This window comes from Xiphias gladius, chromosome 6, assembly GCF_016859285.1.
Source record: "Xiphias gladius isolate SHS-SW01 ecotype Sanya breed wild chromosome 6, ASM1685928v1, whole genome shotgun sequence".
Taxonomy (NCBI): Eukaryota; Metazoa; Chordata; class Actinopteri; order Istiophoriformes; family Xiphiidae; genus Xiphias; species Xiphias gladius.
The window spans coordinates 22,636,788-22,774,045 of NC_053405.1; the positions used below are offsets into that span (position 1 = coordinate 22,636,788).

General features: G+C 41.4%; 16 protein-coding genes across 34 annotated transcripts in view; 6 read left to right on the forward strand and 10 right to left on the reverse strand.

Moving 5' to 3' along the window:
* Positions 1–18,815: 18,815 nt before the first annotated feature.
* bloc1s2 (biogenesis of lysosomal organelles complex-1, subunit 2) lies at positions 18,816–21,045 on the reverse strand. The gene is made up of 5 exons (XM_040128891.1): positions 20,825–21,045; positions 20,473–20,589; positions 20,166–20,285; positions 19,922–20,026; positions 18,816–19,388 (listed from the first exon to the last, which is right to left on the reverse strand). Exons 1-5 carry the CDS (start codon positions 20,988–20,990, stop codon positions 19,357–19,359), a joined length of 540 nt encoding a protein of 179 aa, XP_039984825.1. The 5' UTR covers positions 20,991–21,045; the 3' UTR covers positions 18,816–19,356.
* A 1,155-nt stretch (positions 21,046–22,200) lies between these two features.
* usp24 (ubiquitin specific peptidase 24) lies at positions 22,201–54,430 on the forward strand. 8 transcript variants are annotated; one of them, XM_040128767.1, is made up of 67 exons: positions 22,201–22,593; positions 26,020–26,188; positions 26,456–26,523; positions 26,631–26,774; positions 27,340–27,465; positions 28,055–28,090; positions 28,191–28,256; positions 29,349–29,414; positions 29,650–29,724; positions 30,583–30,741; positions 30,848–30,962; positions 31,159–31,262; positions 31,496–31,603; positions 31,768–31,863; positions 32,012–32,173; positions 33,531–33,623; positions 34,271–34,390; positions 34,494–34,643; positions 34,893–35,024; positions 35,683–35,794; positions 35,890–35,966; positions 36,114–36,254; positions 36,960–37,013; positions 37,107–37,240; positions 37,389–37,455; positions 37,694–37,804; positions 37,938–38,036; positions 38,350–38,523; positions 38,621–38,706; positions 38,907–39,015; positions 39,231–39,386; positions 39,529–39,626; positions 39,831–39,926; positions 40,017–40,239; positions 40,359–40,521; positions 40,797–40,958; positions 41,877–41,947; positions 42,057–42,217; positions 42,298–42,359; positions 42,570–42,761; positions 42,867–42,981; positions 43,093–43,237; positions 43,339–43,458; positions 43,557–43,682; positions 43,905–44,003; positions 44,117–44,199; positions 44,289–44,430; positions 44,518–44,637; positions 44,776–44,990; positions 45,882–46,006; positions 46,134–46,275; positions 46,607–46,757; positions 46,895–46,990; positions 47,667–47,770; positions 47,862–47,975; positions 49,280–49,487; positions 49,617–49,706; positions 50,025–50,127; positions 50,253–50,371; positions 50,602–50,715; positions 50,844–50,909; positions 51,028–51,094; positions 51,333–51,411; positions 51,526–51,649; positions 52,295–52,381; positions 52,541–52,651; positions 53,062–54,430. In XM_040128767.1, the coding sequence occupies exons 1-67, from the start codon at positions 22,315–22,317 to the stop codon at positions 53,122–53,124; spliced, it is 7,944 nt and encodes a 2,647-aa protein (XP_039984701.1). In that variant the 5' UTR covers positions 22,201–22,314; the 3' UTR covers positions 53,125–54,430. The 8 variants fall into 8 exon arrangements, with proteins under 8 accessions (XP_039984701.1, XP_039984706.1, XP_039984703.1 ...); XM_040128772.1 differs by having other exon boundaries at positions 51,574–51,649; XM_040128769.1 differs by having other exon boundaries at positions 37,107–37,222.
* A 1,391-nt stretch (positions 54,431–55,821) lies between these two features.
* Positions 55,822–63,297, reverse strand: pcsk9 (proprotein convertase subtilisin/kexin type 9). 5 transcript variants are annotated; one of them, XR_005707527.1, is made up of 13 exons: positions 62,846–63,297; positions 62,155–62,346; positions 60,859–60,991; positions 60,568–60,701; positions 60,307–60,448; positions 59,901–60,097; positions 59,588–59,771; positions 59,287–59,460; positions 59,018–59,166; positions 58,757–58,922; positions 57,380–57,546; positions 56,927–57,285; positions 55,822–56,230 (listed from the first exon to the last, which is right to left on the reverse strand). XR_005707527.1 is itself a non-coding variant. In XM_040127702.1 (12 exons), the coding sequence occupies exons 1-12, from the start codon at positions 62,999–63,001 to the stop codon at positions 57,091–57,093; spliced, it is 1,932 nt and encodes a 643-aa protein (XP_039983636.1). In that variant the 5' UTR covers positions 63,002–63,297; the 3' UTR covers positions 55,822–57,090. The 5 variants fall into 5 exon arrangements, 4 of the variants coding, with proteins under 4 accessions (XP_039983636.1, XP_039983635.1, XP_039983638.1 ...); XM_040127702.1 differs by having other exon boundaries at positions 55,822–57,228; XM_040127701.1 differs by having other exon boundaries at positions 55,822–57,285.
* A 1,481-nt stretch (positions 63,298–64,778) lies between these two features.
* On the reverse strand, positions 64,779–71,440 carry si:dkeyp-51f12.3 (uncharacterized protein LOC107988041 homolog). The gene is made up of 7 exons (XM_040127724.1): positions 70,881–71,440; positions 70,320–70,656; positions 67,567–67,712; positions 66,750–66,805; positions 66,251–66,445; positions 66,072–66,148; positions 64,779–65,471 (listed from the first exon to the last, which is right to left on the reverse strand). Exons 2-7 carry the CDS (start codon positions 70,583–70,585, stop codon positions 65,360–65,362), a joined length of 852 nt encoding a protein of 283 aa, XP_039983658.1. The 5' UTR covers positions 70,586–70,656; positions 70,881–71,440; the 3' UTR covers positions 64,779–65,359.
* A 4,413-nt stretch (positions 71,441–75,853) lies between these two features.
* On the reverse strand, positions 75,854–93,800 carry si:dkeyp-51f12.2 (uncharacterized protein LOC100151460 homolog). The gene is made up of 4 exons (XM_040127877.1): positions 93,781–93,800; positions 84,305–84,322; positions 78,083–78,552; positions 75,854–76,616 (listed from the first exon to the last, which is right to left on the reverse strand). Exons 3-4 carry the CDS (start codon positions 78,394–78,396, stop codon positions 76,379–76,381), a joined length of 552 nt encoding a protein of 183 aa, XP_039983811.1. The 5' UTR covers positions 78,397–78,552; positions 84,305–84,322; positions 93,781–93,800; the 3' UTR covers positions 75,854–76,378.
* dhcr24 (24-dehydrocholesterol reductase) lies at positions 81,904–92,291 on the forward strand. The gene is made up of 9 exons (XM_040127871.1): positions 81,904–82,303; positions 83,466–83,621; positions 85,633–85,738; positions 86,232–86,350; positions 87,943–88,206; positions 88,290–88,433; positions 90,404–90,601; positions 90,692–90,870; positions 91,009–92,291. Exons 1-9 carry the CDS (start codon positions 82,073–82,075, stop codon positions 91,160–91,162), a joined length of 1,551 nt encoding a protein of 516 aa, XP_039983805.1. The 5' UTR covers positions 81,904–82,072; the 3' UTR covers positions 91,163–92,291.
* On the forward strand, positions 92,786–98,631 carry si:ch211-121a2.4 (transmembrane protein 205). 3 transcript variants are annotated; one of them, XM_040127874.1, is made up of 4 exons: positions 92,786–92,909; positions 93,801–94,032; positions 94,822–94,985; positions 95,071–98,631. In XM_040127874.1, the coding sequence occupies exons 2-4, from the start codon at positions 93,933–93,935 to the stop codon at positions 95,371–95,373; spliced, it is 567 nt and encodes a 188-aa protein (XP_039983808.1). In that variant the 5' UTR covers positions 92,786–92,909; positions 93,801–93,932; the 3' UTR covers positions 95,374–98,631. The 3 variants fall into 3 exon arrangements, with proteins under 3 accessions (XP_039983808.1, XP_039983807.1, XP_039983810.1); XM_040127873.1 differs by having other exon boundaries at positions 92,798–92,965; XM_040127876.1 differs by lacking the exon at positions 92,786–92,909 and adding an exon at positions 93,028–93,624.
* A 23-nt stretch (positions 98,632–98,654) lies between these two features.
* LOC120790412 (UDP-N-acetylglucosamine/UDP-glucose/GDP-mannose transporter-like) lies at positions 98,655–105,051 on the reverse strand. Its single transcript, XM_040127872.1, has 12 exons — positions 104,812–105,051; positions 104,467–104,500; positions 104,239–104,325; positions 103,828–103,895; positions 103,604–103,675; positions 103,351–103,419; positions 103,014–103,116; positions 102,279–102,371; positions 101,521–101,588; positions 101,164–101,242; positions 101,001–101,083; positions 98,655–100,001 (listed from the first exon to the last, which is right to left on the reverse strand). The coding sequence occupies exons 1-12, from the start codon at positions 104,919–104,921 to the stop codon at positions 99,896–99,898; spliced, it is 972 nt and encodes a 323-aa protein (XP_039983806.1). The 5' UTR covers positions 104,922–105,051; the 3' UTR covers positions 98,655–99,895.
* A 1,441-nt stretch (positions 105,052–106,492) lies between these two features.
* aqp12 (aquaporin 12) lies at positions 106,493–107,999 on the forward strand. The gene is made up of 3 exons (XM_040129787.1): positions 106,493–107,273; positions 107,644–107,760; positions 107,846–107,999. The coding sequence occupies exons 1-3, from the start codon at positions 106,679–106,681 to the stop codon at positions 107,971–107,973; spliced, it is 840 nt and encodes a 279-aa protein (XP_039985721.1). The 5' UTR covers positions 106,493–106,678; the 3' UTR covers positions 107,974–107,999.
* Positions 108,000–108,017: 18 nt separating this feature from the next.
* rpp21 (ribonuclease P 21 subunit) lies at positions 108,018–110,085 on the reverse strand. The gene is made up of 5 exons (XM_040129788.1): positions 109,904–110,085; positions 109,683–109,783; positions 109,092–109,174; positions 108,769–108,903; positions 108,018–108,541 (listed from the first exon to the last, which is right to left on the reverse strand). The coding sequence occupies exons 1-5, from the start codon at positions 109,958–109,960 to the stop codon at positions 108,444–108,446; spliced, it is 474 nt and encodes a 157-aa protein (XP_039985722.1). The 5' UTR covers positions 109,961–110,085; the 3' UTR covers positions 108,018–108,443.
* Positions 110,086–110,405: 320 nt separating this feature from the next.
* Positions 110,406–119,956, reverse strand: pak2b (p21 protein (Cdc42/Rac)-activated kinase 2b). 3 transcript variants are annotated; one of them, XM_040129207.1, is made up of 15 exons: positions 119,514–119,956; positions 118,124–118,504; positions 117,904–118,010; positions 117,600–117,750; positions 117,165–117,196; positions 116,954–117,067; positions 116,685–116,817; positions 116,504–116,567; positions 114,119–114,167; positions 113,644–113,756; positions 113,348–113,465; positions 113,124–113,223; positions 112,828–113,024; positions 111,656–111,793; positions 110,406–111,526 (listed from the first exon to the last, which is right to left on the reverse strand). In XM_040129207.1, exons 2-15 carry the CDS (start codon positions 118,311–118,313, stop codon positions 111,440–111,442), a joined length of 1,593 nt encoding a protein of 530 aa, XP_039985141.1. In that variant the 5' UTR covers positions 118,314–118,504; positions 119,514–119,956; the 3' UTR covers positions 110,406–111,439. The 3 variants fall into 3 exon arrangements, with proteins under 3 accessions (XP_039985141.1, XP_039985142.1, XP_039985143.1); XM_040129208.1 differs by having other exon boundaries at positions 119,500–119,956; XM_040129209.1 differs by lacking the exon at positions 119,514–119,956 and adding an exon at positions 118,598–119,407.
* Positions 119,957–120,820: 864 nt separating this feature from the next.
* pigx (phosphatidylinositol glycan anchor biosynthesis, class X) lies at positions 120,821–123,475 on the reverse strand. Its single transcript, XM_040129694.1, has 6 exons — positions 123,295–123,475; positions 122,682–122,772; positions 122,458–122,593; positions 122,122–122,335; positions 121,608–121,708; positions 120,821–121,486 (listed from the first exon to the last, which is right to left on the reverse strand). Exons 1-6 carry the CDS (start codon positions 123,356–123,358, stop codon positions 121,346–121,348), a joined length of 747 nt encoding a protein of 248 aa, XP_039985628.1. The 5' UTR covers positions 123,359–123,475; the 3' UTR covers positions 120,821–121,345.
* Positions 123,476–123,520: 45 nt separating this feature from the next.
* On the forward strand, positions 123,521–125,710 carry cep19 (centrosomal protein 19). Of its 3 annotated transcripts, none has more exons than XM_040129698.1 (2): positions 123,521–123,623; positions 124,743–125,710. In XM_040129698.1, exons 1-2 carry the CDS (start codon positions 123,587–123,589, stop codon positions 125,087–125,089), a joined length of 384 nt encoding a protein of 127 aa, XP_039985632.1. In that variant the 5' UTR covers positions 123,521–123,586; the 3' UTR covers positions 125,090–125,710. The 3 variants fall into 3 exon arrangements, with proteins under 3 accessions (XP_039985632.1, XP_039985630.1, XP_039985631.1); XM_040129696.1 differs by lacking the exon at positions 123,521–123,623 and adding an exon at positions 123,710–124,020; XM_040129697.1 differs by lacking the exon at positions 123,521–123,623 and adding an exon at positions 123,710–123,995.
* Positions 125,711–126,012: 302 nt separating this feature from the next.
* ing5a (inhibitor of growth family, member 5a) lies at positions 126,013–130,800 on the reverse strand. 2 transcript variants are annotated; one of them, XM_040128052.1, is made up of 9 exons: positions 130,137–130,800; positions 128,846–128,917; positions 128,164–128,330; positions 127,852–127,963; positions 127,665–127,764; positions 127,323–127,458; positions 127,133–127,194; positions 126,913–126,983; positions 126,013–126,799 (listed from the first exon to the last, which is right to left on the reverse strand). In XM_040128052.1, the coding sequence occupies exons 1-8, from the start codon at positions 130,171–130,173 to the stop codon at positions 126,944–126,946; spliced, it is 726 nt and encodes a 241-aa protein (XP_039983986.1). In that variant the 5' UTR covers positions 130,174–130,800; the 3' UTR covers positions 126,013–126,799; positions 126,913–126,943. The 2 variants fall into 2 exon arrangements, with proteins under 2 accessions (XP_039983986.1, XP_039983985.1); XM_040128051.1 differs by having other exon boundaries at positions 126,013–126,983.
* A 9-nt stretch (positions 130,801–130,809) lies between these two features.
* On the forward strand, positions 130,810–135,609 carry plekhb2 (pleckstrin homology domain containing, family B (evectins) member 2). The gene is made up of 8 exons (XM_040128053.1): positions 130,810–131,107; positions 131,873–131,923; positions 132,074–132,226; positions 132,339–132,441; positions 132,594–132,633; positions 132,925–133,011; positions 133,659–133,773; positions 134,115–135,609. Exons 2-8 carry the CDS (start codon positions 131,887–131,889, stop codon positions 134,249–134,251), a joined length of 672 nt encoding a protein of 223 aa, XP_039983987.1. The 5' UTR covers positions 130,810–131,107; positions 131,873–131,886; the 3' UTR covers positions 134,252–135,609.
* LOC120790493 (vacuolar protein sorting-associated protein 4B-like) overlaps positions 135,570–137,258 on the reverse strand; it is a 7,291-nt gene continuing 5,602 nt past the window's right edge. Inside the window, exons 10-11 of the mRNA XM_040128050.1 lie at positions 137,002–137,142; positions 135,570–136,850 (exon numbers count right to left, since the gene is read on the reverse strand). Of these exons, the coding sequence (XP_039983984.1) occupies positions 136,749–136,850; positions 137,002–137,142 (243 nt within the window). The 3' untranslated portion in view covers positions 135,570–136,748. The remainder of the gene's footprint in view (positions 136,851–137,001; positions 137,143–137,258) is intronic.

Below are 137,258 nucleotides of genomic sequence, written 5' to 3' on the forward strand. Positions count from 1 at the left end.
GCCATTCTAATGTGTATGCCAACGGGGGATATTGTTGCCCAGTCCAACAGGATAAACTCAAAGTCAACAGTTAAGTCACAAGGGAGGCGATGGGGGATACACACTGTACTACAATATTTCCACGAACAAGCACTCCACCCTCTTCAGTGAGAAATCTCTGATCAGTTGATGATAGGAAAGGATAGGTAATAAGTACATGCTGAGACTTTGCCAAATGAGTAGTGTCAATCAAAAGAGCGGCCTTACCCAAAGCAAAAAATACTGCTGTGAAAACCACTGTGCATGTTCCTGTTAAGTATCAGCCATTCACTCTCTGTGGCTGCCTCATGTATGACCTATGATAATGATCCATCTATGCCTAACCTCTGACCCCATAAAACTAAACCAGGTGTGTGCGGTGTGAGCACAGATGGGGGGAGGCATGACTGTATGTGTGTGCATGGAGGACCCCTGCCTATGCTGAGTGACAGGTCTGAACTGTTCCTGGTACCGCAGGGCTGATGGTGGGGTGCAAAGCCTGAGGAGAGGAGGGGAGTCTTTCTTCTTGTTTTCAATTCTCTCTTCTATGTTCAAATCTCCTTTGAACCAGCAAGACACATGCCTGTCCATGTGTTTACCATCTTGACCTTGCCCTGCTGACTTCAATGTGGATTACACACCGTGTGTGGATAACACAACGGCAACAATTACTGAACAGTGACAATAAGACAATACTTAAGCAGCATAGAGGGAGGTAGAGTAGAACAGACAGCAAACTGTGTTTAGACTCATGACTAGAAACAGTACATCATCCCGGGGTCCTCATCCTGGTGGCTCTGGAGCAGGGACAACACAGAGCAGGTGGCCTGGGCAGGGTGATCATTGCCAGGGGTCATGTGCTGTTCTCACAACCCTCAGACGAACAGGACACCAGGTAAACAACCTGCTGACAGGAAATCCTGTCTGTCAAACACCAGCAAGACAGTGACGTCAGACTCCTGACCCTAGAGTCAGCAGCCTCCCCCGACCCCACCCATCCACCCCATCACAGGGAATGACATGTCCACGTGCGCACACACATTTCCATTTCCTTTTACATCTTGGTCATTCATCAAACAGTCCTATGCAACTTGCAAAAAACCTTTCAGTTTAGATGGTTAGTTTACCCAAATCACAAAAAAATTGAGCCCAACAAGACTTGTGATGAGAGCATATCAACCAACCATTCAACCAGTCGACTGGGAGACCTAATGATTACAATCCATCCTGAGGGGAAAATGAATGTTTGTACAAATGTTATGGCAATCCATCAAACAAAGACATTTCACAAAAAACCACAAATGTCAGTCTCGTGGTAGCGCTACAAAAAAAAGTCAGAGGACGAACAATCACTATTTCTAGATGCTGTTGCATGTAGCAAAACTGTGGACAGAAAACGTCTTGCTATAGGAGTCAGCTGGTTCTGGTACCCCCTTTAAACAGCACAATGACTAGAAGAATCTGGCAAACGATATAAAAGAGTGAGAAAAAGTCATTAACGCATGTTTCTGTTGTTAAGTCATTAGTCAGTCTTTTGTTGGCCAAAAATGATCAAAGCCCAGGGGCCCTGTGTATATATGAGAGTTAGGGGGTATGGTAGCCAGTTGTGAGCTTTATATGTGTGTTCGTGTGTGTGTGTGTGTGTGTGTGTGTGTGTGTGTGTGTGTGTGTGTGTGTGTGTGTGTGTGTGTGTGTGTGTGTGTGTTACGTGCAGATATGTTGTATGTCTTTTTTCGTATATCTGGGTTCAGGCCCAGTGTTATCACACTTATGTGGATGGATGTACTTGACTCATTGCCCTCACAGGATGCTGTTTTTTCCAAAAGTTTGTGTTAGTGCTGCAGCATTGATGTCCTCTGATCCAAAGCCAGGCACACAAACAAGCAGTGTGCGTGTGAGTAGTGAGATAGTGCATATAAGTGCGTGCATGTATGTGTGTGTGTGTGTGTGTGTGTGTGTGTGTGTGTGTGTGTGTGTGTGTGTGTGTGTGTGTGTGTGTGTGTGTGTGTGTGTGCAGGCTCCTCCTTTTGAAATGTGTTTAGTTTGGACTGGAGGGTAAAGCAGCACATTGCCAAGGAATAAAACAGTCCTATCTGGCTAGAAGAGGCCTAGTGGGAGTCTCAAGTAACTGATCAGAGTTCAGTGGGTGGTAGTAAATGGTTTGATCAAGAAGTCAGTTTGCTGGTCGGGGCTCCTCAGGGCTGTGACCAGGAGATTCAGTATTTTATTCAAATGCCAAGTGCAGCATAGCCTCAGCAACGTGTCAAATTGCTTTTCTAAAGAGATCTTCAAACAACAAACACACAGAGAATACGATTGTTTCCTCTTCTAACACATCCCCTTTATCTGTGCTCCAATGCCCTGAGGAGTCTCTTCAAAGCAGGCCTGAGACTTCTGCCCATCCACCTTAGAAAGACTCCATACAGCAAAAGCTGTTCGCCCTTTAGTTCTCCTTTCATTTCCCCTTCATTTTCAGTTTCCTTCTCCTCTTCCTCTCCTACTGTCTCTGCCCTTCCTCCTTCTCATCCCCTACTTCTGAGAATATGGAAATTCCATTCTTTGTGATTGTCGTTTGTGGGACTGGCCCTCAGTGTTGAGGTGGATGTCCGTCTGAGAACGCAGTCTGGTGCCTCCCTGGCTGCTGGCACTCTCTTTGACGAAGCTATTTCAGAGCTGTGATACCGGAAAACACACATACACTCATAGGCCTGTAAATAGAGCAATGGACTATGATGCCCTTTAAAAAGCCGCTCAGTGGAGATAGAATTTCCGGATGAGATCCAAGACCGGATCCCCTGTTGAGTTTATGGAAATGACTCAATGAAGAGGTAGAGGAAGGGAAAGAGAGGACGGGAGCTGACAGAGGAGGACAAGAGACATCATTTTCAATATCTTTTGGAATATTGTTGTTTCTAAATGTCTCCTATTTATGTGTTTGTTTGTTTGTTTGTTTGTATGTTTGTTTGTTTTTATATGAATGGCAGAGACAGTCACACATAAATGTGCATGTGAAATGTTGAAAACTGACATATATTGTTCTTGTAACTTCTGAGGATATCAGAACAACACTGATGAAAGGAAACTGTCCTCACCAGAAAAAATGGCATCGACCATTACTTCAAATGCTTGAAAAAAACTAAATTATATTTTTCACCTGACTAATGACCCTGAATTGACATGGGATATGGACTGTTTTATCTCAGACGCAAATGCAGACACTGCATGACATTACAGTACTACAAAACTTTTTAGGGTAGAGGTCCAGCTGGATGGCCATTTGGTGCTGTGCAGGTTGCAGGGGTGGATTTATCTGAGGTTTTTGCTGAAAACAGCCACCCTACTGCTGAAGGTTTTTGCTGAAGGAAACGTGTTTGAGAGTGGGCCAAAACCAAAGTTGCAGGCCAGAAAAACAAAACAATGAGCTGAAAGACTCTAAAGAGCTCGGTAGAGTTGAGGAGGACAGCAGAGTCAATGGAAAATTTTCTGTGGGTTTGTCACTATGAGCGAAACCTTTTGCATTATGTAAACTGTTGTCATTTGATCGATTGTTAATACAAAAATATTGATTAGTGCAGCTTTAACTATAGTGGTGGTAGACGATGACTTACTGGTTGCAAGAACTAAATTAACTCACCCTGAGTTTAGTATCAGTGCCTATTATAAAACAGATTATTAACAAACTATACTAAGCACACACATATACATGAAGACCCCCCCACACACAGCTACACACAACACACAGCCAGTCTGTTTTTATAATCATCACTGTCCTCTTCCCTTCGTGGTTGCCGTCAAATGGGCAGGGCAGGGCTTGGTCCGGGCTGGTGTTGGTCCCCTGAGGTCAGCTTATCAGCTCTCCCACATGGTGCATCCTATACCTCGGCCTCTGAATAGCCACTACGGATTCTTATTGTTGTACTGCTACAGCGGGGAAAGCTTTGGAAGTGCTAGAAGTTTGGAAGTGACTTATTTACCTGGACAAAAGCCACTTTCCACTGAGGAGAAAAGCACGTGTGCTTCTCTTTGACTTCATATAAATGTCTGTGTGTGTGTGTGTGTGTGTGTGTGTGTGTGTGTGTGTGTGTGTGTGTGTGTGTGTGTGTGCGTGCGCGTGTGTGCGTGTGTTTGTGTACGTGTGTGTGTGTGTGTGTGTGTGTGTGTGTGTGTGTGTGTGTGTGTGTGTGTGTGTGTGTGTGCGCGTGTGTGCGTGTGTGCGTGTGTTTGTGTACGTGTGTGTGTGTGTGTGTGTCTGTGTGTGTTTGAATGTATGTACTTTCAGGATCTATACATGGGGCCAGTTTCTGGGTATCAGTACCACAGAACAACGTTAAGTAATGAAATCCCATAGTATTATAACACTATTGCAACACCTCAACATAGTCATGGCGACCCAGAGAAAGCATTACATCATGCCTGTCAGAAAAGAATCGGCAGTTCCTAAAGAGCCAAAAGAGACACTTGTGACCCAACATTGCTGGGGTCAGAACCAGAAGTTACTCTGTGCAGAGGTGAATCCTACAGCATGGGAGGTACATTATGTTTGAGAGTGTGCATGCAACTTCAAATAAAGTGTGTGGTGACATGCAGGTCCCCACCATCTGTACCTCACCACATCCAGGGTGTGTTATGAAACCGGATCCTTGACTGTATATAGGTACAAACCAGAGAGGAAAATACACACCCTTCAGCATCCTCATCTGCATCTCAACAGTTCCTGTTTTTAGGACCAACTATATAGGGTATCACTAATGTACAAACATGCAGACGCTCACACACACAGTGCTGCCAAGCAAAGGAGGAAGGAGGGCTTTTGAGAACCTTTAAACAAAAAGACATTTTTAGAAAAGACCTCTTGAGCGGGGAAACAAAGGGGGGAAATGACATGACGTCGCACAGGAGGGAATCTGAGGGTCACCGGTGGCATGACGGACACGCCTATGGAGCAGTCTCACACATACACATTCTCATTTCTCACACTCACACAGTCAAGGGATAAACACAGTCAAGGTCTGTTGCGCTGCTCTCAAAATAGCCATTTCCTCATCTTCCTACTTATTTGCTGATATTACAATCATAAGGATGTTTTTTTTATCCACACTCTCTCCGCAAGAAATCCACTGTGTTTATCAAGAGATGTTTTGATTATCTGCCCTGATCCACCTGTAAACCTGTGATAAACGATGATGTAACATGGAGGGAACATTATGTAAATTAATTCTCAGCAGACTAGCCTTATACAACTCAAATAACGTGGTGTTGCTGCCTCTATCACTGGCAGATATTAACCTGGAAATTATTAAATAGCCTGTGGTTGTAGTCTGGTTTCTCACATGAGCTGCACACTCATTGCAACATGTTTCACTCCAAATGGGATACTGTTGTGTTTACAGGAAGTGTTTACCAAACAACCAAGCCACTTCCTTTGCATCTAAACATAGCACTGGACAGCACTAATGGCCAAGAATACAATACAATACAGTACAATAGAGGTTACGATAAATGGTCCAAAATCATAACTTTGCAAATGGTGCTGTCAAACATGTAGCTTGAAGGTGCAGTGATGCAAAATTCTAACTCAAATGCACACGCATACTACTTAAAGCAATAGTTCAACATTTTGGTAAGCAGGCTTATTTGCCTTCCAAAAGTTAGATGAGAAGATTGATACCGCTCTCGTGTTTGTATGGTAAATATGCAGCTGGAGTCAGAAGATAGTTAGGTAAGTTTCTAAGTGCTATACAAAGGCAGCTTGACTTGAAGATGTTTCAGCTCCCATTCAAAAGGCTCCTTCAGTTCTAAGTGACTGGTGGGAAGTCCCAGGTATTTAACCTCTTGTGAGGTCATTAACACCTTGAGAGTCCTTTAGGTCACTTGTGAGTCGTTGACCCGACGGCTATCAATTGAGTCATTAGGGTCACAAGAGTCATGGTGTGAATGGATGTTGACCTTGAGAGGTTTCTCAAGACTGCATTTTAAGTGGTGTCGTACAACAACTCCTCTGGTGAGTGATGGTTGTTCCAGATTTACATAGATGGCTTCTTTCACTCCTCTTTCAAACCAACCGTCTTTTCTGGCAAACATGTGTACATTGCGGTCCTCATATGAGCGTCCCTTGTCCTGCACATGTAGGTGGACTGCTGAGACCTCACTTGAGGAACTGGCTCTCCTTTGTTGTGTCATGCGCTTGGTAAGTGGTTGTTTTGTTTCCCCAGTGTAGAAGTCTGTGCATTCCTTGCTGCATTGAACTGCATACACTACATTGCTCTGCTTATGTCTTGGTGTTTTGTCCTTAGGGTTTCTGTGGTTTTGACGAAGGCTCAGTTTGGGTAACCACATGTTCTACGTGCTTCCCTGAAAGGTTTTTGCTCATTCTCTTTCCCCTCTGTCCTTGTGGGCACGTTCTGGGACTGATGGTGTGGGGTTGTGATAAACCCCCAGCTTGTGCTCCAGTGGGTGAGAATCCACAAGTAAATATTGATCTGTGTGTGTGGTTTTCTGTATACTTCAATGTTTAGGCTTTTGTCATTCTCAGTGTGTGAGAAGGCTAGACTATTTCCTCTGACATCATCCAGAGTGAACTTGATGTTACTGTCCACTGTGTTGATGTGTTCTGTGAGGGCTTCCTGTGTTTTGATTTTGACCCAAGTATGATCCACGTACCTAAACCAGTGGCTAGGAGCAGTTCTTGCAAAGGAGATTGGGGCTCTGCTCTCTACTTCTTCCACATAGAGACTGGCCACTATTGGAGACACTGGTGAGTCTATTGCATAGCCATGCTTCTGTCTGTAGAAACCATCATTATACTGGAAATAGATGGTAGTCAGACAGAGGTCAAGCAGGGCACATATGTGGCCTTGGGTGAGGTTGGTTCTGCTGGACACAGTGCTGTCCTGTAGTAGTTGTTTCCTTATAGTCTTTACTGCTACAGGGGTGGGAATGCATGCGAAGAGTGAGTGACATCAAACACCTAGCCCCTATCCTAGCTCCTCTGGTCGGTATCACGCCACACTGATCAAATACATCATGAAAAATCCTGTGAGATTTTGGACTCAGATGAAACCATGGTATCCTATGATGTCACGTGACTCTCCACATGTATTTCCACCCCTTTAACAAACACCGCATCCCTGTACATGTCAAGCCCAGCAACACTCTGAAGCAGAAGCTTGTCCACCCTAAGCACAAAACACCCAGACATAAGCAGAGAATATAGTGTGTGCAGTTCAGTGCAGAGAGGAATGCATTGACTTGTACGTTGGGGAAACAAAACAACCACTCAACCAATCAGGACTCAGCAGTCTGTCTACATTGGAAGGACAAGAACTGAAGAAGACTTTCGGAAGAGAGGTGACACATCTTCAAGAACCTCAAGCATGTCCAGTTGCCTTCGTATTGCTCTTAGAAATACCATGACTTGGATGACTGAGAATCTTCACAGACATGGTTATCTTAGTTTAACAGCCTGGCTCTGTCCACCTTATATATTATATTTGTTTAATCTGGACAAACTGGATTATTTCTTGACTAGGATCAAATCCAAGTGGGTACCTTCCAAAATTACATTCTTTTTTAGTACAAAATTCCCTTTTCAGTGTACATGTGGACACCTGACTTTTTTTTAAGACAGGCTTGAAAAATTGTGAACCTATCCTTTAATGCATGTGAGAGTGATGCTTGATCTGCAAATAAGGACATGGTTGTGGCAGCCAGACTCTCTCTTTCGCTCATATGTGTAGTCATACACACACACCTCACACATCTGGTGTACGTTAGATCTGTTACAGAGTGTATGACTCTTAAAAGCCAGAGGGGTATAGCCATCAATCCTTTCTTCCCCTTCTCTACTTTTCTCTGTTTTCACAATGCTTGAGGCTACTAGGGAAACATAATATTTGTGTTTACTGTTACAGTAAAGGAAAAGCCAATGCTTTTTTTTTTTCCTGTTTTAACTTACAATAGCACAAACAGGGGCGCTACATGCTGGTTAGTCACACAAAAACTTCTAAGTCGCAGTAAGGGACTGTCAACGTCAACAGGATAACTTTAGGAAATCAGGTTAAGCAGCATTTAAGCATTTTTGTCTGAATGGTAAATAAGGAGATTCAGTTACATATGATCTGCAAAGGGCAATATAACTGCTTCTGGGGAAAATATGTAGCTGCTGCACTACCTCAGACACACACACATACACACACACACACACACACACACACACACACACACACACACACACACACACACACACAAACACTTGTACATCTATCCTTGTGAGGCCACTCATTGACATAATGCATTCCCTAGCCCCCTGCCCTAAACTTAACCGTCACAACAAAATGCCCAACCCCGACCCTAACCTAAACCTAATTCTAACCTGAACCCTAAAACCCTAAAACCAAGTATTAATCCTCAAACAGCCCAGAAAGTGAGGAATGTCCTCACTCCCTAGGTCTAAAACTCAAACTGGTACTCACAAAGATGGAAGTACAATTAGACACACACACACACACACACACACACACACACACTTGCACCAAGGTGTGCACACACACACACACACACACACACACACACACACACACACACACACACTAACACACATACACACACACAGAGTCTCCATGACCTCGGAGGTCAATATATTGACTTACATTGATTTTCGGGAGACTTACTCTAACCTTAACAATAACTACTACTTGCCTAACCCTAACCCTTAACCTTAACCTAAACCTAAACCTAATGTTCCCCTAACATTAAAACATGTCTTCACCATAAAATGTAATATTTTACATTACAGGGACTTGCTTTTTGTCTTCATAAGGAAGACAAGTCCCCATAATGTCACTGTGTAAAAAGATGTAGGTCCTTACAACATGAGTAACACACACACACACACACACACACACACACACACACACACACACACACACACACACACACATAGGCATGACAAGTGGTACAGAGCTAACAACATTTCCTCATTGATCCAGGTGTAAGGTCATACTCTTCCTAATTCAATATGTAGACAGCTCCTATATGTAATGGTAGCCTCAGCTTTGATTGGATAATAAGAGTTAGGAGACAGGGAGGGAGGGTGTAAAATGTAATAAACAGCTACACACTGCAGGGGAGAGAGAAAAAGGATTCACACTTCTGATCAATCTCTGATGGACATAAAAACTCATAGTTGGTTGCTTTGAGATTTAAACCCATCATCACATCATACTGATAACTTAGTAATGTCAAAGCCATGTCTTTATCGTGTCCATTGCTATGTAAAGCCTGCTCACTGGGTAAAATGTGCTTGATGATGTTGGCTATCCACCCTATTTATTGTCTGATGGTAAGTGTGCTTCGACGACTGCCTAGGAGAGGCTTTCTGTGTCTGGCATTTTTCTCTATTAGGACTATGGCTATCTTTACAAATAAAAATTTAAAATTGAGTTTTTGCAGGAAAATCGCTTGAGTCTACAAAATCATTTCCAGGTTGTTATTGAAGACACCTCTGCCTCACGGCAGAACAAATATTTTCTTTTCTTTCTCTCAACAACAACAAATCTGTACATCACACCAAATAGAGGTAAATGAAGGTTTTGAAACTGCTGAGCCTTCTCTGTGTGGTGGACCCAACTCAACCAAACACCAGTTATTGGTGACTCTGAAGACTCTCCTGCACTCCTAGACTTACACTTAGCCACACAATTAAACCATTTTTTTTCCTTGGTGAGACACATCATGGGGCATGATTCGTACATAGAAAAGTTTCAGATCCAGGTTTCTGGTTTCTAATTATTGCATATATGTAAGACTAGCTAAATATATATATATTGCGCGTGGGTGGATAACTGAGTGAGTCATGGCATTCAGCTGAAAGTGCCTGTCAAGCTAGGTGGACCAGCCATTGCCGCTAGCCTAAGCTTACACAAGATATAAGGCCTGATTAAGCAGCTGACCATCTGCCTGCACTTGGGTGAGGGTGGGATTCAAGAACAGTTTAAAGGTGAGGTAGGTCAGAGAGTGGACTCAAAGCCCTAAGGGTTGAAGAATGGTGTCCTTTGTCAGAGACTCTTAGTGACGTATTAATATTTTGCTTCCGTAGGAATGCTCACTCAACTTTTGGCACATTTCACCATGTATGTATATTGCTGACAACATTAAAATTCTGACATTTGAATCCACACCAGAACTCATCTGGATTCAAACTGACTCAAACGCTGGTTCACACTTGGAATCACAATGACTCACCTACAGACAGACTATTTTTTATCTCTTTTATTTATTTTATTTTGGTCGTGAACTCCAACTCCAACTTCTGTGATGTGATGTTGACTCTTCAGCATGGAAATGTTTCAAAATCATTAAAAATACAATGAGAAAGTTGGCTCGGTATACCACAAAGACACGAAAGAACCACCTGATATTTTTGGCAGACTAAGACCAACCCTGTCATGACCTGAGCACACAGTTACTGTAGCGCCACCAGCTACAGACTAACACACGCAACAGAACTGACCAGGTATCCCAGCTGAGCCAGGTGCAGTTATGTTGATCTTCTCTGGGTAATTATGACAAATATTATTGCAGCCTGCCGACCTTGACTCTGCTCTGCTTGTGCGCTTAGCTTGGACAACTGGCCATTCACACAGAGCAGGACCAGTTGAGAAAGAGAGAGAGATTACAGCAGTTCCAGATGATTTGGTCCAGATCATTCAAATACAAAAGCAGTTATGTTGTTATAGAGAATTAAACAAAACATTCAGTGGACTTAGCTGCTCATTTGATTAATTTATTAAATGTAAAATATATATATTTTAAAAGCCCCTCCTCAAAGTCTCTGTACCTTTGTATGGTTTGTCTCTTGGCTTCCTCCACCCTTACTGCTCATATTGCTCATAAACAGAAGGAAATAAAAGCATGTTTAATTCAATGTGCTGTTGAATTTCTGTCACACAGTGCTTACATGCACTCAGGGGTAACACAAAGCAGAACACTGTCATGTCTTCAGTTGTTTTCTCAGTTTTAGTGATACATGGGGGACAAAAGAGAAGTTACACAGTGGTTTAGAGAGAAATTACAAGAAACTAGAAATTATAAGGGAAAAAGAGGCAGCCAAAATGAAAAAAGTGGCACATACCAACAAGAAAATGTAACATTATCAGTGATTGAATATTCAAAGGAAAACAGGTCTGTGACCCAAAGTGCTAACATGGAGGAGCAAAAGCACCATTACCTTTAGTTTTCAGTTTTGACCTTTGGCCTGTGAACACAAGACCTGAGGCTGCTCCCTGAGGTTAGTGAGGGTGACAATGAATGATAAAAAAAATAAGAATTAAAATATATAATGTCATATTTTTTCATTATTAATATTTACAGATTATATATTTTAGATAGAAATAAAGAACTAAAATGAAGAACAGAAAATCTAAAACATTTTGGCCAGCATGCCAGCTACCTTTGTGTAAATGTTTACTATAACTCTGACCAATAAAAATAATCTGTGTTTTCTCAATTGTTAAGTTGAAGATAACTTACAACCACACTTTCTTTTATCGTAATAACTCCCTTGGAATAACCTGAACACAGAGAACAAGCCAGGACCAAGAATTGACCCTTGAGGTGCAACACACGTCAAAGGGGCAGACAAGGAAAAACAATTCACAAATCCAAAGGGATGGTGCATCTTGTACTAGACACATAAGATTTAGATCATTTATGTGCAGTTCCTGATACAGCTTGGTTCCAGACCTCTGAATCACTGCACACATCTCAAAATCTTTCAGTGATCTAAACAGTGAAGAAGAAGAAAAAAAAAGGGTATTAAATTTGACAATTTAAGATATACCCAAATGCAACACTGATAACAAACAGAAGCAGAATGCAGCAGTAAACAGAATCCACATGCATCAAAAATTAATTTGTGACACTGACAAGTGCCTCTGTTGAGTGCAGTTTGAGGAAGCCTGTTTGGTAGTGATCAAAAATATTGGTGTACAGAATATACAGGTGGGTTTTGTTAAGGGAATGGGAGATAGATCTGTGAGGATGTGAGGGATCTAAATAGTTTTTTTCTTTCAAACATGGCAATAAGAGAGCTGTTTTGCAAATGACTGTAGGCTAGGGACAATCATTTAATGGCTGAGAAAGAACGATAATAGTATGGATAATGGCTGCATAATATATAAAAAGTTTAGAGATGAATGGTTAAATTGGCTCAGAATGGTCAAAATTTTGTGAATATTGGAAAGATAAAGGATGACAAACAAATGTAATTTTTTGACAAAATGGAAGCAGTATTAGGAGGGGCACTGTGGTTCACCAGCCTATTGGCTGTCTAATTAGCAATCGGTCCCAAAGAATAAGCAGCTCGAGCCTGTCCTTAGATCCGTGGTTATACAGTCAGAAATAACCATGTACCATGTACCAACAAGCTTGGCCTTTCTGCCATCAGGATTCATCGCTTCAAACTACAGCATGGTATTTGTTATCCATGGACGATGAGAGCCATGGAACTGGAACTGAGTGCAGTGAGGCTCAAACCTGATGCAGAAGTTGTTGCTGGTTCACTATTTGCCAAATCAGTAAATCTTGCTAAATGTTAAGGAAATGAGAGCATAGACTGTAGTGAGTTCCTTTTATTCCGTGTCTGCCTAATTACTGAGAACCCAGCTAAGATGATGTTGTGTTGTGTGAGTTATTTTCTAGCTCTAAATGTCTTGTCTCACTTTGGGATAGCCAGGGTCCTAATACCAAGATGAGTCAACTCTGTCCTTTTATGACTTCCAGACACTTATTAATCATTTGGGTGAGCTAACGCACACATGCCGAAAGGAAAACACAAACACGCATGCACACACACACACACACCATGCACAGCTCAAAAGCCTTTTTTTGAGAAAATTCTAAATTGTGAGTTAGCTGTGAACTACTGACATTTTATTCCCAATAAACAGGATGTGACTTGTTAAAAAAGCCACCATCCCCACCATAAATCCCCTTTATTACTCAAACATGGTGGTCTTAGATTTTTCAGTCAATATAATGTTGTACATGTAAGGGCTGCTACTGCATACATGTAAACTGAAATTTTTTCACTATTTAGCATTCTTAACAAGAGCAATTCACACTGAGTGAGACAGCGTTATAAGTCTTCCTACAAAAAAAGAGGAATCACTTCCTATGAAAAAAACACCTTTAAAGCAGCAATACCGATTTTTCTTAGTTTCTTAGGGCAGCAGAACAAGCTGTAAACACAACACTGACATATTATCGCTTATATAAACTTGTTATGACAAACATGCTGGCAAACAACCCCTTTTAAACATCAAAGTGCCATAAGAATTCATTCTGACCACCTGGCAAATATTTGTCCTGATATTCACTCGCCTTTAGCTCTATTTTTGGTCTCCACCAACTCCCATCAGAAATATCTGTATCTTTAGCTGGTAAATGCTGCATTATGCTAGATTTCAGCTAGATGCTAACTGTGTCTATCTTACATGTGGTGGTGGGCAGGTAGTATAATGTGGATTTATCTGAGCCTTTTTGCTGAAGGCACCTGTTGCTGGAAATGATGCTCATGAAAACTGTGGGAGAGAACCAAAACAGTAAAATTGCAGGGGTTGTAAAACCAAAACAATGGGCTGAAAGACGCTAAAATGCTCCATACAGTGGTAAACTGAGTCGTGTAATAATTCTTTGTGGGGTTCATCACAACCAGTAACGCCTTTTACATTACATGTAGTAATCTCATGTATTGTTAATAAAAAACTATTGATTAGTGCAGTTTTAAAGGTAACATCTTCAAAAGTGAAAGAATGTATCCACTCAAAATGAATCATGAAGTATGCATGTGTTGTAAAGCATCAGAACAGCTTGTGTTTGTTTGTTCTGTAACCTTATCCCGAAGATAGGTTTTGCAAATATCAAAAGAAAAGTACTCCTCTGTTCAAGTGCAGGACACTATCATGATATTGTTCGTAATTATGATGGAAATTTGAAGTATTTTGCGTTTGAAATGTCCTCCCAGGTGTGGTCAGTGTCGCTGTGTGTGCTACAAAGAGATGAAAGGACACTGATGGCTCTGGTGCCAAAGAGTCTGAGTGGGGTTCTAATGGGGGTCTAAGAGATACTGAGTCCATTTAGACATGGTGCTGGACACACTTCACAGAAAGTCAAATGGGAACAGCAGCACACCGGGAGACAAGGACTAAACAAATATTACATTTTAACCAGGATTGCACAGGACAGTTCTCAGGTGTTGCTGGTTATGACTTCCCGTGGAGCAAGTATTCTCGGTCCTTGTTTCTACCCCATGAGCAGAGCTGGATCTGAGGCTGGAGCCAGAGTCTGACACCCCGACTCTCCTACCTACTGAGAATGGCTGGGCTCTGTCTCACATCCAAAATAACACTGCACCTATGGTTTTGTGCCACAATCCCATCTGGTCTCATTTTACATTTGTAATAATGGAGTGACGGTGTGGACATTTCGCTGTAATCAAAATGGATTGCATTCATTTAGCGTTGTTCAAAGTGTTCCAGGAACTACATACGGTACCTTAAAGATGCTGGCTTTTGGGTTAGAGTTTCAAAGCGTTCAGATGTGAAATGTAGGTCTTGTTCATGTTCTTGCATCCTCACATATGTGCACAGTGTATGATGAAGGTTTGAGCAGCAGAGTGAAGTGAATGATTGTGGTGCCAAAGGTTGACCTCATGTGGCTTTTCGTGCCCTTCCCGTAGAAGGTATTTATATTTGACTAAGTCCCACAGATCGCCCATTTGGCTTAAATTTACACTGAAATATCTCCAAGATCTATTAGCTGTTTTGTAATCAATGTAAACATGAACCTCTTTACAATTTATTTCAGGCCGCTAGGCTGTCTTTCTAGTGTCACTGCCTTACAGGGGCATAGGAGGTTATTTAAAAGTCTTGGAGTGTAGTTACGGAGGGCTGTTTATCCCATCCCAGTCTCTGTGTGTGAAAGTTAGTGAAAGACAAAGGCGTAACAAGAGATTTCACAATACTACTAAATTTGTTGACATTGCCCAATTAAGTGAAATGCTAACCTCAAGCAAGGCCGAAAAACACAGAACAAATGTGGTTTGAAAATGACTTCTTGAGTGTCCTAGTTCGCTCTCATTCATGAACACAGACGAAATTTTCCCAAACTTTGTGCTTACTTGTCAGTTACACAACACTGTGGTATGGCATTCTGCCTTGTTATTGTTAACTGGCCCAGTCTCCATTTTAGATTTATGGGGAAATCAACTCCTTTGCTGCAGCTGATGATGGACATGTGTTTGATAGGTTCTCAGTCACAATTCTGGGAATCTCCTGAGATCTGTCGGACCAAGTCAAAAGGACGCCGTATCATTTCAATAGATCTGAATTGGAACAGTTACTTTGTTGAGTAAGGTCTCTCTTCTCTCTCGATTTTGTGTAATTTGTATTTTAAGTTGATTATATCTATAATTTGAAGCCACAGTGTATGTAATTCAATCACAACCATCCCCATGTAACTGATATATAACCTGGCATTGTATATCACATATGTTAAGACATCTCTAATCCATTGTCTCAACCTTTGCTGTGTGTGTGTACAGTAGGGCATGCTGGAAAGGAGTTGAGGTTTGCAAGGTCATCTTATATTTGCAGAGGACTTGCTGTCGTCACTTAGTCCCCTGCTTTTTGTGGTGTATTTCAACCCTGGGAACCAGCATGTACATTGTGGATATGAATCAGAAAAGAGAAGAGGAGTGAAAAGAGCGACATATTTTCTTAGGACCAGAGGGAAAGTGTGCTTTCTTGTTATTACAGTAATGAGCTTAAAAAAAAAAGCTTGTTGTTTGTGTACAGCTGAGAGATCCTTATTCAGAACCTTTATAGGGTCAAAAATTATCATGTCAAATTACTGAGGATAAAGAAACACTACAAAGACCAAAATAATAAACCATGGTTCTGTAGGGTCTGACAAAACTTTTCTCACTGTAATACTCTACCTTCTCTCCGCTTAACTATCACATAAACAGCAATTAACACAAATACATGACAACAGATTCCACTCTGAGAGTAATATTTTCCATTGGACTTCACTGAAAGGTAATTTTCAATGTCTGCAAGCAATCTTCAAAGGAATAGGGAACAGGTTTGTTTTTTTTATATGCTACTATGCGAAATGGGACGCAAAGATACAATATACATACACAAGCAAATAATCCCAATCAGTGGAAGGGATTTTTAGTTAGTTAAACCAATGATATCATCCCACATTGACTCACTTGTTCCCACCATACGCGTATCTGCTGCATGATACTTCATAGTTAAGTCTCCACACGGATACGCAGTGGCACATGGGATCACTTTCCTTATTAGGTCTCAGCTGGAAATATATGGAAAAAGAAGATAAAGAAATGCTGTTGCAATGACGATCATTCTTACATAGGATACTACCTAATCGCTACTAAATTAACCCAAGTGGCTGTGTCATTTTTGACGTATATTTCTTTTGTTTCACTGCTTCCTCTTCTGTACAGCCAACACCTTAGAATAACAGCCCTTTCTTTTGAAAATCTCAATTATAGATAGAGATAGAGAGTGGAGAGGGTGTAAAAATGTGATGACGAGTTTTACATGTTTCCTTCATTTCTTTTCAGCATCACAACTAAATTGATCAGTGGAGTCACACAGTATATACAGTGTGCTGTATGCTTTTGTTAAATCAGCACCCTACAAATTCCTGCATCTGTACTTTCCATCCCCCTGTTCTGAAAACCACTAATACGCATTTAGAACAGAATATCATAAGTTTCCACAACCAAGCTATATTGCTCTAGCGTGGTCTAGTTTTACAGTAGTCCTCAAACTGAATAATATATGAAAGGATTACCTACTGTGTGTTTAGTATGTTACCTTCCCCTTTATGCTTGACTGCCTCCTGGCACTTACATTTAGCTTTTAGAAAACAACCCAAATCATTTAATAGACCTGATTTTAGAGCCTTTGGGAGGCGAGCTGAATTTATGCCCCAGGGGCCTGGAAAAAGGCAGGGAAAGGGAGAGGTGGAAGGATCACAGCGCAACAGTAAATAATGTTACAGTATGAATAATGAGCTCCCTCCGTGCCGGGGCCTCAACTGGACTAATGACAGAGACCTGTTTTAGATTAGGTCTTAAACAAACATACCCACACATGCATACATGTGAATGAACCAACAAACGAAACCCAAATACACTCAGGAGAGCGGTCCTATTATCTTAGATAATCTGGGTTCTGCTCTGGGACACCAAATATAGAGGAGGAATCAAATGAGGCAGAGGGCAGCACACACATCTTCAGTCACCCTTTAACCTTTTCCTTTGAATTGTCATGTACAATATATATAATTTGTGTCCGTCTGTTGGTCTCACTCATACCGGAGTAAGCCTTCTTAGAAAAAGGCTGAAATTCAAACCTCCTTCATTAGTCAGGTTTTCCAGAGATACCCAATATCTGATACATCAACTATGCATCGATTCAAGTACTTATCATGGTGCAGCTCCGCCATCTGCTGTCAGCAGTAGATTCATTTTAAGGAAACAATAATGCAATGTTATGCACATCATGATTTATTGAAAAAGTCTCCAATTTTCAGTGTCATTATCTCCAAATACACATAATACAATAGTTCATCCATATCAAATGTCTGTCTTTTTAAATTAAAAACTTAAAACTCACTCTACAGAGCTAGTGTGATTTTTAGCTGCTCTCTACACAGTAGCTTTTAAAATAGTAAACTCTCAATAACTGAGCAGAGAGTGGTGCTGTACAGAGTGCTTTGGCAAATAAATCAGTATCAATAAAGAATACAGTCTCCCAATGTAGATTTCAGGCTACTATTACTATGTCAAATTCTACCCTTCAGGAGGTTGGTTGTCTGAGATGATCAGAGTAAGAGGGCTGGGACATTATTAAATACAAACCTATAAGCATGCATAATCGTGTAAATTATCTACATATGACTTACAGACAGGTGACATATTAAAGGAAAAACCTGAGTAAATGCACGGAGTACAAAATGAATGCAGCTGCTTCCACACAAGTGCACTGCATGATACAATTACGGAATTAAGATCCAATCATGCTCTGTGGCATGTAGAAAAATGGCGAGCAGGCCCAAGTGATTCTGATTTTGCATCAAGATGGCAAGAAGAAAAGATCTAAGTGACTTTGAAAGAGGGTTCATGTTGGGGCACGGATGGCAGGAGTTTCAGTAACAAAGACTGCTCAACTGGCTAGTGTTTCAATAGGAACCGTGGCTAAAGTGACAACTGCATTTACATCTATGGGAAAGATGTCAGTCAATCGGGTTAGAAATTGTCATCAACAGTGGAGCACAAGTGCACCAAGAAACCCCTACAGTGAGGGGATCTGATGGCTCGTCTATGCTGTGGTGGGAATTTTTGCTGGCATGGTTTGGGTCCACTTGTCCACTTAGAGGGGAGGGTCACTGCAAATCAATACCAAGTTGTTCTGAATGATCACCTTCATGCTATGATGAAAGACTTCTATCCTTATGGGAGTGTTTTTTTCCAGGATGACACTGTTCCAATCCATAGGGCAGGAGGGGTCACTGAATGGTTCGATGAGTATGAAAATGATGTGAATCATATGCTGTGGCCTTTGCAGTCACCAGATCTCAACCCAACTGAACCCCTATGGGAGATTTTGGGCTGACATGTTAAACAGCACTCTCCACCACCATCATCTAAACACCAAATGAGGGAATATCTTTTGGAAGAAAAGTGTCCATCCCTCCAGTAGAGCTCCAGAGACTTGTAGAATCAATGCCAAGGAGCATTGAAGCTGTTCTGGCAGCTCGTGGCTTTATGTTGGTTTTCCCTTTAATTTGTCACCCGTCTGTAAGTGTTAGCATATACTTCACTTGTACAGGTTCCTGCCAATCTGCTGCATTTCTTTTTGTTTAGTATGAGATTAGTACACTCTGATTCCACCACTCAGTTGGGATATGCTGTTTGCTGGCAGATTTATTCAACATAAAGTGTATCTGCAAAAGAACGTGGATACACACAGTACACTCTTGCACATCTTGGCTGCACAGCTGCTGCGAAAAACAGTGATACTGGAGTTAAATCTAAGCCAAGCACTGCAGTACTGATTCATGTGCTTTCAGCTGCTTCCTCCTTGGTCGTTTCTAGGTGTCAAAGTGGCTCTGACTATTTGTTGTTTCAGTCTCGGTTCACATCCTGCCCACAGCTCCTGGCTCCGCTGGCAAGGAGAGACTAAGGCAGGGTGAAAGAAGGTGAGAAGTCACCATAACTCTCAGTCTGCCTCTTCTTCCGGCTCATCGCTTCTCCAGTTTTTTGAATCTGGCCTCTGTAAAGATGCGGAGAGTCAATCAATGGCTAATGGCTGCTACAGTGCAAATGCAATGTGATCAGGTAATGTTTGGCTGTCTTTGTAAGCTGTAATGTAAAAATATTTAGGTAAGGAATTATATGTGGCATTACAGCACCATCTGCTGGTGGATTTCATAATGCTTTGCAATATGAGCTAATAGAAGTGTCTGTACTATTACTGGATTGGGCCTCAGCTACCAGAATAGATAGCCAGCACATGAAAAAAAGAGACCATTATATGCCGACTGTCATGCTGGGAGTGTGCTATCAATGAAAAAGAAAGACAAGACATTCAGCAAACAAATGAAATTAAAAGCAGCATATTGTGGAATTCCACAAATGTAGTTATTATTAAGACTAAGTAATATAAGAATGTTGTTTAACTTGAGTTTATAGACTTATACCACTCAATGCTGAACATAAATAGGATCGGTCTCACTAAGTATATTCTTCGGACAAACGGATTATACATTGCAAAAATTCTGCACCTCTGTATAGGAAATGTCTTACCCAGCTTCTTGGAGTATGCGTCCAGTTTGTAAGCAGCTTGTTCAAGCGCAGACACTTGCTCCTCAATCTGATTTATTTGGTCCAAGTAGGGCTGTAGGCTAGCATCTAAAGCAAAAACACATCCCATCCAGGAGTTAATGACATAGTAGTAAAAATAATATATGACCTACAAAAACATGAAATAAATATATAATGATGCTATTTTTCTGCCTTTTTTTGTGCAGATACAGTATATTTCACTCACACTTGTTGTTGAGATCCTGCAGGTTACGGCTGATATTGATGCTGATGTCCTTCATTTCCAAGTACTTCAGACTGGTTAGCTTGTTCATGTTCTCCAACAGACGGTAATCCTCACAGGTGGCTGAAAACGTTAAGGAGATAGAGAGAATATGCATGAGAGAAAAGAAACCTGAGGAAAAGAAGGGTAACGAATTAAGATGAGAAACAAAAACAAGCATCAGAAATTTCTCCTCTATTCTGTATCTGTTTCTGTGTGCAGGAAAAAGAAGAGGAGAAAAGGAGAAAAAAAGTACAATGTGTTAAAAGACCTGTGAGTTCTCCTTGCAGGAAGATGGCCATCTTTTCAAACATATCAGTGCACAACTCATTGATGTCTGGCTCTGCAGGCTCCACAGCCTCCTCTGCTGTCTCCACACCACCATCACCTGAACACAATTATAAGGAGCAGGATGAATGCAACACAAAACGCAGCTTCTGTGTTGTATCCAGTTTAACCACTAAATGTAAACAAAACGAAAGCCAACAGAGCCAAATATAAGAAAAACGCAGTATTAAGGAAAATGACATACAATGTAACCCAGGCTTAAAAGTAAAATAAATTGGGTGCTGTGTGCTATTAGCATAAGCAAGCTACGGAAGCTGCAAGGAAACATGACTCACTGTTGGTGTGGGGCTTCTTGGGAGCGGCCCCCGGGCTGTCCGCTGCATCCTCCGGGACTTCTGCGTGACTGCCGGAGCTTGCGGACGGGTTCGCGGAACTTGAATGGGCCCCCGATGCCCTGGAGATGCTGTCCATGACAGTGGCGTCGTCTCCAGTTGCAGCCATTTTGCTCCTGTTTTGACTCTCCCTTGTCACATGAGCTGAGTGTTCACGTGATGTTCGCCCGCCACCACAGCCCACCACCCCTACTCGCGCGCATTGCCACGCCCTTGTGTTGTTTGAGGTCGGAAATTACAGTCGGTAGTTTCATTAAAGCATTTTAAAAACGGTTACTCTCTGAAACGAATATTTAAAGTCCCAATCTGTAGTTTTAATTTCTGGTATAATATAAATTAATCAAAAATAATTTGTTGCATTTTTCAACCAGTAACTGAAAATAGGTTTTTACAAATGTTAAATGTTACTACTACAACTTCAGGCAGTATTAGTAAATTCAGTTGTTAACTAATTAAATAATGTCTTAATAACAATAATAATGATCATGATAATAATAATCACCGTTATTTTATCATACATATAGCTATTTCAAAACTACTATTTCACACTTCTTCCCATGCTTAGCCATATGCATTTGTTCCCTAATAACTAGAATACAATATTTAATAAGTGACCTATATTAAGTTTTTACAATGCAATTCCCCAAAGGTAACTGTTTTCGTAAGTATGGCCGGCTGTAATTTTAAAGTAGATAGTGTAACCAATTTCATTGCAATATTGGCACTATTACCTCATTCAAATCAGTGTGCAACTCATCTAAAATAACGGGAGGTGGACTGTAGCTACAGTAGACAGCTCCCGAATATCCACCAGTTAGGTCTCTCTACTGGCACTTGGGACACAGATGGTTTTGCCAGCATGTTGGGCGACTTGGGCCTGACAGTGTGGAATGTCATACATGCAACTCTCATCTTGACTTAGGCAATGGGAGATGCATTTCCCGGATGCTTTTTTCCACCTTTAGGGCAGTTAATTTTCACCTGGGAAAAAAATTGATGAACGTTTTAGACATGATAAAAAATAAAAAAAATAAATAAATAAGGAGTATTAATCGTAAATCAAGATTTTGAGATTGCATCATTTAGATTGTCTCTTTTTACTTTTAATCTGCTTTTTTTCTTTTCCCGATGAAAAGAGGCTTCCATGCAGCATTGATGTTGTTGAGAAAGTGAAAATGACACTGCTGTTAAACAGTAATTAACCTTAGAAATGATTCCAGTGCCTAGGACTTTTCGCTGTGCGCGCTCCCGCGATGAGCATGCAGTTCTTGGCAGGCAGAACTCGGCATAACACCTGTGTCGGCGCTGTTGTGGGGGAAGCCAGATCGTGACAGGCTAGCAGCGGCGGACTGTAAACATGGCGGCGTGCACAGCTACAGGGCTGTGCCGAACACCCCGTTACTATTAGTCTGAGAGACGGAGACACCCCAAAAATGGAGACCGAAGAGGAGCAGCACATAACGACGCTCCTCTGCATGGGTTTCCCAGACCCCGACGTGATACGGAAAGCGCTCCGGCTGGCAAAGAACGACATCAACGAGGCAGTGGCGCTCCTGACGAACGAAAGCCCCGGACTCGGGTATGGATATGAGCCGATGGAGAGTGGGCCTGCCCCCGGCTTGGGCTCGAGTGGAGACGGGGAAAACAGCGGGCGGACTGGGACGGGAGGGTTTGACCCCCCGCCCGCATACCACGATGTGGTGGATAGCGAGGTAAGAGCAAATACCAACTGGAGGAACGAAGGAGGAGAACATGGCTAATCGCAACTTGGTGGGAGAGAGTGGGCTCGCCCATTTAACTAGCTAAACTTAGCAGCTTCAATCCTACATGCATCGAGCCCAACGTGAGCTGTCAGAGCAGGAAATACTCTTCAGTCCTACGGGACAAGCCAAGTCAGTGGCTCATAGCAACTGGAGAATTTTCTTTTAACATGAAGCTCAGCTACTTAAATAATGGGGCTAAATAGCATTTCTAAACTTACAAGCTAACCTAGCTAGCTAGTAGCTTGCTAGCTAACGTTAGTTGAGAATTGAACCCGCCAGTAACCGGACCAGGAGGAGCTGCACAGAGGCATCTTTCCGGGGTATTGCAATAGCAGAGTTTAACTGGGTATACGCTGGTAGTGATAATCAGTTCTGTCAGTTAGACTGCCGACAGTTGGCTGGATCTGTTCAGCCTGCTTTGCATAGGTTAGCTAACATTAGCTGGCAGGTTGGCTGACAGCGTCAACCGTGCTCATATCCTGCCGAGATTGCAGTCCAGGCGAACCGGACCTAGAAGCGGTTTTGCAATTTCTTTGGCATACGTGGCCATTTTGATCATTCTTCTGTCAATTCTCAGCTGTCAAAATGCCAGGTTTTCGTGTCTTTGAGTGACTACTCGTACTGTGTGTGTGACCGTTGTATTAGATGCTTCTAGGCCAGTCACTGGTTCTTTGACAGCCATTTGACAGTTGTCAGTAATTTACCTGCAGGCCCTATCACTTCGTCCTAGTTTACTGTGTTCTTGTGGTGCTGTAACAGTAACCTCCATTGGCTACTCATAAATACCTGTATCCACAAGACATGGCAGGATTGCTTTGACTGACACCTTGAGGAGCTCTAGGCTGTTTGCCTTCAGCAAGCTTGACCTCAGACCTGTTGCGTTACTACATCTCATAGAACCTTGTAGGTGCTGTCAAAAGACAGCAAAGCTTTCTTAGAAATTCACAAGTCATTTCATTTGTAGGGTTAGTGATTCAGACTTTTTTTTTTACCACCTGCTGTATCCCTTTGATTGTAATGTTGTTTGAGCTGCTGTGATCAATGCTGTGTGTGTGGATCAGCAGAACAGATACAAATAAACTACTCAGGCCCCAATACCTGTTGGCCATTTCCTTTGCACCTCCTTTCTCCTCTCTCTAATCACCACTGTCACAGTTTGATGCAAGCTGTTATAGTAACTGTAGTAACAACCGTTGGGATTTACGAAAAAAAAACACAAAGCTGCAGGTCCGCGTAAATAATAAGTACATTTTTGAAAATATGTTCATAATAGTGTTGTTATAAACTAACTCGGCTCAAAGTGACTCACTATGTCAGTTCATTAAGTGTTTCTAAAATCTGCCAAAATATTTTTCATGCATTTTCACAAGCTAAGGCTACCTGTCAAATGGATAAATTTATGCAAGTTTGAGCCTTTAGTGTAATGGCCTTGTCCCCTCATACCTATTTTTGAAAGATTTACAGAAATCATATATGTTGTGAGACTGAGAAATGAACAAGTATCACTCTCACATGACATAAGTTCTGAAACATGCAGTATATTGAATAAGCTCCAATGATGTCAAGTGCTTTATTTCCTTTTACTTCCTCTATCTGCTGTATTTGTGCTTAAGAGGCATGTCACAGGTCTTCGGCCCCATGTTATGCTCCTAAATATAGACCTGTGGTCTCCCTTACACACACAACCACATTGCAGTTTTTGCAGGAGGTCCCGGGAGGGTTGCGGGGTGCATAGTAACAGAGTGGCGCTGAGTTTCCTCATGGTCCTGCGCAACCACACACATGCAAACTTTGCCTCTGAGAATTGAACCTTTCCCCTAAAGGCTTAGGTCTTGAAATACAGAGAGCTTTTCAGCTTATCTGCATGTTTGTTTTTCGTGTTTATTAGTGATTTGTGCGAGGTTCTGTATAGAAGAGAGAACATTTCCTATTTTTTCCCCCCTATGCTACCATTTAGATTTAAATTAGTGACTGAGTGAGTTCTGATTTGGTAATTTTGCCAGCAGTGAAATGTTTCTTCATGGTTACTCTTTGAATCTAGTATTTTCTAAGACTGATGTTAGGTTAGTCTTCTCTTTCCTGCTCTCTCTCTCTCTTTTCCCTTCCCCTCATCCATCTATCTGTCATTTCTAATTTTCTTAGAAAGGGAAGGAATGAAATATGATGCTTCTCTTTTGCTTCCTTTTCCCCTTCCCTCCCTCCTGCTCTCCTCTACTTAATGTCCAGTCCATCAATTTGTGTTGTATATGTATCAGTATGCAACTCAGTAAAACATGCATTGAACACACTGACCATTATGTATGCTAATTTGTGGAGATACAATCAAAGTGGTAAGAGTTGATCTAACTTTACTTTATTGTATTAATATTTATTCTGCGCTGTGCCCACAGGCAAAGTGGACAAATTAATTGTAATAGCTTCAGCGATTTATAATGTAGTCTGAGCCGAGTCCCAGGGCACAGTCATAGTTAAAGATACTTTTTCATACAAGACAGCAGGTCCAGCTTCCATAGAGTATTATGGTTCGTTACATAGCACAGTTATACTGCTAACATAAATCAGTGGATTTCAAATATGACATACCTTAGTGTTGCTTTAATGTGTTGAAAAATTTCACTGGGCAGTACTATTTCAGAGGAGGGATTGCTGCAGTTTGATCATGAATATTCAGATGACTTCATGAATATGTCAGCAACTTTATGTAGTAAATAATTCAGAAATCCTTTGTCTGCTGTTGCTTTCACCACACATACTCACAGACATTACTGCCACTGGCCATTTTGTCTTCTCTTAACAGCAGAATGCTGAGCCCGAACTTGGCATTTTTAACCATAAATGCATAAAGTATAAAAGCTGACTTTGAATGAGTTAAATTTTAATTTGCTTTTCATAACCTCTTCAGATATGACAGCAGAAAAAAATGTCATAGTGGGTAGTAACATACCGCTAACAAGACTGTCATGTCATATGGCAGGGTGTGCATTACACTTGACTTTGGCTCTCACACCCTGTGTTACACATTGCAACCCTTTTGATGTAGTCACACTGTAAAGTACTTGAAAACAAGCACATATCTGGATTTCTTTTGAAAGCTGCTTGAGAGATAATAGAGGGACAAAAAGATGCAGAGATGAAGGGCAGATTGTAGTGGAGAGGACACACTTTCCAAATGGCAGCTATTGCTCTTCTCCCAGAGGGAGGACACGAATCAAGCATTGCATCATCCCGTCTGACTTTATCGTTGCTGGAGGCCATTTGGATTATCCTGGAATCGCACAGAGGACAGTTGTAGTGTCCTTTCAAAACAATGAGACCAGCAGTGTGAAATGAAGTCACTGTATTAGATTGTAATTTTGTTGTGTATGTGTGTTACAGAGGAGCAATGATGAGAATGGGAACTGCTCCGGGGGAAGCATGGAGTTCCCCACCACCAACCTGTATGAGTTGGAGAGTCGAGTCTTTACTGATCATTGGTCGATACCTTACAAGAGAGAGGAGTCCCTGGGCAAGTGCCTCATCGCGTCCACTTGCCTCGCCAGGCACGGTAAGCGCGTGTGCGTGTGTGTGTGCGTGCGTTAGATGAAAATCTTTGTTTGGGTCTGTTCTGTTCAGGTCTGTTTTAAACTAAATGCTCTCCATCTGTGTTATTGTGTGGGTGGCATGTTTTGTTTGGAACGTTGGGTGTTTTTTCACATGTTGTTACTTGTGTTACATGGCACATTCTGTATCTACTTCATCACAGCCAATCTTTTCTTTTCCTAAATTGAGATTTGGGTTTAATATGTGAGTCGAAAATCTCCCTCTCTGCCAGGTCTCGCTGACGCTGATGAGAACTGCAAGCGGTTTATGGATCGCTGCATGCCGGAGGCTTTTAAGAAGGTGTGCAATAAAGGAACAGAGCTCTAAGTGACTTTGTAATACTTGATTAATTAACATATATTTGCTCTGACTTTCTTCCTATCTTTCCATTTGCTCACTTACTCCAGCTGCTGACCAGCAGTGCAGTACACAAATGGGGCACAGAGATTCATGAGGGGATCTACAACATGCTCATGTTGCTGGTGGAGCTGGTTGCAGAGAGGGTCAAGCAAGACCCCGTACCAGTAAACCTGATGGGAGTCTTGACTATGGTGTGTTCTCACTCACTCTGTCTCTCATAATATTTGTCCTTTAATACCTTTCTACTATCTTTTGTTTTCTGTCTGTAAATATTTTTAATTTTTAAGTAAGTAATTCATCCTTTAAAACAATGTAATATCTGGGAGACTAATAACTAACAAAATCCTAATTATTTTAGCCAAATTTTAATGATTAATAAGTTATTGATAACTACGTGGCAGATGATCAATTAAAGACATTTCTTTAAATGTGCTTTCTCAGTACTTTTTTACTTGATTACATCATAGTCAGCACAATAAAGCTCCTTGATACTTCTTGAGCTTACTTTGTTTGTTTCCAATTGCAAGTCTAACCTTTTAATCACCATGTTTAAAATTTAATCTGCCACTGTGAGTGAAACGCCTGTGGTTTGAAGATTCAGGGCCAACGTGTCAATTTGTCAATGTTATTGGTCCACTTTTCACAAAAATTGTTATTTTCTCTCTCCCTTGGTAATCATCACATGTAACATAACATGTTTGAAATGCTGTTTCTTAAGCATGTATTTACACCCTGTATCTTTCTTGTTGTGTCCAGGCCTTCAACCCTGATAATGAGTACCATTTTAAGAACCGGATGAAGGCCTGTCAAAGGAACTGGGCTGAAGTTTTTGGAGAAGAAGCCAACATGTTTGCTGTCTCTCCCAGCAACACCTATCAGAAAGTAAGGGACTCCCCTTTTTTCTGGATTCATAATTTACTTTTATTACTGTGAGGTGTTACTGGAGTATGTGTGGCAATTTATTCAGATGCACTTGCAAGTATGTAAAGCTGTGCTGGTATTTATATACACACTTCCTTATTAGCCTTTGTTTAAGATTCATAGTCATGTTCGTCGGCAGACAGACGGGCTCTGCATCCCCAGTGGTGTGTAACTGAGCCAGAGGGGCTCAGCAGAACATGTGTGACTGACACACAACAGCTGTCAAAAAACTTAATATGTGTGTTCGTGTGCGTGTGTACTTGTATGGCTATACATTGTGAGGACCAGTTTGAGTTTTAAACCACTGGAGTGAAGACATTTTGGGAAAGTGAGGACATTTTAGCCGGTCTTCACTTTCTGACACACCTTTAAAGGGCTGTTTGATGATTAAGACTTGGTTTTAGGGTTAGGGTAAGGGGCTAGAGAATGCAATATGTCAATGAGTGTCCTCACAAAGATAGAAGTACAAACGTGTGTGCGCGCACGCGGGTGCCTGTCAGTAATTTGCTTTTCAAATTCATTGCTGAATAAACATAACTATCTGTTTCAGGAGCCTCATGGTTGGCTGGTTGATCTGGTGAATCGAGTGAGTAACGAGCAGTCGCCTAGATATCATCTACATATACATATGTCATAGTTGTATCCATTTTGCCTCACGTGTGTCCTTTCTTGTTTTTTTTGTCAAGTTTGGAGAGTTGGGAGGATTCACTGCCATCCAGACTAAGCTCAACACCGAGGAAATTGAGATTGCCGTAAGACAAATATTCCTTACCTTTGTGTTTTTGCCCTCTTTACAAATGGCCCTATGCATCTTAAGAGTGATGAAATAGTTCCTACCGTGGTGATGGATTGAGAGAGGAACTCTAGACAGCCTATACAGGCAAAAGGTCACCATGTTTACCCCCACTGCTCTCAGCTGCAGGGTGCTGAATCCCTCTCTCTTTCCCCTTCTCAGTAATACTCACTTACACACAAACACACTCTTATCCCCCGGATGTGTGATAGTTGAAATGCTCAGTTGTGTTATGTGTTCTGAGGCATCCTTGTACTAATGCTTCCTTCTGGGAACCTGGCCGGAACCACAGCAGTGCATAGCCATTGATTCAGTTTGTGTGCACACACATGCACACACGTTCCCTCTAACCATTAGCATATTAATAAGGCAGAGACTGGTTGCAGATCACTGTTGGACTCTTCAGTGGCAGTGGGAGCTCCGTAGAGTCTGTAAGCTGTCAGATACCTAACATACTCCAAGCCCAGGAGAGACAGAATGTGAAAGTGAAAGACAAAAAGATAATGGGAGGAGTGCTCCCACCTCTAATGACTCCCAGGGGTGACTCATTCATTTGTCTTTTTTGAGCAGGAAGTCAAGTGCCAGGGGAGTGGTCAGTCAGAAAAAATAAGACAGGAACATGAGAACCATTCAGTAAGCTCCTGTGATTTAGCACTGAATGACAAATGACAGCTGGGCACCAGCGCTGGAAACTTACCCACACATCTGGTTACACTCCCTCCCTTTTACTCACATGAGCACATGCAACGGTGAAAGCATGGTATCAGTTTAAACACAGTTGGATCTCTGGTGTAAACATTTTAATCTGAGAGGAGTTTAGAGTGTGGTTGTTGTGTATGTTTTCTTTAATGAGCCATCAGAAGTGACACCCATAAGAACATGCCATTCTCTTAATGCAAGAGAGATTATGTTGACACCTACAAAAACAGAGAGGTGGAACAAACAATTTTCATGATTGTTTGTCATACCACAGCTGGTATTGATAAATCCATTTCCTCTATGGTTTGTGTCATGCCTGAGTTATTTTGTCTCTTTCCATCTGCCTACACAGTGTGTATCAGCTCTGGTCCAGCCTCTTGGAGTTGGTGCAGAATACCTAAACTCCAGCCTTGTCCAGGTGAGCTTTCTTATCTGCTCACACATGCACACACACTTTTGATTTTGTGTCCTTCCTTTGTTCTTACTGTATTTGTATGTGTACAGTCTCTCAGTTTCTGTCATGCTTACATGACCCTTGTGCTCCATTCTGATTTAAATTCTATTTTTATTCGCTATATCCTCTTATTGTTTTGCTGCTGCAGTGGCCAATTTTCCCCACAGGGATCAACAAAGTTTCATATTGTTTTTCCTAGCCCATGCTTGATCCAGTCATCCACAAGATGATTACATATGTACAGAACCTGGAGGAAAAGGATCTTAAAGACAAGGTAGGCTTTGCATAATTGTCACCCTGCTATTAGACTTTTACTTAAATTCGTAGAAAAAAGGCACACTGGCTAAAACATTTGTGTCCAAGTCCCATGAGTGGTACATCCGGCTTGTTTCATTCCAATAAACAGCTGGCAATGTTTTTATGGTTGGAAGCCAGTGAGGGATCTGGTCCATGTAGTTGCATGAGTGACTTCTCCTGGCTGGTCAGGCTACTTGGACAGTCGGATCTGGGGGAGCAGTATGAATCCTCCATTGTGAAAGGTAACGTGTGGGCACGAGTTAGTTACAACAGGGATTTAAATCAATCAAATCTGACCTTCAGATGTGATTGGATAGCTCAGCAGTGGCCGTGGCTTAGCGAGTACAGCACAGTACAGAGCTGTGGAACTGTAGAGAACTGTTGACCTGCACCTGGCTCACTTGAATTCTTCGATTAAGAGGATGAGGACTACAAATGGGCAAATAAGAGCACAACCACACTCTCTTGAAAAATGTAAACAAAGTTTTTGCCAACTGATATCCATAGACACACCTCCTATGATATCACTTTTTTAGATACAATGACCTACACTCTAATGGTCAATGCAGTTTTATATGATGAATGAGGTTAGCTTGTCGACCCAAATTTGCTTCGACAAATTTATGTATTTATGTAATGTATGTTTTTCGACATATTTGGCAAATAACAAGATATTTGAACAGTTAATACAGTAACACAGGATTAGACCTTGGAAATAAGTTTGTTTTTTTAAATTTATTTTATTTTATTGTATCTTTAAGAACTTGTGTTTGTTGATTGTGACTTAACCAAGAAGTAATCACTTAGTCATTCTTTGTTTGTCTTGTAACCCCAGCGTCTGGTAAGCATCCCAGACCTGCTGTCGGCCATCAAGCTGTTGTGTATGAGGTTCCAGAGGGAGCTGGTTGCTGTGGTGGATGATCTGCGGCTAGACACACTTCTGCGCATGCTCAAAACCCCCCACTTCTCCACCAAGATGAACTCTCTCAAAGAGGTCAGCTCTCATAGGTTCCAAACTGTCAAGTTATGTTTTTTTCTGGGTGTTTCTATCAGTTTTTTGATCTTATCTCACACTGTTTTTATATGTATTTGTCTCTCAGGTGACAAAGTTAATAGAAGAGAGCACGGTGTCTAAGACGGTGAAAAACGCCATTGACACAGATAAACTGCTAGACTGGCTTGTAGAGAATTCAGTCCTATCAATAGCACTAGAGGGTAAGAAAATACATTGAGTGCGGCCACAGCACAACTGAGTTTTACAAACTTTTTACATAGTGCTTTACCAAACACCTGGACAAACAATTAATCATTGACATAAATTTATTACAATAAGAAAAAGAAATAAATAGCAGTTTTTTGGTCTAAAGTTGGCTGTATTCACTGTGATGCATTAAATGTTTCTCTGTACCAGGTAACATTGATCAAGCTCAGTACTGTGAGAGGATTAAGGGAATCATTGAGCTGCTGGGGAGTAAATTGTCACTGGATGAACTCTCTAAGATCTGGAGAATACAGGTCAGCACCAGTGAACACCTCACAGTAATGTTTCATCTGTGCCATTATTACATTTTCATTAAGCACATTCAACAGGTTTGTCTGCCTTATTTTTTATTTTATTTTTTTTTAAACTGTAAACTGAACTGTCTGTATTCATATGTAAGCAATTATTTGTTAGAGTGTGATAAACGCCAAAAATCACAAATGTCCCCTCTTCGATGGATGTATTGATTCTTGTGTGGGCATTTCAGGCGGGCCAGTCATCAACTGTGATAGAAAACATTCATACAATCATTGCTGCTGCTGCTGTGAAGTTCAGCTTTGATCAACTTACCCACCTCTTTGTGCTCATTCAGAAGGTCAGTGCTACAGAGTCTTTAGAATTGAAATTTGGAGAATAAATCAATGCAAAATTGTGTGTGTGTGTGTGTGTGTGTGTGTGTGTGTGTGTGTGTGTGTGTGTGTGTGTGTGTGTGTGTGTGTGTGTGTAGAATTAATTAAAATGTGTTTGCATTTAATTTAGAGCTGGGAGGTTGAGAGCGACCGTGTGAGGCAGAAGCTGCTCAGTCTGATCGGGAGGATCGGCAGAGAAGCTCGCTCTGAAACTACAACTGGGAAGGTATATTGGTATATCTCATTCTGTCAAGGCTAAGGACCTTGAGAAGTGATTATAAAAAACAGATGAGGAAATCTACGGTATGTTAGGGTTCATTATAAAAGTGTAGACTTGAGTATGAAGCATCTTGCATTTGTTTGTGTCCATTCAGGTGCTGGAGGTGCTGTGGGAGTTGGCCCATCTCCCCACCCTGCCTACCAGTCTAGTTCAGCAGGCGTTGGAGGAGCACCTGGGGATCTTGAGCGATGCCTATGCTGTCAAGGAGACGGTGAAACGCAGTTACATCATTAAATGTATTGAGGACATTAAGAAGGTGAGACAGACATGCACCAGACACTCAGTTTTATCTGTGTAGATGTGGGGCTAGGATAAATTTTGGTTATTGTGTCACTGGGCCATTGCTCAAAAAGTAAAGAATGTTTATATCTGATTACACATAGGAAAACAGGGACTGTTTATTGTGCAGCTCAAAACTGCAGCTCAACAAGTTTAAGGCAAACGCTACACTGGGCCCCTACATTTTTCTACCTGCTGTGACCATTTGGTCTAAAGTTAGCACGGCCTTGTTAGTGCTGCATATTAACCTTCGACTTCAGTTTGTTTATCTCTTTCATCTCTGAGTGTGTCCTAGTCTACCATCCTTGGAGCAGCAGTGGAGTTACAGATTAATGGCCGTCCTCTGACTCTCTTTTCACACAAGTGTCTGTTTTTTTTTTTTTTTCCCAAAGATGAGAAAAACTTCTAATTTCCTCTCTGAGTTGATTCAGTCCCTCTGGCCATGCTAGAAACACTGTGACACTACATGGGCCAGTGCCACCTAACCCCTCTCTTTTTTTTCTCCTTCCTTTCTCCGTCTTCCTGCTCCATAGCTCTGCCTCAGTAGTTATTTGAGTTAGCTGAGCTTATTTATCAAGATGCTTTCAAACTAATTTTCTGTAATTCCTTCATAATCATATTTACGCAAAAATAGGATTAATCAAATCATAATGAAATATACAAGAAACTACACCTATTATGATTAAAGTCAGTTCTTTAATGGAGAACCTTTCACTTTTATTGATTCATTTTATTACTTTCCTTCAACCCCATTCATTTAGTATTTAGGGAGTAAGCAGTACATAAACAGTTAATAAATGGTTTATAATAGACTATAAATGATAAATAGGAGTACTTAAAATTGTACCAAATAGTCTTGATTTTTTTATTTTTATTTTTTATGGATACTCAACTTATCAAAGGACTATGGAAGGAATTAATGTATATCTTTTATTTACATATAGGAAAACAAGGACTGATAAACTGTGCTCTAATTCTGCAGATCCAACCTGCATGTTAAAATGTTATAGTTAAGGTAAAAGTTTGGAAGGAATCCATGTTTCATCACGCCTTTCTGAATGTGTCTGTTGTACATCGGTCAGTCATGCGTTAAGGCGTGCCAGTATCACTGAAATGGTATTGTGCACGGTGACCATGACCGACTGGTAAAACTAAATGCCATGGAGCTATCATTAATGGTTTTTAGTTGCACTGTGCTTTTCCTGCTTTAACATTATGTCAAAATATCTGCCATGAAAATTGCCTGTATGTTTGACTGTAGCCACAGATACTGAACTAAATATACTTCTCAGCCTTACAGTCTCTCCCACCTCAAATAAAATGTATGTCTCTAGACTCACACTCAGGAGGACAGTAAAGGCAACGACACTCAAAGCTCATTTCTTACTGGCACTTGGGGCAAGAAGAAATCTAACTCTTTGGCCAAAGTAAGAGAAGAAGCCCGTACATTTTATAATTCCACTGACCAAATCTGTATCCAGTTTCGCTGCTTCTTACCTGCCAACCAATTGTGGAGGAGGGCTTGACCACAAAGGGGTTTCATTGGTCACAGGTTGATAATTTCACACTTGATTTTAAAATGAGGTATCTTAACCAGGTGTATGTTAATCTTCTGCTTTGGGACTGACTAATGATTTACACAGTGGTGTTGATCTTGACCTGGGTGAGATCTGGCTGAATGAAATGAGTGATTTCGCTGCTGGATGAGTGGTTAGCTTTGGTGGGGATTGCTAGCACGGTTACTTGAGCAAAGAGGAATCTAATCTGAGCCATGGATAGCCAGAGTTTTACATATGAAGTACATGTTTGATATTTGATTTACACAGTTGTACAAAAAAAGATTTAAACTTTAGCGCATTTTGATTGCCAAATGCCTTACATCCCTGGCTCTGATTTTCTTTTTTCTCATGTTTTCAGAAAGCCATTGCTACAAAAACATTGCATCTGCAATGACTTAGTAATGACATATATTGAATCTGATCAGGAACGACCATCACAGACTTCTGGTTTTGTAGCATATTTTTGTGTGTGCACTTCTGCTTTATCACTATCTGCTGTGTGTGTGCGTGTGTGGGTGTCGCAACAGGCTTCTCAGCAGAGCAGTCCTCAGGCAGTCTGGGTTGTTCCTGCTCTCCGTCAGCTGCACGAGATCACCCGTTCTTTCATCAAGCAGACGTATCAAAAACAAGACAAGGTACCACAGACACACACGCAAAAAAACACATACATCATTAAAAGTGATCTGTTGTATAATCAGTAGAATGTTGCTATGGTAACGTTTGACTGCCACCCCACAGAGCATCATCCAGGACCTGAAGAAGAACTTTGAGATCGTCAAACTGATCACGGGATCCCTTGTGTGCTGCCATAGACTCGCCGTGACCGCTGCGGGAAATAATGGACTGTCGGGCTCAACCCTGGTGGATGGACGATACACCTACCAGGAGGTTGTTTTTTTTAATTATTATTATTAATTGATTATCTTTACTGTTCTATGGAGCTGTATTGCATCTCATACAAATGATTGATGAATTGACGACAGTTTATAATTTTACATTGATATGAGCGATTTAATCTGAGCTGGTCTGGGTTTACACAGTACACAGGCAGTAGTCCAACTCAAACAGCACAGTGTTTTATGTTGACAGTGTGTGTTTGAGGGTAAAGATGACGTGGTTCTCTGACTCTGTTTTTAGTATCTGGACAGCCACCTGCGCTTCCTGGCATTCTTCCTCCAGGAGGCCAGCCTCTACCTGGTCTGGAACAGGGCGAAAGAGCTCTGGGAGTGCCTGGTGTCGGGGCCAGACGTCTGTGAACTTGACCGTGAGGTATGAAAACAGTTATGCAAATGAAGCCCTTGTCCTTGGCCATTTGTTTGTCATTGCAAGCACGTTTTTTCTGGTTAATAGCTCTAGAGAAATATAGGTGGAAATCCAGGAAACATAAGCCCTTTGTTCCATTCTCTTCTTTTTTTTTTTTTTTTTTTTAGAAATGTGTTCAAAGCAGGCACAAAAATATAAATATAAAAGCAAAAAATTAAACCTTTTACCAAATTACATCACATTTTAGAGAAGCATATGTAGGTTTTAGATCCTGTTTTGTGATATTGTCTCAGAAATAATTATTAATTTGATGAGATAAGACGGAGTAGTCAGACGAGGCACCTTGTACAGATCAGTAGTCTAGTCTTGTGTGTAAATTTTTCAGGAGCAAAACTGTTGATCCAAATGATTAAATCTGTTGTACTGCCCATTAGCACATGTCCTCTGTCCAAATGGAATCTTGTCTTTGGATAGTTCTGTTTACATCTTTACACTTTAACTAACTAATTAAAAGATCAGTAGCATCTGCAGGAGCTGCTCTTTGTTAACCAAAGGAAAATAGAAAGATTACCCTCTGGAGAACCCACAGTACAGTGCACCCCAAATCCTGTATACACAATTCATGTTAATGAAGCTTAAATATATTATGTTTCCATATGTACAGATGTGTTTTGAGTGGTTCACCAAAGGACAACATGACCTCGAGAGTGATGTTCAGCAGCAGCTCTTCAAGGAGAAGATCTTAAAACTTGAACCCTATGAGATCACTATGAATGGTGAGAGACTCTGCAAAGAGATACACTATTGACCAAAAGCCTTTCAAAATTTGTTTAAAAAGTATGTGATACTTAATTTTTTTTGTGTCTTGCAGGATTTAATCTGTTTAAGACCTTCTTTGAGAATGTTAACCTGTGTGATCATCGACTGAAACGCCAAGGAACGCAGCTGGTCAGTCCTTACTTGCATGTCTAGCTACATGTTGTTTTTTATGATTTATGTGCAGAGTTAATTTTTTCAGTGACAAATAAAATGTATTGGAAATTTGTATACGGTAAAAAAACATCTTTATGGTTATATCATATTGTCTGATTTCAGTGTGTGGAGCGCCTTGACCTGGCAGGGATGGATTTTATCTGGCGCATCGCCATGGAAACCCCTGATGAAGAGATAGCCAATGAAGCAATCCAGCTCATTATCACATACAGCTACACCAACCTCAATCCCAAAATGAAGAAGGTCAGTGTATGTGTGTGTGCACATGTACTCCTGAGGCCCAGTCTTCTAGAAGTCCCTTCATGTGTAGCATTTTTCACATATGAACTCTGGACAATGTCCGGAGAATCAGTTGCCCTTTCACACATGCAGCACACAGCTTGAGATCGTCTGTTTGAGACCGATTCTCACCTACTGGAAATACTCCATTTGGTTCAGGCAAGGGGTGGCGCCTGGGTAGAGCGTCCAGGAGGCAGGATATAAACGTCATCAACATGCCCACTTGCTCGCAATGAATTTTCCGGAAAATTACCTGCTCACACATCGACTCAATCAACATTACAGAGACTTCATACTAGGGAGCTGGCAGAGTAAAGTCCATATAATGTCGGGTTGAACTGATTGGACATTTGTGTTCACACATACAGCTACTCCAGCTGTCTTTGCCATGTTCAGAAAAGTTCAGGGTTGCAGCGCATGTGTGAAAGCAACTTGTGTCTCAGTATCTGAGAATAACAGTATAACTTAAGGTGCTGCCATCTTGTTTAAAGAAAGTAAAAGTTGCAGCTTGTTTGATACAGAGCCAGGAGTTCATTGTGAAGTTTGAAAACAGGAAGAAGAACAAATACAGCATATAACATAGCCATTTCATATTTGAGTGAATCAGTGTGTTCTGTCCCTATTTGAAACTTGAAACCACATTTAATATTAACATTTCATCCATTGCAGGATTCTGTATCTTTGCACAAGAAGTTCATTGCTGATTGTTACAAGAGACTAGAAGTAAGTAGTTGAATATGTTACTGGTAGAAGTGATTGCGCCATTTCGCAGAAATCAATACCTGATAGCACATTTCTGTTTCTTTTTCTTTTCAGGCAGCCAGTTCAGCCCTGGGTGGGCCTACTTTGACACACGCTGTTACTAGGGCAACCAAGATGCTGACGGCTACCGCCATGCCGACTGTGGCCACATCTGTACAATCACCATCCAGGTACAGAGGGGGGTTTGGGTAAGAACATAGTTACTAAAACTATTAAAACGTGTTTGTGTTGAGTCATTTTCTTAATTCACTAATGTAAAACAGTTGTTTTGAGGATAAGTCCACTTTTTTTTTTTTTTAGTCCTATTGAAGCTCCTCTTTGTATGTTCATCTTTAGATCCACTAAGCTGGTAATAATCGAAAGACTGCTGCTATTGGCTGAACGCTACGTCATCACTATAGAGGTAGGCCCTGGAGTCTTCACCCTAAGGTTCTCATTGTTAATTCGACGGTAAATGTGTGCGTGTGAAACAAGGACATAAACAGTCACACACCCTTCATTTTGCTACATTATTTTGGCAGTTCATTGTCAGTGATTTATTTTCAGCATCCATTTGGCACTTCAAATTTGCTAGAACGTCAAGATTTTTACATGTTTAAAGCTTTTTTGTGACTGAATATTTTTTGTGTGTTTCTCTGTAGGATATGTACTCAGTTCCGCGCACTATTCTACCTCACGGGGCCTCATTCAATGGACACCCTATCACTCTTCACATCACCTATGAGTCAACCAAAGACACTTTCACCTTAGAGGTATTGTAAGGCTTTTCCAATTACCCTGCAACACATTTATTGTATAGATTTACATCTATGGCTCTTCTCATTGTGTGTGTGTGTGTGTGTGTGTGTGTGTGTGTGTGTGTGTATGTGTATGTGTGTCCTACAGACCCACAGTAATGAGACAGTAGGAAGTATCCGATGGAAGATATCTGAGCACTTGAGCTGTCCGGTGGACAATGTCCAGATCTTTGCCAATGATAGTGTGGTAAGTGTTAATGACTCAAAATGACAGGGACTCTGCATTCCTCTTTTATTTTATATATTCTATGTAATCTGTCACTCCCTCATTAAAGTATTTTACTCCTTTCCCAATCATGTGTTTCCCCTGAAGCCAGTACACACTACAGACTATAAATCAATTCACAGTTAATTCTTCTAGTCAGGGTGCCATGTCCCCTTTGTTAGTGAGATGGCCTGCTGCATCGATTTGTGTGGTACGGGAAACATGCCCTTCAACAACCTTCATCCCTGTTTTTTCTCTCACTCTGTCCCTTCACTGCCCCTCCACCCTCTGTTAGTTGACCATGAATCGGGACCAGAAGCTGCTGTCCCAGCTTGGCTTCAACGATGAGCAGAGCTTGACTGTGAAGAGCTCAGGCACTGGCACTCCTTCTGGCAGCTCCGAGTCCTCAGCCTCTGCCTCCAGCAGTTCCAGCTCTGCCGTCTTCAACTCGGCCTACGCCTTGGAGCAGGTACAACCTCGGACATACCTTTAGACTTAAGAACTGTGGACACACTTGGGTGTTTTTATTGGTTCTGATACACTGTTCCCATGTTTTTCATCTCCAGGAGAAGTCCCTGCCTGGTGTGGTGATGGCTTTAGTGTGTAATGTCTTTGAGATGCTTTACCAGCTGGCTAACCTCGATGAATCCAGGTGAGAAGTGATTTTCCCCAGGAATTACTATACTGTCTTAAAGCTAATGCTATAACTGTCTCAATTAAGATTCATATCCATGCGACCAAGCTATCATTGAAAACAAGTATGCTGACAGAAATATTAATGCATGAATTAGCTGAGTTTATAAGATTACCTCAGACAGCTTGTTCATACGTCTGTGTTTTTGTTTCCCTCAGGATCACCCTTCGTGTGAGGAAGCTGCTGCTGCTGATCCCAACAGACCCAGAAGTGCAGGATGCTCTTGACAACTTTGTTCCCAAAGAATCCAGCGTCTGGAGCCACCAGGTACATCAGACTGCCTTTTAAGATGTTGTAACCTGTTCAGGTCAAGAGGCAACCGCCATGGCAGAACATTGAACCTGTCTATTTTCTGCCTTTTTGTTCTTTCTTGATGCCTTAATTCTCAAGTTTTTCTCTCTATCTCTGCTTTACAGATTGTCCCCTCCTCCTTCATCTGTCTCTATTATTGTCTAAACTCTCTTTGTTTCTCTTTTCTGTAGAAGACACTGTTCACCCTGGGCCAGGGTACAGGCTCTCGGTCCCCATCTATGGGGTCCAAGCAGCAGCACCAGCCCAGTGCTGCATCCATCTTGGAGTCCCTGTTTAGATCGTCGGCACCTGGCATGTCCACCTTCAGAGTGCTATACAACCTGGAGGTACGTACACATGCAAACATAAACCCCATTAAACACAACACATCATTTTCCAATAACACCTGTTTTCAAACTTTAAAGGTAGATCAGTAACTTTGACCTTTGTTTTCCTCCCCCCTGCCTCTCATTCCTATCTGTGTGTTAGGTGTTGAGTTCAAAGCTAATGCCCACATCTGATGATGAGATGGCCAAAACCAGCAGCAAGTCCTTCTGTGAGAACTTCCTCAAAGCAGGAGGTCTCAGGTAACAGCACAAAGAACAGAAAAGTGGCATCACTGTCTGGTGTTTGCTTTGTTCTGCTGTGGGAAGTGTCAACAGACTTGTCAGGCTGCATTACATACTTAACTATCACACATGTACCGCTTTGCATATGCTTTTATCTAAAATGCTTCACAGTATGTTTTTATTTTAAGTCCTTACGGTGATATTTCTCTGTTTCCTCTGCAGTCTGGTGGTGAATGTTATGCAGAGGGATTCCATCCCATCAGAGGTGGACTACGAGACCAGACAAGGAGTGTACTCAATCTGTCTCCAGTTGGCCAGGTGAAAAATGCCTCATGAACACACACAGGGGTGGATATTCTGGGCCACATACCAAGTTAGACATCCATACTCAATTGGCTATATTTGCAGGTTCCTTCTAGTTGGTCAGAGCATGCCTTCAGCACTGGATGATGATGTCATCAGAGATGGCGAGGCGCTGTCATCCCGTCCGTTTCGTAATGTGGGAAGGACTGGGCGACAGCTGTCTCTTTGTGGAACTCCAGAGAAGTCCTCCTACAGACAGATGTCTTTATCTGAGCGCTCGTCCATAAGAGTGGAGGAGATCATACCTGCTGCTCGCGTAGCTATTCAGGTACTGGACTAACACTCTCAGTATCAAGCTGTGTCCATAGAAAATCCTCCTTCAATTCTACAACCAGATTGATCTTGTAAGTAAGAATATTTTCAAGTACAATGTTTGTTCTTCTCTAGACCATGGAGGTGGGTGACTTCACCTCCACTGTGGCCTGTTTCATGCGTCTGACCTGGGCGGCTGCAGCCGGCCGATTGGATCTGGTTGGCAGCCCACAGCCAATCAGAGAGACCCACAGTTCACTTCTGCTGCAGGGAGTCCGCACCAGAGTCAGCAGTACAGGTGAGACAGAAAACACATACTGAATTCTTTTCATTTTTGTCCTATGTGCTAGTTCTTAACATTCTCCATGATGTTTGTGCTTTATATGTATAAGGAGAAAATGTACTATGGCATCATCTTGACTTCATCTTTAGAGTCTGTAGGTTTGGTAATCATCAACAATACAGCGTCGTTTAATGTTTTGTTGCGAGCAGCTCATGGTCAAAGCATTTCTGGTGCTACAAACAAAAGATAAAGAAATGAAAGTAAAACAAATGTTATGTGTATGTTTGCAGGAAGTAACTGCAGCTCCAGCAGTGAGGGCGAGACCATACCAACAGCGCTGCATGCAGGGATATGTGTCAGACAGCAGAGTGTCTCCATCAAAGATGCCATCATCGCCCGTGAGGCTCTGTCACTGCTGGTTACCTGTCTGCAGTTACGCTGTCAACAGCTATGTAAGAACACACTGCAAGGATGCACTCCCAGCACTGTTTGTCACATTTTTTGATAATTACTATACATTGCCATTGGTCCTGTATGCAGTGGCACAATATTATAGTATGTATGTAGTATGGACCGCAACAGCAGGGCCAGCCCTATAAATGCAATTGTCCATGAGTGACTGACTGTAAAGTTACACCATTGGTCGTTGCCCTTTCAAAATGAATTGTCGCAACAAGTTTCTATTGTGTCATCAGGGGGGTGTTTACAGGCAGTTTACAGGACTTTTCAGACCTGTTTAGAAACTTTTCTTCACAAAATCACCCAGTGACAGATCTAATCTGACTTTTTTAACAAACCATAGCTACTTTAAATAGCAGAGAGTCGCCAGTCTTGCCCCAGGAGAGCAAGGTCAGGCTTTCCCTCCTCAGGCACACCTCTGTGTGTCTCATTCAATTTACCGCACGGCAGCTGACACAGACTTTAATGAGCTTCTAACTTTATCTCTGAAGGATTGCTTTACAGGTAAACGTAGCTGAAATCACAGCACAGCCGTTGTCTTTAATTTAATGCGTACGGTGATTTTGTCAGACGACGTCATGGTAATAAAATCGGGATTTGAGCAGTGCAGAGCAGCAGCTTGGAAATGGCCTGGAAGTGACTGCTGGTTAACATAAGGTCTGAATGGGCGGCGTTTCAGTCACTGTTTCATACTTGTTGCGTTGTCTAACAACAGAAGCAGAAAAACTTGTAAATGAGAACAGCTTTAATGGGAATTCAGATGGATTAAACTACTGTGTATGTGAGAACAGAGATTGGGAGAGAGGCAAACTGACAAAGGGCGGTCCAGCCACATATTAGGTTATAACCTAGTCTTGTCTTTAGTATGCAGGTTCTTTGCACTAAATCCTGTGCTTTGTTTCTCTCTCCAGGTTCTTTTTACAACCTTCCCTCCGTCAATGATTTCATCATCGATATTCTGCTTGGATCTCCCAGCGGAGAGGTAAACGACACATTTTTTTGCTCAACAGACTGCACAGGAGAAATACTGTATATCCCAAACATTGTGATGTGTGCTTACCCACGCCTTCTCTATCACTTCCTTTTGTCAGATCCGCCGTGTGGCTTGTGATCAGCTGTACACTCTCAGCCAATCTGACACTTCAGCCTTTCCTGAAGTCCAGAAACCCAACTTGTTCCTCCTCTCAGTCATTCTCACTGCTCAGCTGCCGCTATGGAGTCCTACGTCTGTCATGAGAGGAGTCAACCAGCGGTAAACAAGCAAGAAACACAGGATATGCAACACTGAAACTTATACAGGGGTCTTTTGTTGATGGTGCTTTTTCTCCTCAGGTTGCTGTCCCAGTGCACTGAGTACTTTGACCTAAGATGTCAACTTCTGGATGACCTAACCAGTAAGCCAATAAATTTCTCTTCAGTCACTTCTATCAATACCTAGATATAAAGCATTTTCTCAAATATAAGAATTGTTATAGTACAGAGCTTATAGCCTCCCATTGCAGCAGCTAAAGGTGAATGTATCCTACATTTTATTTCTTTTGCTTTCTCTTTTCTCTATGCCTTATATTCTCCCTACTTCTCTCCACCTGTCTGTCCTCCTCCAGCGTCAGAGATGGAGGCGTTAAAAGTGAGCGCAGCCACCATGCTGGAGGACGAGATCTCTTGGCTCGACAACTTTGAGCCCAGCTGGAGCTCCGAGATGGAGACCAGCGAGGCGGACAACATCCTCCTGGCTGGACACCTCCGACTCATCAAGACCTTGCTCTCACTCTGTGGCAATGAGAAGGAACATCTCGGTGAGAACACACAAATATACATCCAAACATTAAACACATTTTGGAGGTCTACAAGATGAGAACACTAATATACAATGTGACCATGTGTAACTTTTTCTTTTTCAGGTCCATCTCTGATCCAGCAGTTGTTGGATGACTTCCTGTTTCGAGCCTCTCGCATCATCATCAACAGTTCTAACCCCACACCTGCCCCAGCACCCAGCCATGACTTCCATCCCAAGTATGTCAAACTAATCCTTTCCATAAGTTTTTGCTAATTGTTGTTGTTGTTTTTCCTTTTAATCACTGCAAACCACTGCCTTAATCTTTTGTCATGTATGTGTCTGGTCAGGTGCAGCACAGCCAGCAGCAGACTGGCAGCCTACGAGGTGCTGGTGATGCTGGCAGACAGCTCCCTCTCAAACCTCCGTCTCATCACTAGAGAGTTACTGTCCATGCACCACCAGTCTGATCCCTCCCTCTGCAAGGAGTTTGATGTAAGACACTGATTAAAATAGTAGTTCTTACAATAATATTTGTTGTTACATAAGGTTTACTAATAGTTCAGATGTGAAACTAACTCCTGTCTCTCTGTCAGTATCTACCCCCGGTAGAGAGCCGATCAGTCTCAGGTTTTGTTGGACTGAAGAACGGAGGAGCCACATGTTACATGAATGCTGTGTTCCAGCAGCTCTACATGCAGCCAGGCCTGCCAGAGGTACATGTTTCCTATGTGCTGTGTGAGTTTGAGTCTGAGTCCAGACCCAGTTTCATACAGTGAATCTAATATCAGTGACTGTCTGTGTTTGCTTTAAGGCTTTCCTGTCCATTGAGGATGACACAGACCAGCCAGAGGAGAGTGTCTTCTACCAGGTCCAGTCTTTGTTTGGACATCTGATGGAGAGCAAACTTCAGTACTACATACCTGAGAACTTCTGGAAGGTAACAGACTGTTCAGTTTTTCTAGTAACCAGAGATGGAGGTCAGCAGGGAGCTCTGATTCTAATGCACTCACCCTTTCAAATTCAGCTATTATTACAAGCGTAAAAAACAGTAATCACAAAAACATCCACCTTCTCTATGATGACACTGTACTTGTCAGCAACATGAAGTCACTCCAAGAAATCTGTTATCCTCGTGTTAATTTTGTTATGTCTGTTGCAGATCTTCAAGATGTGGAACAAGGAACTGTATGTACGAGAACAGCAGGATGCGTATGAGTTCTTCACTAGCCTGGTGGACCAGCTTGATGAACATCTCAAGGTAAAATTCACACACACCACACCAATTGAAATACACATTATATGCAACAGCTAAGTACTTATATTAGAAAATTGGTTATGATGATAAGATTCTTGACAAATTCTTTCCACCAGAAAATGGGTCGAGAACAGATCTTCAAAAACACATTTCAGGGAATCTTCTCTGACCAGAAGATTTGTAAGGACTGCCCTCACAGGTCAGCAGGAATTTTTTTTCGCGCACTCATTTTGTCATTTTGAGACACAATCACAGATGATCTTTGACCTTGGACCTTTCGTTGTACAGGTACGAGCGTGAAGAAACATTCATGGCATTGAACCTTGGAGTGACTTCTTGTCAAAGTTTAGAGATCTCATTAGACCAGTTTGTCAGAGGAGAGGTGCTGGAGGGCAGCAACGCCTACTACTGTGAGAAATGCAAGGAGAAGGTCTGTATCCTGCTCTGCATAGTTTTTATTCTGCTACACTGATATCCTGTGTATTTAACAAGTGTCCTTGTTTGTTCATCTGCACAGAGAACCACAGTGAAGAGGACGTGTATCAAATCCCTGCCCAGTGTTCTCTGTATTCACCTCATGCGCTTTGGCTTCGACTGGGAAAGTGGACGCTCCATCAAATATGATGAACAGATTAGGGTACAAAGTATTTCTAATCGCAAGATCACATACTTCTATTTACTGAAATACACTTCCTGATTTTTTTTTACAGCACCCCAGAATTTAAATATAAATATGATTAACAGTAAGTCTGTATGATTTATTGTTGGTGTACAGTTCCCCTGGGTGTTGAACATGGAGCCCTACACCGTCTCTGGAATGGCTCGTCAAGACTGCAGCGGAGAGGGCGGCGAAGGGCGAGGCGATGGGACATCAGGAGGGTCACCCAGGAAGAAAGTCACGATTTCTGAGAACTATGAACTTGTGGGAGTTGTTGTCCACAGTGGTCAGGCACATGCCGGACACTACTACTCCTTCATTAAAGATAGGCGGTAAGAGACACTGTAGTCAGATGTTTCTTATTGAAAGGGCTAATTTATGGTTACATGTAAGTAGTCGAGCGTCTTGGTGAACTGTTTTTTCCAGCTTCTATTCCTACTTTACATAAGAAGCACATAACCAGTGATTTGTGGAACACACGTTGCTTTAGTTTTCCAGGCAGAATTTAGAGGACTTCTGTGGGACACAACAGTGCAGCATCAGACTTTGCCTGAACTCCTGGTTTAGTTTGTAAGCGTCTCCATATGTCTGGCTCTGGAAGGCAGGAATACTCACTGGAGAAGTGAAATGTAAAGAGACCACAGGAGCTGATATGTGGCACCCTGCTCTCACTCACTGGCTTTATCCTATCCCCACTTAAGATTACAACAAAGAAAGTTTGTTCTCAGGTGTTGATCTTTTTCCAGGAAATTACACACATTCTTGAGTCAGTTATCCTTCATACCAAATAGACATCTATGTAGGTGTAGACCTTTAGACAATTATAAAAACCAATCACCACACAGGCTGGATGGGCACAGGTGGACATTACGTCCTGGTGGCAAACCTGCGCTGCAGTATTTTTATCAGGTGTAGTGTATGCTGTAGGTCAGTGTGGTATGGTCATATTCCACTGCAAACTACTTTGTAAATCAGAGATGACTAAGACTTTGAGAGAAAAAACCCTGATTTTTCAACAGAGTCACACCACTCCATAATTTTTTTTTGTATACCTTTTTAGTTTTTGGTATATTATAGTTTATTATTCATTTGTGCTGAGTTTCCAGTTCTGAGGTAGCAACTTGTGATAAATTTGAATCTAAATCTTACATTCCCCTTTTCCATTTCTCTATCAAACCTCCCCCTTTGCCCTCTGTCCTTCTTTGTCTTTCTTTGTCTCTCAGGGGCAGTGCTCGGGGACGTTGGTACAAGTTCAATGACAATGTGGTGGAAGAGTTTGATATGAATGATGAAACTCTGGAGTACGAGTGCTTTGGAGGAGAGTACCGCCCCAAAGTCTATGACCAGTGTAAGTAACATGCATAAACTGTTCCATCACTAAACGTAAAGAGATGTCAAACTAAGCCACCACACACTTTGCTTTCTCATGAGGCACAAACAGATGAATCTTGATTTGTCCCTTTGCGTGTGCGCAGCCAACCCATACCCTGATGTGCGGAGGAGATACTGGAACGCCTATATGTTGTTCTATCAGAAGATCAGCGACCAGAACTCACCTGTCCTGCCCAAAAAAAGCAGAGTCAGCATCATGAGACAGGAAGCTGAGGACCTTACACTGTGCGTCAGTTGTCCACCATATACAATATTCACCCCATAAACATTCTCAGTGGGTCATGGATCATTTATCAGACACCATTTCCCACACCAATGTGCAGCAGTTAACAGAATAATAGAGTTGTTGACTGTTGGCCACCTTTCTGACATTGACAAGTCCTGTCTTATGGTGAATTTAGAACCAGTTTAATGTATTGGACAGCATTCAGGACCTTTGCTGCTGTTATCCTTTCAGCTGTAATCATTTATTTTGTACATGAGAATAAAATTCAACCTTTCTTTCAGCCTCAGAAAACCTAATATCACATAGCTGTGTCTTTTTCAATTGTCCTAGGTCTGCCCCGTCCTCTCCTGATGTGTCCCCACAGTCCTCTCCTCGCCCCCCAAGGGCCAACAACGACCGTCTCACCCTCCTCACCCGCCTGGTCCGCAAGGGGGAGAAGAAGGGCCTGTTTGTAGAGAAGATGCCCGCCAGCATCTATCAGGTAAGGTGGCATCAGTCTGCCTGTCTGTCGCCAGACCACCTCAACATCTGTTCTGTTGTGTAAGAGAGAAAGAAGCAGCACAAATGTTCACTAATCGTGGCTGTATCTGATCTCTCCATTTGTCTTTGTCTGTGTAGATGGTGCGAGATGAGAATCTCAAGTTCATGAGGAACAGAGATGTCTACAACAGCGACTACTTCAACTTCACCCTCTCTCTAGCCTCTGTCAATGCAGTATGTGTCTGTGTTCGCTTTGTCTGATTATGTATAAATACAAAGTAGAGCTGCACAGTGATATAAAGCTTGATGTAGATACTAAATAGTGTAATAATGACTTGTGAACGTTCATCTCAAGTTTCAGGAAGCAAGTACTTCCTTCTACACTTGGATCATAAAATGTTTCTACTTTTTATGTGTTGTATTTCATGAAATAGTTAAACTAGAATCCCCATTTTCACTTTTAACATCTTAACTCATTGTTTATAAAAACAATGACGAATTTCTGATTTGCTACTTTGATGCATCACCACAACCAAAGACCAGATTTGTACAGAAAGTGTCCGCTTTGTCTGTTCCATTTTTCTAAACATCTTCTATGTAATGTTTCGTGTGTGTGTGTGTGTGTGTGTGTGTGTGAGGGGGGTGAAATATGTGGTAATTTTCAGTTCACATTTCACTTTCCTCACATACATTAAGTACGTAATGATCATTCAAACATTGTGAATGGTGAAGTGTAATGAAGCAAGACTCTTAGGAAAACTAAATACACTCTATAAACTATAACAACAATATTATACTGTGTAATAATAGCAGCTATAAATCATACAGAAAGCACATACAGTATGATTATCAGTGATCAGTTGTGTGGCTTTTGACTAAGATGTTTTTAAAAACTTTGTGCATGTTACAGACAAAACTGAAGCATCAAGACTACCAGCCTATGGCCAAAGAGAGTCTCCAGCTGGCTGTTCACTTTCTCTTCCACACCTACCTTCACACCAAAAAGAAACTCCGGTGTGTACACACACATATATACATCCACATCTGTGAATAATCCCCCTGAAGCAGCGATGTTATATCTGCATTGTATCTGTATCTCCTGCAGGGTGGACACAGAGGAGTGGATGGCCACAGTGGAGGTGTTGCTGTCTAAGAGCAGTGAGGCTTGTCAGTGGATGGTGCAGTACCTGGTTGGACCAGAGGGGCGAGAGATCACCAGGTCAGTACATTATGTTTTCTTACTTGATAGGATATGTGGTCATATAGGTGAGAAATACTGAATGTAAGCTGTTTGCAAAGTAGAAATGGATATAATTAAAGGAGTTTTAAAAGAGCTAGTTTCTAGCGATGACCTCGTCAAAAGTCTGCAGTCCATCTGCCGCAGAAAATGTTTCTCTAAAATTTGTCAGTGTATGGGTGAGAATGCATTTTCTGAGCTGCTACTCAAATAGCAGAAACCACAGAAAACAATCACTTCAGCCTAATGTATTTCCTGAAAACTCAAGCATAGACATGCTGTGTGTTTGTAGGGGGGGGGGGTTTATTATTATCTTTTTTTTTGTAGGGGCCTTGGCCTGGGTTTAATCACTGCAGCATTTTTGTAGCTGTAGTAATGATATGCAATACTACAGACTTGGCAGCTCCCAGTATTTCTCCCTCATTCTAATCAATCCACACTGAACTCTCTAGCCAAGGTCAAATTACTCCACCCTGGTAAAGCTGCTGCAGCCACCAAAGCTTCACTCTCGCTCAAGTACACATACTTACATACTTGAGCTTTACCTGAGAAGATAACTCTTTATAACATTGATTCATTAAAAAACACACACAAACCATGAGAGCCTCTCTGGAGGACTCTTGACAATTGCATCTGCTCTGACAGCAGGGGTATTAAAAACGCCTGTGTGCATGTTGTTCACTCTCTGATTGGCTGAAAGAGCAGGTTAGTCTGTGGAATGTAAGCATGTAGAACCAGAAGATAGTTTCCCAAAGTGTGTGTGTGTGTGTGTGTGTGTGTGTGTGTGTGTGTGTGTGTGTGTGTGTGTGTGTGTGTGTGTGTGTGTGTGTGTGTGTGTGTGTGTGTGTGTGTGTGTTTGTGTGTGTGTTTTGGAGAAAGGTGTTGCCTCACACTGCTCTGTGCTTAGGCATGGGGTGATCATATGCTACTAAGAGATGATTGGTTGCCGAACATCAGACGTTTTGGCGACAGTACATCCGGCCCCCTTTACATACCACACAGCCCTTCCCACAGCAAGGAGATACACCGTGTCAAACTCAGCTGTGTGCCAGAGGCCAAAAGAACAAAAAAAAGGCCAAAGCCAAAAGCATTTTCTCCTACGCGCCATCATGCTGCTGTTTTGCTTCAGCCATATTCTCCAAATTATCTCCTCTCTCTCAAAAAAGACTACTTAGGATTTTTACACATCATTATCACATTTGTTAAAATGAGACTGGTGTTTCATGCTATCAATTCATTCTGCTCATCGTTTACACATTGTTATATCCGCTATCTATCATCCTTAGGGTTTGCCTGTTGGAGTGCAGCTTGAGGGAGGTCAGGGTGGTGGTCGCATCTGTCCTCGAAAAGACCCTGGAGAGCGCGCTTCACTTTGGAGACCCGGGATTGGACAGTTTGACCGACGCCCTGCTGTCCTTATTGGACAAAGATGTCCCTGAGAATGTGAAAAACTGTGCGCAGTACTTTGGCCTCTTCAGTAACTTCGCTCAAAGGGTAATAAAGCACCAAACCATGAGCAGATTTGGATGTTTCTGCGCTCTTCAGTGTGCCAAGTATAAACATTGACTCAAACCCCAACTAAATAACTTTCCGAGTGTTTTGTCTTTCTGTTCTCTCTCACAGGGTTGTGGTCCTTGTCAGTTGTTGTTAAAACACTCAGCTTATCGCCGGATGCTCATCTTCCTGTTTGGACCTAATAGGCAGAGCAACCAGGTAGAGTGGCACAGTACAAAGTGTTTAAAAGTATGTCTTGATCATTTCTCTTTGGTCCCTAAACTTTTTCGCTCAGGATTCTTAGCCCTTAAGACTTCTTAATTCTACCTTTTATACTCATTGTATGTCACTTAAATAAGCATCCAGAACATAAAGAACACTTAAAATCTAAATGTCGTTTTTAATTTTTTTTTTTTTTTGTAAGTTCTTGAATATGGTCTGCATTTAAAAATAGATTAGAATAGAACAGATGAATAGCTTTTATTGCCCAAAACAGCACGGATAGTTGTCAAATTTCATCTCTGTGTGTTTTTACAGAACCGGAGGTGGAGTCCAGCACAGGCTCGGGAGTTCCTTCACCTCCACAGCACTCTGGCCCTCATCACATTGCACTCTGACCTCAGCCCGCAGCGGACGCAAGGTCAGGCACTGAAATCGTATCTTTTTCTGACGCTCACATAAAGACACATGCACGGCACGGTTGATTTTTCTCTACAATCCAGCTCTCAGTCTGACTCTTTATTTGTCACATGCTGGCCTTTGTAGCTCCAGGAGGGTTTAAGCTGCGTGTGAGCAATGTCCCATCTTCTACCCCACTCCTCCCCCTCCACACGGATATCCTGACCTCACTCTTCACTCCAGAGGGACAGCCTTACCTTCTAGAGGTAACATACAAACCAACAACAAACAGGATTTTAAACTTTTTCAGATTTGATGTGAAATGTACTTTTAATATGCTTTCACTAAAGACACAATCAGTGTAATTATACTGTTAATATAAAAGAATCAGGCCGTCCATTTGGGGGTCATGGCCTTTTTACCTGGACAAACATCAAAAGGCTCAGAATCTGTTTTACAGAAATGTTCTTTCATATTCTTTGTGAATATCTACCAGGTGATGTTTGCCATGCGTGAGTTGTCCGGCCCGCTGTCTCTCCTGATAGAGATGGTGACCTACTGCTCGTACTGTAATGAGCCCTTCTCCCTGGGTGTGCTGCAGCTACTCAAGGTAAAAAATCAAAATCAAAATCAAAAGCTTTGAAAACCTCAGACAAGCAGCAGGCATAGCTGACGGACATTTAATAAATGAAAAGTATTCTTTGTTTTAAAATCTTCTGGATACTTTGTGTCATACAGACCCAGCTGGAGACGGCTCCACCTCATGAACTGAAGAACATTTTTCAGATGCTGCAGGAGCTGCTAGTGAGTGACAGTCATCAGTCGTCAGTCATCAGTGACCCTTTGCCTATTGATTTTTTTATAATTGTATGATCACTATTATGATCATTGCTGCTAACCTCCGTTAAATCTTTTACCTCAGGTAGTGGAAGACCCTCTGCAGTCTCAGAGACTCAAGTATGCTTTTGAGTCAGAGAAAGGCCTGTTAGGTATGTCTTGATTTGATATTGTTGTTGTTGTTTTTGCTGTAATGCCCACATCTGTCACATCTGTGGACTAAAACAGAGAGCAAAACCAACGTGTAGACTTTTTTTCTACGCTGGAATTATTTTCTTATTAACATTCTTGGTAGACTGCCATGGCACTTGACAACATCATCAGTTTTTGTGCGTATTAAAAGGATAAATATATAAAACCCTAACTGAGCACTCGCTTTCTTTCTTACAGCCTTGATGCACCAGAGCAACAATATGGACAGCAGACGCTGCTACCAGTGTGTGAAGTTCCTGGTTACATTAGCCCAGAAGTGAGTACATACAAGGGTCATTGGTCAGGGTTGTACAGGAATAACAATTCTAGATGTACTCCATTGTGGATGATTCTTTTATGAAATTTTTTTTTTTTTTTTTTTTTTTGACAGATTTACTGAGCAACATAATTCTGAGCCACCTTTTAATTTTCCTACCAGGTGTCCTCCAGCCAAGGATTACTTCAAGGACTTGTCTGGTCACTGGAGCTGGGCAGTGCAGTGGCTACAGAAAAAGGCAGGCTTACAGTGTCATTATTTTTAGATATATATATATATATAGAGAGAGAGAGAGAGAGAAATGGGGGATGGCGATATCTCAACCTCTTTAATTGTGACATACCCCCACAGCCCCTTACAGATGAACTTCAGTACACTTTCATTAAGTCTACCTGTCGTGTTCCCAATTGCGTTCTTTAAAATAGATTTTAACTTGAATGTTGTTTAACATTGTTTGTTGTATTTATGTTGTTATATGTTAAATTATTTTTTTCATACAATCAAAGTATCTGTTTGTTCAAGTTTGCATTCATACAACTACCTTTTATCCAATTTCAGCCATTTATTCAGCTGTTTACTTCTCCTCTGACCTTCTAACTGTAGTTTTCACACAATCTCAGTCACAACACATGATGTTCAGGTGTTACAGCTGACTCAATATGTAATTTCTATTTTTTCAAATTAATGGAGCTAATCCATAATCTTTCCACATACCCCCTGGCAACTGCCGAACTACTCCCTGGTTGGGAGAGTGAACTGGAGACTGGAACTCCCCTAAACCACTGGACACCCCAGAGGAATATATCTCATACAGTGTTGCGAATATTTTTCATTTAATCCTGTACGCTCACTGTGTTTTTGATCATATTCCATCTGCCCTCAGATGACAGAACATTACTGGACTCCACAGAGCAACGTCTCCAATGAGACATCCACCAACAAAACCTTCCAGCGCACTATCTCTGCACAGGTACACACACACACACACACACACACACACACACACACACACACACACACACACTCACTTGTACTTGCTGTTTATTTTTCTCGTCTGCTTCCAGTCTAACTCGTGTGTGTGTGGGTGTGTGTGTGCGCGCGTTGTGCGTGTGTGTGTCAAACTCTGCAGGATACCTTGGCCTATGCCACAGCATTGTTAAACGAGAAGGAGCAGTCTGGCAGCAGTAATGGCTCTGATGGCAGCCCAGCAAATGAAAACGCGGACCGCAGCCTCCGACAGGTAGCCCGTCAGACACGGCCCCACTCACTACTCAGCAGAGTCGGCTTATTACATGACTCACTGCATTACAACAGTACAGGCCCTGTTCTCACAGCCAAACGGAGAAGAATTGAACAAAAATGGAACATGTCACTGGTTTCTGTCAAGAGCTGTAAAGGCAGCTTTTTACCTCCCACGGTTGCTCCATTCTTCTCTGACTCCTGCTGTGCCTGTCAGGATGCCCACACGACACAAGATTGTCAGACTTGTTCTGGCACAGGCCTGAGCACTGCAGATAATGAGTGTGTTGTTTTGAAATTATAATCCCACTTTCAGTGCCTAGCACATAGATAGTTCACCTTTTGTTCCTTTTTCTCACAAAAAAGAGCAAACTTCTCTGTTCTCATATTGGATGTGCACTTCTTTCCCAGGGGTCGGAGTCTCCCATGATGCTCGGCGATTCAAAGAGCGATCTAGAGGATGTTGACCCCTAGCTCCTCCAACCAGCAGGATCCCTCCGAAGGAGAGGCGGCACAGCTCCAGGCAGCCGGTCGACAGGGCTGCACTTCGCCTCTGATTGGCCGGGACATTTAGGACTCCACAACAAGCCAATCAGAATACTTATTCTCTCGGTCGCTACGGCAACGAAGGAGCTATGAATAAATCAGAAATTACTTCCTTTCAGAGCAGCCAAGGCGATGATGGAGATGCATTATCATTAAGGGCAGCAGAGTTGATTACGGTGGGAAGTTCAAAAACCCTCCACAATCACGGATGACTTCAGTTTATCCTTTTATTCATTCATTCACTCAGAATGACAGCAAGCTGGAGGATGGGTTTGGGTTGTGTTTTAACAATTTTCTGCTCATATTTGCCAATGTATCTACATAGACATATTCATATTGTAAAGATTTGTTCCATAGATGTAATTTCCAGTGTAAGATAATATTTTAAAGTCTCCTGTGCCCTTCTCCACAGCCATGCAAACTGCAAGGGGTCACGTTAGCTGCTCTAGGGGAACTTACAGACACACGTGCACTTGTACAGGAACACCTCCACACAGGAGCACTTGGGAGGGGGTGGGGTTCAGCATGCACTTTATAGTCCAGCCCAGTCTATTGTGACGTACAGCAGCTCAAGTCAGTTCCTCTAGAGCCCCCTCGTGCTAATGTCCTCCCCTTCTTTTGCTTTTAATAACTTTTGTTTTCAGTGCCACTTACACAGATACATGGAAGCCCTGATAGCAAGCCACTCTGCCTGTGACTTAACCTCTGACCCCTGGCTACCACAGTGTGGCCTTGGGGATGCAGTATGGGGCCGGCCCTGTCCTAGAAACAGGACTGATCCAGGCCCTGAGCAAATCTGAAACAAGCAGTGCCATGGTCAGCACTCTCCCTCTACTACTACTACTTCTTCTTCTTCTTCTTTTTCTTCTTCTTCTTGCTGGAGGCAGCCTCATGTGCTGGATTTTTATTCTTTTCATTGCTGTGTTTTATTTCCTTTTGCCACTTTTCTTTGACTCTGGGTGGATTGAATATTGGGGAGGATGTTTAGGGACTCAAGCCTTATGCAAGAAAAGCTGACCTGGAAGTGCACAGATCAGCTGTGGTGGGCCACCAGTGCCAACTGAGGGGGAGCTCAGGAGTATGTTTTATTTTTAGGTGCCAAGGTTACACAAACACAAAGAATAACACACTATGAATAGAACCTGTGAAAAACATGGAAACTTGTGTCACTCATTCACTTCGCTCACAAAGATAAAGAACAGGTCCTCCTCACCTCACTGTTACCTCTGCTTTATCAGGTTTGATTTTTTTTTTTTTTTTTTTTTTTTTTTTTTTTCCTCCAATGGGGTTTTCTTTTCTTTTTTTTTTTTTCTTTTTCTTTTGCCTTTTTGCTTTTGTCTACCTTTTGAAACACACACAGAGGAGCCAAACCCAAATGTAGCTCTAGTTTCACTCAAAAACAACACCCGTGTATCCATCGTCCCCATCTCAATCATCGGGAGACTTGAAGTGCCTTAACCTCCCGATGTCGCTCTCCCCAGTCCCACCTCTGACACTACCATCAAGTCTCTGAGGAGGTGCGCTAACGTCTCCACCTGTCCTCGCCGTGACACCAAATAGTCTCGCTGTAGGAGTGTAACAGGGCTTCTTCATCCCCATTAGAATCAAAATAATACAGGGAAAAAATTCCTCTGTGTGTTGTGACAAAGGATTGCAGGAATGTAACTGTTGTTGTTTATTCTGTGTGTGTATGGGGAAAGGTGGGGCTGTAAGTTTCACCCTAATAAAACAGGGTTTAGGTGACAGGCCAGAGTTTTGATGACAGTAAAATGCTGCTTCTTTTCACTCTGCACTCAAGCGGAGACACTTTGTAGATACTGATTCATGCTAGATAGTTAAAAGGAAACCACACTTTCACTCAGATGTTCTGAAGACATGAGCCTAAACTAGTTTAGCAGATTAGCTCTCAGCTTTAACAGGTCAATGTTTACAGTGAGAGGACCTACGAAGCAATCATGCAAAATGGTTTTCTGTCAGGAGTCGTCACGTGATCAATCCACTGAGGCTCCCTCCATTTTTCCTCTCTAGCTCACTAGATGTGAATGTCACGTCGTGCTCTCCGGCACGTTTGCATGTGTGGCAGTAAGTGGTGGTGAAGTTTGTCTTTTCTGTGTGACAGAGAAAGGAAGAAAAAAAACAGCCCCCCCTCTGTAGTTTGCTGTGTAATTTGGTCAGTAGCACTTGCTATCACAAACACACACCCCTTCTCTGTGGCTGGTTATGTACTGTCTGATGGAGCTGCATGCAGTCTGTGCCAAGTGATACATGGCCAAGGCAACATGACTCACACTCAGCCGAGAGTCTCTCCTAGCCCCCCCCCCGCGCGCTCCATCACTACAACTACTTAAAAAAAAAAAAAAAAAAAAAAAAACAGAGGAGAAAAAAAAAAGCTTCAAAACAATTTTTTTGTTTTAATCCTGAGATGCAGGGAGGGATGGGTAAGTGTGTGGGTAGGGATTGGCATCCATACGGGTTTTTACTGTCATTCAACTTTGAAAATTCACTTCTGCCATCGCAGGATTCTGTAATGCATGTTAAAACTCAGTTTTAATTTGTACATCAGAGTTTGATTAAGGGGAAATTTGATATAAAATAAACTGGAATGCACAACCTTTTGTAACCATTGTTTTTATATATGTTTGCAGATTGTCACATTATTCACTGCTTTATTTCATAATGCCTTGAATAATATTGGTGCATGTTCATTTTCATTTGGACCTTTTTATATGTTGACTGCCACAAGGTTTCCCCTCAGTACCTTATCCCTCCTCATTCTGCAGAGTATGGATTGGACTGAGACAAGACACACAATTGAGCTCCACCTGAGGAATTCCTGTACAATTCCTGTTCATATTCTTGTGAAAAAACAACCCATTCACTGATATGGCATCTGTCATGAATCGGATATATCAATGTAGCTTTAATGATATCAGGGTTTCTGTCACAATCAAACTTCTTTCCACTCATCGGTGCACCACAGCTGGCAGTGTTAGATGAATATCCCCGCGGTGCTCCCCATAATGAAGTCATCCATCTGTGCAAATCAGAAACAACCAGGATTGAAGCCCAGCATGCCTGCTTGGCTGTCAAGGCACAGACTATTGTTTCAGTCCATTTATTTTGATTAGATCTGTGGAAAAGCCACTGCCACGGTAATGCAGTTCAGTTCTCAGGACAGACAAATGTGTTTTATGCGAGCAGGAAATTGGAAGGTTCACCGTGAAGTCAGCTGTTTAACTTGTTTTGTGTGCACCTGCTGTTCCAAACTAAATGCAAAGCAAAGTGAGCACAAGGTATTAAGGTTTATCAATCAGGCTGACACCCAGAGCTGTGCTGCTGCCTGACTGAGCCGTCCTCGCTCTCTACATACAGTCTTATGTGCCACGTCTTAAGACAGGTTATAATAGTTTTTATCAATTCAAAATTTTCATAGCAACCAGTTAATCTCAGCTCATCAGTTTATAAAAAGCCAGCAGAAAGTACATCAGATAGCTACAACTGGGCCATTATGTTAAAAAAACATGTTCACGAAAGCTCCTTACATTTTTTTTTTCTCGTTTTGTAAAAAGATACAAAAATATTAGGCTAGATTTACAAACTGTGTATGGTATATGGTTTCAAAATAGCTAACAAGTTGTACCAGATGAGGCAACATTTTCACGTCTGAGGCATTAATACAATAAGTGTACTGGAGCATATTTTGACCTAATCCCACAACTGAAACACTCACCAAGAGCTTTACAGAAGTGCTTTCAGTCACACGTGAATGTTAGGTGCTGAGGTGTATACAGGGGTCTAGAGGACATCAACGCTGATGAAAGACAACAACACTGTACTAGAGAGATGCCAAAGCTGCTTTCAAGGTGTAGGACATCATTGTGGTGTGAGACCGGATCATTGAGGATCTGTGGCGGGCTGCTCTGGTGGTCTAACACGACAGCAGACAGCGACGCCTACTGCCCCATCAGCTCCTGTGGCGCCACGGACACGGCAACTGTTGCCCTTGGCAACGAGCCTCAAGACAGCAGAGCCCTGAGGGACGACACTACAGTCTGTCAGAGTCCAACCGGAGGGACAGGACACCTCGACCTGCAAGGGATCAGCGGCGATAGAGGTCTTGAGGGAAAGCCGGGGACGTAATCGTCAAAAAAATTTCTCCGGTGTCCACATTTAAATGACTCACCTGGTCTTTATCGGCTAATGTGTTCTCCAACAGGTGGCACTCCAGAGATGGAGCATGGCAGCACACGGCATGCGACGTTACCCCGTCCTTCCCGGCACAGCGCTTTCGATCTCCGAGATGTGGACGGGAGTTGGACGAGACCTCAGCGGTGGACCAAGATGTACACCCTAGAGAGGCAGGAGTTTAAGCAAGAAAAAACAAAAAAAAACCTTCTGAAATATTATCCTTCAGTGATTCGAAGGCCAGCACTGACCCATCCTCCACACGGGAATCACACGGAGGGGGAGCGCGTTTCCCTTTCAGGGTGATTGCCATGGTAACTGGTATAACTGACCATGATGTTCTAAAAGCGGCCAGTTAGAACATCACGAGAAGCGTATTCTTGGTTTGAAGGGCAGCTTTTGTACAGCACACTTGACTGACTTCAACGCATCAACAACCATCCTTTTTAAAGGGATACTTGGTCAAATACGCTCATTCGCCTTCTTGCCGGGAGCTAGATGAGAAGATTGGGCCTGGTCCACCAACCGCTCTTACCAAGAAATTTCCTATTAAAACTCACTCACGCAGTGGGACGCATCAGATTTCTGTGCGCGCACACAGCCCTAAAGTCTCGTGCCCCTTTTATGGGGACTGGCGGGGCGTTTACCTATGCTAACCAGGAACCGCTGCGCGCTTTCTATTTATGGGGACGATGGGGTTCGTCATTATAAGAACACCGGTGCGAACAGTTCTGTGGTTAGAGAGCACGCGATGAATCTGACATAGACTTTTCTTGGGACCATTTTTAAGAAAAAACTTAGGCAGATATTGGTAAATGAGGCCCATTGATGCCACAGTCCAATTAAATATGAAGCTGAAGGCGGGAGACAATTAGCCTAGCTTAGCATGAAGGCTGGACTCTGTCCAAAGGTGACACAAGTTGCATACCGGCACCTTTAAAGCTCACTAATGAACTAACTTTGACTTTTTTGTTTAATCCCTATGAAACAAAGAATAACGGCAACTAGTTGTGGTGTTATGGTGGGTTACAGTAGCAGACTATTTCCTGAAGTCTTTACAATTGGTTTGTCAAATAAACCAATACATAAAACATGTTCATTAGTGAGGTTTAAAGGTGCTGTTGGCGGATTTTTTTTTTTTTTTCACCCTCGGACAGAGCGAGGCTAGCTGTTTCCTCCTGCTTCCAGTCTTTGTGCTAAGCTAAGCTAACCATCTCCTTGGCCTATTTGCATATTTAGCCTCGAGCTGTGAGAGCGGTATGGATCTTCTCATCTAACTCTCAGCAAGAACGTGAATAATTGTATTTCCTACAATGTCAGACTCTTCCTTTAAACGCCACATAGCAGCCAGACAGGTGTGCTGGTAGTGACTCACCGGTCAGCTGGTGCTGGGGGCCGACACACTCAGCGTCTTGCCCGGGCTCAGGACCAGCATGGGGCTGGCACCGCAGACCGCCTGTCACACAACAGCGGGCCACAGCGTACACACCTCTGCCCCCCGGGCCGTTATAGGCAACACACTCCATCTGCTCCCTGTTCATCTTAAAACAGCGAGACGGAGGCTTATCAACCTTTGGTGCTTCTAGACCTCAGATCCGGTATTTTCAGAGGAACTAACAGCTCTGTTTGAACTCACAGTGACGGTTTCTCCCACGCGAGCACCGTCGGGGGCGTGGCCGCTGCAGCCCATCATCTCCTCCCCCTGACGACAGCGGCTGACAGCGCTGTCGGTGCTCGCGACCCCGGACCTCTCTGACCACACGGTCCGACACAGAAGCTCCCCATCTGCACACAGATGATCGAAACTGTCCCGGGTACGTACGCGCGCGCGTGTGTGTGTGTGTGTGTGTGTGTGTGTGTGTGTGTGTGTGTGTGTGTGTGTGTGCGTCTCTGCGAGTCACTCACATGCGGTGCCGTTGGCAGGGGGCATGGCTGCTACCAGGTTTGGAGTAGTGAGCCGGTGCGTGTCAGACAGAGAGAGGAGGTTGACGGCGTTGCTGACGGAGTGATGCAGCATCATCTGCAGGACCTGCACCGGTGACGTGTCCGGATTGGACGACAGGATCACCGCCGCCACACCTACACACGTGCAAACCAAACCAAACCAAACCAAAACATAACGCGCGCACCGCAGCTACGTGCGCGGATTGCTCCGCCTTTAGTTACCTGTGATTTGCCTTCGCTTTGGGTGTGCGGGGGAGCATACCGGCCGCATGGGCCGCGGCTTGGGAGGTTCCACTTCTGGTGGTGAAACAGGTGCTGCAGTCGCTGCTGGGGCCGACGATGTCATCGCCGGGCGCGAACAGATCCACGCAGCGGCCCACGTTGGTGCCACCCGCTCCCTGTGACATGAGCTGGTCCGCTGCGTTAACCGCCCCTACGGTGATGACCTGCGGGCGCGCGCACACACACACACACACACACACACACACACACACACACACACACACACACGGTTGAGTACAAGGTGGTGTGTAGGTTGACCGGTGTGGAAATGGTGCCATTGAGCGTTATTTAACCTCAGGCTCTGAAGCAGGCGAGTAGAGGCAGGCATCCTCTCTGTAATTCCCCGCTGCGGCGATCACCACAGCCCCGTTAGCCACCATGTCTCGACAGGCCGCGTTCAGTGAACGACTGAAGCCGCCGATGAAAGGCAGCAGAACGACCACTGCCTGCACCGGACGGGCCAGTAAAGTTGCCCGGATATACTCCAGACCTGAGCGGGACAGGAGGGGGGGGATGTTCAGTTAAGAAAATACACTCCAGGAAAACGGAAACCCCGTCAGTACCAGACGTAAAGGCTCCGTTCCCGCACCTGCTTGTCGTGTCAAATGACCCCTGTGGACAATGCTGGGCGGCGCTGGTCAGAACACATAACCATAACCACACCCTGTCCATAGCACAAGACCTCAGAGGGAGTCCTACCCGCCAGAGCTCCCGACACGGTCCCTTTCCCCTGACAGTTGAGCACACGGACCAGGTTCACACCAGCGCCTCGGGCGACACCAGAGTCCGACCCACTCACAACCCCAGCGACGTGCGTGCCGTGACTGTCACACTGGCTGGACTATAGAGGAGAGAGGGTTGAACAAAGCGGCCAAACACATCCACGAGCGTGAAGAGCAAAACTTTCCTCGGTGTGTGTGTGTGTGTGTGTGTGTGTGTGTGTGTGTGTGTGTTTGTTACCTGTCTGTGAACTCTGACTCCATCCTCCTCGGGGACGTTGTTGAAGTCTGTGATGAGCACTCGTCCTCCGACCTCTCTGTGAGAGCTCTGAACACTGCCATCCATCAGATACACCTCCGCCATCCCTCCATCATCTGCAGAGGACAGACGGACGGTGTATGGATTTGGATTATAATTACGTCAAGTGTGTGTGTGTGTGTGTGTGTGTGTGTGTGTGTGTGTGTGTGCGCGCGCGCGCGCGCGTGTCTGTGTGCATGTGTGTCTAAGAGACAGATACAGAGACAGACTCACTGGGAGGTCGATATGTTCCATTTTCAGAGACGCCACCATGAGGCTGCAGTAACCTCTGAAGGTTCCAGGGGGCGCTCTGAGCAAAGATGGACGAGTCCTCCTCTATGTAGTGGACATGAGGGAGCTTCACCGCCTGCACAGGAAGTTGAATTTTATTTTTTTTTATTTAACTCAGTGGATTTAATTAGGATTGTTTGACAGGGATCAAAGTGGACAAAGGTTCTGTAGTGTGATGAGCATTTGTGGCCGTTATACTTACGGTGGACCATGATTTCCAGTAAGAACCTCTTTTTGTGGGATTCCCCAGAGATCTATCCTGGGTCCTCTTTTATTCACTAACTACATACTATCTCTGGGGCCTATCATCCACAGACATGTCCACAGATTTATCATGTAGGTCTGGTCCCCATATAATATAGACTTTGATTACTGTGTGGTTGATATGCAACTGTGGTTCTCAGTATAGCTACTGATATGTCTTTTAGGTGTTATAACAACATTAAAATTCCCAAAGCTGAATGACTCCAAATGGGAGATCCTCATAATTACCCTCTTGGTCCTAGCCCCTGCATTATTAACAGTCTAATGTCTAGTTCACGTCTCCAGACTTGATTATTGTAATGCACTGTGTTTTGGTCTCAGCAGACAAAGCATCCATGGACTACAGACAAACACTGCCACCAGGCTTTTAACAAGCTTGGAGACCATATTTCTCCAATCTTTGCCGTCCTTAACTTGTCACCTGTCAGTTATAGAATTTATGCTTTTTAGGTCTGTTTCTTTTAAGCCTCCCATGGTCAGGCTGATGGTTTTATATGTGATATGCTAACTCCCTGCAAGCCTGTTCCCTGTTCCCCAGGGCTACTAGTTGTTACAGTCTCGCCTTGTTACATCTCACCGAAGCCTTTGCTGTGTGGGAACTCTAGTATCCTCTTCAGAACTAATTTTTAGCCCATGGCTTTTTCCTTTTACTTTGTTCATTTTAACTTACATATACACTAATATCTCTGCTCTTTTCTTCTTTTGCCTTGATCGGTGTCAAATAAGTCACCAAACATCTGGCGTGATTCAAAGAATTAAAAACAATAAAACAGGAAAACCTCCAGTGAGGCGAACACTTTTATAGCCAACCCGGGCAAAAGAAAATGATTTCACTTTTGTTGATGTTATAAGCTGAGGTTAGTGTCCTCACACTGATCACCAAGTTAAATCACAGGGTTTATTTTATTCACCACCACATGTTAGGTTATTTAGTGCTGAGCAGAGCAGCAGAGTGCAGACAGGTGAGGCAGTTACCAGCTGGAGGACGTCAGTGCTCATCTTAACCAGGAAGCCGTGCAGAGCCCCAGAGTAGGTCTGCAGGATCCGCAGCTGGTAGCCTCTCCTGTCCGCTTTGGCCCTCAGCCTCCCGATGGTCCTCTGGACGTGAGACTCGTGCGTCCCCTGATGCAGTATTACCAGGTACTGACCGGGCACGCGCCATGCCGCCTGGAGCACGGCAGAGAGAACAAGTCCGGGAGAAATGAGGCATGCTTGCAAGAGGTTAGAGGGGTGAAAATCTCACCTAATACTTTGTAACGGACAGTAAATCACTGCCTTTTTTGCACCTAGTTGCTTTACAGATCAGCATTGTCCTAATAACAATGAATACATACAAATAAATCGGGGCATATTTAAATGTAGGTGAATGTGTATCTTCTGCAGCATAACTTTCTTTTTCTTGGTCAAACGATCAGCAAAGACCATTTACACCAACACCTTCAAAAAGGCTGCAAAGCATCGAGATAAAAAATATATCCATAACTGCAGACTTACTGGCTTATGATAAGGTGAAGATCCTTCAATAGTAAAGAGTGAAATCTGTACAATAAAGAGATGAAGACGAAAAACTTGTCTGGTGCTCGGACTCGGGGAGGAACAGGCGGTGACAGGCTGTCGGCGGTCTGGAGAGGATGCGCTTCAACGCCTCTGACTCAGTTATTCTTACCTTGTTGCACCTGAGGAACTCGGATTCAGGTTGAGCCCCGTCCCCACGGATCAGATCCAGGGTCATCGCGGCGTCCTCGGGGTAGTTCTGCGCGCTCACGGCCAAAGATGCGCACAAACACAGCGCCCAGCCGATCCAGGTCGAGGCGCGACGCATTCTTCACAGCGCTTGGACTGTTTCCAGTTTAAAAAAAAATGACTAGGGCAGCTACTGAATGACACAAATCCCCCAATGAGGGTTTTTGTTTCAGCCTGAGATGTCCAGATGTTAAGGTGTCGCCGACACGGCCGCGCGTCCCGTGCGTGTGTCAGCCAGATAATCCTCCAACTATCTCTTCTGATTTTTGGGGCAGAGAAAAATCGAACAATTGATTCTTATAATTGAAGGCGGGGACTGGTGACGTCTCCTGGGCTCACGCCACCGCTTTAGTATCGAATGATTCTCCTGCGTTAAAAACACTTCTTGCCGTGGAGGAGTCATGTTTCACGCTCCCACCGAAGCACCCTGTAATTACTGCATGTCAGTCTGAGAAAACGCTTCCTCGCAGATCGAGTTGATTCGCTGATGCTGTTTTAACCTGCACCTCGTGTGAACTGTGTGACTTGACCGTGTGCATGCAAGTGCAAGTAGGCTACTTGTTTATTCCTAAACATCTGCTGGTGGTTGTGCGCAGAAGACAGGCTGATCCAGGGGATCCTATATTTGTCGATTATTTTTATTGTCTATAATCCGTTTTTGATTTCATCGCTTCTGTGTAAACAGTGTCAGTCCTGAGGTGCGCTCAGAGGTGCAGCGCGCGCCTCAATCTCTATCAAACTTTCACACACACACACACACACACACACACACAGACAGACACGCATACACGCGCGCGCGTCTCTTGGTGTCTCTCTCTGTTTCAGACTATTATCATACAGTTCATGCGGATCCTACAGTTAGAATTAAAACCTGGAATAAAACACGTAGTTGCGAAGACATACCGTGCACTTAAAGGGGCACCTCCACCGACTTTACACACGCGGATCAGTTTAGTCATCACATCATCTGCCCGAGACAACAAAATGTCCTCTGTGACTCTGGACCATCGTTGCCAAGCCTGAGAAAAAATCCGATGAGGTCATCAGGGTTATCTTGGGTGTGCAAGTGCAACATTGGCGGGGAGCGCAGACATTGTTTCCACTGCACAGAGTGGCTCCTCTGTGTGAGGCAGCTGCACAGCCATAGGGACACACTGCACTGCTCAACAGAGGTCAGATATTTGATCCCAATTTTTAAATTTTGTTTATTTCTGAACTGCTGGAGTGATGTAACTGCGCTGCCTGATCCAACAGGGACTTGAGTAAAAAGTCTCAAGCCTGGAAGATTATAGGGGACAGGGGTTTATGGGGTTAGAAAATGAATGTGATGCTCATGTTGTCCAACTTATTTGCTCGTGGGCCTTTGATGTGAAATGGGCCCGAGGCTATAAATGTATAAAAGAAATCCTGAGTTACGCTGGTGGCATTAAGTTTGAAAGATATTGGCATTTACCAGGCAAGGAGGCTTTACTGAAAAGATGCTGCTGAGTTGCATTATGGGAATTGTAGGATCTAGGCATTTTTGGAGCTTGATCCATACTAGAGACTAAAAGTCAGGATATTCAGGATGTGTGGTGCACCAGTTCTGACCACTGTTTTCTTTCACGAGTCCTCCAACTTTATGGAAGTGCAATACTTACTAGCTAGAGTGGCCCTTTAATTACATTGAGGGGACAAAAGTGTGTCTTAATGTGCTTAATGTGTAGGTAAGTGCATGTGTTTTGTGCCTGTCACTTACTGTCCCTCAGGTTTATCACTCTCGCTCTCTCTCTCTCTCTCTCAAGCTCTCTCACTCTTTCATGTAATAAACAGTGCCATCTTCTGGAGCTACCACGCAACTTTATTTACGTCCCCCTTCAACTCAAACATGTGTTTTGCCCCTTGGTATTTCACTGAGTCATTTGAGCTTCACTGTGCAGAATGGTGTATGTGAACTTTGTTTTCACATTCATTTGTCGAAGGGGGAAAGTTTGTCTGACTTCGCCCTAAATCAGAGTTTAAGACATTTACATACAAACGGGTTCACAACTAGTTTTGAGCCAATCTAGTACGAAGCATCGTGCGTCAAACAGTTAAACTTTTGAAATGAAAGACATTTGCAAATTCATAGATTCAGAATTCTTCAATGAAGGAAAAGGAGCAGATATACTAAGTTTTAAAAACGAAGTTCATTAAAAAATTGTTGTCAAAATACCATTCAAGACATTATTATTATAGTTTTCTGTCTTAAAATGCCTCAAGGGAATCTTTAGTGTACTTAACAATGACACAAAATGGTGCAAAACTGTCTCTATAGAATCAGTCACTTCCATTATTTTTACAAATTCAAACAGCATGAAGTGTGAGTGATGTTGTGATTCAGTAACAGGTCGTAGAAATGCATCAAACAGAGGACCCCCATTTCTGTCCCGAGTGCTGTGTGGTACCCCGGGGTGCCTCAGACCAGGTGCAGTGTGGGACAGCTGTGACACTGGCTCTTCAGGGCCTCAGGGAGAAGTCTGCTGCTACTCGACTTTTGGCCACAAAAACCGGGAAGAGCCTCAGGATGCCTAAAATTAAATGAAAAGAGGGGGAGTATGGGGGGAGACAGAAATAGTCTAGTTCCAGCATTTTGTCTTCATTTTCTTACTTTTTTTTTTCTTTTTTTTTCTTTAATCTGAGGCAGGATTTTGCTGAGCATGCACGTCTGTATCTGGCTGCTGAACATTCAAGTAATTACAAACACTCACATGCCGGAACTGTATATTCCAACCTCCTTTTTCAGCCACTGGCCACTACCCTAACTGAGGCTCAAGTGCTTTAATCAAAGGAACATTAATGGTCCTTGTTAAGGGTGGGGGGCATTACTTATTCACCATCTCCATCCTTATGTTTCCAAGTAATCTGCCCTTTTCAGCTACAACCATCAGGCCACTATCACCCCCTTTTTTTCTCCTCTTCCTTCCTCAACGATCTTATTTACTTCCCTCCTCTGCTCTGCTACCATTACATCACCATTCATTTTCCTGTAGGTTATAAAATTAGTACTTACAGTGTATTAGTAACCCCCCCCCCCCAGACGCATTACACTGCAGCTGTCACTTGTCTGGGGGCCATTAGGACAATGTGTGCGTTTGTCAATGTGTGTGTGAGTGCATTTGTGACAGTACCTTTCATCTCTTGCTTCAGCTGAAGTACACACTAGATCCTCTAGACTTTTCTCATGAATCTGAGCAGCCAAAATGACCTAACAAACACACACTCTCCGTTAACAAATCCATTCTTGCAAGACAGCAATCATACCAATTATTTCCTGTCTTCCTTTCTAACACACACAGTCTGTATCTACCTTTGGATAGCACTGGCACAGGCTCCACACAGTCCCAGCACACACCATGGTGACGCCCAGAGCACACATTGTGGCGTAGATGTGCGGTCGCTCCTGAGTCATGATGAAGAGGCCCACTGCCGCCACACACAGCCCCGCCGCTATCAGCCCGTACCGATACGGTTTCCCCTCTACCATCGTTGCAACCCCTGCTGGCTAATGAAGGTCTTATTTGTGTAAACTTAACACTGAGGCACCTGTCGTACGGTGAGAAAAGACTTTGGTGTTGCTGTGTGTCAGGGCTTGAAGATGAGGGTGGAGGAAACGCAGTCAGGGTTCCACTCTGCTGCTTATTACAGCCTGCAGACAGCCCGGTCAGGTCAGGTATAAAATTGCAGGTGTGTGTGTGTGTGTGTGTGTGTGTGTGTGTGTGTGTGTGTGTGTGTGTGTGTGTGTGTGTGTGTGTGTGTGTGTGTGTGTGTGTGTGTGTGTGTGTGTGTGTGTGTGTGTGTGTGAGTACCTGATAGGTCACCTTGGCAAAAGCTGCAGGCGAAAAGGAGACTCGCAAATCAGCTTCTGAACAGCAATGAGTTGAGTGAGTATTTATGTTTGCTTGGTATAAACATGATTTTAAATAAGTCTGCACTTTCCTTCCCCAGCTTCCAGGGCTTCCCTCTTAAATAAACAATCCATTATTTCTAAGAGCGACACCACCCACAGAGAGCTCCGTAGCTATTCATTAACACAAGTTTATAATAACATCTCAACACAGAACTCACAGTGGATATTCTTCGAACACTGGATACAAAGCTAAAAGATGAATAACACTGTATTTTAACATTCTGCCGTCACTGGTTGAGGCACTTTGCATCGGAGTAAGCTGTCAATGAATCTTGTGCAAAGTTATTACAGGAAAGACTGCAGATACAAAGAGGAGCCTTGACGAAAGTTCTTATTTTGTTTGAAGAAGAGTGCTGTGCAGCCACAGTAGTAGGTCACCTAAATTCAAGCAGGCCAATAAAAAGGCCCTTAGCATAGAGAGTGAAGCAGTTGTACTGATCATTTCAATTCCTTTCAAAATCAATCATAACACACGTGTGTAGTAGACATGGTGGCCACACTGGGGCTCAGTCTGTAAGTCTTTAACCAGCTGCAGTCTCTTCTTACTCCTTGGCTCGTGTTCGGGATCAGGGCGGCTATCCTAAGGCACACAAGAGGCCCGCTGCAGCGAGTTCACCAATAGCACCAACTGTTCATTTAACGTTCTCGCTGAGAACCCAAGGAAAATGGCACTGACATGAAGTAACAATGTCCAACCAGAGGTTAAAGTGGCTCACTGTTTTCCTGGCTTTTCATCACTGTGTCGTAGGATGGAGGCGGCTCCATAGTCCAGGGTGGTGGGGTGGATGGGAGGGAGGGTACAGGCTCTGGTCTCCGGCTGACAGAGTCCGCTGACATCTCCCGACGAATTCGATCCAACCGCCTGAAGAGAAAAAGCAAGAGAAGCAATGAGAAGTAACTAAAAGGAATTTAGTATACTTTGTGCTAACAAAGCTCTTTTACACTACAACTACTCCTCGCACCTAATCTTCAGCCGACAGTTAGCTCCTTTCAGTGATTACATTTCGCCTAAAACACATCAAATTTTTCAAGGCTACACTTCAGCTAACAACCGTTTTTTTTTCAATGATTACACTGTAAATTAGACTTAAAATTTCAATTTTTTTCGATTCAATTTCAATTAAATTTCACCTAAGACCTCAATTGCTTTAAGTGTTTACAATTTTAAGTGATTACACTTTAAATAACACTTCAGCTCCTTTCAACACTAGCGGCATGTCTCCTTTCAGGGATTGCATTTCACCTAAAGCTCTACTTGCCTTCAGCGCTTACACTTAAACTGACATTCAACTCTTTTCAATAACTACACTTTAACTTACACTTCAACTCTTCTCAGCACTTACATTTGATACTGATAACCAACTCCTTTCTGTGATCACATTTCATCTAACACTTCAACTCTTTTCAACATTTACACTCAAACGAAAGAAAACTTCATTCATCAACCAAACTTTATCTGACACCTCAACTCTTATCAGCACTTAAACTTCAACAGCTGCTTTGATCAAATGTGATTAAGCTAACACTTCAACTAATTTTACACTTGCCCTTGGATTGATAGTTACCTCCTTTCAGTGACTGTACTTTTTGTTACACCTAAGCTCCTTTAAGCACTATTACTTCACCTGATAGTCAGCCACCCTCAGTGAATACTTTTCACCTAAAACTCCAACTCCTTTCAATGTGCACACTTCAACCGACAGAGCTCCTCTTAGAGATTACACTTTAATTTACTCTTCAACTCCATTCAGCACTTACACTTCAGCTGATAGTTACTTCCTTTCAGTAATTACAGTTTATCTTAAACCTCAGCTCCTTTCAGAGCTTCCACAATTTGAAAATTCTACTCCACTGAGCTTATAGCCTGGTTCCAGATATTTGTTTTGTTGCCTGCATCTAAATTTGTTCATCTCCAACTACAGAAATAAGAACATTTAAATATTTATCTGATCCATGTGAAAATTGTTAACTGCTCCTAGCAACTGCTACTGCAGCTCAAATCAATGGAGAGAAACAAACTGGCAATTGAGCCCTATTATCAGTCTGATCAGGCCGTTTAAACCTCAGCTAATTTTGGTGCTTTCTCATTTCTTCCATCCTTCTTTTATGTCAAAACACTCTTACTTCTCTCACAACATTCCCCTCAGAAAATGCATTCTGTAGTTTGCAAACTTTGTTCTCCTGTTGATGATTTTATTTCATCCTTCTAATCCCTAAAACAAACATTTAATTGGTTCGTTCACTGTCTGAGTCTCATATTTAAAAGATGGTTAAGGTTTAGAAATACTGATCATCCTGAGTTTTGTCAGCTTAGTGTGTGGAGTTAGAAAAGGCCTTGATGATAGAAACAGTGCTGCTGGTGTCTCTCTTCCACAGGGCTAGACAATGAGCAGAGCACATCTCGTTTTAAATTCACAGGCTATCCTAGATTGCCTCAGACAATGCCAGGGGGAGTCTGTTAGCCACATGTGTGTCTGCTGTTTTCTCAGTGACCTATTTCTATAATCAGTCTATAGTCAGAAAATCTCTTTCTTTCGTATTCTTAATGTCACAAGCCCCCTGTTTTCAAATTGCTTGAGTGCTTCACTGCTCTTTGTCAAACTTTGCACTAGAACTAGTACATGGTGATGTGTCCAAGAGATCTGTTCAACAACAGCGTTTGTCAGCTCATCACCCTGCATGGCTCTGGCATTTGTCTGTGTTGCGTGTCTATTTATCTTCAGCAACACAAGGGAAGCCTGAAAAGTTATTCACTTTGAATGTTTAGAAGTAGGCAGGGTTGGTTTGTTAACAATAAAAATGGGGCTCCGTGCCAGGGGTTTCCAACCTTTTTGCTCCCCTCAGGATGAATTGTAATACCTTAATTTTATATTTGGCCCTATAATCAGATAAAAACTTTAATTTGTCCTACTTTGGTTTATCCCTAAATACCCTTTAAACTTATGACAACTCCATCAGCGGCAGCTGCACTTTATGTTTAGTGCTAATTAGCAAACGTTAGCCTCATGGTAACACACAAAACTAAGTTGGTTATTTTGATAAACACACCTGCTAGCTATCAGCGTGTTAGCATGTTAGCATGCTGACATCAGCATTTAGCTCAAAGCACTGCTGTGTCCAACTACAGCCTCACACATCCGCTAACGTGGCTGTAGACTCTCAGTCTTGTTGACCTGTGAGCCCTTGAAATGATGCTTTCACATGTTGCATACGTCTATTTGCATACTTGTTTGAGGCCCAAAGAATGTGAATATATCCAGTATTTCATTGGAAAAAAGCAAAGATTGGACAAAAGTTAAAAAGTTCATAAAATAGTGTAGCAGAAGAATGTCTGATTTATCCTGTGACACCACTGAGGGGTCCAGCCCTCCATGCTATCCCACATACTTTCTTTTGTAAAAAATGGTGAAAAACTGCGTCTGAAGCAGTGTTTATCTTTCTTTTGTCACACAGTGCATGTGGAGGCTACCTTTGTATGGCCATGGCCTGCTGGGGGCTGAAGCGTGTGCCCGTGCGGGGGTGCAACAGGAAGTGTCCTGGCACTGCCACCTGGAGATTCTTCATGGCCATGCAGAGTCCACTGACCAGCAGACCCACCCCCCCCAGGCCCAGGAACACCCCGACTGCAAACACTGTGGCAGACTGATAGGGCATGCCCACGCACAGGACCGTGAGCCCCCCAGCAGTCATCAGCAGAATGCCCAGACAGAGCAGCATGCCCTTGGGGAGCGGCATCTCCGGAGCCCTCTAGGAATCCCCCTCTTCCAGCTTACAGCTGCACCTCCACTTCAGCAGCAGCAGCCAGTCTGCGGGAGAGAGACGAGAGGGCTCAGATAGAGCATCCAAGACTACAGTGTGTGTGTGTGTGTGTGTGTGTGTGTGTGTGTGTGTGTAAGTGAGTGACAGATGGAGAAAGAAGATAGAAGCAAAAGGGAAGTGACTTCAGGGGGACACAACACGCATACATGCAACTTGTAAATCATGTTGCACGTATGCGTGAAACATCGAAAAACATCGATCCTCTCCCTACCTGATGGGCAGTCGCGGTCGGGAGCTGTTCAGCAGATGCGCGGGCTGAGAGCTGAACCATCTCTCTTCTCCCCTTCATCAACTTTAGCCCTCCTCATGATGCCCGGATGGCTTCCTCCCTGGCCCCGAAAAAAACTCCGCGAAAAACAGCCTCCGCGCTCCGGTCCGCGTATCCTGCGACCCCGACGCGCCTCTCTCATTGTCCGCTGCCCCGCCGCGTCGCTTTCTCTCCCCGCGGGGGAAGCATATCCGGGTTTGGAGAGATCACGGTGGGATCGCGAAATCAGCGGGGCAGGAGTTGATGTCGCATGTGGGCCGGGCACCGTTTGGTTTTCATCTGGCCACAGCAGCGGCAGTAGCAGCAGCAGGAGAGTCTGTGCCGTGTGAGGAAGTGTTTTTTCTTTTTTTTGGTTTTTTTAATGAGGGAGGCTTTTCAGTGACGAGGAATAGAGGGCAGGGCGGGCGCACGGTCTGAGCACTGTCACCGAGCCTCTGTTTGGGCAAAAGAGAGACTTACAGTCCCGGCTACACACAAACCGACAAACTCTGACAAAGACTTGATTGAGGTGGAGCACAGCTGGGGGTGGAGCGGGATGATCCTCACTTCCTCACTGGCCAACATGGGTGGGGGGCTGTAAGAGGGAATGATTGGCTTAATATTACTGTATTGATTATGAATAAACTGGAGTGGCGGTCCAGTAACTGACTGTTTGCGGCACACGAGCTCTCGATTTCTGAGAGGGGTTTAATCTGCTTTTAACCTGTTGCCCGAAGCCCTCAGTCTTTCTTTAACTGCTTAAACTCGTAAATCCACCTCTTGAACGTCTCCATTAACCCTCTATTACTGCCACGCCTCACTTTTTTGATCAGAGATCCTCTGACATTTAAACGTATCAATCCAAAAGTGATCGCCGGACCACCCTCACCAGGATATTTTCTTTCCTTACCCCAGGGCAACAGTGTGCCATATGGGCATGGCAACACCAGGAAGAGTGTGGTTTCCGTAGAACAATACAGTACATATGATCCTTGTTTCTTGTTTCTTTTCTTCTCTGTGTTTTTTCAAAATACATATTCTAAGGCCCAGTCTCCATTTTCTGGTTTCTCATTCTGTGTGGAGCTTCAGGGAGCCCTTGATTTTGGTTGTGAAGCACAGATGAAAACACAACATCATAGCTGCATCGGCTTTTCTCTTGATTCATCAGAAACATGTCACCAAACACTACAACATGTAAAAATAAAAATATGTACAAATGGGAGAGTGTGAGGGTCAAAAGGCCTTTCTCAGAGAAATACTCTATACACCATATAAGAGGGTTACGAATATTTAAATTCTTTCTTCGCTGTCTGGAGCTTTCAGTCATACCACACAGTCTTCATCAGCAATGGTTCCTGGATAACTGGGCAGACTTCATGTGCTGATTTAGATCATGTGACATCATCGAAAGCACCAGAACAGCTAATCAATAGACCCTGTGGTGGTCTCAGTCACCGCTGAGTGACATATTGAAATCCAAGGCAGTCTTTTTATGGCGTCACCATTCTCTCAGATGGAAATATTCAGAATGATTTATACGTCATTTTGTCCGCATTTTCCATTTTGGTTCATTTTTGGTTTTTATCGTTACACTCTAGCAATGAACTTAAGCCTCAAATTGCATAGTGTAGAAGTTTTACGATGGGGACGTGATATTAACCTAGTGCAGATTGCCAACAATCCTTGCTGGTTAATGAGACAATAAAGTGTCTGATATGGGTTCCTTTATCACTGTTTTATTAAATAAAGTTAAATACACACAAACCCAACAGTGATTGAAAACATGTCACAGGAGTTTCCCTTGAGTTGCCTTTTCCAAGGATAAAGCGTGTCAGTCACAGAGGCATGCATATTCAGACATATATAAAAGGAACAGGGTGGATTGTTGGTAATCATGATTCCTGTCAGCTCTCCTGTTGCCGTAGTGTGTGTGCCTGTATGTGTGAGAGAGAGAGAGGGAGAGTGTGTGTGTGTGTGTGTGTGTGTGTGTGTGTGCGCACGCAGGTCCATCAGAGCAGCTGAAGTCAGTTGTCCTTGTGCTGTCAAAGATCACAGCAGTGTATTTCTGGTCATCAGTTCAGTGTAGTGCAGCATCTTATTTTAGAGGTCACGAAGGCTGTGGGACTTGTGGCGATTGTGGGAGGGCTGACAGTAACATACAGTATACCATCCATTGCTGTATTAATTTTCAATAAATCTCATATACCAATATTTTGTAACTGTGAAAAATAAATGAAACACAGTCTAATGTGTTTTATTTATTTTTAAAACAAAAATTAAAAGCTCATCTTTTAAATCATTTACAATGAATTGCATACTTGGATTTTTGTGTATTTTCCATTCCTCTTATTAATTTCATTATGGAATGAAAAACAACTTGCTGCATAGGCTACAAACAGGCCTAATGTAAGATAGGTACACCATCATAGTGATTATCACATCACCTTTATTTTTTTAATTATTAATAATTAACTAATGTTGGTTACATTATCATACGTTCAATTGGTGCATGTTTTTGTTAAAGCGATTTACATTTTAAATTCTTCCTTGTTGGTCCATTCATGCCCTATTTGGAGTTCTTCAGTGTACAAGATTTTAGAGATGGCTGCCAAACTTCCCTGTTGGACTTTTCACATTGGATTGTAAAACAACATAGGAATGCATTTGGGGTGGTTACAGACTCCCACCAGCACCTGGATATCTCACACCAAAGGAGTTTTACAAACAATTAATGATTTTAATGGGATGAATTAACCTCCCCGAACAAGTTTGAGATCTCTGCAAGTTGATTAGCACGCTGCATTGACATTTATGGATAGCTACGGGCTTCTCAAAGGATGGGAAAACATATTAACAGTATACCAAAAAATTAAAAACACTGATGTTGTGCTTTAAAACAGAGAGATTCTATGGTTACGGTAGGTCAAGTTTTAATACTTAAAGCTCAGTGTTCTTGTGAACTGTGGAAAAACATAATGTCAGATGAGTCATCGTTCCCTGTTTTCAACAAGTTGATGTGTACATGTGTGGTACACAAACTAAAAGACCTCTAAAGGCCTTGGGTGGCAGTTTCCCAAAATGAATGATAACATCTGTTCTTTGGTGGAGCATGTTAATCCTGATGGGGACAACATTTTTCAGGATGATATTTTTTGCCTTTCCCCGAGGATTCACAAGGATCACAACATTTAGGATAAAAAAACAGAGAACACTGTCCTCTGCCATCACCAGGAAGGAGGATACTCCAGTTAACCAGATGTTTTGATTTGAAAAGTAAGGAAATCCTGGATTTTCTGTGTGCTTCTGTAACCATGGCAACTGATCCCTTAAACTAGCCTGGATTTAGAAGGTTAACGTAATCTTAACCCCTGCCTGGTTTTCAAGCTCCAAGTGAAACCACCAATATAAAGCTCAGGCTTGTATTAGTATCAGAGTAGAGTCTTTGCAAAGCACTTCAGCAAGTACACTAGAAAATAAGCATTAATTAGCTTTTATATTTATTGTACTCTAATTCTAATTAAATACAGTTAATAAAGACATTTTGAGACCATGTCTGTAGTTGCATTTTGACTTTTTCAACATATACTCTCATTGCAAACATCAGGTAGGTCAAAATAAGATTAAAGAATTGATGTTAAGAGATTAAAGAATTGATGAAGCAGGTGTTACAGGAGACAAACCTGAGGGATATTTAAATGCTATTTCAACCATATGGAGTGAACTCTGTCACCTACCAACTGTCTTGCCAAGCAAATAAGTAGTTTGCTTTACTTTAAGGGTGTCTAGTTTAATGTAATCTCAATAGAGATTACAGGTTAAGAGTTAGACACTGGTAAGATTATAAAAGAACACCAACATGGGCATTATCCCATGGTTTGTTTTTCATTCTTTTGAGTTTACTCCACAATTATTTACGTTCCTTTCTGTGTAATATCTAAACTATTTGTTTGTGTTTTGAATGATTTCATTTACTTACATTACTTAAATAAAGCTGCATTCAAAACATCCATTCTGAGGAAAAGCTGCAGTGCATGCAGAGGTAAAGGTCATCTAATAGGCTAGGCTATGAAAACGTAGTTAAGCAAGCTTTCATGTCCTGCAGGCACTGTGGATGTAGTACTAGCTGTCCACGTTTAGTACGCTGGCTTTGTACTGTTTCTTTGCAAATGCATCAGAAATAAAAAAAACATTAGAAGACGGAATGATAAATGAAAGGGTGTTTTGCTACTTTTTCATCTTTACTAGTTAATGTTATCTAGGTAGAAAAAATAATTCAATTCACTGTGCTGTGCTACCAGCGGCTACTGGTATCTTTTAAGGTGGAATGTTTTCTTGCATGTTACTCAAAGCATGAGTTGATGTTGTGAATCAACCAGTACATAAATATACCTTCAATATGACAACTTTGACCATTCCATTTGTTTTTATTGGCCCTGTTGCATCACAACACTTTGTCGATGATTGAATCTTCAAGCGTTTCAAAAATGTATATGAATTTAAACCGGATTTTGCAAATTGCGAACATTCCGTTTACTCACTTGGAGAAAAAAAAGTGGCGGAGCATCAGTCCGGTGTGCTCCGGCAGCTCTATGTGCATTTAGTGAGCATTGCAGATGTTCTTTTAAATGAATCCTCTTTACTGTGACTAGACGTGACCTGTGCTTGATATGTCTGCTCCACATAAGCTTAGCTTAGCATTAAGGCTGGAAGTCTGCAACGGGCCAAAAATCTGTCCAGCGCATAACCCCCTATAAAACCATGACTTGTGTTTTTTGCACTTCGAGTTTTGTACAGTTTAAGGAAACAATATACAACATGTTATTTAATGAGCTTTAGGAGAGCTGCTTGGTGGATGTTGACACCTTTAGACAGAAATAGGCTAGCTGTTTCCCCCCATTTCCACTCTTTATGCTAAGCTAAGCTAACTGTCTCCTGGCTGTAGCTTCATATTTAGCATACAGATAAAACTATGGTATCGATCTTCTCATCTAACTCTCAGCCAGAAAGAAAAAAAAAAGGCTATTTCCCCAAATCGCAAACAATTTCTTAAACTTCCTGTCTGGAATACCATCTTGATATCAACCAAATTTAGTACTCGTCTGTGATGGAAGATTGTGTCCCTTCAAGAGAGTTAAAACACTTGTATAATGTTCATCAAGTCAGTGAAATGGTGGCTTGTAGTGGCCACGCACCTCATAAAGACAAAGTGTTTTGGTGCTTTATTTTGGTCTGATAAGGCTGAATTCGGTATGATCTATCTTTAATTTGACCATATATTTGAGTATTTGCTAACACCTGGATTGTAATTACAGAAATCATGCTATGACCCAAGAAGGAAGCATGCTTCAAAGTTTGCTGCTGTCGAAAGACAGCTACTGTAGAGTCTGAGTAAGCCCCAGTCTCATGTCTATTTATATTTTGGTCTGATGTACAGATAGGTGGAGTGTCCACATCGTCCAGTGTCACACCTCAAAGCTGACCTCTCTGGACTGTCCAAACAGAGGCTCTGTCGCCAGGTGTGTGTCTGAGTACGCACGCCGCAGGTGTGTAGAGCTGCATGTGGTCTTGATGGCAACCTCATAGGGAGGCGGGGGTCCCAGCCAAGGAGGAGGGTGAGGCGTTGGACTAAAGCCACCAGAGTCCATGGGAGGGTAGTCGAATTCCTCACCACAAGCACCATGCCTGTGGCGCTCCATTGTCCTACACTCGAGAAAACAGATGCAGTATGAAATCAGGTGAAAACAATCATATAGAGACACACATTGATATGCACAGTACAATTCTGAGGTGTCAGCGGTTAAAGAGATCAGATACCAAATAGCAGATGGAGTCGTCTTCTGTCAGTGGTCGTGTTTCCTGCCAAATACTGGAATTAGGTTTCTCAAAGGTATAATGGACATCCTTATAAAAGTTTTAGAATTACATCTGTGGTCTGTAACCACGGGCCATGTATATGCAGGGTTTCTTTCCAGATATTTTACTAGATTATTTAGCTAACTAGCGCATGTCTAACCAGACAGCAGGAGCTATCAACTGGTTTGGTTAAAATGAAAGCTGCAGTGTCTTTGAATTACAACAGCACTTGCTTTTGAATCCTACTCAGTTAAAGGAATAGTTGGGAAATACACTTTCTTGCCAAGAGTTAAATGAGAACATTGGTAACCATTTTCATGATTGTGCAGTAAATATGAAACTGGAGCCAGCAGCTGGTTAGCTTAGCCTAGCATAAAAACTGCAAACAAGGGGAAAACAGCTAGTCTGGCTCTGTCCAACAGTAATGAAATTTGCTTACCTTCAGCTTAATAATTAACATGTTATATCTTGTAAACTTAATATATCTTTTTTGGTTTTATACTTCGATTTTCTTACAATTTGTATGCTTTAAAAGAGCTTGTAGGTGACTTTTGTTACCTGCACACAGAGCCAGGCTAGCTGTGTGCTTTGTTTCCAGCCTTTATGCTAAGCTAAGCTAACTGACTCTTAGCTGGAGCCTCATATTTAGTGTACAGATAAGCGAGTGGTATCATCCTTCACATCTAACTTTTGGAAAGAAAGCAAATAACAGTATTTCCTTCAATGTTGAACTACTCCTTTAACTTTCTATTTTGCAGTGATTGTATTTAGATAATTGTGTATCTTGCCTGTGGGCAGTGTTTTATGGGAAGATGCTAATAAAGCACAGTATCATCCAGGGCTTAAGAGTAAAGGTACACGTGTATATTTGAATAAAACGAATAAGAAGAGTAAAGTAAAATGGGAAATTATTCTTGGAAAAGGTGCAGTTGTTGTGGTCTGCGTACAAGCCCCTGGTACAGTTATGTGTGTGAATGTAGAGTCCTATCCCAAAAGGACCCTGAAAACTGATATATGAACCCCTGATGTAATCACATATATAGCAACGACAGAAAGAATGAATTGGATAACGTGGAAGAGCAGACAGCAACAATGGCTAGGAACCAAACTGAATGATGTTTTACAATCTAAAATATACCATTCGGGTTATTTATTTATTTATGTTAGTATAAAAACAGAAGCAAATCAGTAAATAATCGGAGTCTTATTTTCTGGCTTCAGAATTAAAATTGATCATATTTTAAAATACAGCTTGAGCTGTGCATAGCAGCAATACGAATATCTTAAATGACTGGCATTTTTCCTTCACCCACCTGGGCAGAAACACTGGCTGGGACTCTGGGAAGCGGCTCCCCGGGGGTGTGAAGAGGGCATGGCTGCCGAAGTTTGGGTAGTCGTATGGATAATGTGGGCACTCTGGGTCGAACTCCCGGCGGTTGTAGTTCACGGCATTTTTGCTGTTCATTGCCCAGAAGAGTCCCAGGATGAGCATAACAACCCCCAGCACCACGCAGCAGAGGGAGAAAGCCTGCAGGCGGCTCTGGGACGAGGCCAGGAAGGCTGTGGACCCCCCGGTCACAATGAGGAAGGCTCCGATGAAGATAGCTCCGTGGTGCAGCGAAGGCATTCTCCTCCGGGGCAGTAACTGTTGCGGAGGTAACTGTGCGGGCTGTGACCGGCTGGACAGAGTCACTCACGCACTATCAGTCCCACGGAGTGCGCTCCCCATGCGCTCTGGCACTAACCCGACATCCAAATGGTTTACTCCACACTTGCAGAAATCCTGTTATAACAAGGAAAAGCTCAGTGAATCTCACTTATTTTTTCCCATCACCTCCATCTCCCTTACTGATAAAAACTGATGATCATATGGCCCATGTGCTGGTCTTTACTCTGCAGATCTCCAGCTCCTGGAGTGTTGTAAAAGTGTTGGAATTGATGGTTTGTTTGAAAATAAGGGAAAAAAAAGGAAACCGTGAAGACTTTGATGCGCATCAGGATAATGTGGAGTAGCTGTGTGTTTATCATCAGGGCAGATGGACGCGAGGGCGGCAGAGCCCATTAACAAATCTTTACTGGTGCCCCACCCTCCCTCTGTCTAATGTGTCTGAAGGGTACCACTTTAGCCCTGTGCTTGTGTGTGTGTGTGGGTGAGAGACAGAGAGAGAGAGACAGAGAGACAGATCAATTTCTTCAAGCATAGATTGTCATATTGGACATGGAATAGAGCGACATTTAGGCCTCCATCCTCAACAAAATAACATATTTTATAACATCATTGTGTGTGTTTACAAAATTCGAAAAAAGCGTTGAATTTTTGCCAGTTTTGTCTTGAAAGGCCACACCCCTCATCGCAACCTAAGATCCTTGATAAGTTTGAATGACTCATAAAGGAGTCACTCGAAACAGCATCCTTACAATGTTGTTTCATATCAATTGATCAAACGTGCTGATGAACGACCTAGAGAACTGATTAAAGGGTTAATTATTATTATAACAACCCATAAGGTTATTTAGACTTGGGAGTCTGACACTGCTGGAGCTTTTGACCCTTGAAGGTTATAAATCAGGAGCGACAGCTACCACTGAGAACCTCTGAATTTTTTATGAATTTGAATCTGGATTTGTCAGTTTTAGCAACCTGGGGACAGTTTGCATGCAATTTAAAAAAAGAAAGAAAATTGTGGACATTGTAGATTTTCTTTTTTTTAAGATATATTTTAAAAATTGAACTTTTTTATACCAAAACACATCAAATATAAAATATAGATAAAATTAAATATAGGGGGTAAAAATATATAAATAAAGTTGCATGAAAAGGTGTGGGCACCCATGTTCAAAATCTCTGTTGCTGTGAATAGTTGAGTGAGTAAAAAATGAACTGATCTCCAAAAGGCATAAAGTTAAAGGTAAAACTTTCTTTTCAACATTTAAGCAAGATTAGTGTTTTTTTTGTTGTTGTTGTTTTTTTTTGTTTTTTTTTTTTACAATTTTAGAGTGAAAAATGGAAAGGACCACCATACAAAAGTATGGGCACCCCAAGAGATTTGAGCTTTAATATAACTTTTACCAAGGTCTCAGACCTTATTTAGCTTGTTAGGGCTATGGCTTGTTCACAGTCATCATTAGTAAAAGGCCAAGTGATGCAAATTTCAAAGCTTCATAAATACTACGACTCCCCAAACCTTGTCCCAACAATAAGCAGCTGCCTACCACTCTGAACACTAAGATAACTGATGCCAGCAAAGCAGGAGAAAGCTATAAAAAGATAGCAAAGCGTTTTCAGGTAGTCGTTTCCTCAGTTCGTAATGTAATTAAGAAATGGCAATTAACAGGAAAGTTGGAGGTCAAGTTGAGGTCTAGAGGACCAAGAAAGCTTTCCGAGAGACCTGCTTGTAGGATTGCTAGAAAGGCATCTAAAAAGCCCCGTTTGACAGCAAAAGACCTTCAGGAAGATTTAAAAGACTCTGGAGCGGTGGTGCAAATATGACCTTCATGAAAGAGTCATCAGTACAAAACCTTTCCTGCATCCTCATCCCAAAATTCAGTGTCAGAAGTTTGCAAAGGAACAGGTAAACAAACCTGATGCATTTTGAAAACAAGTCATGTGGACTGATGAAGTTAAAATAGCACTATTTGGCCGCAATGAGGAAATGTATGTTTGGAGAAAAAAGGGTGCAGAGTTTCATGAAAAGAACACCTCTTCAAGTGTTCAGAGTGGGGTGGATCAATCATGCTTCAGTCTTGTGTTGTAGCCAGAGGCATGGGGAACATTTTGCTGGTAGAGGGAAGAATAGATTCAATTAAATACCAGTAAATTCTGCGAGTAAACATAGCCCAGCCTGTCAAAAAGCTGAGGACGAAAAAAGGATGCATCTACAACAGGATAATGATCCTAAACACACCTCAAAATCCACAATGGACTACCTCAATGGCCCCTCACAGTCCCCTGACATAAATATCATTGAAAATCTTCGGATACACCACAAAAGAGCAGTGCATGCAAAGACGGCACAAGACTCTCACAGCACTAGAAGCCTTTTGCAAGGAAGAATGGCAGAAAATCCCCCAAACAAGACCTGAAAGACTTTTAGCTGCTACAAAAAGCTGATATTTGCCAAAGTGGGTGTTACTACGTACAGACCATGCAGGGTGCCCACACTTTTGTTTCAGGCCCTTTCATTTTCTTGTTATTTTGAGACTGTAAACGATGGAAATTAAAAAGTATTTTTTTATTAAAATATTATAGAAATGTGTTGTCTTTAACTTCATACCTTTGGGAATCAGGTAATCTTTTACTCGCTTAACTATTCACAGTAACAGATTTGACCGAGGGTACCCAAACGTTTTCTTGCCACTGAAAATATAATACAAAACAAAGAAATAAGTAAAAACATAGCATAAAATAAACAAGGCAAAGAGTCAAAGAGTGTGGCTGTGTGAGGTTGTATTTAAACACTGTGCTTTGAGCTAAATGCTAAAAGTAGCAGGTTAACCTGCTCCTAATTACTTGTTGACAATTGGCAGATGTAACTTTTACTGTGTTCATCGTTGTAGTTCAGTGTGTTAGTATTTTGTAGTTTTGTAGGTATTTAGTCACACACCAAAGTCCTGGACAAATTAACATTTTGACTTGATGGTGGCGGTAAATTAAAAGTCAGGGGATCACCATAGTTGGCAGGATGCCTCCTCTGGGAACCATGAATGTCTGTATCAGATTTCATGGCAGTCCATCCAATAGTTGGACCAGAGTGATGGACCAGCTGACAGCTGAAGCCAGGCTGCTAATATGTGTAACTCATGATGCATAAGTTTAATTTCTCATGACACTTCTTGCGTTCATGAAAACTGTGAGCCCAAACTCAGAGTTAGACTTTCATTTTTTTTTTCTGTTCTCGACTTTTCTCAATGGCTGATATGATTCATAATGTAAAAGAACCATGACCAGAAGGTACATGGTCTGATAGGCTGTCTGCTTTATGATTGGGTAAACATCGGAAAGGATACTTCTGTACAGACACATGCCTACCCAATCAGCTTGAAGCGTCGGAGTCCGACCTCGCCCCCTTGGCAATTTTCACCAATCAGTGTGGGGCAGAGTCGTGACGGACCGATGACCTACCACCGCTCGCCTATCGCAGCGAAGGGGTGATCAGGGGTATGTTTTTTTTGGGTTGGGGTTAATCGATGCGGAGTTTACCCACATGATTGTACCGGAGACCACTGTTAGCTTAATTAAAACGTGTACCAGGCTGTTTTAAGTTGGAGTCCGTGCACGTTTGAATCCGATCTGTTCTGACACGATGGATTCGCTGCTGTATTTAGGAGGCTTGGTCGTTATGCTCCTGCTGTGGATCAAAGTCAAAGGTCTAGATTACGTGATCGTTCACCAGAGGTGGATATTTGTTTGTTTGTTCCTGCTGCCGCTCTCCGTCATATTCGATGTGTATTACTATGTGCGGGCATGGCTCATTTTCAAGATGTGCTCTGCGCCCAAACTGCACGACCAGCGCGTGCGAGACATCCAACGACAGGTGAGCAAACCATCCTCGGAACGTTTCTTCGTGCACAAGTAGGTGCGGGTGCAGGTGTAGGTGTGTGTGTGTGGGCGCGTGGGCGCGTGTGCAGTCAGATCTTCGGTCTCATATGCTGCACCAAAATAAATGGTGCATGTGAAATAGTAACTTTCAAAAGTTAAAAAAGCAACATGCAAAGAGTCATGGTACAACTATAACATAGAGTGCATGGGACACGAGCAATTAAGCAGAGGCTTTATTTGAGTAATATCCAAATCCTATGCATCAGTATTCTCATGCAGTTACTATTTCAATATTTCAAGCTGCACAATATCAGTTCTATACATCCTAACTGTTATTACGTTGAATAATCGCTTTCATTATGTGGTAAGATGATAACACATCATTTGATCACACAGTGTATTTTGTTAATGGAAGATTAGTGTATCACTTATATTGTTACAGCTCTTGTAGTTTTTATCTGTTGCCATCCTTTCCAAGTAATACCAAATGGAAAAATTGCACCACTGCTTGGTGGGCCATTTCAATTAAAATGCAATCATTTTGTCATTTTTCTCCAGCCATGCAGATCGTTTAAGTTCCATTCACCTCCAGCATAATAGAGGTGAATGGAACTTTGTTTTGTGTTGCTCAAAGCATTTAACAATATGTTTGAAAATCTTAAAGCAAACTTCTCTTTCTAGAAAAAATGTCCTGGTAACTCGAGGTGATTCACTGAGAAGTTTTGTCAGTGGCAGAGCTCCCTCTATAGAAAGTTGTTTCAGTGAAAGCTATCAATATGAATCCCAGACAGGTGTTCTATATCTTAGGATTGCACTTCAATAAGTCAAGTCCTCTCAGCTTCCAACCTGAATGACTGATTGATAGCTCTATTTATAGCTAATATCTTTTTGCAGTCTGATAACATTCTGACGGTGTAAGAAAGGGAGAGAGAGAACACTGGGAACACATTGGGGTGAGGGCATCCAAGTCAGACACCCAATACATTGGTTCCTAAAAGGATTTGGTCAGGAGAGAGGGATTTGACATGAGGTAGAGGTATATAAATCTAGCCACAGGCCTGAGCCCATTATTTTTAACAACTCACTCAACATACTCAACATACCCTTAAATATATAATAATATGTTTTTCCCTGTATCATGTATTCTGACATTTCAGGTGCGTGAATGGAGGAAGGAGGGGGGTAAGACCTACATGTGTACTGGTCGACCCGGCTGGCTCACTGTGTCTCTCAGAGTGGGGAAATACAAGAAAACCCACAAAAACATCATGATCAATATGATGGACATACTGGAGGTGGACACAAAGAGGCAGGTAGGAGAAAGCACACAGGTTGTGTTACCAAATGTTCTGCAGATTTGTGAAATGTTTTAAAAAACTTCAATATGAATAAGGCATACTGTACTTCCATCTGCTTAACCTCTGAACCATCTCTAATCAGCTTCACTAATGGACCTTTTTCCTGACAGACATTTCAACTCGTCATAGTAGTAGTCAAAATGTGTACCGAAAAAAGGTCAACTCCAAAACATGAGCTTCATAGCTATAACTAAAAGACAGATTCTCACTTATCCTGTGAAATTTCTCAACATCTACTAGATGGATTAGCACAAAATTTGGTGCAGATATTTGTGGTTTGCAGAGGATGAATCTTAATGACTTAAGTGATCCCTTGACTTTTCCTTTTTCCTTTTCAATTAGTCCAATACTTTGATTTATGACTAAATGCTTGTAAACGAATGACATTCTCATCAGCCTCAGCTGTACTAGCACTGTTTAGTGCTAAGAAGCATATGTTAGCATACTAACTTGCTACAATAAGACAGTGAACATGGTAAACCTTCCCCTACTAAGCTAATTACCATGCTGATGTTAGCATTTAGCTCACACAGGTTCTGTGCCTACAGCCTCACAGAGCTGCTAGCATGGCCGTAGACTCTTAGTCTTGATCTAGTTTAGTCCATCATTTACTTTGCTTATGATAACGTTGTACTCACCAGTGTAACTGCTGACATCTGGAAACACAGGGACATAGCTTCAACGGGGCATTAGAGACAAGGAGACAGAAGATCAGACTGGTCGTAAACAAGTAAACAGTCACCCTCTTTAAACCACTGTATTTGAAGGGACACTTTGGTTAATAATTTTACCATTCACTTATTTTTGGCTGGACTGCAACAGTGAGGCCAGCCCTGTAAACGCAAATGTTCAAGACTGACTGACCGACTGCGTGACTAAGTGCGTGATAAGATCACACCATTGGTCAGCCAAATGCCGTGTGACTGAGTGCTGAGTGTCCCCATTCAAAATGAATTGACACAGTTTCTATTGCGTCGTCAGGGGGTCGTTTACAGGCAGTTTAGCCAATTTAGCGCATTTTCCGCTAGATTTACCGACTTTTGACCACCCTTCAGCGATTTTTCTTCACAAAAGTGCCTAGCAACAAATCTAGCGACTTTCTGAACAAACCTTAGCAACTTTCCATAGAAGAAAGCTGCCAGTATCCCCCCGTGAGGTTGGGCTTCTGCAGGGATCCTGACCTCCGCGGGCAGACCTCTCTATGCATCTCATTCAGTTGGCAGCATGGCAGCGGACACAGACTTGAATGAGCTTGTAACTTTCTCTCTGAGCAATCATTTTACAAGTAACTACAGCACAGCCGTTGTCTTTAACTTATGTGTATAGTGATTTTGTCAGATGACGTCACAGTTATAAAATCAGGATTTGAGCAGTGCAGAGCAGCAGCTTTGAAATGGCCTGGAAGCGACTGCTGGTTAACACATAGAGTAGTGCTAATGGGCCACGTTTCAATCTGTATTTCATACTTGTTCCGTTGTCTGGCAACAGAAGCAGAAAAACTTTCAAATGAGAACAGCTTTACTGGGAATTTGGCTGTATTAAACCACTGTGTATGTGAGAACAGAGAGTAGGAGAGAAGCAAACAGAAGATGGGCGGTCCGTCCATTTACTAGGTTTTGACCGAGTCTTGGCTAACCTCCCGCTTGTAACACCCATTCACTATTTTTTTTTTTTTTTCATGGATAACCTGGGGGTTTGTTTAATACCTATTTGAAGATCTGAGTGCCTTTGTTTCTGGCCCCATCATACTTCTTTTTTAGCAAAGTTGCCATGTTCAGAGATCTCAGCATTTAACCTAGTGATTACAATTAACCAATTAACCAATAGAAATGATGGCACAGTGACATAAATAAGATGCCAATATGTAATGAATGAGAGTTTTCACTTTACTCATAAAATGTCTGTTAGGATTTTGTAATCTCAGCCTGACGGCAGATTTTTACTCACGGTGATCTTTGTTTTCTAGGTGGTGAAAGTTGAGCCGCTGGCCAACATGGGTCAGCTGACTGCTCTCCTCAATTCTATTGGCTGGACACTGCCAGTGCTGCCTGAGCTAGATGATCTCACCGTGGGTACGTTGTCCCTATTACAATCAATGAGGATTATTTTCTGGGGAATCATCCTGGAGAGGCATCATCTGCTTTCTATAAATAGAGAGATGTACTGATGATTTCCACAGCTCATTGTTCAGAGATGTAGGTCCTGCATCTCCTCCATCTATCAGTGTATCCTGTTTAGAGACTCAGCGACTTCTATAATTGTGTTAGAGGATTGATGTTGTAGCTCAAAAGATGAAACTGGGAGGAAATGGCCGCAGTGTTGGAAGCACCCCTGGATCGGGTTTCATAATGGATTTCCTGATGCCATAAACTGCGCATCAACAATCTAATGTTTTCCCATCAGGCCAAAGTACATTCATTTATCCTGATGTTCACGCAGGCAGGGATATACACACTCCCAGTAGGCAAACGTGGCTTTCTGCTCATGTGTTTGCCCTCCGTTGGTCTCACCTGGAAAGAAATCAAATGACTAAAAACCGATCTTTTATTCTCTCTCCTCTCTCAGGTGGTTTGGTGATGGGTACAGGCATTGAGTCGTCCTCCCATATTTATGGGCTGTTTCAGCACATTTGTGTCGCATATGAACTGGTCCTAGCTGATGGCAGTTTAGTACGCTGCACAGAGGCAAGTATTGAGTGTGTTTGATGTGTGTCTGAGTCCATGGGCCTGTATCATGAAGTGAGATTAGTTGGTTGCCAGTTATTTTTGGTTTAACTCAGATTTTCTGGTATCACAAAACTGACAGCAGGGATCATATTTAAAGCCTTAGCTTCAGTGTGTGCACATTATTCCCACTAGTCTATTGCCACTTATTCTACTCTAGTTAAGTGATTACACTCTATTGCATTTATAACACTTTGCTTGGTATCACTTCTTTCTGCTGCAGTAACTTAATTTCCCTGTGGGTATCACCATTTCATCTCATATCTTATTGAGTACTCTACTCATGGTTCGGATGACGTTGCTGGGCTCTTTCACATGAAAATGCTTGTGGATTGATGAGAAAAAAAGCTTTATAACCAGCTTTATGATACTGGTTATCCAACATCTCATCTGTTAGGTTCAGTTTAAGCCAGGTTAGGGACTGTATGAAAATTATTGGGGTGGGGAGGGGTACTGAGCCTCTTGTTTCACCTCTTTAAAAAACAGGTTTAGTGACATTCGCTTAGGAACCTTCCCTCCTCCCTAACTTCTCAAATCAAACCTGGTTTCAAGCTTAAAATATTAATGGAACATTAAGTTTTATAAAGCCTATATCACACTTTAGGAGTGTAATTAGCAATTGCCAAAATGAACGTAAATATAACAATTGGTGCTTCCTGTTTACGGAGCCTCCCAGAGGCTCTCTGTTTGTGAACCAAGAGCTACTAAATTGACAGTTATCACCACTGTCACTGGATAAGCAAACAGGCACAGGCAGCAGCAAAGTAATTTTTAGCTTCACCCATTAGTAGCACAGGTTCTGTTGTGTTAAACATGCAATATTTTATAGGTTAATTTTATATGATGCAGTTAACCTATCACCATTGGCGATGTTATATTGTAGAATAAAGTGAAGGCGACTGATGGATAGTGAAAACAAGCTCTTTAGTGAAATAATGTTCAGTCTCTACTAACTATAATAATCCACATCTAATGTCTCCAAAAACATATATACTGGTTCCACTAGCAAGTAGAAAATAAAGCCGTTACAGCGACATGATTGTTGTCCTCTTCATTTGGCAGAACTAATTTTGACAAACAAAGGTAAAAAGAGGTATGTTTTTGACGTAACATTATGATGTAATTACTGAATAATTTTTAAGAGTAAATCTCAATCTGGCTCAGAAAGAATTAAAGACCATCCCCTACTTTACCAAAAAAAAAAAAAAAAAAATCTGACTACACTTGCTTCATTGTGTCCACTAGTAATTTTCATACAGTCCCTAACCCAACCAGAGCCAAACTAAATCGAACTCCTGATACAAGCCCCAGAGGTGCTGTTTGGTTTTATCAGTGACATGTGCAGTTGTCATACCAAGTAAAGTAAAAGAAGTGGCCTCTCTGTGAGAAGATAAATTGGTCAATGCTATGAGGTTTGCTAATGGTTTAGTTGTAAAAGTCAAAATGGAAAAGAAACATTACACACCCCAAAAACCAAGACCACATTCATCACAAGTGTGCTGTAGATCTGTTTGTTCTTGTTCAAACAGGAAGTATATTATTCTGTCACATAGGAGGAAAACTCAGACCTGTTCCAAGCCGTCCCGTGGTCCTGTGGTACTCTGGGATTCCTGGTTGCAGCTGAGATTAAAATAGTCCCTGCTAAACCATGGGTGAAGCTGCGCTATGAGCCGGTCAGAGGGCTGGAGAACATTTGTAAACACTTCACTGAAAAATCAGAGAACAAGCAGAACACATTTGTCGAGGGCATCCAGTACACTCTGGACAGCGCTGTAATCATGACAGGAACCATGACTGACCACGCAGAGCCTGATAAGGTAAGGTGTTTGTGTGCGTGTGTATGTAGATTTGGTTTCACGTTTGATCAAATTTAACCTCACTTTTTCCTCTTTAACATCAGATTAACAGAATCGGCCTACACTTTAAACCCTGGTTCTTTAAACACGTGGAGGGCTACCTGAAAGGAGACCACACTGGAGTAGAGTACATTCCCCTGAGACATTACTACCACAGACACACACGCAGCATCTTCTGGGAGCTTCAGGTAGTCACAGAACACGCACACTTACAGAGGCTGTGTTTCCATGAGCTTTAGGATTATATTTAAATGACTGCATATATCTGCCAGATTTTAGTTTGTCATCATCTTACCAACTGTTTGCTCATTTCTCTTTATTACGCTCCAATGCTTTCTCTCACTCACTCACTCACTCACTCACACTTTGTACTCACGTATACACACACCATTAGCCATTAGTGAGAGGGGCTTGGCATCCTTTGTTTTTCGTAACAGTAATGGTGTGATGAATTATGCATAGTATTGGTTTGACGGATTTCTAAAGGAGCTAGCTCTGGGCTTTTGGGTGCTCTCTGTTTTTGAGAGGGTTTTGTTTTTGTAGACAGTGTAGAGGACAGTCAGACAGAAGTAGCTCTGACCGATACTTTCATTAAATCGTTATTCGACAATTTGTCGCAGAGATCATTGATGTGTTGTTCATGGTGATGTGAGAAAGTGTTTGGAACTGGTTGGTGAGTTGTGGCTGCCCTCTGGTGGAATTTAAGAGGAGGGACAGTGAATTTAATCAATGTTTCCTTAGGATTAAGTGCCAACATAATATGACAAATTCTATCCTCATGGAGAAATTCAAAATTATATTATAATTCATGTAACTAACATTTAATGTTAGTAAGTTGCAAATATGTAAGGTGTTTGTAGATGTTTTCATTAGGTTACATATTTTTTAACCACATAGGGACAGTTAAATTTATGAAATAATATTTATTTTTTTAAGACAAAATCATTATCTCAACATTTTATCATTGCTTATCCCTAGATGAAAAAGCAGAAAAAAATAGTGAATGGGTGTGACAAGCGGGAGGTTAAACAAGACTAGGTCAAAACCTAGTATGTGGCTGTATCTGTCTGCTTCTCTCCTACTCTCTGTTCTCACATACGCAGTAGTTTAATCCATCTGACTTCCCATTAAAGCTGTTCTCATTTACAAGTTTTTCTGTTTCTGTTGTTAGACAACGGAACAAGTGTGAAACAGTGACTGAAACGCCGCCCATTCAGACCTTATGTTAACCAGCAGTCACTTCCAGGCCATTTCCAAGCTGCTGCTCCGCACTGCTCAAATCCCGATTTTATTACCAGGACGTCGTCTGACAAAATCACTGTGAACATTAAGTTAAAAACAACGGCTGTGCTGTGATTTCAGCTACATTTACCTGTAAAACGATCCCTCAGAGATAAAGTTAGAAGCTCATTCGTGTCTGTGTCGGCTGCCGTGCAGTCAACTGAAAGAGACACAGAGAGAGGTTTGTCTGCAGGGGGAAGGCCTGACCTCTCGCTCATGGGACAATACTGACGATTCTCTTCTACAGAAGGTAGCTAAGGTTTGTCCAAAAAGTCACGAGATTTGTTGTTAGGTGCTTGTGTGAAGAAAACTAGCTAAAGGGGTGTGAAAAGTCTGTAAATCTACGGCAAATGCGCTAAGTTGGCAACACTGCCTGTAAAGGGTGACTGAGTGCATGATAAAGTCACACCAGTGGTGTACCGTCAGTACTCAGTCATGCGGCATTTGGCTGACCACTGGTGTAACTTTATCACACAGCCAGTCACTGACATTCACGTTTAGAGCCAAAAGGTTTGTCACATGTATGGAAGCAAAGAATGGCCATATTTTTTTTTTTTTTTTCATCAGCAACTGAAAATCTTATTGTTAAATTTAATCACTACTGAATATTTAAAGTTGGAATTTAAATACCGCTGAATTTATAGCATTTATTTTACTTTGAAAACCATCTATCTGAATGTATGAGATTTGAATTCCCCTATTTGGAATTTCCAGATGGTTACCTCAGGCAGTTTAAAAAAAAATTTAAATTTAAATAAAAAAAATAAAAAAAAAAGATTTTAAGATTTTTATTTTTTTTTTTTTTTTAGTATCACTTTGGCATCTTCTTTTAACCTTTTTGTGCAACAGAGTGTGTACATTTGTATCTTTTCTCCAGGACATCATCCCATTTGGCAACAACCCGGTGTTCCGCTGGCTTTTTGGATGGATGGTTCCCCCTAAGATCTCTCTGTTGAAGCTCACACAGGGAGAAACCATCAGACGGCTTTATGAACAGCACCACGTGGTCCAGGACATGCTCGTACCCATGAAGCACATGCAGGCCGCCATCACGTGCTTTCACCAGAACATCAGTGTAAGATTCGGATATAGATAAACCTTCTAAATACTCACTGTTTTCAAATACAAACTGATTGAATTATTCAAATGTCGTGTAATATTTCAGGTTTACCCTCTGTGGCTGTGTCCATTCCTGTTGCCACCAGGCAGAGGGATGGTTCATCCTAACGGTCAAGAGGAGGAGCTGTATGTGGATATCGGGGCTTATGGAGAACCCAAAGTCAAACACTTTGAAGCCAAAGCATCAACACGTCAGCTAGAGAAGTTTGTCAGAGATGTGCAAGGGTAAGTCTCAAATGATACATGAAATTTAGCACCTATAACTAAGCTGAAATGACAGTCTATCTCTGACATTGCTCTTTTTGTATTTACATGCTATTGCATTGACACATCTACTGTCTATCTGCCATCTGCCTCCCGCAGGTTCCAGATGCTTTATGCAGATGTGTACATGGACCGGGCAGAGTTTTGGGAAATGTTTGATGGACAGCTGTATCACAGACTGAGAGAGGAACTAGGCTGTAAGGAGGCTTTTCCCGAGGCTTACGACAAAATCTGTAGATCTGCTCGACACTGACCCCCATCACTGTTGCCTGACCACAGCCCTGTATCACAGGCACACCAAGGCACTGTTTACAACTCACGCCTGGTGACAGATACTAGTGTTGGGATGCTAAAAAAAGGTTTTACACAAAGATACATCTCAGAATTTTCCACAGTGAAAATAAGCTTTCCGCACACACTTAAACAAGCTAAAACACTACTTTTTGGCGATCTGGCTGTGTATGAAGAAGACCCCCCATCAGTGTGAAACAGTAGCACAAGAATCATAATGCTTTTAATGAAGAATCTATTTTTTCCTTTTTCTGTATATTATTTTATCATCCATGGTCTCATATCATCTGCATCTTGACTCAAAACCTCGTGTAATGTGTATTTGTTGAGAGCATATTGCACCAAATGTCTTACTTTTTACTTTTTTTTAAAAATTGTTACTACCTAACTGCCCAAGTGCCATACACTTTGAAAACATGACCTCCTTATTAGAATCATACAAATATTTTAAAATACATATTTTTTGGATAATCTTCAGTGAATTTTAAGTCCGGGGGAAAAAAAACATGTTAATTTATAGGCTACCATTTTGATATCAAAAGGAGAAAATATCACCTGAAATGCGTAAGGTTTAAGATTGATTAATTAAAAACTTTATTCTACAATAGATTTGTCTCTTGCTTTTAAAATGTACATTATAAAGATGTTGGAAATAAAACACACCATGCTGCACTATAAAAACAAGGATCCACAGTCATCACACACATAGTCAAAGCTAACTTATTTGCTTTGAACAGACTTATTTGAATTTATTTGAATAACAGCACAATGCAAACCTAATATTTTAGTTTCTTTTGTTTGTCCTTATTTATCCCTCTCTTTCCTTTTTAAACGTGTTGGCATATGGTCAAAGCAAACTGGGTGCTCTGAATAGTGATTTCACTCAGGTTTACACTGGGGAGTTATTAAAACAATCTTTGTCTCTGCCTGACTAATACTATCTGAATGTTATGTAAAACCCATCATTGAATGTAATTTAAGTGCCTTTACTGATGTACTGTACTTTTACTCTACTACATTTTGGGGGAAAATACTTTGCAGATCCAGATGATTAATACAAATTTTAAATAAACTAGTCGATTTTGATGTATCATTATGGATTGTGTGCAGTATGTTAGTTAGTACAGTAGTTTAAATCACTCCAGAATTACCAGCTACAATATCAGTAATTATAATTCAATGATACATATTATTCTGAAATAGGTCATTTTACAGAATTAGTACTTTTACATTTGGTACTTAAGTATTAGCATCAAAATATACCTTAAGTAAAGTTTTGAATGAAGGACTTATAAAAGAGTATTTCTAAGCTGTGGTATTCCTACTTTTGCTTAAGTAGAAGATCTGACTACTACTTCTACCACTTGTGAATAACCAGGATTGACTAGTTCTTCAGGACTTTACACTTTGGAAATGTTCCTGGCCTCTACGTTGACCTCTCAGCCTACATACCACTACATCTCCCCCACCAGCACTCCCTGACCTTTAAGTCTCCTTATTCACATACAGCTTACATACGACCCCTGTGTGTTTTACTACGGGCTGGAGGGGAGGTTTTACCTGGAAGTTGTTATGGGGAACCAGCGGTGTCTGCTGTTAGAGGCTCTGGGGGGAATTTTTTCCAGAGCACATAGTGACACTTGCCGTTCCGCCTTCGTCTACTGACTCGCAGAAGAGAGCTAGCAGCGCAGCTCATGTCAGCAGGTTAGGTAGGTGTACTGTCGAGACATCGGCAACAACCGGCTCGGAGTTTTTGGCAACACAGGTACGCTGCACTCGGGGGATCTCGCCGTTAAACGTTAAGCATTAACTCCGTGCCACCGCTTTACGTAAGGAAAACGCTTGCTGACTTAAAGGACAGTGAAGTGTAAACTCCGGGAATAGTTTTGTAAGTGAAGCTAACTTCACGCGAAGTTAACTTTAGCTGTTAGCTGCTAGTCTAGTTGTGTTATATGCATTGCGCTACACGGTGGTGCATTACAACTAGCTAGCAGCTGGTGTTAGTTGGCAAAAGGTGACTTTGAAGATTTGTTGACGCCCGTCGGTCAGTCGTTAGCAGCTGTCAGTTTCTCCAGGGAGTGAAATTATTCCGCGCTGCTGTGCGTTTTTAGCCCGCCTACTCTTGAGTTTTAGCTAGTCTCGTTAGCAGAAATGAGCCGTTTGAGCAGAGCATATTGGTTAGTGGGGTGTGCGCTGCTGCAGTTTTATTTTCCCGATGGGCTGAGAGAGGTCTACACACTGGGGAAGGTCAAGACAGCAACCCAGTTTCCTTGGCAACAATGCGGAAGTTTGTGGATCACTCAACCCTACGCTGTGCCAGTCACCGATTACACCATTGAAAGGGCTCAAACATCAACCTTTTTGGTTGTTTATTGTAGTGGGGAAGGTGGTTTGATAAGTTGCCCCTTGTACCAGGAACAAAAGGTGAATCGTTCTCACTTGAAGTTGTGGAGGAGTAGACTGAGTTTAAGTCTGCGTATCAGAAATCCGCAAGTGCAGTGACGGGGGCTAAAAGACCTAGCTCACTTTCACTTTTTCCCAGATTGCTTATAATATGTCGCATGTTGTCACATCCCTTACCGTATCGCTTATGTTTACAGAGGCTCTGAAGTGAAGCCTCAAGTGCCCTCCAGACCAAAAGGCAAAAAGCATTGCTGGCCTTCCCGGACGGTGCGTTTGCTGCAGACTACGGTGGAGTCCCGACCGGGGAAGAGAGAGGCTGCATAGGAAGGATGTCCACCGACCAGGAGCCCACCTTCACAGTCAAGCTGCTGCAGCTGCTGATGCTCTCCACCTACTGGGGAATGCAAATTTGGGTCACCTTCATTTCAAGTTGGTACCACGCACACGCTGGATAAAAGCATACTGAAAAGTTGGAAACACAAGTGAGGGTTGACAGAGAGAGAGCGGGAGACGCTGATAACTCACGGGATGCAGAGTCTGTGTAGGTTCGTTGTTGGGCTTTATGCGCAACAGCGTCCTGCCTGGACTGGTCCTTCAGTGCAGTCCCCAACCACCACCGAATGTGGCTTAAGTGATCCGATCACAGCGTGGTATTCAGTGTGTCTTTGCATTCACACCGGTGTTTAGATTTGTCCAGTTTTGACTGGATCACACCCAGAATGCCTTTTTATGCCAGATGTGAATATCTGTGACCTCGGTGAAGCAAATTCATAACATCTCTGGCCAGCTTTTTCATGGCCACCTTTACCACTTTGTAGTTGTAGTAGTAGTATGGATGAATACTGGCAGGAAGCTCTTAATATCTAGTATTCCTGACAGTATTCAACCACAAACCTTATATTTCTCTCATGTTGCTATTGTGGTTTACTATCGTGGCTGTATCTATGCAAGTGCATATTTGTAAAGTCTCCTTGCTACCTTAAAGGGGAGAAGCAAGGTATAGCAAATGAAATTGGAATACTTAATGGATTCTTAATTCGAGTCCACTTGCAGAGGTATGACATAATTCAGCTAGAGGTCATCAGCAAATGGCTACTAAATCTTATTATTTTCAGAATATTGCAGTCCATGTAAATGTAGTACCCGTTAGACCATACTGTATTAGTGTTTTTATGAAGTTCCCCGTAGTGCTAATGGGTTGCTCTGATTTCTGTCCAGGCTTTGTGATGGACAACCACCTGAACAGACACACATATGGGTTTATCCAGAGTCGTCTTGTTCCGTTCTACCTTCACCTGGGTTCAGCTTGTGCCTTCTTTAACCTCACTATCTACGCTGTGTATCATCCCAGGGACTTGCTGGATGACCGAGAAGCCTTTCAGGTGCCTCGTTTGTTCCACATCTTCACTTTCCATAAAACCTGTTTTGGAGTATTACCTTAATCTCTGCCTCTGCTTACCCCACCAGATCTTTATCTTCTTTGTGTCGGTGACAGTTGCGGCTGTCAACGCTCAGTGGTTCGGCCAAATGACATCAGAGATCATGGCAGACATGCATCTCATCGAGCAGGCGTGCGGATTGGGTCAAGATATCGGCCTGTCGTCTAACCGCGAAGCTTACGCCAAGCTGTGTGAGACGGATGTCAAATACAGACACCTCAGCAGTCGCCTGTGGCTGTACAGACTGCTGTCGTCCCTCTGTAATCTCTGCTGCATAGGCTGCAATTTCTACAGTCTCTGTTACATGGCTGAGAACCTTGTCACACTGTAAAACTGACACACAGCAGCTGGACTCTTAAGATTGTTGAAAAATAGTCAGTCCCTTTAAAAATCTAGAAACATTTTGTATCGAAGTATTAAGTTATATATTTAATACATAATGTCTTCCTTTCCGTCTCTGCTTTAAGTAGAAATTAGATTTTAAAAAGTCAGGTAAGCCCTGATGTTCTTTGTCGTGGGGAATAATGAGAGGATATAAGAGGAGCCCAAGTTTTTTTGAGTTTTGAGACAGTCCAAAAAAAAAAAAAAAAAAAACAAAAAAAAGCTGAATTTCTCTATGAAATGTTATAGGGAGAGAAATGACTTCCTGCAATGTGAGTAATGTCTCACCTTTCACCTAGTGCGGGTGAGGCTGGTGGCTGCCTCATTCTGGTGCTTTGAGATTTCCCTTTGCTATTGACCTTCACCATTACAATATGGTACATTAGAGGAATCTTAAACTTGAGGAATGTGTTTTTTTTTTTTTTAATCTTTGTACTCGCAATATCAGAAACACCACGGGCAGAAAATGGCCCGATGCACTGCACCGTTTTTATACGTAAGCACCAGAAAGGTACCTTTAATAAGGAAAACTGCTGCCATGCTGCTTAGTCCTGCTCTTCCTGTTTGAGAGGTGTTTTAATACTTTGTTTACATAGTGTCACAAGTTTGTCTTGCTTACTTTTTGTTATCTTGACATCACCTGTGGGGCTGTGCTTCACTTCCTTTCAGGGTGAAAGGTTGTGCTATCTTTGTCCCTCCTGGCTGCTACTCCTGCTATGAAAAAGAAGGGTTCAGACACTGTTATTTTATGTTATACAATCCGTACTGCGTTTAGTCCATCCAAAACAGACTTGCACCACTGATTTGATTGTAGTATTGGAAACAGAATTAATGGGTGATTGTTCCAGTGTACCGATATATAAATGAGCAGATATGAGATTTTAAGATTTTGCTCAGCAGGTTGGTGAAGTTTTAAGAGTCCTCCTAGAGGTAGACCTTTGCTTTAGTCCCATACTTATCAGTGTGATCTTGACACTCTTGCTATTCTGTATATGAGCCTAAACCTGTAGTGGGGACAGGGATCAGAATTATAAAGTTTTGCTGAGCAGGTTTGATGGTTGTAATAATCTAGGAGATTGTGAGTTGATCCAGAAAGTACTATGGAGGTTTTTTTTTGGGATGGTAGAAAGTTATGTTTAGACTCACTGAGATGATGTTGGTCTATTTTGACTAAATGTCTATAATAACAGAAGTGCAGAGCCCCACAGAATATCAAAGTGGGATTTTTTTTTTCTTCCTGAACTACTTTTGCGTTACCTCACAGTAACTTCTACATTACGGTGCCAGACTTCACATTATGCATTAATTGCAGAAGGCTGAGCTCCGAAGGTGCATGGCCACTGCTGTGACCACAGCTGGAGCTGGAGCTGAGGTTGTGACTGTGGGGGGGGGCTAATGCTATGGACATAGCCATGGCTGTATCTGTACTGTGACTACTCTTTACATCCTCCTAACATATTAGCATTAGCTGAGAAAGCATCACGAAGCCAGATACTTGTTTCACCCCTGCGCTTCTATCAGATATGACATACAAGATGCCAGTGCAAACCACAGCTAGCCAGAGTTGTAGCCATCCCATGCAGTCATAGCTACAGTCTGTCACAATCACAGCCACGGCAGCAGGCTATCATAGTACTTTGTAGAGATCTAGTAGGTTACTGGCCTAGACTTGCAGCTGGACCAGGTCTCCGTTGTCTGAGCCAGCCAACAGTCAGATGTAACATACATACAAAGATACTATAGCTATACTGTGTGAGTAGCTAAGCAAGTAAAACATGACCTGTTTTCCAAAAGGCATTAAGTTAAAGATGACAAATTTCTTAAATATTGTTGTTGAATCTGTTGTCTGTAATATATCTTCTTTTTGCGTGTTGAAATCCTAATAATGAACCCCTCCCCTCTATGACGGCCCCTCCTTGTTGTACCTTCTTAGGTGAAACTCCTGTTTCCTCCTGTGTTTGTTTCTTTGTTCTTCTAGTTTCTGTTTGTGTTGGCCTGTAATACATGGCCATTAAACCAAGGTAAAAATTACCATGAACACCAACAGCATGTCAGGAATTAGGGCAGTAGTACAGCGTATGGATTCTCAGTCTCCTCTTTCTCCTTTTTAATTGTTTGTTAAAACTGGACTGATGAAGGTGCCTATTATGTGCCCGTTATTGGCAAAAACAATGCAATATTAATAAGTGGTTCTGTTAAATTCTACACCCGTTTTTCTTTGATGTTGCTCCTTAGCTCAGCCAGTGTAAATTAATATAAAGTGCGAATGCTAGTCATTTGACAGTTTTGCTTATTAACATAAAAGCTGTATTTGGGTATGAAATTTTAGCAGACATTTTTTCATGAATTTGTTTTGTAATATGTTTGAGATAATGGGTTATAATTGATAATGGGTTATAATTGTTATTGCCCTAAGACCAGTGAGGTCAGAGGTCATGAGCTGTTTCTGGTGGTGGGTTTGTATCAAAGATGTTTTGACATGTATGGACTATTTTTTGTATAAAAGCATGTTCTCTCTTAATTCTCTACTTCATCGTCAGCCCATTTTCTAACATTTTAATCACTATGTAATCACTCAGGAAATGCAGGTGTTACATCATAAACTCAGATTGAATCTTTACATTGCAAAATATTTTCTGTTGTTTTGGTTCTGTGCCTCCATGCATTGACTTTTAGCATTAAGTTTCTTTTGGCTGTACATAAAGTGGACCAGAAAAATCCCCTATGTGTAAGATTTGAAAATGTTTGATTTTGGTAGAACTAGAAAAAAAATGAATGAGCTGAAAAGCAGCCAGTTTTCAGAGGGACAGTCTCTGAAGAGAGATGCTAAAATCGTTTGTGTTTTAAACCAAATCTGTCAGATATAACAGTGGGGGAAGAGTTGGACAACTTTTATCTACGCATGAAAGGAGCCTTGGTGTACAAGCCAGAGGGACTCAAAAATGTGATTCAGACCTGTCATGTTGTGCCAGACATGACAGAAGGGGGAACCATTGCCCTACTGTAATTAATACTCAGCTTTAAACACGGAGGCTCAGTTACAGAACTGTTGAATTATCCAGGATTGAGCTGCTTTGGAATATAAATAACTGAACAATTACAGAATATTGATAATCACTAATTTGAATGAGAATAATTTGAGATATTACAGGGAATTGGAGAAAGTAGACAGACATAATGAAACTACTCAATCCTAACACCTAACCAACAAGTCCCAAGGAGTCTATCGAGTCAGCAGAGGGTTTTTTTTAATGTAAAAATACATCATTTTGTTTCAGCTACAAATTCATGGTTACTGTGTTTAAGATGAGAACAGCATCAACAATTTATAAGTCATGCCATCTGCAAAATGAATATTAGTCTAAAAAAGTAATAAATATAAAATGATGTAGATAAAGAGGGGAAAAAAAAAGACGACACTTGTACCTGACTATTAAAAGGTTTAGATAACCAAGTTTCTCTTGTGATACTTAAAAAACCTGAAATGGACGTTTCAGGAAGGTACAATAATCTCATATTCAGCATATGAATGTAACAGGCGGTGAAGCAATTCAGTTTCACCCTTTTACAGGAGCTACCTCAGTTAAAAGTGCGATAACATTGTGTCAAAGAAAAAAAAAAGTAACGGGTCCCCTTGTTAATTCTGCATAGAGAGAACCAGCTACAGCCTTGGAGTACCACAACAAACATTCTGTAATGCTGAGGGAGCAAAATGTAAACTGTTCACTGAATTATCTCCCAAAAGGAGGCAGCAACATTATTTAAAGCCACAATCCTTGATGAGAATCGACAGCCCACTGCCCATCCACTTTGGTTGTTTAAAGGATGAGGTTAGTTCACCGTCATTAACCGTCCGTTTGTAACAAGTTTAGAACAGTGTATGCGCAAAAATCAAAAGAAATTTACTAAAGACTGAAATAACAGATAACGACAGTGTCAGTGCATCTCACTGTGCTTGGAAGGCATCTAAAGTTACATTCCTTGTAAACAGCAAAACAGAAAAGGCAATAAAAAAATAAGGATTGTGCCTTTAAAATAACCATTATGTTATATTCCCAGGATTCGTCAGTACACACCCATGATTAAAACAATTGATCATCCCAGCTGTTCACTCCTGTGTTCAGGAAACATTACATAATCCCAACATTTAGTGTTGTCTAAATGTCAGGAAATGTTGTATCATAAATAACACTGCTCCCAAGTTTCCCTTCTTGTCAACACTAACAAGGACAGTATCAAAATACAAATATTTAAATAGAAAACACCATCTTAAAAATCAACCCACAATCCCTCTGGAGGGTTTCGTAACAATGGCAGCAGCAGGAGAATCATGGTGAAGGCATGGCTTTCACCCCGATGCCATTCCCTCGATTCCTCACCTCTGCCACTAAAATACTCCATAAATAAAAGTCGTACTAAAAATAGAGTTTTCCTGTTCATCAGCATAAAAATAATTAAATCCAGTGTCTCTGTCATACAACCACCTTGCCCTTGATGTCCAGCTTGTTGTTTTCAGTTGGTTTGCTGGACTGCTCCTCTGTGAAAGTGATGTAGGAGTACACCAGGCTGCCAGCAATGCTGCATCAACACAGAGAGAGCAACCGTGTTACACTATACAAACATGAAGACAACACAAAATGCAAGTGAACAGTAGTAATAAATCTAACCATCCGGTAAGATGGCAGGAAAACCAAACTCTGTTTCTTTGTAAAACACTGAACAATATGAGACTGGTCTTCAATATCTGGTGTTTGGGTGTTTTATTTGTGACACATCAGCCTTTGGGTGAACATGTTGCAGCACATCACCAATCATAGAACTGGTCACATTTCCCAACAAGTTTCAGCGTGCACATCTGAATTTCCTGCAGCTGTGCGACTTATTAATGTCAGATGTACCGCATCTTTGTACGCATTGATCTTTTCTCACCAGAAACAACTATCATCAGATTGGAGTTCACAGTTAGGGAACGGATCAGTCTGACTCAGATACTGTTACCAAAAAGAAAATGGAATGCAGATTGTGTGTTGAGCTATGTGGGAAAACAACCCTCAGGCACAGGTGGGCTTAGCATACGTGAAGTGCAGGTTTGACTTGTTTAAAAAATTCAAAACAGCTCACAATGCTTTTGTCACCTCTCACAGAATCACTGTTGTTTTTCCTGCACACACAGTATTCAGGGCAGGTGACAGTACAGCGGCCCCCACGTTGAGCAAATTACAATTGTGAAGCTCGCAGTTCTTTTTGCCACATTGAATTTACTCAACTAAACTATAAATTAGTCATTTTGTGAAGCTTTTATATCAGCACCTCGCATAAAAAGGAACCCGAACATTTACAATATATTTTACGTCATTTTGTTTTTATTTAAGTGACACAATCTGTTATGTGACTATACAGTGCAAAATTTACATTGTGGAAAGTCCAATGAATGAGGAGTTCTGTTTGGGAAAATTTCTGCTTAGGCCCCCAAAACCACTTGGGCTGGTGTCTGAGTGTGTGAAAAAAGTCTACACATGTACGGAGATGACTTGACATTTGAGCACACATTAGAAAATAAACCCCGTTCTTTCCTACCTGATATTCAAACCTATGAAGTTAGTCCAGGAGAAAATGTAGTCTCCGCTGAACACCATCCCAATGTATGTCACCAGGACATTCTGCAAAATGGAGAAAATATGAATGAAGTTTTTGTGTTTCAGTGTATTTGAATGTAACTGCGCACAAACGTGCAGCTCACCTTGATGCAGCCCACGATTGTAGTTGTTAAAGCGGAGTTGTACTGTGTACAGAGCACAGTGGAATACATCAGAACAAACCTGAAAAAACAAAAAGCCATCATATTACTCATGACTCAACACTTGTTTGAGCATAAAATCAGATTTCACACTGTTAATGCAACATGTTAGACAAAGGGTCTTTGTGAGCTTAACGTTCAGTCAAGCGCTGGCCCACAGTCTAGATTTCAGCCACTGATTTAATAGCAATGCCACAGAAATTTGGTGTAATCCAGATGTTCAATTCTGGCACAAAACACAATCTTGCTTTTTTGTGCTCAAGACTGCGCGTCACACATAAGCTCTGGTCTTTGTCTTACCCCATGATACATGAGAGGATGAACTGGGTGAGGAAAAACATATCAGACCAACCATCGTATTCCAGTGCCTGACAAGAGAGGAACATCATGAGAAACAGCACAAATGACTAGTGAAAACACACATACATGTAAAAAGCATACAAGTAAACAAGGTTAAAAACGAGATAGATTGTAAATTCAAGTCAGTGTTTATGGGCGCGTCTGGGTCTGGTATTCAATGGAGATAAGAAAATTAAGATTGACTGGGCATTGAGGAGTTGTTAGGGAGTTGTTAGCAAGGCCACCTTCACAACTAACACTTACATGCTTACAAATTCAACACTGAGTTTCCAAGAGGCTTAAAAAGGTAGTAGTCTATATCTCTACTGTGGTTTTTCAGTAGAGGGGAGTTGTAGGCGCTGCTTTAATAACTCTACTAGGTGCATAATAGCAGCTTTGTGCCTTTCTGGCTGCTGGGCCCCAGCTGGGCAAACCAGAAGGTCTCTGCCAACACTGACCAACAAACAGACCAGCTCATATTTACAGCACACGCCCATGCCTTCACATATGTGCACTCACTTTAACTTAGGACTAAACCTTGTAATAGCTGATCAGTACCAAGGCCATGAACTCATTACAAGGACCTAACTTGATATTTTCACAACCGTTCAAGAAGTCAACTTTCACAGATGAAACACAGAAAATCTGCCATGTTTTAATGAAGATAACTGGAAATAGAACTTAGAGGGGACAGACCAAACAGCAGTCAAACTGCTTACCTTCTGCATATCTCCAGTCACATGAGCCAACAGTACAGTGGGAATTATCATAAATAATGCATTATAATACAATAATCCATATTTCCCCAACTCCTGTGAGAAAGAGCACAGAAAGAGCACAGAAACAGATGGGCAGGGAGCAACATCAACACGAAAAAAATAAGCAGAGGAAGAACAGAGAGGGTTATTCACAAGTGCATACCTCACTAATTGGCATACAGATGTCATGCGTGGCCAGCCCACTGCACTACCTAGAACCTCGTTTGCATTCATCTTCTTATGTTTCACGTGTCTCCATCTTTCATTCCCTCACAGTATCACTCACACAAACCTCTGTTTAGCTCCGTGCTAACAAATGGTGCTGTACATACATCTCGGGCTAAATCTGGATCCAGTTCTGCCTCTGCTGTAATGTGAGAGCCGAGCAGTCTGCTCATGTGACATGAAAAACTGACTAAAACAAGCTCCAAGCCACTTCTGACTCGGCAGTCAAAAAGGTATTAACTAGACTGCTAAAAATAATGCACAAAAATGTTCAAAATAAGATAGTACAGAAGAACAACTGCAGAGTAGGTTTAAACAGTGATAATTAAATCCTTGTAGTGGGGAGTGAAAAGAACCAACTCATGGTGTTTGTGCACACCGAGTGCTCTAAATTCACCAACATCAGGTCGAGGCCAAAAACAGCTCCTACCCAACAATGGTGACCATTCATCAGACGGTGCTGCCTCATACCTTCGCATCTAATTTTTGTTTCACATAGGCTCCGTTGGCAGCAGTCAGCACATCGTTCAGGAGAATGAACACGTAGCCTTGCAGGTCAAAGGACAAGTCAGCACTACGAACAGAGAGAGAGAGAAAAAGATAGAAAGTGTCAAGGAGGTGGATAAGTGTTCTGTCATTGATAATTTAGCCGTGGGCATGCTCCGTTTCAGATGTACTACATGTGTCTAATGACCCTGTAGACAATATCACTTAAGTGGGCACATATATCAGGACAAGTCAACCCTTTGTAGTAAAGGTAATTCTGCTTTGGTTAACGGCCGGGACAGCTGGATGTAGCAGAACTTACCTTGCGGCTATAAACGCCCCGAGGATCATTGTAAATACTGTTAGCTGGACTGGCCTAGAGAATTTCTTCCTGCCAAAGGTCAAAGACAGTAGAGCAATGAAATTCAATCCGAGTGCTTTGAGCTACAATTAAAAGCTACAAATACAGTATAAAGAGAAAGGCTCGGTTTTCTTCCACTGTAGCCATTTCCCACTAAGTACAAGGACCAGTATATGACCGAGAAAAGTGGGTCATCTATCTTGTGCAATCTTACTTGAGCAGAATTCCTTCAGCCAGCATTGTGAATAAAATGGAGAACCTCCTGAGGACAGTAAACATCGGCAGACTGGTGGAAGAGGACATAAATTGGGATGGTAAATGGTCAAGGATTAAACTTTAAATTTGGCGAAAACATCAACAGCCATGCCCAATGAGCTCATGGTGACACTGAATGATCTTCCCCTTTCACCATCATTCAGCTTAGCGATGGGGACTTACTTAAGCCTTTGGGTTCCAAACAGACCAGTGATCTGATTGCCCACATAAAGAAGAGGTAGAGGAAATGTCTGGAAAACAAGGTAAACATATTTAGGTATTATGATCAGAAAGGACTACACTGCAAATTATTAGAGAACTGAAACATTGGGTCAACAAATGGACAGGAAACTGACAGGTGGAAATCACGTTAAAATCTGTCTTCAAGGGGGAAAAAAAAAAGCCAAAAATTCTCTTCTTTCAATAGCTCAAATGTTTAGATTTTCTGCTCTATGTTTGTTTTAAATGACAGTAAAGGGAATATTTTTTAGTGTTGGACTATTTGTCCAGCAAACAGGACATTTGAGACGGGGACTCTGGAAGCCTGCGACGGACGTCTTTCAATCAAAAGAACAGGAGGGTGGGTGATCTCACCTTGCGGGGTATGCTCTCATCAAAGTCCGGGTAGCTGATCACCCTCGCAGCCTTGCCCACCCACAGCACAATCACTGTGGCCAACATCTGCGCGCGCACGCACACGCACAGACACACACACAGACACACACATACATACACACACTCAATTAAAAATGACTTTTAGCTCTACCTGCTTTCAGTGTAGTGTTTAGTAGCGTTAAAAAAGGGGGAAATCATTCAACTCACTTGTCCAATTCCGACACATATTGAAGAAGGGAACCTGCAACAGCAGATTTGAGCCTCGTTAGTCCCAGTTAACGTTACAGTCTAACGTTACAGGCGGAGCACACTGTAACCCCGCACCTAACACTGGCAGGTTAAAATATAATTGGCTTGCTAAAATGCTAATGGACGTGAAGCTCTTCCGTCTCGAGTCAGCTGCACAAGGTAGCCAAAAGTTGCCCATGCTAGCTTAATGAGCTCCACCGTGTTTTGCTCCGCTATCCGGCCAACAGAACTTCCAGTAGCTAGGCTAGCTAACACGATAGATTTTCTACCGAAACCTTTAGAGGCTGAACCGCAAATCGTTACCTGTAGTTAGTGAGGACGCTTTTATTCACCACGACGATGAGAAACGAGCTCAGACCGTAAAACCCAGCGGCAAACAGCTTCACAAACACTGTCAGAGGTTCGTCCGCCATCCCCGACAAGTTCTCATTCCTCTGTGAGCAGTGTCAGCTCTTCCCCTGCCATCACTGCGCCGCTTGTCTCACACACTCACTCAAGCACGCACGCACGCACGCACACGCGCGCGCGCACACACACACACACACGCACGCACGCACGCACGCACGCACACCACAACTTCCACCGCTTCAAGTCTCAACATTCAGCGTTTTATGGTTATTTCATTGCCTCCGAAATTAAGGCCACGGTGCGGTTCGTCGCCAGTCTAGCACTCATACACGCACCAAGCTGAAAATGCCAACAGCACACTGCTCATTTGTTACATGGCGGTCGGAAACTTGAAGCAGGAGCTGGATGGAGATGTTTATCTTTTCTGCAGCTTTACTTTTATCCCACTCTCTCATCCATGGATATGTTGGATCGACGACAGCAGCACTTCCCGGTGTTTAACCGTACATGTGATCCATATAATCCAATCACTGGTTAGGAGGTACATTCAGTATTGACTGTTAATCATCATTCTAGGCTTTAAAAAGCCTATGAACCCGATCTGCGTACAAAGTTTGTGTCCATTATTTGTTACATGGAAAAATAAGGTCGGCATTGCAGCAGTTGTATATACCAAAAGCAACAGAACAGTGTGTCATGTTTGCTATTCAACCACAAGATGGTGGCAAAACACGTGTTTAACGATGGCGCCACGACCAAATTTTTTTATATTATTTATAGTTTTTATATCCAAGTTTTTGACATAGAAAAAAAACGTCCCTCACTAAAAATGTTGCTTATACATCACCATTAAAGCTAGTATCATAGGTCTGTGTTTGAGGATATTTCATTTGCCTTCAGTGTCACAAACATCAGGCTATGACTTTGCCTTTAGTGACTGTTTCCTCATCATACTTACTGTTTGGGATCATTCATGACATATTTCCAAGTCCTGTTTAAATATGCATTTTCCAAGCGCCAGCAAACACACCAAAAGTTTGTGTCCCTTAACATACGGTTGCTTGGGGAAAGTATTCAGAGCCCCTCACTTTTCTGCACACTTGATTGGTTTGTAGAGTTTATTTTGAATGGAGAAACTTACCATTTGGCCCATCAATCTTCATTAAGAAATGCATAATGCCACAGTGAAAACCTGTTTTTAGAAATTTTGGCAAATTTATTCAAAATCAAAAACTGAGAGTATTCAGACCCATAATTCAGTACTTTGTAGAAGCCCCTTTGGCAGCAGTTACACCTCCGAGTCTTCTTGGCTAAGTCTCTGCAAGCTCTGCACAGGCTGGGTGCAGGCAGTCCACCCCTTTCTTCCTGGCAGATTTGCGCTCTGGTTCACCTGCATGCGCTGTTGCAGTGCAATCTGCAGTACGTTTTTAATCACTAGCTGGATTATCACCCCCCACATTTTTTGAAGCAAGTGGGGGTATGTGTCCATTTGCATGATTATTTTTCTTCTGCCATTTAGGTGTAGGGGGGGAAAAAAAGACCTACGGTGTACATTGTCCTCTAGAGAGTGAGAGGAAGCATTTCATTAGAAGCTTTGATCTCATTTGAAATGATCATTGAGAAAAGGCCAGCTTCCTGACCTGGCCTTGCAAAGACCCATGTGTATTTTGGCAGGTGGTTGTGAGATCACAACCTGACGTGTCTCTGATAAGAAATGTGTCTCTGCATGTGCCACGTTGTCAAACAGAAAGCACATTTGTTGAATCAAACCCACATTTTTTCCTTTTGGATAAGAAACAAGAGGGGACATCTGACCTGAGCCATGTCTGGACTGAACGCATCTCTCGGATACTTCCTGGCTGTTGTGGTTTTTGCAGCCTCGGTTCGAACACTTCTTAAAAAATGGCCACAGTTTAGCTTCATTTTGGAGTTTGCCTCCTCTTTCACGCTGGTTGCATGTTGGCTGGAGGTGCAGACCATTGTAGAGGTGGGTCAGTGGGCTGGGGGCTTGGGTCCTGATGTGACTCTGACAATGCTGTTTGTGGTGCTGCTGACCCACGGTGTGATCTGCGGTGGCGCGTCAGGGAATCCCTCCCTCGATGTGCTGAGGTTCCTGCAGCTGGAGGCCAGCAGCCTGTCCACTCTGCTCGCCATTACAGCCCAGTTTCTCGGGGCCCATCTCGCCCTCCTTGTTGCTATCTACTACTGGAGCCTGGAGCTGACAGACATGCACATGATCAAAAATCTGATGGCTAGAGAGTGCAGCACGTCTCTGCTGGTCTCTTTGCTGCAGGGTTTTTTCACAGAGTTTGTCTGCGCATTCATCTTTCACCTGGTCCATCTAAACCTGCGACGAAGCTCCGCTCTGATCCGGGTTCCTCTGATCACTGTCCTCCTCACATTCCTGTCCCATGCAGGTAAGTTTGAGCTGAACCTGGGCCCACCTTTATCGTTACTGCATAAAAAAAGCTTCAGAATTGCCTCTTAAAACAAAACGTTGTATTTGTAAATGTGAGAAAATGAGAAGGGGAGAAATGGGGGAAAAAAATTCAGAAAGGGCAAAATAAAAATATTAAAATAAATAAATAAATCAAACAAACATTTTTAAATCATTTGAAAATAAATAAAAAAATCATGTAAATATGGGAATTGACTGGGAGATCAGTGTGACAGACACACTCTTCTCACTCTACTTTTGTGTCTGCGTCCTTTTTCATAAAAGGTTTCTTTGACCAGTACCACAAAGAGCAACTCACATAAACTTTCTTTTCCCCTTCCATTTTCCAGCCAGAGGCTTCACCTCGGCTTACATGAATCCATCCTTGGCCTACGGCCTCACCTTCCACTGTCCTGGATTTGCCTTCACGGAGTATGCGGTGGTCTACTGGCTGGGCCCTCTCACGGGTAAATTACCAGAAAATTAAATATACATGCCTTTGCTGTCAGCTCTTTGAAAGGGAACCCTTAACAGTGACTTTCCGTTTTCTAGGCATGACTCTGGCTCTTCTCCTGTACATGGGCCATATTCCGAGGATTTTTGCCAAGAACCTACTATATTTCCAGAAGACACGTTTCAGAGTGCCAAAAGGCGACAAAGGAGAAAAGAAGAAAATGTGAAAGCAACTTCTATCAGCCCCTTTGACAAAGTACTTGACAACAAATGGTCAAAAGATGTTTACTTCAACTTAACAAGCCTGTGGAGACAATGTAAAATATTTGGGACAAATAATAATAACAACTAAAATGAATGTACTTTTTCCATTCTTGTCCGCTTTTCTGCTGAGTATCAATGAAGTTTGAGACGCCATCTGGTGGTATCATTGAGAATGACACCGTAACAGGCGGCAGCACAAGCTTCACCTGATTATTGATAATCATCGCACAGAGGCCAAAAATTGAATGAATCAACAAAATGAAATGAATGAAAAACAGAAGTGATTAGCTGGCATCTAGATAATATCCAACTTCTTCCTCTGATTCTGCATATATGTAAGACAACACAACAGCAGATATTTTATATCAAAAAGAAAAAGAAAAAAGAAAAAATGTAATATCATCCATCAATATTTCACAGTCCGGAACTGCTGCTATGTGCTGGCAGCACTCTGGGCAGCTCTGGGTTTAGAAGACTGTGACCCATCTGGTTCTGTGTCTTTTGGCTGATTCTTAGCAGGACGGCCTGGATCTGTGTACAACAAGGAATAATTGATAATGTTCAGTACCAAGTGTACGCCCTTTTTAAGTCTTTACTGCCTCAATGGGAGTTCAAAAATGGGAATTTGCTGCTTTTTTCTAATTAAAAATTTTTTTGTAGCCAGTTTAAACACTCTTATCACTATATTAATCTCCAAGCATATGTAAATGTTAATTTTAGATTAGAAAGGGTACAAATATTTCACACCACATTGTCACCTGGTTGCTTTTGCTGCTCCAGCTGAGCCTCGGGGCGATCTACCCATAAACAGTAATCTGGATTATTCAGCAATGTCTTCCTCTGCCCACAACTGAGACACCTCACCACAGTGAAGCGGGTCTTGCTGTTTTTTCCTTAGAAGACAAAGTCAACAAAAAGAAGGTTAGTGATTCAAACTGAGATAATGTTTATCTCTGAAAGACATGAATAAAGTAGCTTAATAAACCTCCAGAATATCTAAGTACATTCAGTATGCAATGTAAGGTAACATGGGAAATGTCAAGAGCAGTAATTATGATGTGCCTGTAAATGACAAACTTACTTTGTTGTCTTGTTGTAGCAGTTACACCAGGGATGAGCAATGAGCAACACTCCTTGCATAATGTTCTCTTCACTGTTGGGTCTCTGCAATAAAATTAACCATTAATTGATATTGAAAACCTATATATGCCTGGAGAGATGTGACTTAATTAATCTACTGTTTCTAGGATCAATTCATGATTGATTTGGGTCTTTTCATGGGACTTGTTAACAAGAAAAATACACAATATTATATGTCACCTGCCTTATCCATTAAAACCAGTGTATCAAGTGACCAAAGTTACATCAACAAATTTGTTGATTTAATATATAATATGTAAAAAACAATATATATATATAGATATATATATAAATGCCAACTGTGAAACGTAAAAAACTAACAAAATAACACGATTTCCATTAATGGGCACATTTTTCGTGCCTATTAAACCGGGTGCAGAAATGAAAAACAACAAACAACAAACAAAACATGTTTACTTAAATGCACTGTCAAGTACGTGACGTGACACCACCCACAGCTCTGCCTTCAAAATAAAACTAAATAATAGACCAACAATCACCTCTGGATAATATTGGGTTGGATTTAACTTACTGTCTGAGAACTAAACGTCTTGCAATGGTCCTCTGTGTGAAGCAGTAGAAACGAGCCAGCTCCACATTTTCTGGGTTTTGGGATAAAACACAATGTGCAGCCTATAGAGGAATAAAACCGGGGAAGTAAAATCATTAAATCCTGCTGAGCGCGGTGGCTACTGGCTAGCATGTTAGCCATGTGAAAGGATATTAGCTTTAAACTTAGTGTTCATTCCCTACCTGGTATAGATAGTTCAGTCTTTGGTAAGCTTCTTTGTCTTTCAGGTGTAGCGCCATTATAAATAAAGGTCAGAAAGAAACAGACTCTCAGTTTCGTCCTCTTAGCGAGTCTACTTAGAGCTACAGCGGCCTGAGCTCAGCCAGGAACAACTGTCATACTTCCGGGCCACTCCTCCGTAATAAAAGCGCTCAACAAACTCACCAACTAAAAAAAAGAAAAGAAAAAAATCAAAATGATTGTTGATAGAGATCTGTTATACACACAGTATATTTGTATCCACAAAACCTGTAGAGAATCCAGTTATCCTAAAATAAAACTAACACTGAAGTGAAAGTGAAAGTTGCAATTAGTTCCACTCGAAACATACAGTATAGACAGAGCAGGTTGTTACTCCTCGGGCTAGTCTTGTCTAGTCATATTGGTTTCCCTCTGTGTGACTTTAGAAAAAAAAAAAAAAGATGATATGATTGCACACCAATCACTTTCACACCCAAACACAAAAGCAAGAACAGTTGCATTTATTTCAAGTGCGCAGACAAGGTTGTTAGTCATCCAGAAGAGAAAAAGAAACAGTCAACAAATTGTCTTTACCAGCCTTCGACAGCTAACCAGTATGATATGGCCACTTTTTTGTTTTTTTTTTGTCAAACTCATCGCTAAGTACACAATATACACATGGGAAAAGCGCATTTGTTTAGTCCAGAAGAACACAAAGGACAGAGTTCAACATACAATACTCATTTTTAATAACAACAATAGAAGATAGTATAAACCCTGTCATTCTAACATTTTAATTTGCCTGTAAGGTGCACCTCTGGTATCAGGAGTCTAATGATACAGGGGAAAAACTGGTACAGTAGGTCTGTCAGGTGTGGCATTTGAAAAAAGACACTATCACAGCACACGTTCATGATGACGAATGCACTGAAATGTTTCCTATAAAACCGATGAGAGAAATTGTCCATAGAACATGAGTCGACGTGGAAATAGCAAGAGTATTCATTGAATGAGACCCTTTACATAACAAGAAGGGGAACAAATATGAAATTCAAGTATCAAAATAACTAAGACACTGACAAGCTGAAAAGGTAAATTACAAAGGTAGTAAAAATCATGGGAAGAGAGACATTGACACAATCAACAATACATTAGGCAACATTTTGCATTTGTTTAAGGCAGTTGATTAAAAAAAACTAAACAGAACTAGGCATCTTCTTCATTCCAAGTTAAATACAAGCCTAGCCCTAACTTGTCACCAGGAGATTTGTTGTACAAAACAACTACGACTGACGCTGAAATGAAGCACTTTAGTTTGACTTGTCTTCTGACATCTGAGTGAGAATAGAGTTCATATGGACAGCGGTGGGGTTGTGCTCTATATTTTTGGTCTTCTTCACAGTGAGGTTTGTCAGGGCTTGTAAGGCTGGTGCATCAAGAGTGGCAGGTCACTCTCAGCCTATTGTCTGGCACGAAATCTAACTGGTTGGCACATGTCTGTGCACAGCATGGGAAGGCAGAGTCGCTAGTTTCATCAGCTAACGATTGCCCTTCATGGCTTCCTTGGCTGCCAGGATGAGAGGTGTAAGGCTGGAGAGGGGCTTCGCCAGCTTCAGGAAAGGATGCTGCACAACAAGATTAAAATCAACAAGGAGAAGAGGAGCAGAGAGAAAAGACAATCATTGAATAGGTTAAAGCGTTACTTTGATTACGTTCAATGAAAAAGAAATGCCATAACAGGAGAAGTAATTAACCTGCAGCAGCTCTTTGCCTCCGCCTCTTTTCTCTACATCCATTTCGAGGCAACGGTTGAGGAAATCTCTGAAAACTGGAGACAGCTTCTCAGGATTCTGCAGCTCAGGTGTGCCGTTCGTGGCAATCAGGTACAACGCCTGCCAAAGGGGAAGAGAAAAGAAAAACAAAGGAACACAAAGAACTTTGAAATCTACTACCAGGAAATAAAAAGATTATAAGTGTGTTCACATCGAAGAGGCAAGGTCTGTAACCAACAGACCAAGAGCAGGGTTTTCAATACTGGGTTCCTGCAGGGTTCACCACACTAAACTACTACTTGCCCAGTTTGATACCTTGAGTTTCTTAGTTACTGTAGTTAACAGTAACAGTAACAGTAACAGTGTTGGCTACAGGTCTGATGGTGCTGACTGGAACTCTACAAAAAAGGATTCAACAGCCCACTCCATGCACAAATCCCTGTCTTACTTTTAGTTTACAGGTGTGTAATGTCTTCCAACAACCCGCAATCATATACATTTACTATTATTGCCCAAAGCGGGAAAAAGAAAATATTTAAAACTTTTTGTAAATTAAATTTAAGACCTTTTAATACCTTCTAAGGCCATTTTCTGAGGAAACTGAATTCAGTGCTATTTAAGACTTGATTTGATTTTCCATGAGGGCATGTATGTTTCATTATAGCAGTAAAAAGTTGCATGATTCAAGCGATTTACAGACAGACCTCAATGGTATTTGTACACAAAAGAAGCAAAAGAAGTAGCTGAAAAGAAGCTTGACAGAAATATTTGTGTCTTGGCAACTTCGGATAACAACAACCAGTTAAGTCTTTAGTGCCCGACTCATTCCTTGAATCTTGTTGTTACTGCGTGAGGAGAGAAGGACAAACATGATACCCGTGAGTCTGTCCTGCTTTTATGTTGACTCATGAGATTGTAAGGCCTGCAGTTGTTCAGCAACACAAAAAACTCATTGATCCCGTTAGTCACTAATTATTTTTGCTTCTTGATATTAAAGTAAGATTGTTACACCCCTTGCGATTATGGATATTACACTGTGTCAATTTAAGTGTTGGAAATGAACAACATGTCATGTAACCAAGACTAAAATAAACAACACATCCTGGTTGCCAAATCTTAATACACCAAGAGGATTGAAAATACTCTCTACTCACTCGTAGTGGGTTCTCATTCAGGTAGGGAGGCTCTCCTTCAACCATCTCAATGGCCATAATACCCAGCGACCAAATGTCTACTTTAGGCCCATAAGCCTTCCTGGTCACAACTTCGGGAGCCATCCAGTAAGGCGTGCCTACCATGGTGCTGCGTTTGCTCTGCTCTGGAGTGATCTGGGCACAGAAGCCAAAATCGGCTGTCGAAGAGATGGACCAGAGTAAATACACAGAAGCGGTCAAAGGACACAGCAATGTTAAGTTTATCAGGCTGCTGATAACAGCCGTAGAGGACTTACTGAGCTTGACGGAGCCATCCATCCCGAGTAACACATTGTCACTTTTGATGTCTCTGTGGATGACTTGGTTTGCATGTAGGAAATCCAATGCTTGTAAGCACTGTCGATATGGAGACAAATGGGAGGAGACAGGGAAAAGTTGTTGAGTGTACGGTTTTTGTGGGACTTAAGGTAAGGTTTTTTTATTGTTTCATATAACCCGTGCTGTTAAGTGTAGAGTTTACCTCTCGGCAGACAGCAGCTATCTGAGCCTCATCCATACAGGTCTCTGTAACCACATCTGTCAGCGAGCCACCAGCCAGATACTCCATCACCACAAACAGCTCCTCCCCCATCAGGAAACTGACATAAATATGCAAACATACAGAGTGAAACATTCAAGGTAACAGAATATTACATTCCACATCAAATCCAACCATGCTTCTGTGATTACTTTTTAATTGTATTCTAAGTATCATTAGATATTCTACTCCTACATTTTTAAAAAACTGTTAGACTGCAGGTTTACTTTCACTCTTACCTGTCTAGAAAGTTGACAATGTTGGGGTTCTTCAACTCCTTCATCACTAGAATCTCATTGATGATCAGCTCCTTCTTCGGCTGCTTTTGTAGGTTGATCTGTTTAATGGCGACCTGTAAAAAGGCAGTATAAGAGACCACATATTTAGAATTACCAGAATTACCACTTCTTGTGTATTTCCTGTATAAAAGTTGCTAAATAAATTGAGTTTATTATAAACTATAAACTATCATGTGCTGATTGTTAGTGAGTTTATTATATAGCTTGCACCAGTTATTTTGTCCCAATTAGTTGCTGTAACATCAAACTGATCTTAAGATACAAATATTTGTGTAGAAAGTATGTCAGTAAGATAAATTCTGCATGTTAGTATTCCCTGTGTGACTTGCGTATCACAATCAGCTCCATTAATTGACTTTACTGTGTCCCTGGTTAGTGTTATAATCTCCAACTCTGCTCAACCATCACTCCTTACCTCCTGTCCTGTGGCAACATCAATGGCTGTGAATACTGTTCCTGATGCCCTGTCAGAAGAATAAGACGACCAGTTTACTTCAATGCACATTTAAACAAACTGTCCACTCAAACTACTGTGCAAATCTATTATAAACAGACATATATATGGTGTCATATATGGTCTTTGCACTCAACACACTTATGTTACAGGCACGATTCACCCAGTGGAGGTGCGATATGGTGCTTTTTTTCTATGACTAAAACCGAGTGCATCCCTGGTCAAGATCACTAAAATGTTAAAGAAATACAAATCCTCTCCATTTAATACTATTTTAGTTCTTTTCAACCAAAGCCCAAGAAGACTGAAGCCAACTGATCCGAAAAACTGAAATGTATGACTAATTAAACTACAACTAAAGGTCCATATTTAAGAACCAACTGCAACAGCACTTACCTGTTAGTTTTTTCAATGAAAGGCTGCGTGAATAGCAAATTATGCGTTTGAGGACCACCACTGCGCCTTTTGATATTGGTACTATGGCTCTTCCTGTACGTCCTAACAGCTGCTGCACCTATGTTTCTGCTAATGTTCAGTAGCCTACTGATGCTCCTTTACCGTCTCTCATCTTTATATGAAGTCTCACAATCTGGCTTCTTATTTAATCAGGCAGTTCCTTACAAAGTTGAGCCATGCTGCTTTTAGTCACAACCCAGGGCAAAATTGAGGGAGCTGTGGCGTTCACAGGTTATTTTATAACCTTGTTCATAGAATTAGTCTTAGCTGGAAATCATAGTTATAATCATTTTTGCTGCAGTGATCATACGTAAACTAAATTTTGTTGTACTGACGTTGTACTTTAGGGCCTATATTTTCAATGTATGTGTGTATTTCTACCTAACCTGTATTTTTTTTAATAATAGATAAGATCAAATAGCATATACTTCAACTTAAAAACAATACAATTATTTTAAAATGATGCAATTTTGAGCCATTTAACATTTTGGTAATATTGCACAGGGTGTACTTAGTTTTGTTGTATAGTGTATAACTGGCTGAGAAACACTAGAACAACGTCTTGTGAAGGAAGCCCATCATAGTCAGCATCTCACTGATGTATTGTTCTTGTCCATATTGAATACATCAAACATTCACAGGGTAGGTTGGAAAAAGTATGTGAACCCCTAACGACATCAACAAATCTGACTGGAGTCAGAAGTTTGCAAACCTGGAGTCCAATCAATGAGAGAAGATTGGAGGTGTGGGTTAGAGCTCCTCTGATTCATAAAACACACTCAAACATTTTGAATTTGGTGTTCACAAGAAGCATCTACTGATTTGAAGTATGCCTGACAAACAAGAGGTCTCAGACGACTTACAATCAAGAATTGTCGAATTGCATGAAGCTGGAAAGGGTTACAGAGTAATCTCAATGAGTTTAGATATTCTTCCATCCCCAGTTAGAGAAATTGTCTATAAATGGAGATAATTTAGTTCTGTGGCTCCTCTCTCTAGAAGTGGACGTCCAGCTAAAATGACTGCAAAGGAGTCTGCTTTGCTGCCTCTGAACCTGGACAGCTCGCAATCATCGAGGGGAAAATGAATTCCCAAGTCGACATATCTTACATGATAACGTCAGGACGGCCTTCTGCCAGCTGAAGCTCAGCAGAAGCTGAGTGATGCAGCAGGAAAACGACCCTGACCATGGAAGTGAATCTACTACAGAATGACTTCAGACAAAAAAAATCTGCCTTTTGGATTCAGAGCCCAGACGCTAACCCAATAGAGACGCTGTGGAATGACCTGAAGAGAGCTGTTCACACCAGACATGCTAAGAATATGGTGAAGCGGCTCTATAAATTGAGGTCTGATACACAGCTACAGGAAGTGTTTGTCTGAGGTTACTGCTGCCAAAGGAGGTTCGACCAGTTATTAAATCCAAGGGTTCACTTAGTTTTTCCACCAGCACTGTGAATGTTTAATGTGGTGGGCTGGTGTGTTCAAGAGAGACATGAAAGATTATATTTGTTGTGTTTTACCATAGTTGTGAGATGAAGATCCGATGACATTTTATGACTAAGCAGAAAACCAGATCATTCCAAAGGTTTCCTATACGTTTTCATGTCATTGTAATTTAATGTTCTGCTTTAAAAGACTAGAATAATTACATATCATAATCAACAAGTTAACACATTCAGTGCAAGTACTGAATTGCATCCACTTGTCAAAGTCAAAGTCATGCAAATGTAAGTACACTGTGGTTGGACTCGGGGAGCTATTAGGTTTTGTTGAGACAATATAGGCTTTAACATTATTATAATGGCAATTTTATTTAGTACACATTATTTAGTATACAACTTAAATCCTATCACATGTTCTATAGACAAATGGCGGATCTGCACTCACCCCTGACCAATTTTTTCATATCTGGTGTACTTCTTCTTGGGATCTCCAATGCTGACTATGGTTCCTGTAAGCCACAAGCAATCACATAGGGAATATAAGGAAATGACAAAGGTTTGTGACAGAAGGCATTTAAACTGCTGTATTTTTGTGTCAACAGATTTGTAAGATTAATGAGATTTACTCAGTTTGTCCATGATCTCCTCATCAGACATCTTTCCCTTCTTTTTCTGTCTGTCTGCAGCCTTGGAGGCAGCATCTCCGTCTGGACACGTGCTCGGAGCAGGGATGGGGTCAATAACAGAGCGGGTATACACCTGTGCAACACACCAAAACAATAACCAAAGACAAAATCATACATACGTACATATAAAGCTCACAAAGAATGCCTAAGAAAGTGAAATCTGACCATTTTACAATAAATCCCAAACATAATTATTATGATGCACTTACACTCTTTGTGTGTTCTGGTCGTGGTGCCACAACAGGAGGAGGAGTCTCATCGTCGTCATCATCATCAATGTCTTTGATATTCGGAGATGAGGGTTCAGTGCCTTTTTTGACAGGCTGATTCAAAATGAAAGAAAAATTTAGTACCCTTTGTAAGACAAAACACAGTACGAATAAAACAGTATGTGCTTTCCAAAAGTCTTGAAATACTTACAGACTGAGGCCCTGGAGTGAATGTGTCTTTTTCTGTGTATGAAAAACACAAAAGACGAAGAGTTTAAAAGAATAATGTTTTATAAATACATGTAGTCACAGATTAAATTAGGGGGGTTCTCAAATGGTTTTATTTCAAGCCAAACACATGCCTGTATTACCATTTGTACTGCCTGTTCAGTCACTGTATTACATAAGGTAATGTTGATCACATTCCTCTCGACTAAAGGGAAAATTATAATTTTAAGCAATAATTAACTTGTATCCACAATAATGGTGGAGCCTTTTATATACAGTTTTTAGTGGCACAACCTAGCAACTTTGCAAGACCAACTCCCTCCACTGAAGAAAAAAACTGAATGCAACAACTTTACATCATAATACAATGTAGGTAACCAAAAAGAAGTTAAATCCACCATCTAACTTAGCATCTCACCAGAAGATGAGAAGCTGAGGTACTTCTGACGACCGTTGCCTGTAGAGTCATAGAACTTAAGAACGTCAAGCACAGCCTGTGGGTTTTTCTTCTGCTCTGACTTGGTGATGTTTGAGGTCTGGAGTAGTCGAGCCCACTGCTCTGGCATACCCTGTGAATGACAAATATATAACAAAATGTGCCAAATGGTGCAGACTAAGATGTGATGTAAATGTGTCTTTTGGTCAATAGTTAAGTTTCAAAAAGCAGGAGTTAGTGGAAGAAAAAATACAAATGTGAGGATGACCAAACAGTGAAAACTCACAGTGAATTCCCCTGTGACAGCATCAAACCCAACGTGTATGGTGTGTTCAAAATCTGAAGGTGGTGAGATCTCTGGTCGCTCTTTGTCTTTGTCTTTCTTTCTACCACCTGAAAGTAAACAAACCCTTATTGAAATTACACGACTTGGACTGATAACAAACACTAGAATAACTTTAAAGTTAGATATTTTTCTCTTTGTGGTGCCAATCTCTTCGTGTCACCTTTTTCGGCCCCAGAAAAGATTGAGATGATCTTATTGCGAGGTTTCCTCTCTTCAGGCACAGAAGGCAGTGGTTTAGAGCTGTGGTTGGGCAAGAGTGAGTCTTTGCCAGAGCTGGTGCTGAAGATGGTGCTGCTCATTCTAACTGGAGGCGCAGGGGGTTTATCCTCAGGATCTCCGTTATCACACATTGCTATAAGGCTTTTGCGAGCCTCACAGGGCTAACAGGGCAGGGGAACACAACGGGCGAGGATGGAGAGGGTGGAAAACAGAGAGGGAGCGAGGCAGCGCTCACATCAGCATAAGGCACGGGTGTGCTCATGCACCGCAGGAGGATGTGCCGAAGATGTCAGCAGAAGAGACAGGAACCACCAGGTTGTACCTGGAAGAACATCAGTCATTCATAAGACCATTAACATAAGGTAATAAGGTCACAGATACAGCAGGGTGATAATAAACAGGAACTACTTCCTACCATACAACTACGACGTGCTAATCTCTTCACACAGTCTGAAATGTTCCCATCTCTCGCAGGCAGAAATTAATATTGAGAATTAGTGCACAAAGTACGACTAGTCTGTGTAAAAATACACTGCCAGCAGGGTGGACAAGAAGGTGACTGAACTGAAGCATAGTGGAAATGTTTGTACCACCAGAAAATTTAAATAACACCGAAATAATAGGGAGGGTGAGAGCAGAGACTACACCGTTTAAAGTTAAAGGAGAGACCGTGTTAGCGGAACGAAAACAGTACACAGCTCATTTTGAAACAACTTCACCCCCTCTGAGACTCTAGTATTAGTCTGAGAAATGTTCACAGCATTTTAAGATACGTCGGTTCTTTTTTGTCGTATGTCGTGTCTGAAGAAGACTGTAAGGGGAGCCCAGATGAGATAGAAAAATAATGCAACTTGCTCTTCTCCCGGTGCACTTGATACAGAAATGAAAAGGTGGCACTTAATTGCTTCCTGTTAACATAAAATATATCCACAGGCCGACTTTTAGCCCACTGTTTTTTCCATATAACGGTATTTATACCCTCAGTGCCGGGTAAAAAGTGCCCTTCAAATGGGTAACAACAGGGGCGGCTAGGAAGCTAACGCTAGTATTAACTACTTGGCCAACAAGTGTGCTACCTATACGCTAACTTTAGCATGATAGGCTATACTAGCGTTTGCAGTCCTAATAGATGACCGTTAAGCGTTCAGCTAACACTAATTGGTCTGACGACCAAAGGATGGGTTTCCCCACAAGAAATTAAAATTGCCAAGATGTGGCTTAGACAACAATAGAGAGGCTGCAAACTGGCAAACTAGCCATTACAAATGTGCTTTATTTGCAGGCTAACGAAGGCAACGCAGGAGTAGCGGAGCTCACCGGAGATTCCTCACCCGTTAAACTTGAATAGAACTTGACTCCCGGACGATCCGCGACGGTCTGGAAAACGTCTGTAAATCCGTCAAAAGTACTTCCTATGTAACATGGGGCCTTGATGGCACACAGCGCGTACAAATAACTTAGTAAAAATGTGACTACGACTATTTACAATTCAACTTTACTTCTATCTTTTCGGCCCTTGGATAATTCCGCTATGGCGACGGGGAAGCGGAACTACCGACCCAGCCCCAGCCCTAGCCCTAGCCTATTCAGTAAATGTTGCAAATGAATGGTGTGTGAAGTTTGTCTGGTATCTGAATCCGAAAATTACAGCCCGTGTGTAAAACTGCACTGACACTGCTTTGAGCTTTAATAACACAACTGGAAATACTACATGCGAGAAACATGTAGGGACTTATGAAGCTGGAAGTTGGAAGTTGAATTGAGTCGAAAAGCATTTTAGGTAATGTAGTTCAACATTTATAGTCTGTGAAGGGGAGGCTGATTAATATACACTTTTAGCTGGAGGATACAAATATAAGATTCCAGGCCCTGCTGAAGGAGCTTTGAGCAATTCCTGCAAACTGAACTGGGCAATATTTTAATTCAATGATGGTCTATCAACACAGTTTGGTACTTTGAAGATTTTGAATCATGATACACACTTTTATTGCATAAATTATAACGGTTTCCTGGCAGATTTCTCAGTGTGATCTCTGATATAGAGACTGCCAGCTCAGAGAGTTTGATGTCATATCATCCAGATCACTGTGATATCAGTTTAACATGGTTTGTCTTGCACATATATTGTGCGGATATTTGAAAAGGTCTAAATATAAGGCTATATATTTAGAGGGTTTATAAAAAGGATTTTATAAAAGTAGTTATAGTTTTAGGTCTGGGTATCAAATATATATATGTATATATGTGCACTACATATATACATATATACATGTGTGTGTGTATGTATATATATGTATATATATATGTATATATATATGTGTATGTATATATATATATATATATATATATGTGTGTGTGTATGTATATATATATGTATATATGTATATATATATGTGTATATGTGTATGTGTATATATATATATATGTGTGTGTGTGTGTGTGTATGTATATATATATGTGTGTATGTATATATATATGTGTATATATATATATGTATATGTATATATATATATGTGTGTATATGTATATATATATGTATATATATATATACACAAAGTATTGTATAACCAGCCCTAATATGCACTACAGTTTTATGAAACTGCAATTATATCTTACAATCTGACATATTTTTTGACAAAACAGAGGTAGAACACAACAGAACAAAACTTTATTGACAACATACAGTAAGATGGGAAATTGTCTATACTTCACAAATAATAAAATCACCACAGAGTCCTGGGCTATGTTCCTCTCTCTGAGCCAAGATTGTAATAAGACGAAATCTCACACAAAAAGTAGAGGACTAACCACAACAAACATGTTTATTTACAGTAACTGAAGCCTTTTTCAACAAGCGGGTTAACTAGGTTGTCTGGATTACTTTGCAGAGTAAAACCTGGAATCTCTCCAGTTACGAAACCTGTTCTCTGTGTCACCTCAGAAGGTAAGATGTTCAATGCATTTCTCATTTTAAATTATTCATATACACCTGACCTTTTCTATCTGGGTCTATTAATGGCTGTGTGGTGTTATCTTTTTTTGTGGCCTTTCGATGTTGTAGGTTAAAAAACTTTGACCATAATGATAACAGAATGATCCTGGTAGCAGACAAATCTGTACAATTATAAGATCGTGAATTGTTTAGCACAAGGTAATCTGTCCATCACTTAATAATCTGATGTTTCCACATGTATTTGGACAGCGCCACACAGCAGATCATCGTGACGAGAAGAGTTCCACCGCATACAGGTATCACCAAAGACCCGTCACCTACTGGGAACTGTAAACTCACAGGGCCATACTCCTAAAGGATACAAGATATGTTTGAGTGAAAAAAAAGGATAAAGCACCAACAGCTAATTAGTATGATAAAAAATACAAATTTTTTTCCAGTCAGGATTTTGAGAAGATTCATAGAGAACCACCTGCTGATGCTGGATTTTAACCCACGCACACATGCTTGAATTGTGGACAGTGCAGGGGGCATCCATGACAGTGTGAGGCTCTAAATTGTCAAGCTGCATACCTAGAGGGAAGAAAGAATTTCAGATTAAAGGCATGCAATTAGTCGTTTTCTTTCTCCATCAACTACATTTTTCTTTGCTATGTTTCCGACAACCAATCCAAAAGCTATTACTAGTCAAGTTAAGAATATATTCACATAGTCACTCAACTAATAATGAAAACATATGTAAAAAGAGCATTTCCATTCATTTATCTGTTAAAGTCAATCTTGATCAGAAGAATCATCAGGTATTCAAACTTCGCTGTCAAGTTATCAGAATCGGACCCCATAGTTTTACATCACAGCACATTGTGAAGGAGCCAAAAGGCTGGTTTCCCAGCAGGACACTAAGGAGCTATATGACAAACATTTTTGGTTACTTGTTTCTGAGAAGAGAGACATACATTACCACCGTATAAAGATGACCCACTTACATTTTTCAGTCCGCAGAAGCAGCTCAGGTGGTTGTATGTCGACAGAAGTATATTTTTTCCCAACAGAAGAGGGCTCGTGGTAGCGGCCATGTATTGGAATTGCTACTTTTAGTAGTCTGGGAGTTGGCTCATCAGGGGTGGGATACACAAAGGTGACAAACCCTGAAGTCTTGTGAGCAGGCGCCTCTAGATCAATGGCTGAATCTAGTAATATCTTACAAAGATAAATATATAAATAATCAGTTAAGTACATACATACATAGTAACTGCGGTTAGCCATATTTATTTCAACAAATACACTTTGCTATATTAAGATTTTGTACATATCGGTGTCACCTGCCAATCACTTTGATCTCTCAGGGATGCAAGTTGGTATGGATCGATGTAGACACCACTGGGCCATCTATAAACCAGCAAAACTCTGACACCAGTGGGCACACCAGGGCTGAGCTCAACAGTGGTTATCACCTCCCTGAAACATGACAATATTCTCTCACTCATTTCACTCACAATAAGCCTTGATGATTATTCTACCAGTAGTGAAACTACTCAGCCAGTACCTGTGGAAACCCTTTTTACCGATCTCCACTGACACTGATGTGGATTCAAGCCACTGCTTCAGCAGACCACAATGGTTCTCATTCTTCTCATCTGTAAAGATGTGCAGGTTGCATTGATCAAGACCGAGATGGATTTTTATTAAAACTGTAATAATACATTTATGACTGACTTAATTAGCTCCACTGTTTTGTTAGCTTCGACAAAGCACTGAATAACATAAGGCTGCGTGAAAAGTAGGTTCATGGGGAGCAGCCAGATGGAAAAGGTCAAATCAAAAATATAATATAAAGATGTTTTTGGATAGGGAAATTAATGTTGAATTTCCAACTGTATAGTCATTACTGGAAGACCAAAGAAGAAACAAATGAGTTTTGGTTTAACAGCAAAGCCAATTAATTTTCATCCAAGAGACTGTTATATACTCAATTTTAAACTTAATGTCATTCTGTACTATCTTTTTGCATAGTAAGAGAAGAGACTGACTTCCCCTCATCACCCTGTTAACGCTAACCTGCCAGAAACTTTACCTCAACTGATTTCAAAGTTTTGGTAACATAGAAAACTTATCAGTGATTATCGGGTTTAGCTAGAAGGTGTAACAATATACCTTACCCTTTTCGATCAAACAATGACATGTTGCTAAACAGGTCAACACAGAGAGCAATATAAAATACATCAAAATGGTAATGGTGTACTTTAATTATCTCTTTACAGAATATTTATGGTATTTATCTGGCTACAAATACAATACCAACTACAATCGGCTCTCTTTGGAATTGTTTACGGAAAAGGATCAAGAAAGACCCTTTGTAGTTCTAGGGAAGCTGCAGCCGTGCCTGACTAGAAATACAACTACATGATCATTGTGGAAATGCACTAAGGCTATGATTAAGCATGAAATGTGATGTTCAGACAATTTGCGATTGATAATAACCGCCAATGTAAGTTAAACAATAGAGCATTTAAATATTTACTCTAAATGTAGGCAGGCTTCAGCGAAGTCTGAAAGATTTGATACCAACGAACGTCAGGCACCTAGGCAACGTTTAATCATCTCTGAAGCAGCTAATCTCAGAGACTTTCTTTCTGAGATTTATACATCAAACGTCCCAATTAACTATTAATTATTATGGCTAAAATGCATTAGTCTTTTACCGCTGAACCCCTGCCAGAGTTGAAACTAGGTTTGCCGGAGGCATAATCAGAAGATGCGTTTCGAGGCAAAGCGATGTGGAGTGCGGTTCTCCCCACCTTCCATAGTTTTAATTTATCAACACACGGAAACCAAAAAAGTGCGAAAAAGAATAATACCTGTAAGGAACTTCTCAAAGTATTCTGGTAAGGCAAGATAATTACTTCAGCCTCAACCACAACAATCTCACAGTCCCGTGTAATACGTCAGAAGACATCAGGAGGTAGACATGGGCGGGCATGGGTACACATTTGGCGCAACCACCCCCGACCCCTTTTTCCTATTACAGTTGGTTGTTTATTATCTCGCTATTTCACCAAAATATTGTGTTCAGTTTGAGCCTTCTTGATGAAACAGTGCCAGGGGCTCTCGGCCTGGATTTCCATTGGGCTCAAGACCCCCAGTGGCCCTCAAGGCTCCAGGTGTACTAATTAGCAGTTACTCCGTGGCCCTTTGATTGACTGCAGTTTAGTGGGAATATGCACCACTAAGACCACTTGTAAATTGAAAGGATAACAGCCATAAGGAGGCCCTTTCTTGTCAGGGGCCTTGCACCAAAATTTTTTACTATTTGCATTGATATTACGCTTATGTGATACATATACCTAAAAAAGTTGTGCTTGATCAAATTATAACAAACTAACTGGGCAGAAAGACTTTCAGCATAAAGGCCTCGGTTTTTATCACCCTGGAGAGAATACAATGAACTTGTATATGAAGCGGTGTGGCAACAGAATACATACATAATGCTCACAACGTGAGAGGAACGGGGTCAGTAGGGGCCCCCTAACAGAGTTATGTCATCCCATAAACCTTTTCTTCCAAAGAGTAGATTGATTTCTTCATGCCCTCTCTCCTTAACCTCCAGACTATAGCATGGCTGCTGAATTGCTGAAGAACCACCCTCGACACAGGGACTACCTGCAAGGTGTGTCTCAAAGCCAGCTGGAGAAGCTTCACATCATCCTGCGAGATCACATGCAGGGCTTCAGCCTGGAGCACAGCCTGGCCTCATTCCACCTGGACCCAAATGAAGACCTGAACAAACTGGACGATGAGGAGCTGGCCCGCAAGAAGGGCCAAATGGACGAACTGTTTGAGAAGAACTGCAGGCGCAAAGATGATCCCAACTTTGTTTATGACCTCGAGGTGGACTTCAGCAAGCCCGCCCAAGAAAAGTGCAGCTGGGATGACGAGTCTGATGATGGATTTTAAAATTGTTTTCCAATCCTCTCTCAAACTTGCTTATTCTCAGTGTTACTTCATCCAAATCACAGAAGAAGCAGTTTTTTCCTGCTTACTCCTGGTGATATCTTGCTAATTTTGAGATCTCTGTTGTTTTGTTCAACCCCAAAACAAGGGCATTGAACAGATGGCACTCAAGCCAGCCAAAACAGAAGAATCAATGTTTTGGATATTCTGAATTATCCACAGACCTCACTGTCAATATTTTTAATTGAAAAGTACTTTAGATAGTTTTTGTACTTTGTTAGAAAATATAAGTGTTCTCAGTGAAAGCAGGGAGGTCTGGACTGTAAAAGTAACTGGGATATTGTTTTGGAAGAAAATGGTGGTGTTTAAATTCTTTGTGTAATTTGTTAATGCTTTGAGTGCCACAAATGAAATACCATTTGTTTTCAATGTAATGGGGAGAAGGCAGTAGTCTCATCACCAACTAAAACCAACCATCTACAATGGTTAGATACCACTTGGGGTACATCATTTGTAAATGAGGTGAAACTACCCGACCAATGTTTTTGAATGCCCGGTGGTCATTTTATACACACATCACATGTTCCATCTCAAAATGCAATGAAAGAAAATAATGCATGAATACTAGTGAATATTTATTTGGTATAAAATACTGAATTTTAAAAAATACAAAGACTTTGGCTCTTTTATTTGTGGCTTACACCTAAATGAGTGATATTCACAGTTGAATATGAAAGAAGATGCTACAAATCCTATTAAATAAACTTTGAGTGTTCACCAATAAGTAAGCAATACAACAAATACATCTTTGGAAAAAAAACTGTCAACAAAATATTGTTTCATATCATACTAATTATATATATATATATATATATATATAAATATATATAATATATATAATATATATATATATATATAATGAGAGAGAGAGAGAGAGAGAGAGAGGACACACACACACACACACACACACACACACACACATTTCCATATATGGTTAGAAGCAATGTACTATGGCCAAGTTTTAGATGATACAAACTATATTATAAAACCAAGCCTGCGGTATCAAACCTCTTCAGGGGAAAATTTCATCAAAGTGCTTAAATACCTCATTCACTTGACTGGAGACACTGACTGACTGACCATTCGTACCACTAAACATTCAAAGATATCGCAGGTTTTTCGACAATTAGCAAATAATGAATTTACATTGCTTTACTTGTTTGGTTTAAGCTAATCAAAACACAAATTTTTACATCGGTATCAATTGCAGTCATTTATGCAGTGCTGATGTATTAAGGAGGTAGTAACTGAAAATCTGACACATAATTCCTTTTACCACCATTATTTGGGTGGATTTAGGTGTTTAAAATTGTATTCTCAGCAGGCTGTTATATTGTTTAAAAAATAGTTCTTTATAAAATTGATATTTCAAGTATACTAAAGCCAAAATCCAGGATTTCTGAGTACATTAGTCATGACAATATATACAGTATATGACTTGAGAGACTTTGATTGGCAATAATTTGTGCAATTTAAACTAGACTACCTAGGCCAATTTGCCCATAGTACACAAATAATATACATGTGAATTAATTATTTGAAAGCTAATGGAAAAAGAATGATCTTAAAATCCACTAGCACAAACAAAGTAAAGCCAGTAGAGGGGAGATAATGTTGCCAAATGTGTAAATACACTCCAAATCCGGATTAGGCCTTTGAAAAAAAGAAAAAAAAAGAAAAGCTGTATGACCCAACCTTTCTGTGGAGAGCGATAGGAACTGAAATACATATATATTACACTATTAAACTACACCAAAAATACGTACATTAGTTAAGTATTTCTGAAAATAAGAAATCTCATTTTTTCTTCCTGTCTTGGGTGCATCTCGGACAAAACCTTAGATATTTGAGAGATGAGGGAAAAATACATTAAAACACAGGACAATCAGGAGCTCTTTGTATTGAAATGACAAAAGATTCAATTCCACATCTTTGTATGAACAACTCTAGATCAACATCCTTTAAAATACTTAGAAGGATTCCTACCATTTTCCTTTAGGTTTTGTGGCGAGATCAACACAAGCAAAGTGAAACCACTCAATAGGACACTGAAAACAAGGATGAAAAACAATGTCGGTATTATGAATCTCTAATAATAGGTTATCAAACGGGATCTCATAATAAAGAAACATGTCAGATTCAATTTTAACAAAATAAAATAACCATGAAAACCTACATCTGGGTTATCACATCCGATCATCTCCCCATACGACACCTGATGGCACAGGCAGTAAGTAGGCTCATTGGGATCAACTGGCATGTCCAAAACATCTGATGGCTGCATAGGCAGGAGAGCGTCACTCAAGTCTGGGCTGGAAAAACAACATAATCCATGGAGCATGATGAGAATTAAACATGATAAAACTGGGTTGAAATTAGTGGTCATAGGCAGCCTGAAAAAGCACTGGGTGGGTGAATAATACCTGTTTTTTCAGGTCTGATAAAATACGTAGTGCAGATTCTGGAAGCTGACATCTAGTAAACCCTTGGCCTGACAGAGCCACCAGCCCCATGTTACCTGTTTTTCATCTTTTTCTTTCTGGGAGAATCTTCATCAGAACCTTTCCTTCCTCGTCCCCTGGATCCACGTTTCTCTCTCAGCCCTCGGGAATCCCCTTCTGTGAAAAATATTTACACGTATAAATGTGCATGCATCTTTTTTGAATAATGTCTTATGATGAAAGCCTTTCAGTTACCCAGCTTACTTTTCAGTGCTCTTCCGTCTGTACTTTCGTAGCCACTCACTTCCAGTTTTTCCTTTAGCTCATTCTCAAACCGTGCCAGATCTGCATCCAGTCTGCGGATATGTTTGTCCACCTACGATAAAAGGATTTTATGTAGATTACAACCTGACTGTGTGTATGGTTTCATTTGAAAATTAGAAAAGTACTTTACAAAAACTATTATATACATTTTTTGTAACTTAATACAACAGTGTAACTTAAAATGCTTATATTTAACATAGTGACTATATAAAAAATTGTGACCAAATATGAATATGTCTATTTCAGACTGACCATTTCATATGTCTGCATTGCAAGCTGGACTTTGTCATCGCTAAACTCTTTGCACTTGCTGTAGGCATTTTGGATCTTCTGCAGATGTTCCACTCTCTGTTCTGAGGCCAAGTTCTTCACATTTGCTATGTACTCTTCAGCCAGTTTGTCAATCTCTCCTTTCTTTTCTGCACAACAACATGATAATTACAGTACTGGGAAGCAGTATTGACAGAAAAAGACTTGTTAGCCTGGTTATTTACATCTGTATTGTATTGATTTTAAAAAGGTACAACACAAGATTGCTATACTTAAAGGCCCTTTAAAACCAACACCTGCACAGATGCTTTCAGCTACTGCAGCTAATAGATGCTGTATTCTTCCACGGCAGATATTTTGACATTTCAAACTAGGAAATACACAGGTGTAATTAATAACAGCTTAATGGAACGGCCCCATCATTATTATTACTTACACCTGTGCTTTTGTTTCAATGACACTTCATGAACTAGTCAAAATAGTCAAGGTACTAGTCAAGATGACGCCAATCAAGCTCAAGTCTCTGCACGCCAGCACCACCCTAAGAAGAGGTCTAGTCGGGCAAAATAATTGATAACACCTGTGCAGGTAGACCAAGCTGCGTGGGGACTTTAAATCCATACGGCGTGTGAATGATTATAACTTTATGAGATAAAAACATCACCTTCAGTCCTATTGTCCAGGTCCCGCATTAAAGTGAAATTTCTCTGTAGCTCACATGGTAGGTTTTCAATACCTAGGGAAGAGATTGTCATTAGGATGAGGGCAATGAAGATGTCCACTCCACATATTTTTTCAATAAAGTGATGTGGTGCCACTCAAGGTTTTTAGTTAAAACTCAAATAATGTCATTAAATGTTAAACCTGTCATTAAATGTTAAACCTGCAATAATTAATTCATTAAATCAATAACATTAAATCAAATGATTGTGCGACCAAAACCATCCAATGCTGCTCTACTTCATTGTTTTTATTGCATGGTTGAATCTGTGCTGCTCAGAAACATGAATTAATTACAAACTATTGGCCATCTATTGCATATTAAAATATAAAATGAACTTATACATAAATTAAATATTAAAATATAACATTTCTTTACGTTATAAATACGATTCTGCTCTAAAAAAAAATATAGGTGAAGATTATGTTTCGGTGCCTTGCAATGCATTCATTATCATTTACATGTAACATGCATTTGGGTTCATGCTTTGCTGTTTTTATTTTATTTTATTTTTTTAAATCATTTGCCGCAAGTGAGCTCAAGATGCATAGCTTAATTTGGGATGTCTACGCAAAGTAATGCTGAATACGCCGTTAGGTAAATATACCATATATTACATTAAGCACAGTAAGTAAAACGCTGTCTCCTCTCCCAGTGTCAGCTTGTGTGCTTACATTATGTGACGCACTTCAAACACCCCGCCCCGGCGCGTAAATGGTTACGGGAAACGCGGTTACCAACAGGTTGCGAATGCATGGTGTCTGCTATCCTAAAGCAAATACTAATGTTGAATAAAATTGACACAGCTTTAGAAAGCGGAGAATGACATAAAATAAAATAAAAATAAAACCAAACTTATATAACCACTGCTAGTTACCTAGCGACTAGCTATATCAATATGACAGAACACGAAACCGCTAGCTAACTACAAACCGTTGATTCTGTTAATGTGTGATATTAGTCCTGACAGTTGTTATACTAGCCTCTGAGTGAATTTTACACCGCACATGGATAGTTTGCCTAACTTTATTCCATCGAAAGCTATATCGCAATGCTACTCGGTTAGCTAGCGAGCTAACGTTAGTGACAGCTCCTCGCTAACGCACTGTACTGCTATCTGTCAGTCACCCGCCCAACGAAAAAGTCTTCAGTACATTCAAACTAAACAAACCTCACACAGGCGTAAAATGTGGGAAAATACCTATACTAGCAAACTGTATCCCCGGATACTCACTGTCAAGATAATGTTCCAAGTATATTGCCGTCGCCATTTCAGGTTAGCTATTAAGCTTCTGCGTTATTCTGGTTAGCTCTCAAACTGTTGGCTTGTTTTGTAACCCTGAGTCACCCGTCCGTCAGTGGCTTGGAGATACTTGATTGTGCCTGCAGTGGTAGGCTTCTCCAGGCGGGAATAAAACGACGCTCTCTACTGCAGACAGGCAGAATCAGATTCCCTCCAGCACGCATGCACTCAGAATCCGTGCAAGATACAACTTTTCTGCTTGTGAGAGCTTGCGACTCGCATGCGCAGCGGATAGCGGTGTCTCCAGCTGTTGTGTGCGAGATTTCACACTGCATGAATCAAACTATTCTCAGATCAGTCCTTTTACCTCTGTGAATAATTTTCGCTCCTTTTCTCCGCAGCTTATACACCTTATTCACTAGCTCTACCTCCTCTCAGTGTGTACTTCATTCAGCTGAGAAAAACATCTATTGCACCCTGGCGAAGATTGGCAATTTCCAAACAAAAAAACAAACAAAAAAAACGTTATGCCAATAATTTCATGGCTGAGGAATTTCATTAGGCCAAACGGCCCCCTTCTTTGTCGGTATAACCTGCGTTGAACAGCTATTTACAGGTGACTCGTCCATCATGTGAGAGCAAGGAGAAGAAAGGACCTTTAACGAGCGCGCCTTGCCTGCGTTTGCTAGCACTTTCCAGCGCCGTCAGCTGATAAGTCACGTCATTCAAAACAAACGCCCCCCTTTCCACAGAGACCGAACATTAATGAGATGCTCGGTGGGCGGGGCTAACGGAAACTTTCGAAGTGAAAATAACAGTAGTGTACGGGCTGTGTCCTCTCGGCGTATCGCTCGCGCTTTTTCGCTCCAAGGAGGGCATCGTCTTTTGTGTACATCTCACTTCCGTGTCTACTGTATCCTAACGAAAGATTTCAGCTTTTCTTCAAACATACAAATAATCAAGTAAGTAACCAAAGCACACACTGTCGTTACAAATTAATGAACTGTTCACCTTGGTTTTAAGGAGCAGTTTTAGTGTTTTAGCTAACTATGATCACTGAGCTAGTAGGTCAGCTCGCTACTGTTTATTCAAACAACGTTAGTTATTGATTAATGCTACGTTTTGTATCAGAGAAGAAACATAAGCTAAACTTGGCAATTGCCTTGAGGCATTATGGGGTCATTGTGCTTACATTATCAGTTATCCAACACTGTATTGCCATTCCTAATTGTATTAATAAAAAAAGAGATAACCTATTCACAAATGGCCTATAGTTACCTGAAGCTAATATCAGTTACCGTTAGGTTAGCTAACAACCGTACCGTGAGAATCAAATTAACTGAACGACTCAATGATCACCGTTACTTAAACGAAAAGTGCACGTCCGGCCGCTGACAGTTGTCTACGTTACCTTCTATTAACGTTGTAATGAATAACTACATGGTGTCAACGTTTCTGTCCACTAGCTCTTACTGAATAGCAAAGTCAAATCTCCTGATCAGCTGTTGTGGTTGCTTGCAAACAAGACTATTGTGCTCACTTTTTTTATATATATATATATAGCTTTTATAATTTTTTCTGAAAATATCTTTGTGGACGTATGCTAATAGTGCTAACAGTCACGAGGTTTCTGTGGTTAAGCCACGCCCAGTCACCAGCCCTCAGTTTGCTTCATTATCAAACATATGCTGTGTTGTCTTATGTGTATATATGTTGTATTGTTATAGGTGTTGCTTCCAAGATGGCTATGGTGAAGAGTGGTTGGCTCCATCGACAAAGTGAGTAGTCACATAGCCACAACCCTTCTAACAGCAATTAAGAAATATTGTCTAATCCAGATGGTAAAGATGTTATGAGATTTGGTTTGAAATTCAGTGTAAATAAATCCAGCTTGGATTGAAGTTAACTGTAACATTTTCACATTAAAGGTACCATATTGCGTCGGTGGAAAAGAAACTGGTTTGACTTGTGGTCTGATGGAAGACTTGTTTTCTACGATGATCAACAACGCCGTGACATGGAGGACGATATTCACATGAGGGTCGACTGCATTAACATCCGCAGTTCTACTGCGTGTCAAGGTACTTATCATCTGCTGCGTGATGATGTTACAGGCTCACACTTACACAATATACCAACTTTTGCTCCTACTTTTATCCCGGTCTCCTTTCTGTTTGTCCCTCTGCTTCCCAGAGCTGAACCCACCGGAGGGGAAGATGCGTGATGCCTTGCTCCAGATAGTGTGCAGAGATGGACGGGTCATCAGCCTGTGTGCAGACAGTGCAGATGATGCTCTGTAAGATAGCACATACATGCTGAGTCATTACATTAGTTTGATTAATTTTCTTTTTGTTTCCGTGTTGGTGAAGTTGACTGTTCCAGTGTTAAGTCGTCCATGTTTATATTTTTAGCAAGGACAGATGACATGGTTTCCACTTTTGGTTGCAGGGCATGGACCATGGCACTTCAGGATGCCAGAATTAATGCGGTGAGTTTCTGCTACATCTTAAATTACTTGAGTTTTGCTTTGTTTACCTAAATAAGAATAGGAAGTTGTCTATCTTTATCTGTCTTATTTAATAAGTAAGCTCTATTTTTTCATTATATCTATATGATGGTAACCTCAACACAGTAGAAGAAACTCTCTTTACAGGGTTTTGTCAGAATTCTCTAGTTCTCTAGTTACCATTCGTCTTCACGTCATGTAGCTCAGTTTTGTTGGTGTACATTCTCTACTTTCAGGTGAGGTGGCGTTATTTGTGTTGTTTTATATTTTTAGGTTGTCGCTGCTCCTCAGATCGGCTTTGCTCAGGAAGTGATGGCATCTGCCCCCCCTCCCTACTCAGAATATGCTCCCGCACCTCAGGTGAAAGGCATTAACAATGTACCTTTGCATTTCAGGCATCAACTCCCCCCCCAAACAATAAATTGTTCAGACTCAGTGCTGTGACTCTCTCAATAGGATTGTTTCCAATATTTTACAGGGACAGTTTGTTTTTATTATATTAGTCACTGTTACATATATATAACAGCAGACTGGTGTTGTGTTAATTGCATAAAAACTGGAAATATTTGATTAGACCTCTGAGTTTTGGTACGGAAATCTCAGGCAAAGGAGAAATAAGAATTCTAAAAGGCTTGTAATTCACCTCTTTAAAGTGGTAGCAACTGAAAAGGAAATGCTTCTCAATGTGCTATATACAGTATGATTGTACTGTATTCATATTTTTACACAGTCATTCAGATGTAATTGCTGCATATAATGTACTATGCAGTTCGGCTCGGTTTGACATGATCTTTAAGGGAAAACCAAGGTATAGAGCTAGGTAGGATCAGAAAGTAAAGGACAGCTACATAAAAACAAACAAGGGTGCAGTCTACTGCCATCTACTGGTCTAGTAATGGAAGTGTTTTAAAAGAACCATTAGTTTTGTTAAGGATTTGTTAGTACTGGCATCCCACAGAGGGTCAACAGTCTTTATATAGCTTTCTTTTCTGTCATTTTTTCACCAGGCTTATGCCCCAGGCCCGTATGGAGACTATGCTGCTCCACCTCCACATGCTACGCAGATTGTATACTCTCCTGATGGGCAGCCCTACGCTGTTGCTTATCCTTATCAGTACCAGGGTAAATATTTCTACGCATATGTGCAGAAGTCAAACATCACATTGAATTCAAGATGGAACTCAGTGACATAAAATAGGATTGTTTACAAAAATGCAACAAGCCTCTCAAGCTGAATAGATGCTTTGATAAACCTTATTACACTTTCTGTATTTTTTGTACAAAACTTTATAGTGTTCTTGTTCCTTACATTGTGTTGCAGTTTCATGTGAGGAATAAACCTAAACTGACGATTGTAAAACTGTGTGTTCTTTTCAGAAAAGAGCCAAGAGTTTGTTTAAGCAAATTTAAATTTCATCATTGCAACCCTACATGACACATCATTTTTCTGTTTTTCTTTCCAGGTGGGTACCCTGCTCCTGGAGTGAACCGTGTTATTATCCGGGAGCGCCAGCGCGACGATGGAGGGGATGTAGCTTTGGGCATGCTCGCTGGAGCGGCAACTGGTTTGGCGCTCGGCTCTCTCTTCTCTGTCTTTTAGTGTCTTGATTAATGTACATCTAGTAGCAAACCGTTCCCCCGTCTTCACAGCATTTGGCTTCTTCTTTGTTCCATCACATGAGTTGGAGTGAAATGTGTCTGTTTGGCTACTTCTATCGATGAAACATGGTTGTGATGGGCAGGCAAACGTCTCCCTATATGTCCTATACACACAGTAAATACTGTTAGCACTTTCTTATATGCCCTGTGTGGCGGTTTCCCACTCCCACTTGTGTTATCTGAATATGAATGTTCGTAACCAAAAAAATACAACACTTGTTCACTTTTAAGAGTCATTTAAATGACAGGAAAGATGCTACACCTCTTGTGTACGTTTCAGGTCCACTCAGCTAATGTCTCAGTCAGGTTTGATTCTGTTTCATGGAGCATATTTGTCATTATATTTGAAGAATTATCTTAACTGTTATGAATTGATTTTGTTTTGGGTTTTTTTTTTTTTTTACAGGTTTTGTGTTCATCTGTTTGCTGTACCTTATTTGACTTTGTTTTACATGTTTTACTTGTCTGTTATGGTTGTGAACACGCAGTGTTTCCTCGGGTTATTTGTGGTGGTGGCAGGCTGAGATGAGAGTTGTGTAAAGAGCGATGCGCCCACACAAAGCAATAATCATTTTCTTTGTAGCATTTTGAGGTAGCCATTTGGTGCAAAGTGGTTGTGATGGATGACTGATGTTCTCTTCACCATAAATAAGTCTGTGTATGAGGAAACACTGACATTTACATGATGTGTTTTGACATGAAAAGGAACGTCACTCCTAATGACTCATACCTATATTTGCATGCATTATTTATGGTCCTTTTTTTTCATTGGCAGCTGTTGAATCATACTTTTAAATTCATTTCAAGTGTATTTGAACTGGTATTTTACTTTTCATTTCAATATGCATAAAATAGTGATCAGGTTAATCAGTCTCTTGAGATTAAGCTACATTTCAATTGGCCATGACTTTTAATTTTCACTCCACATGACTTGAATATTTTCATTTCCATTATTCAGGTTAATTATGAGTGCATTTATTCACTTTAAAATGGCAACTTCTGCTAAATGGAAACCATTTTGGTCTGCTTTTTCAAACAAAGACACTGCATATCTTTATTAATTACATTAACTGAGGAGATGTATAAGACTTGTTTCCAAGTTATTTCAGTTTGCAAATGGTCAGCTAGTGCAAGCAGCGTAACAATATCATTTTTCTACAGGTCTTAAATTGATGTGAAATTAGTTCTATTTCTCTTATCAAATGTACTAATTCAATTCTGATTTACCCTGCATTTAAAATAAAAATATGACAGGTAACTAAGATGTATTTTAACAATTAAATATATTCACAAATTTAATAATGACTCCTGTTTTTTTTGTTTTGTTTTTATTTAACCCTGAGACTTCCATTCACTTGTCATGTAGGATACAACAAAAGTGCAAATGACCAACTTAGGTTATATTCATGTAACCAAAAAGTAATTTAAGTACCCCCAAAAAGAAACTTTTAAATAAAAGCATATTTCAAATCCGAAGGCAACGCAGTTTGAGTACCTTTACAGGATCTATAAATAATTCAGAACACAACTGACTATTTAAGGCTGAAAGGACACTGTAGCTCAATGTCCATGCACAGATTTAAATCTCTGAGAACAAAAAATTAGAAATGCTTTTAAAAGCAATATTTTATAATATTTTATATGTCCTGTAAAGTTAAGTAACTCCATAGAAACCCAGAAGACCCTTTTTGAAGCTAGTAATGACAAGTTTTTTTCATTGATGCTGCTTTTTAAATAGCCTCGCACCTATATGTGATATGTGTATAACTACACCCCTTCAACTTTGTATGTGTGAAATAAAAAATTACCAGTTTACTTAAGTCTTTTAAAGAGAGGGAGCTTTCAAAATGTTATAGTATAACTTCCCATTTACTTAAATCCAACCCTGGAACTAATTCCTTTGAGCAAAATATAATCCCCCTTAGAGTATAATGAGAGGTATGTAGTGTTGAAAAGGTGCATCACCACTGACTGTACATATACAATGGTACCCTGAGAGACAGAAACTTCTCTTTAAAAAAAATAAAGCCTATTATCACTTTGGTTTGAGATATGCAAAATAAAATCAATAAGTAAAAGGAATATGAAAACTTACAAATGTGTAAATGTAAACATGAGCCTCAGTGGATTTATATATTAATGATAAATAGTGCTGAAACAGTTGATTAACTAGTTCATTAGTAGATTGACAAAAAAGTGATCAGGTAAGGATTTGATCACTGATTAATCGTTTTAGTTAGAAAAGAAATAAGAAACATTTGTTGTTAAAACAGTAAAACACTAATATTGGCTTGCTTTTTTATGTTTTTCCACATCGTACTGTAATATGGGGCTCCAATAACCTGTTATAGACAGAAATATGAATCAATCAAAACCATAACTGACAGTGAAAGTAATTGTTAGTTGCAGTCCTGTTCATGAGTATAGTGCGTATAGTGCTAGCCCTCTTGACCAAAATCTTCAGTGAACTTCTTCAGTTTCCCCAAGTCCTGCTCATTCACTGTCGGCTTGGTGTTTGTCAGTGACCGCAGCATGTCAGCCTGTACGGAGAGTATCGCAGAGGTCGGAATGAATCCTGATCACTTTACTCATCTCAGTATATCAATAACACTTACCAATGATGACTTTTTGTAAAATTTTAAAACCTGCTTTGTTAAAATTAAATGCACACATTTTCCCGTCTTTCCTTACCATGGACACGACTGGCTCCAGAAGTTTCTCCCCAGGAACGTCCATCCACGTCATCTCTACAGCGCTGGGATCTCCCGGCGAGCATGGAGTCAGGAGGTCTTCCACCACAACGCCCGGATTGTTCCATGATGACCCCCGAACCTTAATCAGTGTTTGCGTGTGCGCATGTGCGTGTGTGTGTGCGGACAGACAGAAAAAAAAAGACAACTTAGATACAGTTAACAGATCGTCTGTCGACTCCCAGTCTGGGTGAGACA

Coding starts and splice junctions, on each gene's coding strand:
- bloc1s2 (XM_040128891.1), bottom strand. CDS start 20,990: ATGGCTGCAACTGGAGACGACGCCACTGTCATGGACAGCATCTCCAGG. Junction 20,590..20,824: donor CAAGAAGCCCCACACCAACA/GTGAGTCATGTT, acceptor AATTGTGTTCAG/GTGATGGTGGTGTGGAGACA. Junction 20,027..20,165: donor GCAGGATCTCAACAACAAGT/GTGAGTGAAATA, acceptor TTTTTGCTTTAG/ATGCTAGCCTACAGCCCTAC.
- usp24 (XM_040128767.1), top strand. CDS start 22,315: ATGGAGACCGAAGAGGAGCAGCACATAACGACGCTCCTCTGCATGGGT. Junction 43,683..43,904: donor TACCTGAGAACTTCTGGAAG/GTAACAGACTGT, acceptor TGTCTGTTGCAG/ATCTTCAAGATGTGGAACAA. Junction 52,382..52,540: donor AGCGCACTATCTCTGCACAG/GTACACACACAC, acceptor CAAACTCTGCAG/GATACCTTGGCCTATGCCAC.
- pcsk9 (XM_040127701.1), bottom strand. CDS start 63,001: ATGCGTCGCGCCTCGACCTGGATCGGCTGGGCGCTGTGTTTGTGCGCA. Junction 60,992..62,154: donor GCACTGACGTCCTCCAGCTG/GTAACTGCCTCA, acceptor CTTCCTGTGCAG/GCGGTGAAGCTCCCTCATGT. Junction 60,449..60,567: donor GAGTCAGAGTTCACAGACAG/GTAACAAACACA, acceptor TCTCCTCTATAG/TCCAGCCAGTGTGACAGTCA.
- si:dkeyp-51f12.3 (XM_040127724.1), bottom strand. CDS start 70,585: ATGCCGCTCCCCAAGGGCATGCTGCTCTGTCTGGGCATTCTGCTGATG. Junction 66,806..67,566: donor GATGAAAAGCCAGGAAAACA/GTGAGCCACTTT, acceptor ATTGCTGTTCAG/AAGCTGATTTGCGAGTCTCC. Junction 66,446..66,749: donor TTGCCAAGGTGACCTATCAG/GTACTCACACAC, acceptor GACCTTCATTAG/CCAGCAGGGGTTGCAACGAT.
- si:dkeyp-51f12.2 (XM_040127877.1), bottom strand. CDS start 78,396: ATGCCTTCGCTGCACCACGGAGCTATCTTCATCGGAGCCTTCCTCATT. Junction 76,617..78,082: donor CAGCCAGTGTTTCTGCCCAG/GTGGGTGAAGGA, acceptor TCTCGAGTGTAG/GACAATGGAGCGCCACAGGC.
- dhcr24 (XM_040127871.1), top strand. CDS start 82,073: ATGGATTCGCTGCTGTATTTAGGAGGCTTGGTCGTTATGCTCCTGCTG. Junction 85,739..86,231: donor GCTAGATGATCTCACCGTGG/GTACGTTGTCCC, acceptor CTCCTCTCTCAG/GTGGTTTGGTGATGGGTACA. Junction 90,602..90,691: donor GCTTTCACCAGAACATCAGT/GTAAGATTCGGA, acceptor GTAATATTTCAG/GTTTACCCTCTGTGGCTGTG.
- si:ch211-121a2.4 (XM_040127874.1), top strand. CDS start 93,933: ATGTCCACCGACCAGGAGCCCACCTTCACAGTCAAGCTGCTGCAGCTG. Junction 94,033..94,821: donor TTGGGTCACCTTCATTTCAA/GTTGGTACCACG, acceptor ATTTCTGTCCAG/GCTTTGTGATGGACAACCAC. Junction 94,986..95,070: donor ATGACCGAGAAGCCTTTCAG/GTGCCTCGTTTG, acceptor TTACCCCACCAG/ATCTTTATCTTCTTTGTGTC.
- LOC120790412 (XM_040127872.1), bottom strand. CDS start 104,921: ATGGCGGACGAACCTCTGACAGTGTTTGTGAAGCTGTTTGCCGCTGGG. Junction 103,676..103,827: donor TTTGGAACCCAAAGGCTTAA/GTAAGTCCCCAT, acceptor CTCTTCCACCAG/TCTGCCGATGTTTACTGTCC. Junction 101,589..102,278: donor TGACTGGAGATATGCAGAAG/GTAAGCAGTTTG, acceptor CTCTCTTGTCAG/GCACTGGAATACGATGGTTG.
- aqp12 (XM_040129787.1), top strand. CDS start 106,679: ATGTCTGGACTGAACGCATCTCTCGGATACTTCCTGGCTGTTGTGGTT. Junction 107,274..107,643: donor CACATTCCTGTCCCATGCAG/GTAAGTTTGAGC, acceptor TCCATTTTCCAG/CCAGAGGCTTCACCTCGGCT. Junction 107,761..107,845: donor CTGGCTGGGCCCTCTCACGG/GTAAATTACCAG, acceptor TCCGTTTTCTAG/GCATGACTCTGGCTCTTCTC.
- rpp21 (XM_040129788.1), bottom strand. CDS start 109,960: ATGGCGCTACACCTGAAAGACAAAGAAGCTTACCAAAGACTGAACTAT. Junction 109,175..109,682: donor AGACGTTTAGTTCTCAGACA/GTAAGTTAAATC, acceptor ATTTTATTGCAG/AGACCCAACAGTGAAGAGAA. Junction 108,542..108,768: donor GGAGCAGCAAAAGCAACCAG/GTGACAATGTGG, acceptor TGTTGTACACAG/ATCCAGGCCGTCCTGCTAAG.
- pak2b (XM_040129207.1), bottom strand. CDS start 118,313: ATGTGTGATAACGGAGATCCTGAGGATAAACCCCCTGCGCCTCCAGTT. Junction 116,818..116,953: donor GACCAGAACACACAAAGAGT/GTAAGTGCATCA, acceptor TGTGTTGCACAG/GTGTATACCCGCTCTGTTAT. Junction 116,568..116,684: donor GGAGATCATGGACAAACTGA/GTAAATCTCATT, acceptor TGTGGCTTACAG/GAACCATAGTCAGCATTGGA.
- pigx (XM_040129694.1), bottom strand. CDS start 123,358: ATGTATTTTATATTGCTCTCTGTGTTGACCTGTTTAGCAACATGTCAT. Junction 122,594..122,681: donor GGTAAAAAGGGTTTCCACAG/GTACTGGCTGAG, acceptor GTCATGTTTCAG/GGAGGTGATAACCACTGTTG. Junction 122,336..122,457: donor GAGATCAAAGTGATTGGCAG/GTGACACCGATA, acceptor TATCTTTGTAAG/ATATTACTAGATTCAGCCAT.
- cep19 (XM_040129696.1), top strand. CDS start 123,891: ATGCGTTTCGAGGCAAAGCGATGTGGAGTGCGGTTCTCCCCACCTTCC. Junction 124,021..124,742: donor GAACTTCTCAAAGTATTCTG/GTAAGGCAAGAT, acceptor CTTAACCTCCAG/ACTATAGCATGGCTGCTGAA.
- ing5a (XM_040128052.1), bottom strand. CDS start 130,173: ATGGCGACGGCAATATACTTGGAACATTATCTTGACA. Junction 128,918..130,136: donor CTTGGAACATTATCTTGACA/GTGAGTATCCGG, acceptor TCTCTTCCCTAG/GTATTGAAAACCTACCATGT. Junction 127,964..128,163: donor CAATGCAGACATATGAAATG/GTCAGTCTGAAA, acceptor CTTTTATCGTAG/GTGGACAAACATATCCGCAG.
- plekhb2 (XM_040128053.1), top strand. CDS start 131,887: ATGGCTATGGTGAAGAGTGGTTGGCTCCATCGACAAA. Junction 132,227..132,338: donor CAGTTCTACTGCGTGTCAAG/GTACTTATCATC, acceptor TCTGCTTCCCAG/AGCTGAACCCACCGGAGGGG. Junction 132,634..132,924: donor AGGATGCCAGAATTAATGCG/GTGAGTTTCTGC, acceptor TTATATTTTTAG/GTTGTCGCTGCTCCTCAGAT.